Raw genomic sequence first — 144179 nt, 5'->3', positions numbered from 1 at the left:
CATGCGTGTGAATTTCCTGAGGGAGGGTATCTTTTGTGATCCGTCCCTTGTGGGGGAATGTCCGGCATAAGGCTGTGATGGGATTTAGAGGTGTCTGAGACGACAGCTCAGGGGAGGTCTGTGGCTGAAGGAGAATGAGTCAGGAGTTGTCACAGATACGTGGTGATAAAGAGAGAAGGGGAGGAAAGTTTAGCTTTGATCGGTTGCTCCCTCAACCTGGTTGTATGGGGAGAGATTGTATATAGGGAGAGATTGTGGGAAAGGACAACTCCTGGTCTATTGAAGACCCCAAGGAGAGTCAACAGCTCGGGCTCCCAGGGACACAGCTCCCTTGTCACTGTCCTCTTCTGTAACACGGGCAGCAGCCGTAGAAGGAAGCCTGGCTCTCATGGGGCTTTGAGGATAACAGACGTGAACAAGGGTGGGTGTGCAAGGCAGAACCTAGGAGGGTGTTGCTGAAACAGCTCCAGGATTCCCAGCAGTAGCTGAGGGAAGCATTGGACATCGTAAGCAGGGGGCTGCCTGGAGAGCGTGTGTCTGCAGGAAGCTGGACCAGCAAAACAGATCATTGCTGTCAATGGGCTGTCGGAAGAACTCACAGCCTGGTTAGCTCTGTAGAAGCCAGCGTCTTATATCAATATATTTCAGTTCATAGCTCAGCACTGTGTAAGTCATTTGTAGTCAATTTTTATTGACTTGAAACAAATTATCAATCTAGTCTCTCTGGAAATTGCCTTAACGCACAAGGTAGCAGAAGGGATACAGCCAGAGGGATACGGATACTCAGTTCCGAGGAAGGTGAAACCTTGAAACTCCAAATATGAGTGAAGACTTCACCTATGAGATAGAGAGTATGGCCACGCATGGCTTCGTGTTGCTGCAGAAGCTTCGTAGACCAGTAGTTATTATCGGCTGTCAGCATCGTAACCACAGCACCGGCCGTGCTGGCAGCGAAGCCAGGCAAAGTTAGGGATCTTACTTTCCACAGTAAAAACTTTTACAGGCTACTTCTATATCCTCCTGGAAACACTCAACTGTTGTGCAATCATCAGAAGCATCTTTCCACCTACACACCCGTAGAAGCATTTTGAACATCAGTTAAAATACATGATACTTGAGGTAGTGTGATATGTATTTTTACGTGGTAGTTTTTTAAATAGTATATTTTATGCAGTAGTTAATCACAGGAGCAAAGTTTCTTTTTTCCTCTCTCCTTTTTTTTTTCTTTTTAACATTTAGAATTTTTTTTTACATCTTTATTGGCTCTCTCTCTTCCTTTCCTACCCTTTATAATTTTTTTGATGCCCAATAGTGATCACAGCAATCCATTCACCATTTTCTTTTCTCTAGGAAATGAATCAGGCTGCAAATCTATGAGCCTGTGATAACAATTACTCATTGATAGCTTAACGCTTAGGAAGAAGACTAGGTTTTGTGGGTTTTTTTACCTTTATTGGAGTATAATTGCTCTACAATGGTGTGTTAGTTTCTGAATTATAACAAAGTGAATCAGCTATACATATACATATGTCCCCATATCTCCTCCCTATTGCGTCTCCCTCCCACCCTCCCTATCCCACCCCTCCAGGCGGTCACAAAGCACCGAGCTGACCTCCTTATGCTATGTGGCTGCTTCCCACTAGCTATCTACCTTACGTTTGGTAGTGTATATATGTCCATGCCTCTCTCTCGAGACTTAGTTGGAACCCCAAAGTAGAGACTGGTTAATGAAAGAGAGTCTCCTCCCTCACCCAAACCGTAGCGCCTGGTGTAGATCTGCTAGTGCTTGGGGCTTGCAAATGAGACACTGTCTAGAATTGGGGATTCCTGACATTTACCTCTTAGGTGCACCCTGTGAAGGGGTGGGATAATTTGATTACCAGGTTCCAATCTTTTCTCTTAGAACGAGAGCCTGGCAAGACGTGCAGAGAACAATACTGCACTCTTGTGGTCAGAGGGAGAATTGGACATGAAGACACGTTTTTATTTTCCTGACTGATGCTGTCAGCAACTCCCAGAGCAATCTACTGCTACCAAAGTGAAGGAAACAAGTGATACAATTTACGGGATAAAATCCAGGCCCAAATAATCCTGGTTTTGTCTGACTTGTCTGGGTCATGTCTACTGCCTGGTCTGATTCAGCCTTTGGGACAGTGAGCCGTGTATCCATTTTATTCATAATTCAGATTTTCTAATGGCCAATTCAAGATGTTTCTATCTCCATTAAGTATGTATGTAGCTTTTCATCAGTTAAATGAGGAAACGATGTCTCCTGTCCACCCGATGGGCTTACGATGAGGATCAAGTACAAGTATATGAAAACAGTTTAAAAGTATAAAGCTCTGAACAAACATTATTATGGAGGAAAATACATGTTTATCTGTTATCATTGAAAACAATTCTCTAATTCAGTCCTGTGTTTTAGAATTTTCACCTATAATTACAACATAATAATGAAAAAATATATGTATATGTACACACACAAGTAATAAATTATATTCTATGCAATTACCTCCCTTCCAGACCTACTGATGAAAGTTTCTCCAGGAAGAAAATTCTTTATTGGTGATTTTTTTTTAATTTTTAAAATTTTTAAAATTTATATATTTTTGGCTGCGTTGGGTCTTCGTTGCTGCGCGCGGACTTTCTCTAGTTCCGGCGAGCGGGGGCTACTCTTCGCTGCAGTGCGCGGGTTTGTCATTGCGGTGGCTTCTCTTGTTGCGGAGCACAGGCTCTAGGCACATGGACTTCAGTAGTTGTGACACATGGGCTCAGTAATTGTGGCTTGCGGGGTCTAGAGCGTAGGCTCAGTAGCTGTGGTGCACGGGCTTAGTTGCTCCGTGGCATGTGGGACCTTCCAGGCCAGGGGTCGAACCCGTGTCCCCTGCATTGGCAGGCGGATTCTTAACCACTGCGACACCAGGGAAGCCCCTTTATTGGTGATTTTAAACTTTGAAAGATATACGTCCTTACTCTTTTATGATTCACCCAAAGGGATTTTCTTTAAGGACTGTATAACCCACATTTTCAGAGCATCCTCACAGTATGGTGCAACCATTATTATAAGCACGCACATACTCGGTATGGAAGGAAATGGACAGTGGAGAGAGTTAGCCCTAAGACAGTGACATAGTTTCCTACTAAGTATCACCACCAGCTGATTTTTCTTTAAATCACTTCCAGGTTATTAAAATACAAGGAAGGGAATGATCATAAATAACAGCTTGGATTGCTGAATTTTTCACTACAGTAGGGTTAAAAATTGGGTGGTGACACTTAGGTTAAAATTATTTAACGTGGTAATTTTTTTTTTTTTTTTTTTGCCTTCACTGGAAAAATATTCTCAGTAAAATCTCACATTCAGAAACAAAACAAGAGGAAACCTATTCTCCTATGCTGTGCTGGGAAGATGGAATATGAAGGAACATTTCCAACCAGGAAAACAATGACTTAAAGTAACTTGGGGTGGGTTCCTTTATAATATGATCCTTGAGATATTGAAGGTCAGTCATGTCAGGCAGATGTTCACAACTCTTTTACTTCATGCTTATTTGAAAGTTCAAACTAACAGCCAAAGAGGTCAAAGCGATGCTGAGACAACCAAGAAAGAAGCAGCTGTTAATGTGCAAGTGGAATTAATTTTCACTGTGCAGGGCTCAGCCCAGCCAGCCCTGCCCAGGTGGAACCTTAAACACCAAGGAATGAGGACCTTGGTGTGCCAGAGTTTAAGTGCCAAACTGGGGGATTTTCTACGGCATCATTTTTTCATCCCCTTCTATAGTCTGATACTTTCTCTCTTCACCAGCTTGATTCTTTTTTTTTTTTTTTTTTTTTTTGCGGTACGCGGGCCTCTCGCTGTTGTGGCCTCTCCCGCTGCGGAGCACAGGCCCCGGACGCGCGGGCTCAGCGGCCATGGCTCACGGGCCCAGCCGCTCCGCGGCATGTGGGATCTTCCCGGACCGGGGCCCGAACCCGCGTCCCCTGCATCGGCAGGCGGACTCTCAACCACTGCGCCACCAGGGAAGCCCACCAGCTTGATTCTTTAGTCAGTAAAGAAAAGGGAAATTTTTCAGACGCTGAAATATTTTTCTCTATTTTTAGAATAAAACGTTTGTGCCTTTACTATAAATTTTATATAGTTCAAAAGTTACTCTTCAGCATGTATTGCCATGAAGTTGAATTTTTTTTTAAAGTATAAACCAGATTATTTATTTATTTTTTATTTATTTATTTTTGGCTGTGTTGGGTCTTCGTTTCTGTGCGAGGGCTTTCTCCAGTTGTGGCGAGCAGGGGCCACTCTTCATCGCGGTGCGCGGGCCTCTCACTGTCACGGCCTCTCCCGTTGCGGAGCACAGGCTCAGTAGTTGTGGCTCACGGGCTTAGTTGCTCCACAGCATGTGGGATCTTCCCAGACCAGGGCTCGACCCCGTGTCCCCTGCATTGGCAGGCAGATTCTTAACCACTGCGCCACCAGGGAAGCCCGCGAGTTGAATATTTTAGAGTACGTCCTACAGCTTCCCGAGCACACAGACTCACGCACATTGGCTGTGCTTTTCTTGCTCTGTATTGTTCTGCTCTGGAACTTGTGGCCCGTGTGTTTTTGTGTGTATACTGTGCACGGCTTTCAGAAACGCTATGCAGATGCCAGTGGAGACCGAGCAACGGGGCTGAGTCTGGAGGCCTCCAGACAGGCTCTGCCGCTGGCTCACCCACTTCATGAGACCCCCTGGGCAGCCTAGCTTCCCGTCCGGCCTCCTGTTCCTGTCCTTGTCTGTGTCACCAGCTTCTGATCTTGGGTTTGTCCACGGACTGATGGATCACTGTGCTCACACGCCTGGGAGTTGACATCTTCTGCTCTGCTGATATTCTGACTACTGGTGGCCTAGGGCCCATGCTCTCACTCGGGCATCTGACTCTGGCCAGCCTCTGTGTGGCTCCACTGGTCCTGTCTTGGCACTGACATATCATACTGGGCTGAAAGGGGCCCCGAAAGGAGAGCTTTGACAACTGCATAGCATCACTTTTCTTTTCAGAGCAATACTGCCATCTCCTCCCAGTGGCCTGGGAAACCGTTAGCCAGACACCCAACCACTTGGGGTACAACAAATCTAGAGGTTCAGAAGAATATAGAGGGCAAGTGTGAATGATATCCTCCTAGATATGGGTTTCAAACTTCTGTTTTTTTAGAAAAAAATACTGATTTTAATCATATACAATCTACTAGATTCCCTTTTCCTCGTCTGGTCGACCTAGAACCTGCTGACCTTGCAGAAGTGCTGAGCTCAGTCGCAGCTGAGCGTGACTAAGATGGGTTTGACCCACTAGACCTCAAGAAGAGAATTCTGATCCGGGCTAACCCTGGAGTAAGAATAAGAGTAAGAATTCCATTTCCTTATTTGTGAATGAGGAATGGAAGGAACACTGTTCTGTGTCTGTCTCCTCACCGTTTCTGTCAGGAAAACCCTTGCTCAAAATTTCAGAAATAACTCAGATAATTACACGTCGTCGGTGCCCATAAGTCCTACTTACTCAGGTCCGTGTTCCCACCGTGTTTGGTTCCACTCCTATTATGGTCTTCACCCCTCGGCTTCATAACGCTTGTTTATGTGCCTTTGCTCCGTCTGGATTGTGAGTAACTGCAGGGCAAAGACTGTGCCTTATTCCTTTTGTATCCTCAGCTCTTTACATGGTGATGTGCAAATAGTAGACGCTTAATAAATGCTCGGTGGGGATTCCCTGGTGGCTCAGTGGCTGAGAGTCCGCCTGCCGATACAGGGGACGCGGGTTCGTGCCCCGCCCCGGTCCGGGAAGATCCCACATGCCGCGGAGCGGCTGGGCCCGTGAGCCATGGCCGCTGAGCCTGGGCGTCCGGAGCCTGTGCTCCGCAACGGGAGAGGCCACAACAGTGAGAGGCCCGCGTACAGCAAGGAAAATAAGAATAAAAAATAAATTAATTAATTAAAAATAAAAAAATAAATAAATGCTCGGTGAATTAACAGATATTTCACATCGGAAGCTTTTAGCAGTGCAGGTGCTTTGATCTCTTGCCAGGCAGAGAAGCACACTCCAGACCCCAGGGCTGGCTCTCTAAACAGAAACAGAGAATTCTGCTTCCACTTAGGATGTGGAGAGCTTCAAGAAGTTGTCTCCCCCCACTTCAGCCGTGAGAAGAGGCTAATCTACAAAATCATTAACATTTGGGGGCACATCAGAAAGCAACCGAATGGACTCAATTCTGAAGAGCGACAAACCCATTGAGGGGAAATGGGTGGCAAGACTCACCTTGACAGAGCACGGGAGGAGGATGGAGCCGCCATAAAAGCAGGTTGGAAGAAAACAGCTAAAATGTTCACAAATTCTTAAAGCCCAAGGACAGGCTAGAGAGATAATTTGGAATGTCTGGGAGCCTGAGCCACAGGGAGCAAGTGCCCTCACATCTTTTCTCCACTTGTCCTCCCCTGTGGGTGTGTGAGAAGGATGGGGGTGCAGAGCAGGAAGCAGGCCCTGACACCATGATCTGCTTCTGAGGGAGCAGCAGAGGCAGATCTGCTGCCCTTGGGGAGGGGCCAGAAGATGCTCAGGGGCAGGGTCCTGCACTGGGCACAAAAGGAAGGAATGTACTTTTTAATGGCTGAGTAATATTCCACGTTTTCTTTATCCATTCATCTGTTGATGGGCTCTTGGGTTGCTTCCTATCTTGGTTACTGTGAATAATGCTGCAGTGAACGTTGGGGTGCAAGCATCTTTTCGAACTAGTGTTTTTGTTTTCTTCGAATAGATACCCGGGAGTGGAATTGCTGGATCATATGGTAGTTCTATTTTTAGTTTTTTGAGGAACCTCCATTCTGTTTTCCATAGGGGCTGTATCAGTTTACATTCCTACCAAGAGTGCACGAGGGTTCCCTTTTCTCCACATCCTTGCCAATACTTGATATTATCTTTCTGATGATATCCATTCTAACAAGTGTGAGGGGGTATCTCATTGTAGTTTTGATTTGCGTTTCCCTGGTGATGAGTGATTTTGAGCCCCTTCTCATGCACCTGTCGGCCACCTGTATCTCATCTTTGGAAAAAAAGTCTGTTCAGGTCCTCTGCCCATTTTTTATTTGGGTTTTTGGGGGGGTTTTTTTGACATTGAGTTGTAAATCTTACCATTTGCAGCAACATGAATGGACCCGGAGATACGCTAAGTGAAATAAGTCACACAGAGAAAAACAAATGCTGTATGATTTCACTCACATGTGGGATCAAAAAGACAAGACAAATAAATGCACAGACCTATAGATACAGAGAACAAATGGGTGGTTGCCAGAGGGGAGGATATGGCTGGGGCAATGGACGAAATAGGTGAAGGGGATTAACAGGTTCAAACTTCCAACTGTAACATAATTAAGTCATGGGGATGTAATGTACAGCACAGAGAAAATAGTCTGTAATATTGGAACAACTTTGTGTGGTGACAGATGGTAACTAGAATTATTGTGGTGAGCACTACATAATGTTATAAAACTATCAAATCACTATGTTGTATACCTGAAACTAATATAATATTGTGTGTTAATTATAACTCAATTTAAGAAAGGAAAGGAATTACCTTGGGGTCATTACCTTGGGGTAGTTTCCATGGGGAAAGGGGCAGGGGTGTCTCTCGTGCCAAGGCTGTCAGAAGCTTTGCCATCAGGAGCAGCAGCTGAGAGAAGCAACACAGCACAGGTGTGTCCCTGTGTTAATCTTGCTGCCACCACCTGCCTCTCAGTATCCACAATGTGGAGATCGGACAAAGAGCTTCTGGCCAAGCGATCTGGATGCATCTAATGCTTCTGCCCCCAGACTGGCTGCAGAGCCCCTCTCCTCACTGCCTGGCGTTGCTCCTTGCTTCCGTGGGACCACAGTCAGGCCTTAGCTACGAGGGAGTCTGGGGAGTGTCATTTGAATTTTTTCTTTTTTGGCTTTTCTGCTCCTGCAGTTCAAAGAGGCATTGTAGCTAGAGTTCAGGAAGGGATTCTGTAAGTGGGTTGGAATAGGAGTCAGAAGAGCCAGTCCATAATATGTACTGCCCCTACCATCCAACTAGATGGATTTCCATCACGCTGTTTATTTCCTCAGAACGAAATAAAACGCCCATGGCTGTTTGTTGATTTTTATTTGCCCCATGCCTCCCTCTACCTCATTCATTTGTAATTTCCACTCATGCAGGGACCCTGTCCCCCTTGTCCTTCAGTGGATGCTCAGCTATAAACTACAGTGCCTACCATATAGCGGGCCCTCAGTAAATACTGGAGAAAAGTCAGCAGACTCTTTGAGAATTAGATAAAAGCAAGCGATGGCCCTTTCCACGGAAAAATACTTATAGGCACGACATTTACATTCCACTTTCTGAGATTCCCCAGGAAGAAAGTATAGTGAGCAGATGAAGATGAGGTGTGCCCTTATTACTTTGCTATAAATGTAGCGATTTTGCTCTTAGAATGATTACATTGAATGTGACACCAAGAGTAGAAAGGCCAGAGTAGAAATGTTTCAGGCCTCGGTGCAGGTGGGAGAGGCCAACGTGTCACTGGCAGGTCACTGCCCTAAAAGTGCAGGCCAGCAGCTAACACCATGTTTGGAAAAGCCTGACTGCGGGCAGAAACTGCAGTGTATCTCCATCTGGCATTGACACAAATTCCTGGAACCCGGGCCAACTCGTTTTTCAGGCTGATTGGCTGGCAACAGAAAAGGAAGAAAAAGAAGTCTTAGGTCTCAGGGTGCATTTCTTTCCTTCCCCTTCTGCAGCTTAAAGGAGGCTCAAAGCCTAAGAAGGGATTCGCAGTCCTTGAATAATAGCCAGAAAAGGAGATTAATAAGAAACGGGGCTTCCCTGGTGGCGCAGTGGTTGAGAGTCCGCCTGCCGATGCAGGGGACGCGGGTTCGTGCCCCGGTCCGGGAAGATCCCACATGCCGCGGAGCGGCTGGGCCCGTGAGCCATGGCCGCTGAGCCTGCGCGTCCGGAGCCTGTTCTCCGCAACGGGAGAGGCCGCAACAGTGAGAGGCCCGCGTACAGCAAAAAATAAAAAAAAAAAAAAGAAACGAAGGTGTGTGAGTTTCAGAGCACTGGGGGATTTTCCTGAGTTTTAGTATTAGAAGAATTTAGGGCTCTGCCTGGCATGCAACTTCCTAGTTCTACTGATATCGCCCACCGCGTAGCTCAGGAGCCCCCATTTGCCTTCCCTTTTCTTTCACCAGAAAGGAGCTGAAGTCTAGGTCAGTCACAGTGTCACAGTGAGGTGGTCTCCCAGCCCCGCCCGGGAGGGGTTAGGGCAGGGACCCTGGCCCAGGCTGTCACCTCAGGCTGCTGGTGGGAGAATAGAGAGGAGGGGTGCTTTGCTCCATCTGGCTACCCAGGGGCAGGGGGGAAAGTTCTGGTGCCTTTGAGAAACCTGCACTTGGCCCGGAGACATACTCCTTTCAAGTGATGAATTTGTCAGACTTCCATATTTCAAAGGAGAGTCAGCAGTGAACAAGCAAACAAGTGTTTGGCAAGTTAATCAAATGGTTCCAAACTCCTTGATAACAGTTGGCTTTCTGCATCAGTTCTCTTTTTCCAATGGGGATTCTTCTTTATGATCTGCCCTCCTAAAGCTGTGTCATTTGGCCAATTTATCAACCCTTATAGACTCGTTTTTCTCCATATGAAATATGGCAACATTCTTGAAAAGAAAGTTCCTCATCCTCATCTCCCTTCATATGAGGCATGGTTCAAAATGAGTATGATGTTTTCTGAAATGTATTTTCTGAGCTACTTCCTTTCAGACATCGTTTCCATTTCTGGTAAATCTCAATGGCTGGGCACCCCAGCCTTTGGGGTGGTAGGTTTCAGTGCTTCAAGGGTAAAGTGGATTCCTGCTTGCAGCAATATGCTTTAACAGTGGAATTGGAATTTTGTTGCTGTGGGCTGCAAGACAATAAGAGCAAAGGCTAGACTTTGGAGAGAAGAGAATGAGAAAGAAAAAAGAGTGAGCCATAGAGAGTGAGAGAGACAAGGAGATGGAGACAGACGAAGAAAGCTGGGAAAAGAGAGAGAATGAATTTCATGAATCTCTTAAGTATGTAAAGATGCTGGGCTCACAGAGCTTCTGTCCTGATGGTAGAGAAGTTACCTTGTGCCAAGCAAGGCGTGGTCAGGAGACCTCTCCCGCTTTACTAGGAGGATGTGGTGGACGCAGGGAGTTTTGAGGGGAGGGAGCGAACAGCTGTGTCTCTCCCCTTGGTGTTGGGAGAGGGTGGTAAGAAGAAGAGAGACGCAATCTGGGAAACTGAGCCTCGACTGAAGGGGGATTTTAAATTAAAAAGTCAGGTTGAACTAAATCTGGATTCACCATCCTGTCCCATCATCACCACCCCCAGCAGACTGACACTCCTGAGTGAGATGTATCCGTTATAGAGAAATTGAGAAGCCACATTTTCTTTAGCCACCTGAGTGCAATGTGGATAATTTTGCTACCCAGTCACACAGTTCAGCTTAGCCAGTGACTGCATGTCTACTTTGTTGATGAAGAGTCCTGTGAGAGGCAAAAGGAGACCATGAAGTGATATCCGAAATCATCTTGATGATCAAGTCCTTTCTTTTTACTACAAGGCACTGAGGCAGAAAACTTAAAAAAAAAAAAAAAAGGAAAATTGGGCACATCAGTTTCTTCCTAACCCATAATCCCCCACAGAAGGGCAAAGTTTTCATCCATCTGAACTCCAATCAAGCCCAGGTCAGGTCAGTTCAACATCTTGAGTTAATTTCAGCCATGATGGGTATTGAAATTAATTTCCAGGCCCAAGATGCAGCCACTCCTGCCCGAGTGACACATCAGTAAACCAAGACGTAGATCACTTTTGTGTCCCTGTAGGTGCTCCTCTTGACCAGAAACGCAGTCTATGCAGGCAGCCAACTCCCAAATGCCAAGGTGACTCTGGGCTCTCTACTTACTTCCTATTCCTTACTCATTTTCTGTTTTCTCTTCCATGTTCCTTATTCTTTAACCTATAAAAGCGTCCTGCCTTCCGCCACATTTTACAGTTCTGTGGACGCTTGGGAACAGAGACTTCCCATTTCATGAAGTGTTAAAGTTTGTTTCTATTACCTAAATTGTCTTCCTTAATCATTTTTAGCATCTAAAAGGACTTTACTTTGGAAGAGCAGCTCATCAACTTTCGTTTCTATTTTTTGAGAATCCCCAGATTTATATTAACCAGTAGAACAATCAGCCCTCATCTCATAACTGACTTCTTTGCTGTGACTTGCAGACTGCTGTAAAGACTAGAAGATACTCAAGAAAACAAGAGCAGGAAACCCAAAAAGGCGACTAACGCACTCTGGGGGAAATTAAACCAACTACCTAAAGCAGGTTCTAGTAACCTCTAAAGAACATAAATATGTGGTGAAGAAAGCAGAGGAAATTGTCTGTACTTGAAACAGGCAAAAACCAACCAACCAAACAAACAAACAAACCCCAAACATATCATTTCTTTTAAATAAAAGTTAGTTCATTCATTAAAACAGTACCTATATGCATGAAGATTGCTACGTGCATATGTTGGGCTGCACCCTGCAGGCCTGCAAACTCCGTACTTGCCCAGCTCAAGACCAAAGAAAGAGTCCAGAGTCACTGACAGAGCCATGAATGGTTCACTAGATGCGGGGGTAGGGATGGGGTTAGGGAGGTTCCCAGTGATAGAGGGAATTGACAACTGAAACCAGCAGAGGAGCACAGCCCTCACTGCCCCTTGGATAAACTATCATAGTGGAGATAGCTCTGATCCAAAGATTAGAGCAGTCGCTAGCTGGGGTCGGGGGCAAGTATGTAGGCAGCTACTTAGGCTCTATGAGTAAGAGGGAAGGTCAGTCAAGTGAATAGGGTGTAGGTGAGGCAGGGAATGGTCGGGCAGGGGATGTACAGGGAGCAAGAGAGCAGCCATCTTGAGTGGCCTGACCAGACAACCTACAAGTGTTATTATTTATTCAGTGTACACATTATTTTTTTTTTAAGAGTCTGGGGGTATTTTTAAGATTTTTTTTTTTTTGGATGTGGACCATTTTTTTTTCTTTACATCTTTATTGAATTTGTTACAATATTGCTTCTGTTTTATGTTTTGGTTTTTTGGCCACGAGGCATGTGTGATCTTAGCTCCCCGACTAGGGTTCGAACCCGCACCCTCTGCATTAGAAGATGAAGTCTTAACCGCGGGACCGCCAGGGAAGTCCCCATAATGCTTGACTCACATATAGATTCTCAGTCCCCTGCTGTAGCATTGTGGTTCATCCCATTCTCACTTCCCGCCCCGCCCCCCAGAAGTAGGGAAATACTTCTAAAGATTTATGATGATTCTTAAAAAAAAAACACAAAAAAACCCCACAACATTTCTGGCTATTTTCCTAATTAACATCTAAACGTATACCCATTTACATTATTACAAGTAGAATTAAATTGTTATGACACACTTTACGGTGTGAAAAAAAACGTTATTTTTACACCTATCAACTTTTTGATAAATAATTCTTAAATATACAATTACCTATCAAGAACTTGGTCATTCTTAGTTTTAAATATAAAGAAGTAATATGGGGACTTTCCTGGTGGTGCAGTGGTTAGGAGTCCACCCGCCAATTCAGGGGACATGGGTTCAATCCCTGGTCCCTGGTCCGGAAAGATCCCACAGGCCGTGGAGCAACTAAGCCCGCGTGCCACAACTACTGAAGCCCTCGTGCCACAACTACTGAAGCCCACGTGCCTAGAACCTGTGCTCCCCACCAAGAGAAGCCACCGCAATGAGAAGCCTGCTCACCGCAACGAAGAGTAGCCCCTGCTCGCCGCAACTAGAGAAAGCCCGTGCGTAACAACGAAGACCCAACACAGCCAAAAATATAAATAATTAAATTGATAAAATTAAAAAAAAAGAAGTAAATATGCCTTTGTACATACTCGATGGCTATTTTAATGGACTGGCACATGACGGGAGAAACTTTTCTCCCGACATTTAATGTAAATAGTGGGAAACAGGTAGAGAAATTATTTCTCTACATTGCAGAACATCAGTTATCTGTTGGTAAAGGCTGGGTGGAGGTGACCAGCAGACTCAACTCTGTATTATGTTTATTTGCATCTAAGACTGTTGACCCATGGACTATCCTCCGAAGAATTAAAGCCACTTCATCTCCTATGTTTCCCTGATACTCCCCAACGATCCAAGTTACCAGTTCAGTTTTATTTTTACAAACTCACGACTCAGATTCAAATTTCATTTGCAAGCTGAGATGAATCCAAATCTGCCATTTCAATAAGTATCGCAGTTAATCTATTTTAGTGAGCAGAAACGTAAGGCATGTAAGCCAGAGATAAATGTGGAAAACAAAATACAGAAACACTAGCAATTAACATGACACAGCAGGGAAGCAATGGGAGAGCAACAGGAAAGATTACACGAATGAATTAATTTGAAAGAGAGGAATTTGAATGAGGGCCCTACATTCAATTACTGGCAAAGGATGATTAAATGATCAGGACAAGAAAATAGAATGGGAGGTAGGGGGTGGGGGGGGAGAGAACCGGAAAGTAAGTAAGTGTTCGAGGTGGGAGAGATCAAGGGAGCTAGTCCTTCATCCACTGAGAAATTCTTTCATTGACTGAACAAGTGCTTATTTAGAATAAACTTTGTAGAAGGTTATGTGAGAGATGAAATACAGGAAACAGAAGGGAGGAAGAACAAAGGGATACACTGGTCTTGACCAAGAGTTATGGGCTCTTTAAATTGGGAAAGTGAGGGTAGAATAATCTGATTCAATGCGTCTGTCACAGGAGGGAACTAATGAAAAGCTGTGTTCTTCTAGGCAAGGATGTAGATAAGAGAGATGAAGTTGTAGAAAAAGGGAGCAATGTACAGGGAAGGCTGGGAAAATATGGGAGGCAGCGACACCTGTGATACAGACAGGCAGGGTCACTGTTGAGCTTGACCCAGTGAAGGGGAAGGGAAGGATGCTGAAGACAGAGCTTGGCCACAAGCACAACATACCAGCCTTCCAGAATTTAGAAGAGAAGCAGCCCAGCATGTGGATGTAAAGCTAATGTAGACATCAGTCCCTGGAGTTTCCATAGACATGGGAATATCGGCCCTATGCACGTTTCACTTACACCTGGACAACCAGTGGGAAAGCCCTCTCTTTTCTACCACTGTAAGGAAGCCCAAATCTCTACGCTGCTGCAGGTCCAAACAAGGAAAACAAGAAAACAGAGAAGAGGAAAGAGGGCAACAAAGAGCAAACTCAAGGGTCTAAGTACTCTAATCTCTGAGTAGCTCATTCAGTCACTGAATTTTAAAAAGAAATTTAATGTTGCCAGTGTTTAGAATTTTCACGTAAATGAAAAAAAAAAATTGATCTCTTTGCTCCATCTAGCGTTGCAGCTTGAAATGACATGCTCCTCGCCGCCTCTCACAACCCGAAGGAACTGCAGTGATTCACAACCACAGAACCGGAAGTTGAATGAGGGACACGGTCGGATGCGCGTCTTCTGTTGCGTAACCCTGAGAAGTGCTCCAAAGCAGATCGTGCATTCCACGCACCAGGTGAGTTTTCTCCTTGGTATCCAAGGATATCCCCAAATCTGAGGCAAGGCAGTAACTGTGATCCAATTACTGACTTGGAAGTTCAGATATCGGACACGACTCTAGCTCCCAGTGCAATGAGAATAAACATAGCCTACAGGTTAACTTGAACATCAGCAACTACATCGTAGACTATAGAGAATTATGTGTAATTCTAGAAGGAAGGAAGAAAGGGAGGAGATAGGGCATATCATACCTATGTATATAACCATATTTGGTGAAAACAAACGAATACATTGAGTAAAATACAGAGTCATAAGGCTATTTAATTGTAATAAGCATATTGCTAAAAAGTATTAAATAGGAAAGTAAAATTATCACCAAGAGATGCTAATAATAGTAATGACCATTCATTGAATATTTACTATATGCCAGACGTGTACATACACTATTTTATTTAATCCTTACAATAGTCCTCTAAAGTAGGCATCACTGGGCTTCCCTGGTGGTGCAGTGGTTGAGAGTCCGCCTGCTGATGCAGGGGACATGGGTTCGTGCCCCGGTCCGGGAAGATCCCACATGCCGCGGAGCGGCTGGGCCCGTGAGCCATGGCCGCTGAGCCTGCGCGTCCGGAGCCTGTGCTCCGCAACAGGAGAGGCCACAACAGTGAGAGGCCCGCGTACCACAAAAAAAAAAAAAAAAAAACAAAACAAACAAACAAAAAAAAACAGGACCTTCAAGGATTGAGACTTATTATGTAAGACCTAACTGGTGAATGGGTGATTGTCCCCACTGCTTCTACATTTTTTAAAAATGTTCTTAAACCTGGAAAGAATAAACAATGCCTCAGGGTGGGTTACTACAACCTTAATGCTGTAGTCCATCTATGCAGTCTCCCATACCGAGTACCCAATATTAAATTACTAATTCCATCCATCCCATCAACAACCGAGGAACACTTCCTATTATAGATGTGGCTGCCGTGTTCTACTCAGCGCCTATTTCAAGTCTCTCAGCTGTAGTCTGCCTTCATCTCCAGAGGGACGCTGTGCACGTTTTCCTGGCCACCAGTGGGGTACCTCCATAGTTTCACCACCATGTACCATCTTTGAGGACAAGACCTTACTTGTATCCATCTTTCCCCAGGAGCACAAGTATGACATTACATTGATGACAACCTCCTCAGAAGAGATTCATTTGACATGCTCTTCAGGGCATACAAGTCCACAAGTCCAATATCTTGTAGTAGTTTTTGGGTTCTGGAATCAGCATATTCCTTTTTTACCGATTTTACTCAGTCTCACTGACGCACTGCTGCCTATTAGCACACCTCAGATGAAGCCACTCCAACAGAAGTCTCTAGAATCTGTTCAAATTAAAGTCAACCAGCCTTCCTGTTCGTGCCCTCAGAGACTCCTTCACTGTAGTGGCTTTAGCAATCTCTTCCCGTGCTTCCTGGAATCTCTAGACCACATATGATGGCCAAGAAACTGCCCTTCTTGGCCCCATGCTGTAGGTCATTAGAGCAAAAATTGTTGGCCATGTACCGGGTTCCCCTGTAAATAGGATTTGTCACAGACTCCGAGCCTATGACCCTCCATACTCAGCTTCCCATTACATCTTGGTTCAGAATCCCACAGGCTCAACTTGGATACCAAGACCTCTTTAATACAGGTTTGGATGGAGCCATACCTGGGCTCTCTGGCATATTCTACCTGCAGGGGAAGTGGTGTCACCCCTCCTCTGTCCTTTGCCAGATACCATGGTGTGGAGGAGGCCACCATTCCCCCAGACCCCTTGGTTACTTGGAGAGTCCCTTGGGATTAAATGAGTGAATAGCAGTGGGAGTTTTTATGTTGTACAGGTGGAACTGCCACCATCATATGGGGTGGAGCTCAGTTGAATGTGGGTGCTTTCCATCTCAACCAGGATGTCCCCCCATAATGGATGGGACCCAAGGGTCAGCACAGTTGGCCAAGATTCAGGCAGTAATCTTAGCACAGTATACCCTGGTCAGCAAGTTGTTCCGTCTGCACATTTTTACAAACTCCTGGGTCACTGCCTAAGTTGTACCTTTCAGAGCAGAGAACTCTTGGCTCCTAGATACCAAAACTATGAGTCAAAGTCACGTCTCTCTCCATATACAAGATCACAGCATAAGGCCTTACCAGGACACTCCTTACCTCCTTCAGTGCTCCAGACATTACTGGTCATAACCAAAGCACACATTTCACTTCTCAAAACAAAGTGTTGTGCTATAATGCCTTCTGTAAAGGGCACTGAACAGAACTTACAGGCCCCTCCTAACAGGTTAAATTGAGAAGACTAATGGGCTCCTCAAGAACTTCTGTTTAAGTTACAGAATTACAAATAAACCATTAAATAGGTCTCCACCCTTCCCTAGGCCTTAATCTCTCTTAACTCAAAGCCCCTCGGTTGACTCACATTTCACGCTAACTTTAAAAAACTTTCCCGTCACCCTTTCCTGTATTTAAAGGACGATGTGTCTCTCCTCCAAGTATACAGACTTATATATGAGGCCCTTTAATAATGTTTCACCCTATTTTTACAGATTTTCTATCCTGCTCCCAGCCCATGTGGGCTGAGGCCAGATCAAGGGTGCGTACTCTCCTGGGATCCATTATACCGTAGATTGTTCCCTGGGCCAAGACACCTGTCCATCTGATATAAGAGCCACTAGAGCCTAAACTAAAACCTTCCTCTATATTCAGGTTATAAGAGGTAGATCATTAATCTGGCTCTCCCTGTGATCCTCGCTAGGAAATTAAAATCAGTCTTCCAGGGCCAGGCCCTCAATAGAGTGAACTACCCAGAAGGGAGATAGGAAACTCCACTTAGTAAATGAAAATCACTTTCAGAGATAATAATGGAATCCACATCATATCCATAATAATACAAATAGAAAAACCCTCTTTGGTAAGAACATTTGCCAGGGGAAATCCACCAGGCAACAGAAGACTGTCGAGTGCAGCTGCACACCATCTGGTTGGCTGTTGGTCTTGTAACAACTGGTCTCAGAGTTTTCATTAGTTTGCGATCTGGAGGCGTAAGCCTTCCAAGTAAGCCCTTGTTTCAACCATACGTGATGAATTCTGATGGCCCCTTGCCATCCAGTTTAGCCCAAAGACCTCACTAGCTTGCCCATCACCAACCGAACTGACAACGGAGGCAGAGGGCACCTCGTCTTTGGCTACATTAGAGCACCTGCCAACACACGAATGCTGAAGCTCCAGCATCAGACAAGGATACTTCAGTTGCCGAACACCTGACACCCTGTTGACCACATGCATCCAAATCAGGCCGTTGGATTTAAGTCCTATTTGCAGTAAAGTCTCTCATCATCTGTCTGGGCAAAACCTTGGATTATTGGGAGCTTTTAGATCCAGCCACCCTTAATTAGGATAGTAATCGTGCAATTGCCAGTTGGGTTCCGAAGCTTTGGTCCAATTACAAAAGATCACCAATACTGGCATCACTTTTGCTAGCTGTGATGCACCCAGAGAGCCCCCTTGATTTAAAAGATATCTACAAGCTCCCAGGCCCAACATTGCCTTCAGATTCTATGAGGGGCTCAACCTTGTTATGATACCATATGGTCACAAAGACATGACCTACATCAACCCAAGTGGGTGTCCATGTGGGAAGGATATCCTGGTCCCACATCCAAGACAGCATTGCCCTGGCCCAGGAGCCTGCTGCTAAAAATAACATTGCTCTCTACGACAGATATAACTTCATCCCGGGCTCTCAGATCATTGCCGTGGCTAAGGTGCCCACAAATTGGACATGGGACATGGATTGCTTTCTTCCTCTGATACTAGGGATCCTATTACAGTTCCTGAGCTCACTGTCTGCTCACTGCATGATCCTCGTACACACCTTGCTCGCTGCCAAAACCCCTACACTCCCATGCCTAAAGGGAAAACTTATCAAGGTTACTACTAACTGTGCCATTCTAAATATAAATGAAAATTATTAGTCCAACCCTCGACTTCCTGGGGAGAGGTCTCCCACTTTCCAGTGCCTTCTCTTACTCCCTCCCCCAGCTTTCCACCACGACCCCCCACTCTGCATTCTGAACACCCCTTCCCTTTGGTTATAAACAAATACATTAACCTTTACATATACCTTCCTAAATGATTAATTTATACCTTCCAGCAATGTAACTGCCAGACCTCCCAACTTGACCAAAGAAATACACCAAGATATTATTGTCACAAAAATTACAACTCATATTTTAACACACTCTTTAACTCCACCAAGATATTTTTAGAGACTCCAGAAATTGCAGTTCTGTTTTCTTGGCTGATACCATATAAATGAGGAACTTGCTGATGGGCTGGCCACCAAGACTCTTTGTACTTCTTTTCTTTTTTTTTCTTTTATTTGTGTTAACATCTTTATTGGAGTATAATTGCTTTACAATGTTGTGTTAGTTGCTGCTGTATAACAAAGTGAATCAGCTATATATATATACATGTATCCCCATATCTCCTCCCTCTTGCGTCTCCCTCCCTCCCACCCTCCCTATCCCAGCCCTCTAGGTGGTCACAAAGCACTGAGCTGATCTCCCTGTGCTATGCGGCTGCTTCCCACTAGCTATCTATTTTGGTAGTATAAGTCCATGCCACTCTATCTCTTCATCCCAGCTTACACTCCCCCCTCCCAGTATCCTCAAGTCCATTCTCTACATTTACATCTTTATTGCTGTCCTGCCCCTAGGTTCTTCGTAACCATTTTTTTTCTTTAGATTCCATATATATGTGTTAACATACGGTATTTGTTTTTCTCTTTCTGTCTTACTTCACTCTGTATGACAGACTCTAGGTCCATCCACCTCACTACAAGTAACTCAATTTCGTTTCTTTTTACGGCTGAGTAATATTCCATTATATATATGTGCCACATCTTCTTTATCCATTCATCTGTCGATGGACACTTGGGTTGCTTCCATGTCCTGGCTATTGTAAATAGAGCTGCAATGAACATTGTGGTACATGACTCTTTTTGAATGATGGTTTTCTCAGGGTATATGCCCAGGAGTGGGATTGCTGGGTGGTATGGTAGTCCTATTTTTAGTTTTTTAAGGAACCTCCATACTGTTCTCCATAGTGGCTATATCAATTTACATTCCCACCAACAGTGCAAGAGAGTCCCCTTTTCTCCACACCCTCTCCAGCATTTATTGTTTGTAGATTTTTTGATGATGGCCATTCTGACTGGTGTGAGGGCATATCTCATTGTAGTTTTGAGTTGCGTTTCTCTAATGATTAGTGATGTTGAGCATCCTTTCATGTGTTTGTTGGCACTCTGTATATCTTCTTTGGAGAAATGTCTATTTAGGTCTTCTGCCCATTTTTCGATTGGGTTGTTTGGTTTTTTTGATATTGAGCTGCATGAGCTGCTTGTAAATTTTGGAGATTAGTCCTTTGCCAGTTGCTTCATTTGCAAATATTTTCTCCCATTCTGAGGGTTGTCTTTTCGTCTTGTTTATGGTTTCCTTTGCTGTGCAAAAGCTTTTAAGTTTCATTAGGTCCCATTTGTTTATTTTTGTTTCTATTTCCATTTCTCTAGGAGGTGGGTCAAAAAGGATCTTGCTGTGATTTATGCCATAGAGTGTTCTGCCTATGTTTTCGTCTAAGAGGTTTTTTGTTTTTTGGTTTTTTTTTCTGGTACGCGGGCCTCTCACTCTTGTGGCCTCTCCCGTTGTGGAGCACCGGCTCCAGACGCGCAGGCTCAGCGGCCATGGCTCATGGGCCTAGCTGCCCCGCGGCATGTGGGATCTTCCCGGACCGGGGCACGAACCTGTGTCCCCTGCATCAGCAGGCGGACTCTCAACCACTGCGCCACCAGGGAAGCCGTCCTCTAAGAGTTTTATAGTGTCTGGCCTTACATTTAGTTCTTTAATCCATTTGGAGTTTATTTTTGTGTATGGTGTTAGGGAGTGTTCTAATTTCATTCTTTTACATGTAGCTGTCCAATTTTCCCAGCACCACTTACTGAAGAGGCTGTCTTTTCTCCATTGTATATTCTTGCCTCCTTTATCAAAGATAAGGTGACCATATGTGCGTGGGTCTATCTCTGGGCTTTCTATCCTGTTCCATTGATCTATATTTCTGTTTTTGTGCCAGTACCATACTGTCTTGATTACTGTAGCTTTGCAGTATAGTCTGAAGTCCGGGACCCTGATTCCTCCAGCTCTGTTTTTCTTTCTCAAGATTGCTTTGGCTCTTCGGGGTCTTTTGTGTTTCCATACAATTTGTGAAATTTTTGTTCTAGTTCTGTGAAAAATGCCATTGGTAGTTTGATAGGAATTGCATTGAATCTGTAGATTGCTTTGGGTAGTATAGTCATTTTCATGATGTTGATTCTTCCAATCCAAGAACATGGTATATCTCTCCATCTGTTTGTATCACCTTTAATTTCTTTCATCAGTGTATTATAGCTTTATGCATACAGGTCTTTTGTCTCCTTAGGTGGGTTTATTCCTAGGTATTTTATTCTTTTTGTTGCAATAGTGAATGGGAATGTTTCCTTAATTTCTCTTTCGGATTTTTCATCATCAGTGTATAGGAATGCAAGAGATTTCTGTGCATTAATTTTGTATCCTGCTACTTTACCAAATTCATTGATTAGTTCTAGTAGTTTTCTGGTAGAGTCTTTAGGATTCTCTATGCATAGTATCATGTCATCTGCAAACAGTGACAGCTTTTCTTCTTCTTTTCTGATTTGTATTCCTTTTATTTCTTTTTCTTCTCTGATTGCTGTGGGTAAAACTTCCCAAACTATGTTGAATAATAATGGTGAGAGTGGGCAACCTTGTCTTGTTCCTGATCTTAGTGGAAATGGTTTCAGTTGTTCACCACTGAGAACAATGTTGGCTGTGGGTTTGTCATATATGGCCCTTATTATGTTGAGGTAAGTTCCCTCTATGCCTACTGTCTGGAGGGTTTTTATTATAAATGGGTATTGAATTTTGTGGAAAGCTTTTTCTGCATCTATTGAGATGATCATATGGTTTTTCTCCTTCAACTTGTTAACATGGTGTATCACATCAATTGATTTGCGTACATTGAAGAATCCTTGCATTCCTGGGATAAACCCCACTTGATCATGGTGTATGATCCTTTTAATGAGCTGCTGGATTCTGTTCACTAGTATTTTGTTGAGGATTTTTGCATCTATGTTCATCAGTGATATTGGCCTATAGTTTTCTTTCTTTGTGACATCTTTGTCTGGTTTTGGTATCAGGGTGATGGTGGCCTCATAGAATGAGTTGAGGAGTGTTCCTCCCTCTGCTATATTTTGGAAGAGTTTGAGAAGGATAGGTGTTAGCTCTTCTCTAAATGTTTGATAGAATTTGCCTGAGAAGCCATCTGGTCCTGGGCTTTTGTTTTTTGGAAGATTTTTAACCACAGTTTCAATTTCAGTGCTTGTGATTGGTCCGTTTACATTTTCTATTTCTTCCTGGTTCAGTCTTGGAAGGTTGTGCTTTTCTAAGAATGTGTCCATTTTTTCCAGGTTGTCCATTTTATTGGCATAGAGTTGCTTGTAGTAATCTCTCATGATCCTTTGTATTTCTGCAGTGTCAGTTGTTACTTCTCCTTTTGGATTTCTAATTCTGTTGATTTGAGTCTTCTCCCTTTTTTTCTTGATGAGTCTGGCTAATGGTTTATCAATTTTGTTTATCTTCTCAAAGAATCAGCTTTTTGTTTTATTGATCTTTGCTATTGTTTCCTTCATTTCTTTTTCCTTTATTTCTGATCTGATCTTTATGATCTCTTTCCTTCTGCTAACTTTGGGGGGGGTTTGTTCTTCTTTCTCTAATTGCTTTAGGTGTAAGGTTAGGTTGTTTATTTGAGATGTTTCTTGTTTCTTAAGGTGGGCTTGTATTGCTATAAACTTCCCTCTTAGAACTGCTTTTGCTGAATCCCATAGGTTTTGGGTTGTCGTGTTTTCATTGTCATTTGTTTCTAGGTATTTTTTTATTTCCTCTTTGATTTCTTTCTTGTACTTCTTTTCTTCCTTTCTACTCTCATGATAAATTGTTTTCTATTCAGTTTAGGGCAAATTATGCCCAATCTCTAGAAGTCTCCTCTATTATTGTATTTAGGGCCCTCAAATATCCCCCAAAAACTGAACTCAAAACTAATGTCAAGACATCAAGGGGTCAATTGTAATATAGCTTTAAAAAATGCTCTCTTGACCCAGTTTCGAGGCCCTGGCCAGGAGTCAGTCAGCTCCTCTTCTTAAAGAACTTACTCATTTCCCTTGTGGGCATTTCACACTCCAGGCCACTGTACCACAGGTAATTTAAACAGAAAGAAATGTTACCATTTCTTTTGAAATGGTATTGATGTTAAAGTGTACATTCAACTCTTATATAGGCCTATTTCTAGGTAAAGTAAAGAATAAGATTAACATTTTATATAGGCTGTAAACTCTAGCTTACAGCTTTCTGAATTTCACTAGGTTTGTGTACTTTTTCTCCAAATTTTTAGCCTAGTAAACCTCCCCCTCCCCACCTTCCTTCCACTTTTACTTCTCATTTTTTAAGGACCAGTTCTCATATTCTTATTATAAATCATCCCAGATACAGATACAGCTTCCTGTTAGGAGAAAGCAAGAAGCATGTTCAAAAGCAACTGCCTATCCTTTTCAACACTGGACACTCTCTTTAATTTTCTGTGTTGATTCAAAATTTGCGTTATAAAATGGAGATCGACCTGCATGAGCATTAAACTGTCACCAATGACCAGTTTAATCTGATTACAGTAAGTTATTAGTTGCTTTTGTGTGTGTATGTGTGGTACGTGGGCCTCTCACTGTTGCGGCCTCTCCCGTGGCAGAGCACAGGCTCCGGACGTGCAGGCTCAGCGGCCATGGCTCACGGGCCTAGCCGCTTCGCGGCATGTGGGATCTTCCCGGACTGGGGCACAAACCCGTGTCCCCTGCATCGGCAGGCGGACTCTCAACCACTGCGCCACCAGGGAAGCCCTATTAGTTGCTTTTGATACTTTGAACTTCTTTGTGTTAAGTGTGATTGTTAATGGCTTTGTTTGACATTTATGATTCCATTCACTGGATGCCCAGTAGGCATCAGTTCATTCAAATTTAATTAGGATATTTAAAGTGTAGGATGATATCATATTGTATATCAACTATACTCTAATTTAAAAGAAAGGGAAAAAAGTAAGAATAACAAGGGCAAATGGTCTTTGCAGCAGATTTTGATTTGAAATCAAGCTGCTCCTCACATAGACAGGGGTATCACCACAGGGTTATTTATTTAATCATGACTCTGTAGAACAATTCCAGGAGGCCAATTTACTCATAATAAATACTGGGAAAATGTCCAAGTTGAAAGTAAATAAATAAATAGAAAGAAAGTAAGATGCTAGTGAAGTTTGGTCTGGAATTTTATTTTATTCTATTTTGTTTATTTTTTGTCATGCCACACGGCATGCAGGATCTTAGCTCCCTGACCGACGATCGAACCCATGCTTCCTGCAGTGGAAGTGTGGAGTGTTAACCACTGGACCTGGAATTTTATTTTTCATATTAATAAATGAATATCAAATTTAAGGCATAGAGTTTGAAGAGACCTTCACCATATCCTGAGACTGTCAGTGAAGGAGAGTGAGACCCATTCACACGAACCCACCTCCCAGATTTACAAGAGAGAGGAAGATATCACCACTTTTCATCTACCACATAAAATTACAAAAAAATAAGGAAAAGCTCAAATTAAGCTAGAAGCTCTGTATGTCAAATGTTGGTTTCTTTTTCAGAGGGGAAGTTCAAGTTCAGTCCTGCTCAGTGGACATGAGTGAGAGTAACAGGAGGGGCACAGTGTTATTTCTTCTCATTAAAGTTCTTGCTGAGTTTGTTGTCTGGTTGACAACGAACTTAATTTAAACCAGCTGAAGCTCAGTGAGCAGAAATGGAAATGACACTGGCAAGAGGAACTGCACCTTTACTTTAGAGAAAGAGTTCACAAAGAAAAAAGAAAAAGAGATGGCTTCTGGAATTTCAGACAGTTCAGAGCAGAACCATGTCCTTTCTGAAGGGTGGCTGTGAAGGGAGACGGGTCAGCACAGTTCAAAATGACGGTCTATCTGATGCTCTGAGGGAAATGTAGCTGTTTATCTAGGTCCATAATATACTCATCACATTGTAAACCCATGGGAAGTTTTTGTCTGTTTTGGAATCATAGTTAACATACAGTATTATATTAGTTTCAGGGGTACAACATAGTGATTCGATATTTTTATACATTATGATCACCACAATAAGTCTAGTTACCATCTGTCACCATGCAAACTTGTTCCAAGATTATTGACTATATTCTTTATGCTGTACATTACACACCGGTGACTTATTTATTTTGTAGCTGGAAGTTTGTACTTCTTCATCCGCTTCACCTACTTCATCTGTTCTCCCGCCTTCCCCCGTCTGGCAACCACCAGTTTGTTCTCTGTATCTATGAGTCTGTTTCTGTTTTGTTTGTTTGTTTGTTTCTTTCTTTCTTTGTTCTTGTTGTTTCGAGTTCACTTATGGACATATATCATAGTTTTGATTTAATTCTCTTAAAAAGGGAAAAATAAACTTTTTCACTGTAGCACCTACCACCATAATAGCTAAATAAGTTAATGCATAATTAAGAAATATACACTGGAGAGAAACTGACCTGTGTTGTATTTAGAGCCAACATGAATTGAGGACTATTAATATCTGGATGAGAACTGGTATTATGCCTAAACTGATTATTGCATTATGAGACTACCAATAAAAATTATTTTTTGGAAGCCATTCTTTAGTTCAACCAACATTATGGAAAACCTGATATTTACAAGAAGTCCTAAGGCATAAGAGATGGGTGTGTAGGGTTGTGGGGGGAATGAATTTCATTTATCTGATGATACCTAACACATCACTCCAAAATTTTTTGGTTTAAAACTTGAGTCATTTTTTTGTTTACTCCTCTGGAATTTCGGCAGGACTTGTGGGGACAGCTCATCTCTGCTCCATGGGATATCAGCTGGGGTGACTCAACTGGGATTGGAAAATCCACTCCCAATATGGCTTACTCAATGGCTGTCTTCTGGGTGCTCAGTTGGAGCTATTGGCTAGACCCTCGGTTCTCCTCCGTGTTGCCTTGCACAAGTCTAGGCTGGGCATCTCACCACACAGCGGCTGGGTTTTGAGAGGAAGAGGGACAGTTCTAATATGCAAATACTTATCCGGCCTTGGCTTGCTGCATGCTACTAATATCCCGTTGGCCAAAGCTAGTCACGTGGTCAAGTCCAGGGTCAATGTGGAGACCACACAAGGGTCTGAATACTGAATAGCAGCCTGGTTCACTGGAGCCCAAAGTGACAGCCTACTGTGGAAAACTGGCCGGAGAGTCACACACAAAGAGCACACCCTGTCCTGCCTTCAGGTACTCACAGAGAAGAAACCTTTTGAATAGTAGTAACGTTTTACTGCACATCCCAGTGGGTAGATGTGGGGGACAGTCGTTTGCCTGCTTATGCCATTATGTCCTAGATGTGACGGCAGCATCAGAAAAGGGTAACCACAAGGTGGTCCAGCTAAGGCTGGAGCCCAGGAAAGGGCATTTTGCACCCTGATACCAGCTAACTTCTTGCTCTCAATTCTGCAGTCAAGTCAAGCTAGTGACATGTTTCAACTGTTCCAGGCTGTTTTCTTACTTGACTTGTATAAAGCATTAAGGCGACTTGCGGTATGTCCTCAGGCAAATCCCTCGCCTAGGTCTGTTTCGTTTTCCTCACTTCTCAAACAAGGGAGCTGGATTCAGTGATCTCTGCAGTTCCTGCCAATTGTTATATTTTACTGTATAACATTATAGTTATCCTATGATGTTATATCAACAATGAAAATGTGTTACTTTTTTGACAAGCATGTTCCTTACACTAGTTGAAGTCAGTAAAGCTAATTGATAACTAAATAGTGAATCTGAACTTTCTCCAGGCTTATCAATTTGTTCCCTAACAGATTCTGACCACGTAAAGTGGAGCAGCATGTGTTAGCTCCTGGCCGGCTCCAAGGCCAAGCTCTTTCTCTGCTGTGAAACTTGGTCTCTTTGATCAAAAGGTTAATTTCTGCATTATTTGTCTTACAAAGTTGCTAAGAAGATAAAGTGAGATAAGAGAAGTGAAAGTGCTTAGCTTTGATTAGGGACTGAGTTTTTTTTCTGTCCCTCTAACCGATTCTGACAGCCATGAATCAGGCTTTGGTTTTTTAAAAAAAAAATAGAGGAATTCGCTCTCTGTTAGATATTCATTAACCTCTAGAGCCCTGCCCACATCAATGGGCGAGGGCTTGATTCTTTCAACTTTCTCTGTTGCTAAATCTGTGACCCTCTTAATAAAACCCAAGGGACTGTACAGAAGAAGAAAAAACAAGACATTTTTAAGAAACAATTTAAAATACCTCTTGCTGAGATTGTGATTTTTTTCATTTGCCCTTCTTAGAATGTACCAAGGAGAAAAGAAGGTGTTTTTTTTTTAAACTTTAGTTTCACTTTCCAGATTGCAGCAAACTTCCTCACTTCCCAGATGAAAACGACTGGATTTGAACTAATGAAAAAAGGAACGGTCAGCTGCCATCAGAGTAAGTGAAGGTGCGTATTTTAAATTCTTCCTGGGATAGGATCTCTCATGTTGGGTACAGCTAGAATGCTTGTTGGCTTTAGCATTCTTTGATCTTTCTTGGGTCTGGTGCTTGAGATCGAGTCGGAATCATTCAACATGGAGAGTAGAAAAAGAGGAGAGAATATAGGTGTGAGGAGACTTGTATCACAACTCAGAAGACAAGGAACAGCAACAGTTTCTCATTAACATGATAAAACGTTTTATGCAGTATTTTTTTTTTTCCTTTGTAGTGTTCTGTAACTGGGAAAGCACATTAGGGATGCGATGGAAATCATCGGGCAATAGCCTTTTTTTAAAATCACATCTTTGTCTTAAGGATGCAGAGCCCTGTGAGCTTTAAAGAGTTTATCTCCTCTCAGTTTTCTTGGCTGGAGAGGAGACAGGGGCTGGCATTTTATAACGTGCTTGACAAGGAGAAAACACTTCAGGTATTCCTAGGAGTAAGAAAATGGCTTTCTCTGGCCTCATAAAGGAAAACGGAAGAAGATGAGACATGGAAAGATCTTCAGATGTGTAGGAAGGTCAGAAATGAGCAAACACGGGCTGGTCGGCCTCGGGTGGTACTGGTTTCAGGAAGTTGGCTCCCAACCTTACAGTAGGATTATGTGTTAGTGCGTGTCTGCAGGTAGATGCGCCTGCATAAACTTAGGGGAAAAAATATTGTGAATTTACAAACCAAACTGTACAAGCCAAACTGCAAATAATGATTAAGCACCCTGGCGGCAGACGCCAGGTCCCAAACATGATGCAATATTGTCTTTTACTTGGACAAAGAAATGTGTAGTCCTCGGTTTTCCAAAATTGCAAGGCCCAGTGAATCTACTTTTCATCTCTTTTTAACTTCCTTTGTTTCTGTTACGTCTCATGAAACATCAACTCTTCACTCTAATTTCATTCTCTCGCTTTTTTTGTTTGTTTTACTGTAGCACATTCTAGAATAACTTTTTCATGCCGATTGTCTACTTATAAACTTACTGAGTCTGTGCACATCTCAAAACGCTTCTTCCCCTTATCTTTAATTGTTCAGCCTCATATGAAATGTGGGGTTCAAAATTATTCCCCCTGCACGTTTTGAAAGCTTAGCACTATTGTTTTCTAGTGGCTTATGTTGCTGATGGAAAGTTTTGTGGAATCAGGATCTCTTTCCCCTGGAAGTAATTGAGCATATGTTCTCCTTAAAAGGTTTTAGGATTTTTCTGGTGGATGATCACTATTCTGACGTTTCAAAAGAGTCTGTGTCTTTTTCCTTTTTCACTCATCCTGCCTGGCATTTGGTGAGTCTCTTCCATCAGGTGAAGTGTATCTCATATCTGGGAATGTCTTTCAGTCCTTACATGTTTTGTAAATGGCTTAATCCTTCTCAGTAATTCTTACTTCTAGCTACAGCCCTTCCAGAAGAGTTAAATGTCACCTAGGCAAAGGAGGGGAATATATTTCGGGGACTATGCCTGTGAGTTGGTAAATAGAGGTAGTGCCCTTATGGTACTGGAAAGAGTTTTCAGAATGGGCTTTAGAACTATAAAGAACAATAGATTAACAATAGGTTGTAACAATAGATTGTTACAATCTAATTGTAACAGTAGATGAAATGAAATTTTAAACTAACTAAGGAAAAACGTGAAGAGGATGAGGAAATAGTATAATTAAGTTCCTCATCTTTTCGGTAGGAAGAATCTACTTAAGGTCCAGAAATGAAGAAGTAGAAACACAAGCATATTATTTAGGTTTGTGGAAGTGACCATGAGAATTAAAAGTAGAAACAGTCAAGAGGTTTACCTTGGAACGTTGCAGCTGGGGTGGAGGTGAAAAGCGAGAAGCGAGTTTGTTTTTTGATCCTTTTTTGTGCTGATTGAATTATTTCCATTTGATGTATTACTTGTATAATACGTACTTGTATATCATAAATGTTACGAGTAATGAGATCACATTTGTTACATATATTACATATATAGTCACATTTGTTACATATATTGCAAGTAATAAACCAATGTATATGGAAGCGCATGTTATTAATGCTGCCCATTACTTTGCTGTTTTTCTTTTATAAGGCAGAATCATGAGCAGGGATTTGCTTTATCGTATCTACTCCTTTTTGGGACTGTTGCCCTTCTGGATACTGTGTACATCTTCTACCAACAAATGTACTGTTAGACATGAAATAGCTGACTGCAGTCATCTGAAGTTGACTCAAATACCTGATGACCTCCCAACAAACATAACAGTGTTGAATCTTACCCATAATCAACTCAGAAGATTACCACCTGCCAATTTTACAAGATATAGCCAACTTACTATCTTGGATGGAGGATTTAACACCATCTCAAAGCTGGAGCCAGAACTGTGCCAAAGTCTCCCTTTGTTGGAAATTTTGAACCTCCAACACAATGAGCTATCTCAGCTTTCTGATAAAACCTTTATCTTCTGCATGAATTTGACTGAACTCCATCTAATGTCCAACTCAATCCAGAAAATTCAAAGTAATCCCTTTAAAAGCCTGAAGGTAAGATGGAAATGAATATTTCCATGTAAGAAATGAAAAATATGTTATTGAATATTGTTTTCAAGTCATTTGTGCATCTTTAGACTTCATGTCTAAATATCAAGGTGAAGAATAAGAAATCTGATCTACCCAAATGGGTAGGAGGGCTCCACACACAAATATGGCCATTATGATTGGAAATATTTTCAAGAGAGCAAATACTGTAATTTTAAAGAACTCTCCTCTCTTGCATCCTTCCACTAGAAATAGAACTTAGATTCAAGAGGTAGAGACCAGAGAGGAATCAGCATATCCCATGAAGAATGGCAAATAAACTCTCCACACTGCTGATTTAGTACCTGCAATAATGAAAACATATGTCGAGTCCAAATTCTAATTTAAATAAAATTAACAATTTGAGGCATGATAAAGCCAACTGTTCAGCTAAAAATTACATACTTTTGATTTAAGAAATCTTCTACAGTATTGCTTTTCAGTAGCTACCACCTTTTTCTTGTCAGTACTTTGCTTGAATTTAAATCTGTGAAAAAATATGCTGGTGTCTTTAAATCTGAGGCAATTATTAAGTGCTTTTCTTATATCAAAGCTATTTTCAGAACTCTGTTTTCTTCATTTTGTGGGCTTATAAAAAACTGAGCATTCCTCGACCTCAAATACCAAGAATAATATATAAATTTAAATATTCTTAGAGACATTTATAAAATGATTTGCTTGCTAGCTAGGGATTTGAAATTCTTTCTTGTGCCCTCTTAGATTCTGATGTAGATGAAATGATGTCTTTGGGCACAAAGACCTCAAAATCCGGTTAATTGCCGGCAAAATGTTATTCTTATTTTTAAAACATAAATAGAAGTCTTAAGCTCTTTGATAGACATTACATAAGATATTGCCCTAACATGTATCAGTTTTTCCTTACATTTTACCTGAGTGGAAGTTTACATGTTCAAAGGTAGCACAAAGTGACAAAACATCCTACAGCACAGACAAAACAAAATAATAATATTCTGTACTAGTCATGATGCAAAATTTACATAACTACAGATCTTTCTCAACATGAAAATCTTTTAAAAATTTCATGAACAGCAACATTCTCCTCATGCTTCTTAAGAAAATATTTCTTCATCATTTTTTTTGTTGTTTAGTTTCAAGGTTGATGCATGACACTATGTTTGATAAGCCACATGAATATTTCTTACATCATAAAGAAATGCTTATTATAAATAAATAAGTAAATAAAAATGCTTATTATGAATATTCCTTACATCACGAATAAGTAAGCTGAAGTCATTTTATTTTGGTAAGAGAAATAAAGTGATTCTTTGAATTAAGAAATTAGTCTTTGGGGCTTCCCTGGTGGCGCAGTGGTTGAGAATCCGCTTGCCGATGCAGGGGACATGGGTTCGTGCCCCGGTCCGGGAAGATCCCACATGCCGCGGAGCGGCTGGGCCCGTGAACCATGGCCGCTGAGCCTACGCATCCGGAGCCTGTGCCCCACAACGGGAGAGGCCACAACAGTGAGAGGCCCGCGTACTGCAAAAAAAAAAAAAAAAAAAAAAAAGAAATTAGTCTTTGTAGCAATGGTATTTTCGATCACAACCAAGATTTTTTTATTACTCCTACTGTCAGTTTTCTATAGAATAATAAAGATGTGACATTTTGCTGTCCAGTTATTTCTAAGATTCATGTACATTTAAAATAACTATTTTTTCATGGCAAGACTGTAACTTACATACATATTTTTTCCCCTCAGAATTTAATCAAATTAGACCTAGCTCATAATGGTTTATCATCTACTAAATTAGGAACTCAGCTGCAACTGGAAAACCTCCAAGAGCTTCTACTATCAAATAATAAAATTTCTGCACTAAGACGTGAAGAACTTGATTTCCTTGGCAACTCTTCTTTAAAAAGATTAGAGTTGTCATCAAATCAAATAAAAGAGGTAAGATAAAAAATTTTGTGTTGTACTTTTAAGTGTGGGCAGTCCCTAATTGTGTCACGTGGGTAAGAATCTAAAGGTAGAGATGGAGAAAGAGGTGATAACCTTTGTCACATCTTCTAGAAATCCTTCACACTTACTGCTTAGGGCCATTGATGTCATCCTCGCAAGAAAGGGAGTTTGGTAGCAATTTGGAGCTGGAGCTCTGCTGTCAAACAGAAGTGGGTTAAAATCCATGATCCATTACAGACCAGGACTTTGGCCTTGGGGACTTAACCTCTCTGGGTCTAGTTTCCTTGCCTGTAAAGTGGAAATAATACTATCTCTTGTGCAAAATCCCTGGAAGAATTAAAATAGTATGATGGTTAAGAGCACAGGCTTTAGAGTTGGGTTAGCTGACTCCCTATGTGGCCTTTGTCTGTTAATAACTGTGCAATCGGGCAAGTTATTCAAGTTCTCTCTGCTTCAGTTCTCTAGTTTTAAAATTGGTATAATAATAACACTTCCCCATAGGCTTATGTGGCAAAGAATTTAGCACAGTGCCTGGCATTATAGGTAATGCTCGATAAACAATAACTAGCATTATATTTTTACAAGCACCTTCCTATATAATGGAGTAAACCTAACCTTCTCTTTTTGGGTCTGTGATCTTCAATTTATTCATTAGTTTTGCATACAGGTGTGTCTGTATTTTATTCCTTTACAAGCCAAGAATAAGAATATTTGGAATCCTAAACAAAACCAGATTTTTAAAGCTATATTAATTTTCAGATTAAAAAATAGACTGTGAATGAAATTATCCTGAAATAATAATTAAATATTTTATGCAAGCTACTCAGGTTCATTTTTGAACAGCATTTTTTTGTTGTTTAGAACATTTATTGTAGAAATATATAAATAAATGTAAAATATATAAGTAATGAGGAGAAAAATAAAAATTATCCAAAAGCTCATAGTCTCAGGACAACCAATGTTAACATTTGGGTATGTTTGTCTCCAGCTTTTCTCCATGTAATAAAAGAAAAAACAACAGCACCTGAAATTCATAGAGTACTTAACTGTGTGGCCAACACTGTGACAAGTTCTTTTTTAATACCATTTTGTCTAGTCCTGTAACCAACTTACGCTTATCATCGTTTTACACAAGAGTAAATTGAGATGAAGAAAGATTAAGGAACCTGTCCATAGCCTCACAGGTGATGGACTGGTGACAGAGCTGGGTTTCTGGCAGTGTTAGACCAGGGCCCCACGCTCTTAGCAGCTGTGCTGTGCTGCCTCTCTGAGAATGATGGTGTATCCTGCCTTTTAAAAGTAATATCATAACATGAATATCCTCCATGTCATTAAGAAGTATTCACAAGCTTAATTTTAGTGACTGCAAAATAATCCTATCCTATAGATTTACCATAATTAATCTAATCATTTCCTGCTTTGTATATTTACTCACTTTCTTCCACATTTCTCTCATGTCATCCATTGGCCCTAACATCTCACAAGTGACACAGTAGAAATCAGAGCCTCTTTGCTCTCCCAGGACACTTGACCTCTATCCTCTTTGGATCCCCTCCCTCTTGCCTCTTGCTCTCTTGCTCCAGCGCTGAGTCTCATAGCAGCCAAGGCTTCTAGTGAGGGACTGGGGGGCAGAGCGGAAGGGAGCTGGAAACACGGTAATGAAATAGTCAGGAGAAAACCTTGGTGGGAAGACAGAGAGGATCGCTGGAGCTCAGAGTCATAGAAAGGAAAATGCATGTCAGTGTTTCATAGTAAAATCCACCCATTCGTTCCAGAATGTTCACTGAGAGCAGTGGTCACGAAGAGGGAAACAGGATCTGCCCCAGAGGTGACTTTACAAATAGGTTATTAATTACAGTAACTCAGTGTGATGTAATTACAGTAACTCAGTGTGTTAGTAATTACAGTAACTCAGTGCGATGAAGTAAAAGTACCAGGAGACTTAACTCAGCCTGGGAGATCAGGGAAGACCCTCTGAAGAAGTGGCAGCTAAGCTGATACACGGATGCTGAGTTACCAGTGACCAGGGGAGGCAAGGGCTGGAGCGGGAGGTGGGTGATGGTACAGAGGAAGGAGCTGGGAGACAGAGGGATGGAGAGAAAACCCGGAGAAGGTGGTGAAAGAGGAAAGGGGATTGAGTAGAGAATATGCCTGCTTTTCAAGGGTCACACAGACTCTTTGTGTTTTGGTTATTAACCTCTTTTTCCGTCCCACTCTTAGTTCTCTCCAGGGTGTTTTCATGCAATTGGAAAATTATTTGGCTTCTCTCTGAACAATGCCAAACTGAGCCCCAGTCTCATAGAAGAGCTCTGCTTGGAATTATCAAACACAAGCATTCAGAATCTGTCCCTGAGCAACAACCAGCTGTACACAACCAGCAACACGACTTTTGCTGGGCTGAAGCAGACAAATCTCACAGTGCTCGACCTTTCCCATAACAGCCTAAGTGTGATTGGTAATGATTCCTTTGCGTGGCTTCCACATCTAGAATACCTCTTTCTGGAGTATAATAATATACAACATCTGTCTTCTCGCTCTTTTTATGGGCTTTCCAACGTGAGATACCTGAATTTGAGACGATCTTTTACTAAACAAAGCATTTCCCTGGCTTCACTTCCCAAGATTGATGATTTTTCCTTTCAGTGGCTAAAAGTTTTGGAGTATCTCAATATGGAAGATAACACCTTTCCAGGCATAAAAAGCAATACTTTCACGGGATTGACAAGGCTGAGATGTTTAAGTCTATCCAACTCCTTCTCAAGTTTGCAAACTTTAACAAATGAAACGTTTTCATCACTTGCTGGTTCTCCTCTGCTCATACTCAACCTAACCAAAAATAAAATCTCAAAAATAGAGAGTGGTACTTTTTCTTGGTTGGGCCACCTAAATGTACTTGACCTTGGCCTTAATGAAATTGGGCAAGAACTCACAGGCCAGGAATGGAGAGGTCTAGAAAATATTATTGAAATCTACCTTTCCTACAACAAATACCTAGAGCTGACTAGCAACTCTTTTGCCTTGGTTCCAAGCCTTCAACGACTGATGCTCCGAAGGGTGGCCCTTAAAAATGTGAATAGCTCCCCTTCACCTTTTCACCCTCTTCCTAACCTGACCATTCTGGATCTAAGCAACAACAACATAGCCAACATAAATGATGAACTGTTGAAGGGTCTTGAGAAACTAGAAATTCTGGATTTGCAGCATAACAACTTAGCTCGCCTCTGGAAGCATGCAAACCCTGGCGGTCCTATTCATTTTCTGAAGGGTCTTTCTCACCTCCACATCCTTAACTTAGAGTCTAACGGCTTTGATGAGGTCCCAGCAGAAGTCTTCAAGGACTTACGTGAATTGAAGAGCATCGATTTAGGATTGAATAATTTAAATATCCTTACACCATCTGTCTTTGATAATCAAGTGTCGCTAAAGTCATTAAGCCTTCAGAAGAATCTCATAACATCTGTTGAAAAGAACGTTTTTGGGCCAGCATTCAAGAACCTGAGTAATTTAGATATGAGCTTTAATCCATTCGATTGTACATGTGAAAGCATTGCCTGGTTTGTTACTTGGATTAATAATACCCATACCAACATCTCTGAACTATCAAGCCGTTACCTCTGCAACACTCCACCTCAATATCATGGTTTCCCAGTGATGCTTTTTGATATATCACCCTGCAAAGACAGTGCCCCATTTGAACTCCTTTTCATGATAAATACCAGTATCCTATTGATTTTTATCCTTATTGTACTCCTCATCCATTTTGAAGGCTGGAAGATATCTTTTTATTGGAATGTTTCAGTGCATCGAGTTCTTGGTTTCAAAGAAATAGACAGACAGCCAGAACAGTTTGAATATGCGGCATATATAATTCATGCCTATAAGGATAGGGATTGGGTCTGGGAACACTTCTCCCCAATGGAAGAAGAAGATCATACACTCAGATTTTGTCTGGAAGAAAGGGATTTTGACGCAGGTGTCCTTGAACTTGAAGCAATTGTTAATAGCATCAGAAGGAGCAGAAAAATTATTTTTGTTATAACACAGAATCTACTGAAAGATCCATTATGCAAAAGGTAGGTGAACACTCTGAAATATATTCTCGTTTTTAAATTGAGCTTTTAAATATTACTAACATTATTACTCACAACTCAAAGTATTTTAAAAATAAAATTAAGAAGAAACGTAACCTGATTTTTAGTGACAGATTAAAGTTAATTACAAGGGAAATGTTAATTTTAGAGCTTTGGGCTGTTAAAAACTGTATATTGATATATACCTTAATTCAGTTATTTTTTTTAACTTAGATTCAAGGTGCACCACGCAGTTCAGCAAGCTATTGAACAAAATCTGGATTCCATTATATTGATCTTTCTTGAGGATATTCCGGATTATAAACTGAATCATGCGCTCTGTTTGCGAAGAGGGATGTTTAAATCGCACTGCATCTTGAACTGGCCGGTTCAGAAAGAACGGGTAAATGCCTTTCATCATAAATTGCAAGTAGCACTTGGTTCCAGAAATTCAGTACATTAAATTTATTTAAAGACTAAATTAAAGGAGTAACTTTCCTAATTTAAAAAAGGCCCATGGTAAACTTACGTTTTACTTGACAAGAATGTAAATCTGTTCATTCATATTTATAAATAAGAATACCACAAGTATCTCTCTTCTATGGAGATATATCTCCCTATTTCAGGCCCTTCATTACCAATCGAGTTAATTTTACCCAAAATGAACAGGTAAGAATATCCTTTACTAATGAATACACGGTTGGGTTACTGAGGCCTATCAAACAAAGTTTTCAAGTATTCCTCATTTAAAGAAAAGTTAGAGGTATATGAGTGTCTGTGATCATTATATTTGGGTTTTTTTTTCTGGATGCACTCAGAATAAAATATAACTTTTATGGGTACCATGCTGCTTCAATTGTGAAAGAGTGAAATATACAGCCATATTTTTAAAAGCTGAATTACAGCAGTTTTTCAACTGAAAAGCATTGTATTTTAGTGGCGCCTGTCACAGTGTTGATTTTGTTAAATGTTAAATACCATTTCAATATACATACCCAGGACAGAAAACGTTTGCACTTCATTTCGATTACTTAATAAATAAATATTTTAATAAATACTTATGGTTCCTGATATTTGGAATTCTGCTATATGAGGCATCAGAAGACACTATTCTTTTACTTAGAAGTATTGCAGGAAGGCTTATTTCCTAAAGGTTAATTCGTAGATTGGCTTTGTGGAAACAAAATACTGTCTTCCCCTGGTCACAGACTCAGGACATGGCCCTGGCCAAATCACGTGGTTCCACTGGGATTTTTTCGACAGCTTGATCTTGAAAATTACAGTGATAAACAAAATCTTAACTATTCCCAAATCATTACTGATGATGATCCTGGTATAATACCTTTCCATCGAGTATATTATTATACCATAAAAAAGTATGCTGTGTGTAAATTAGTCCTTATGATTATTTTAAGTTTTATTTTCATTTTACAATAAAAAGAGTCTGATTATTGGAAATAGACATGAATAGCTTTTTAAAACCTTTATAGTTCTGGTATTCAAATATAAAGGAGAGTTGAAATGATCATGTTGAGATAATTTCTATACTTGAAGCATGCATTTGTCTGCTGAATTTAGGGAGCATTTGAGATGTCACACTTTGGAACTTTGATTTAAATAATTCCGTATTCTCAAGGCTAAGTTCACATAATCCTAAAAAAACGTAATACCCGCTGTACTGCCGGTTCTGAAGGACTCTACAACAACATGAATATACGGAGAACTCATTTTCAGTCTCTTATTATACACCACCCTCACACTTGAGACATGTGTTTTATAGTTTTTTTGGTTAAGATTTATTTTCTAACTGTGAAATAATCCTGTTTTATTTTGGCATCATAAAATAAAAATCACAACTAGTTTTTTCTTGATGCACTTTGTATGTTATCTATCAATATTCTCAACCTCACTGAAATATTTTTAAATCTATTATTATTATTATGAATTTATCAATATATTGTCGGTTCGTGGAAAGCAGAGCAGGAAGTAATTTTGCTTTCTTTCTCTGGTTTATTTGTTTATGAGGTAGTTGATTACATGCGCACAATTTAAATTGAGCTCATATGTCATTTTTTTAGAAGTTGCTTAATATTTATGAGGTTAGGCTATACAAGGGGTGGCCTGTTTAACTGAATATAATTAAAACTAGTAAAAGGCATAAGCCTTGACTTGTGTTTGACCCACACAGGAAGCAGCATCCTAAACTCTGCAGGCTATCCCCTCTAATTGTTCTCAGGAGAAGTCCATCTCCCTTGGGTTCAAGACAAAGGGAGTGCAGAAAATGATGTTTATCTGACCTATTTGATTTACACACGTGAACTGACTTGTCTGAATTCTCTCAGGATGTCATCATGTAATCGGTTCACCCCAACTCCTTCCCGTTTTCACTTTTAAAACAAAATCCAGCTGAATCAACAACATGGAGTTTGAAATAAATCTAGGAATTTAGATTTTACCTAAAAATGACACCTTTTAGGCTGTAATAAGAAGTAGATGCAATCAATCTGTTAGTGAGTAGGGGGGTTTTCAATGCCATTTATTTAACAATGTTTACTTTTCCCAATGTCTACCTTAGACTATTTGTAGAAGGGTCTCAGTAGTAAGTGATGGTGATCATGAGAAAATGTAAAGATTTCCAACTCGAGAGCTCAAAATACATTTCTTACGATCTATAGAGACAGTGGGCATCAGAGATCTTTTGGGGGTGACGAAAATGTTATAAAATTGGATTATGGTAATGATTTCACAGCTATGTAAATTTACTAAAAATCGTTGAATCATACACTTAAAACAGGTGAATTTTTGGTACAAAATTATATATTAATTATATATTAATAAAGCTGTCAAAAAATTGTATTCATTGAGGAGCTAGCTACATGTGCCTAGCCTTGTGCTAACTAAGCAGTACGGAGTATGATTTGATATGAAATGTATTGTAGGAAATGGGGCAGTAGGAGCTAGGGTGGGAAGGAATTCTTGGGGATAGACCTGGACAAGGAAGGCTCCGTGGAAGAAGGTCAGACCTTTCAAAGGCGGGTAGGATTTTGGTGAGGGAGAAGGAAGATGGAAAGGAGGGAGGGAGACATGAGTCGGTGTTGGGAGACAGTGGAGATACTGTGGAGGATGGAACCAGAGGGCGTGGCAGAGGAGTTTAGATTCAACGGGTTAGGTAGTTTGAAATTGTAACGTTATAGGTTTCTATTGGCAAAACCAGAAATTATAATAAAATTCCCTCTTGGGGTCTGTTACTTAGATTTATGTGACACCTGGTTGAATAGAGGAGCATAACTTATAATTTCACAGTCCAAACAGCCAGGCTTACTTTCACATAATAGAAGGGGATTTGAAGTGTTTTTTTCCCCAATAAATATATAAATCTATATTAAAATAGCAAAGCATGACAATCGATTGATCATTAGTTACTAATTACACCAGGTGATATGTTAGCCATTCTTAGCTCTTGCAACTAAGCTTTGATCCATCTTCCTGTCCAAGGAAGAAACTGGTTCTGTTATGTGACTTCCCCCCCCCACCCCCAGTTTAACAAACAACCATGAGGGAGGAGTCGTGGCACTTTTCAATGGTGGAACTTTTCCAGTTCTGTGTGAGAATTTCTGGGAAACCTGTTTTGAATTCTTAGCTTGCTTTTATCTTAAGTCAGTTCCCCAGGAAACAGACTCCAAGATGGAGATTAACTGAAGCAGGTTAGGGGAGGGCTCTGATTTACAAGGGAGTGAAATAAGTTGGATTGGGAAGAGAGAGAATGATGAGCTTTGAGTCAATTGCAATTGCAGCTGAGGCCTTAGTGGACCCCATGGGGAGCTCTGGAGTGGGAATGGCCCTACAGAGTTGACGCAAATCTAGGCATAGGGGCTAGACTGCTATACCCTCACGTCAACCAGTCATTGGATGCAGACAGCCCCAGGAAGGAAGTATGACTTGAGCAAAAAGATTTGCTACAAAGCAGTTCCAAAGTAGGGGCTCAGTTGTGAAACATCAGAAGGCAACACTCTGGGCACCTGGAAGAATAGATGCCCGAGCCGTTGACGGGGAGAGCTTGGTGGTTCACTACAGCATCCACTACACCTTCTAGGGTATTTATCGCTCCACTGGTTTCTTTAAGCACTTCTGCAAGGTTGCAGCCATTTTGTTTTTAAAAAATAAAGTCTCTTCCAGAAATTCTCAATCTGCCCTGATCTATGGATTTTGAAAAGGCAGAAAAAAGGGAACCAACTCAAGCTCTGGAGCTCACAGAGGATAATATTAAAGGAGATAGCATTGTCCCACTTCCTTAAGTTAAGTTTCATAATGTAATCAGTGTCACTATATTGGTTCAGTCAATCAAGGTGATGAAGAAACAGCAAGAATTTCCGTTTACTTTTATTGGTACTCTAGTCCAGACAACTCTTGTGGGAATCCTTCTTTGATATACCACCCGCTGCCCTACACACCATGCAGAATGAATCACTTCACTACTTAGGCATCCGTAGTACTTTATTCATACCCTTCGTCCAACTGCACATCAGGTTCTGCACACTGTTTAGATCTGACTCTATCCCGAACCCCCAGAACATAAGCATCTTGAATACAGGGAGCCTCGTCTTATTCATCTTACTTGCCTTGATATCTAGATGAATGACTGGAACATAGTAATTTTTCAAACAAGAGTCTGGGCTGAAAAGTAAATGTTAGATTGGTGGTGTGGCAGTGGAAATAGACACGTTAGCTTTTTTAGAAATATATTTTTACCATCAGGAAATTTTGTATTTGGTAGTTCTGTTTCCGGGAGAGAAAATAAACAAAGAGAATCAGGATGCTCCAAAATTCCCTCCAACCTCCTGCAACTCTACAATACCTATTCCAGAAACATGCCAGTGTGCCACGTAGGCATGGTCCAGGGAGTTCCAGGTCCCCACTTAAATAAAACCTTAGTTTACGTTCTAAGTTTTCTTGGGATCAGGTTATTAGGGATTTTTTGCTATTGAATTGTAGTTCCTTATATATTTTGGAAATTAATTCCCCCAAGTTTCTAGAACCAATTTCAACGTGCGCTGGTGGGTGGGCTGTGGCAGGGGGAGGCAGTTCCCACGCACCCAAGTAATTCTCTGACACCAGCTGGGTGTCCTACAATTCAACTCAGTTCTGACACCATCTACCTGGAGAGAGCATCAGATCCCACAGGTTGAGGGCTCAGTCCTCCAAGACTGCCCACCCCCCCAATTCAGACACCAATCACAAGTCTAAGTTGTCACCTGATTGGATGAGAGTTCCAAGGACCCACTCCTTGGGTTCCATTAACTTGCTAAAGTGGCTCACAGAACTCAGAGAAACATTTTACTTACTAGATTACTGGTTTATTATAAAAGGATATAACCCAGGAACAGCCAGACGGAAGAGAGGCCTAGGGCAAGGTATGCGGAAAGGGTGTGGAGTTTCTGCCCTCCTGGAGCTTGGCCACTATCCCTGAATCTACAGGTGTTCACCAACCCAGAAGCTCTCCAACCCTCATACTTTTGGGGTTTTATGGAGGTTTCATTATATAAGCATTGTTGATGAAATCATTGACCACTGGTGACTGAATTCAGTCTCAATCCCCTATCTCCTCCCCAGAAGCTGGGGGTGGGACTGAAATTTCCAGCCCTCTGATCACATGCTTCACTCCCCTGGCAACTAGCCCCAATCATGAGGTTCTTTCCAAGTCACCTCATTAACCTAAACCCAGCTGTGGTGGAAAGGGCTTGTTAGGAATAACAAAACACCAACTTCACTTTTATGGCTCTGAAGTGATTTCAGGAACTGAGAACAAGAAACTAAACATTATAACAAAAGGTGCTCCCATTACTCTTATCACTAAGAAAATTTCAAGGACTTTAGCTCTGTGTCAGAAACGAACAAAGGCCAAATATATATTTCTTATTATACCTCACAATATCACAACCCGTTATCAGATACATGGTTTTCAAATGTTTTCTCGCATTCTATAGGTTACTTTTTACTCTGGTGATTGTATTCTTTCCTGTGCAGAAGCTTTTTAGTTTGATGTAGCTCCACGTGTCTATTTTTGCTTGTGTTGCTTGTGCTTTTGGTGTCGGATCTGTGCAATCATTGCCAATACCAGGGTCATGAAGTTTTTCCCTTGTATTTTCTTCTAGTAGGCTTACAGTTTATAAGTTTTTCATCCATTTGAGTTGACTTCTGTGTATGGTGTAAGATAAGGTCAACGGGTATATGAAAAGATTCTCAACATCTGGGAAATGCAAATCAAAGCCACAATGAGGTATCACCTCACATCTGTTGAAATGGATATTGTTGAAAAACCAAAGGACAGCACGTGTTGGTGAGGCTGTGGAGAAACTGGAACGCTTGCACACCGTCGGTGGGAATGCAAAATGGCGCCGTTGCTATGGCAAATAATATGGAGGTTCCTCAAAAAATTACAAATAGAAATACCAAATGATCCAGCAACCGCACTTCTGGGTATTTAGCCTGTAAAAAATTAATAAACAAAGACCAGAAGAGGGAGCTCTCATACCCAGTGAGGATAGCTGAGCGCAGCAGGAAGAAGAAAGATTCCTCTTCTTTCCTGGCAAGGACTCAGCCGATGAAAAGCCATGGACTATTCTTACTACAGCACTCCCGACTTCCTTTTCCACCCTAGAAGGATGGTCTCCTTTCCTTGCTGTGTGGGGACTTGCACGCAGCTCACCATGGTTACAGACCCCAACTGCAATCCTATGCTGATCCCAAATAAGTGCATTTTTGCTGGAGAAATATCTGGCAGTCTATTTGTTTCAGGTCAACAATCCAAAAGCCTTAAAATCAGGATCTCAAAGGGATATTAGCACTCCCAGGTTCGTTACAGCACAATAGCCAAAATGTGTAAATAATCTACTATATATTATAATAATCTAATATATATGTGTATATATAATATATATATTATATCTAATATATAATCTAATTATATATATTTATATATAAAATATATATTTATATATATTAATAAAAATAAATAAATATATATATTAAATATATATTTATATATAATATAATATTATATATTAAATATATATATATTTATATTAGATTATATATAATCTAATATATATAATCTAATATATATATATATATTTATGGGCCTCTTAAAGGTAAATTTATTTACATGCACCCTGGACAGTAATTAACACACTATGACATTTTGTCCATGCTATATAAGAAATTACTTTTTAAAAAGGAGGTATTCAAACTGTCCTTGAACTCACATTTCTATGACTCCCTTCTTAAGCCTCCTCCTTTCCTTTGTGTTCATTGACCCCAAGGCTTTAAGCAGCTAGGGAATGTTTCTTGCCAATTACCATAACACCAAAGAAATGACCACTAGAGGAGTGCAAAGAAAGAAGATTCTTGATTGGCTTCCTGGCAAATTGATGAGTCATTCCCCAACAGTGCTGTAATTTTAAAAAACTGTTTAAATTTATCATATTATCACTGTGCTTTTTAAAACTTGTTTTCCTCACAGTGACCTTTTCTTGCTACACCTTAAAACTCTAAGCATCATATCATTTATAATCTGTTGATACACTGAACTTGAAACAATCGAAGTGTTAGAAGTCAGTATAAGGTAAGAATATTTTATGCCCGTGATGCACTGTATACCACTCCAAAATGTGTGACTCTGGCCTAAGGATTATTTTGAGCTGAAGACAATTGAGGAAAAGCAGACCCAGGATGAGCAATCTGCACCCCACTCCCCATCTGTATGAGAGCAGAGCGGACATTCCCCTTGTGAAGGTCAGCCCCGTGCCTCCCACGCCAGGAGCAGGGAGAGGGGAGATGGTGCCACAGAAAGGTCTACATTGACAAACCTTACTAAGCAGCCGCGTCTTCCATCACTTTCCACCTATATATCCCGACCCCCAGTTTGCTGTCCCTAGAAACTTCAAGTCCTCTTCCTCTGTCTCGTTGATCTCGAGTGGCCTCAGCCTGCAGCAGCTTGAAGCAGGATTTCAGTTGCCAGCCAGAGACTGACGTCAGGCTGCGGCAGTGAGAGCCCTGACCTGTGGCCGGTGACAAGGCCCCTGGCCCGTCAGCTTTGTAGAAATGAATTCCCACAAAGAAACGGAAAGTAGTGAAACAAGTAAAGTGTTTATTAGGAGGAAAAAGAGTACTTGTGAATAGGCACACACAGGCGAACTCAGAGAGAGAGTCGCACCCTCGTGGTAGTTTGACTCACTCACATGGGGCATTTCTTCCGGGTTTCCTTTGGCCAGTCATCTTGCTTTGCCTGGTTCTGAGTCTGTATTTGGTTTAGCTCAGGGTCCTCCCATGTGTGCGTGCATCTCTTAGCCAAAATGGATTCTAGCCAAGAGGCCTATGGGTAGGTTGACATCACTCCCTTTCTGACCTCCAAGGAGCCTTTCTGCACATGTATAGTCAAGAAGCTCTCCTTGACCTTGAGAATGAGAAATATGTGGTCTCTATCTTTTATCTGGGCAGGTCTCGCCTCTCCTATTATCCTCCTGCTATAATCTTCACCTTGGATTATCTGTCCACAGGGGACAAACTCCAGCTGCTCAGCCGGGGGCCCATCTATCTCCGGCCTCATTGTCACTTCTCTTTCAACTTATTTTTCTTTCGTTAAGATGTTCTATAAGCCCGATTTCTAACCACCCTTTTGAGTTCCTCATCACTGAGTTCTCCTGTGTGTATGTGAAAGAATCTTAAATTGGGCACACCCCGTGCCATGGCTGTTCCTTCAGCTGGGCGCTGCACACAAAGGGCTCCGTCTGTGAGAGAAATCCCGGTGCTTGGTGTCCTCATGACATGGAGTTTTGCATGCAGATCGACTTAAAATGTACCTCTTGTTTACATAATTTGCATAATTTAAAAGCATAATGTTGCCAATCTTTGGAAATGTTAATGTTCAAACTGAAAATCTCCACTACCTGTAACTTCCCCTCTGGATCAGTATGTGGTTTATAATCCCAGCCAGTGGTTTGATCTGTTCCAGTGTAATTTCCATGAGCTCTGCCTCAACTGGAGAACTAGTATTTGTGAATTTTTTGTACATAAGTGTCTGTTACAAATATTTTAGCAAACACTTTCTATTTCTCTGGCTTGTGCATATCTTGGCTGGCATTACAGAAAAATAGTGCAAACATTATTCCCTTACTGGGAAACTTTTTAATTTTTCTCTCGTTAATCTATCTTTTGTCAGTCTTTTTCGGGGCCCAGCCAATGAACCTAAATTTTCTTCCTCTCCTACAATTGCAAAAATTTTTTAGAACTCTTAACCCGTTATGAAGTTTTCCTCTCTGTCCCTCTTTTGGAGCATCTTAGTTTGTGAAATGTTTTTCATGAAGAGTCAATGATTTTTACTCTTTTTCTCCCCAGCAATTACCTTGCTTCTGTGAATTTTTTCAGATTTCAATTTACTGGTTTTTCATAAGACTGACACGTATTGTGGAACACCAGTTCATGTGCCCGATGCAGAGTAAGGCCAAACAATCTGCAGCGTTGGAGTCTGGAACAGAGAAAGGTTTACTGCAAGGTCAAGCAAGGAGAACAGGTGGGTCATGCTCAAAAAACCCGAACTCCCCAATGGTTTTCAGGAAAAAATAGGCAAAATTTAGGGTGAGGGCTGCAGGGTGTGCAACTTTCTTCTGATTGGTTGGTGGTGAGGTAACAGGGCGGTCTTCCAAGACTCAGCCAGAAGTTACCATCCTCCACGTGGATGGGGGCCTTAGTTCCTGCAGAAGAACTCAAAGATATTGTTACGTGTATCCCTTGAGGAGGAGCCAGGACGCTGCTTTAATGGCTGCACTATTGTTTCTTGATTGTTCCTCCTTTGTTTCTGCACTCCCTCACTTCCCCCATTAGTAACTGTCTGAATCAGCCTTTTGGAACCCAGGGAAGGTCTAGGAGGCTGAAGAAACCTTTTCCTACAAACAAGAAACAGGGGACATGGAAGGATTTGTACCCAGGAGGACCCCACAGGGTCCTGTTCTGTTTCATAAGTCTTGCACACCAGTTATTATGTGCTAAAACTGATGCTTTATTCTGAATCAAACTCTCAAGCACAAGGCTGCTGTGTACCTCCAAGTTCTCTTTAAGCACAAACTTGGACGTGCAGACCCTGGAAGTGGACAGAGATCTGCTGATGAGACCTAATGCCATTGAGCTCGGTAGCCCTACTGCACGCACGGATTTCCTGTGCTTGGCTGGAGGGCGACGCAGCCCAGGAAGGGTCAGGGCACAGCTTCAGGTGGCTGCTGCCTGAGCCCTGGGCTTCATTTGTGCTGTGATAAAGAGCATCCTTTCCATGTAACCTGGTGTCAAACGTGATGAAAACTAACATCTACTGAGAGCTTACCCTGTGCTAGGCTCTGTTCCAGTTCCCAAGCATGTATCAATTAATGTAACTATCAAAGTCCCATTTTATTTGAGATAGGAACCGTTATCACCCCTAGATTACAGGTGAGGAAACTAAGGAACACAGAGAGACTTGGTTGTTGGCCAGTAGCAGAGATAATATGAACCTAGGAAGTCCAGCTCCAGAGGCTTCCATACCCTACCGTCTTCGTCAAGGTGCTTAGTAAATATTTGTTGAATCAGCAAATACCTCTCCTTGTCCAGAAGTTTAGTGTTTTATTTTAATAATAAAATTTGATAGTACTTTTCTTTATAGAATATTGGCCTTGGTGTCATGCTCAGTGAGACAATTTAAATCCCTAAACAGATTAATTCCTCAGGTTATTTGTTTTAACTTTCAGGTTTTCAAAACATAACATTTCTTCATAGCAACATGGCCATCACTTCCTAATACTTTCTCAATGATGTAGCCAAGCATTATTATACACATCAGAAAACCAGTTCATTAAATTGTTAATTGATCAATGTAAGCATGAGAGTTTTATCACATAAAACATGGCTGAGACATTTCTAATAATGTCCGTCTAAAATCAACGCTGCCAAAGTGAGAAACAATGCTTTACTGCATTTACTTTCATTTCCTTACTCTGCCTGAGCCAGACCATTGTGGTACATCACCTGGGGCTCATGTTTTGAGAATGGCATGCTACAGGTAATTAACAGAAAAGCCTGGTAGCATCTAACATCTGTCTGAAAGCCTGTTGATGGATGAACAATGGGTATAAAAGACCTAGCATCTTGTGAAGAATTGTTTATCATGTTTGCAATTATTGGTCATTTTCAAAGGACCCTTAAACAAAAGGATCAATCACTCATCCGTTGTGCATTCTTCATGAAGCTGGCTGGCCAGACGTTTACATCCCCTGTTTAACCCACAATGATATTGTTCCCCATCCTTTTTATATTTTCTGTCATCCTCCCTGTAGATTTTTTTTTCTGCCACACAGCGTGGCACACGGGATCTTAGTTGTCCAACCAGGGATCGAAACCTTACCCCCTTCAGTGGAAGCACGGAGTCTTTTTTTTTTTTTTAACATCTTTATTGGAGTTTGTATAATTGTATAATTGTACAATTGTATAATTGCTTTACAATGGTGTGTTAGTTGCTGCTGTATAGCAAAGTGAATCAGCTATATGTATACATATATCCCCATTTCCCCTCCCTCTTGCGTCTCCCTCCCACCTTCCCTATCCCACCCCTCTAGGTGGTCACAAAGCACCAAGCTGATCTCCCTGTGCTATGCGGCTGCTTCCCACTAGCTAGCTATTTTACATTTGGTAGTGTATATATGTCCATGCCACTCTCTCACTTCGTCCCAGCTGACCCCTCCCCCTCCCTGTGTCCTCAAGTCCATTCTCTGCGTCTGCGTCTTTATTCCTGTACTGCCCCTAGGCTCTTCAGAACCACTTTTTTTTTTTTTTTTAGATTCCATATATATGTGTTAGCATACAGTATTTTTCTCTTTCTGACTTACTTCATTCTGTATGACAGACTCTAGGTCCATCCACCTCACTACAAATAACTCAGTTTCGTTTCTTTTTATGGCTGAGTAATATTCCATTGTATATATGTGCCACATCTTCTTTATCCATTCATCTGTCGATGGACACTTAGGTTGCTTCCATGTCCTGGCTATTGTAAATAGAGCTGTAATGAACATTGTGGTGCATGACTCTTTTTGAATGATGGTTTTCTCAGGGTATGTGTCCAGTAGTGGGATTGCTGGGTCATATGGTAGTTCTATTTTTATTTTTTTAAGGAACCTCCATACTGTTCTCCATAGTGGCTGTATCAGTTTACATTCCCACCAACAGTGCAAGAGGGTTCCCTTTTCTCCACACCCTCTGCAGCATTTATTGTTTGTGGATTTTTTGATATGGCCATTCTGACCAGTGGAAGCATGGAGTCTTAACCCTTGGACAGTCCAGGGAGTTTCCCTCCCTGCAGATACTTTTAGACAATTATGATAATTATTTTAATTTGTAGCCAGCTTTTTACAGCCAAATATACCCACTGAAGACTTTCATAGAGGTACCAGGAAGATTCTATGATCATGAAGCACCCCAAATATTAATTACTACCCCAATAGTGTATTTGTTTTCTAGGGCTGCTATAACAAAGTGTCACAAACTGGGTGGCTTAAAACAACAGAAATGTATTTGTCATAGTTCTGGAAACTGTAAGTCCGATATCAGATGCCCGCAGAGCCACACTCCCTCTGAAATCTGTAGGGAAGGCTCTTCCTTACGTCTTCCTGACTTCGGGCGGTGGCCTTCAAAGATTGACATGCCTCGGCCTACAGCTGCATCACTCCAACCTCTGCCTCTGTCATTATGTGGTTTTCTCCCTGGGTGTCTGCATTCACATTTCTCTCTTCTTAAGGGTATTGGATTAGGGCCCATGCTAATGACCCTGTCTTATGTTGATTTTATCTGTAAAGATCCTATTTCCAAATAAGGTTACATTCACACAGACTGGGAGTTAGGATTTCATCATATCTTTATGGGCAACACAATTCAGCCCGTACCAGATAGGATACATGCAAACACACCTCAGAGACAGACTGCTTTCAAGGCTGGGATTTGCAAGAGGAGGAGCTTTTCTGTAAGCCTTCTTGACAGTATCTGCCTACTTAAAGAAAATCCTGTGCATAGAGGGAAGTGGTTAGTAATGAAAGCATAGAAATATCTGAAGTTAGAGAGCTGAAGACAGGTGGGTGAATCCCGCACTGTGCATGGAGGGCTGCTCTTCCAAGGTGGAGGAGGGTGCTTTGCTCCTCCAGTTACTGCCCTCTGTATATGGAATATACATCATATATATGACTCACTCCCCTTGCTTTGATTCTGTGCTCACCTAACAATCTTCCAACTTGATTTGACCTCAACAGGAATTCCTCCCCTAGGGAAAGAGCAGAGGACAGCACTGCAGTTATTCGTTACCACATTTGAGTTGGGGCTTACGCATCAGTATTTTTGAGTCATGTTGGTGGGGCTCCATCCTAAGAGGCTGGTCAGCTATGAAGGTCCTGGGCCTGTAAAATCAGGAACCCTGAGACATGGCAGCAGACAAGGGCTGCTCCCAAGGAACTGGGTGAGCTGAACCAAGCTTCACTCAGCAATGACCCTTTTTGCTGCCTGTCCCTTCAAGTTAAATTACATCTGTTCGGAATCAATCAGTTGATTAGCAGCTTAAACCTGAACTCTCATACTCCAGAAATGATCTGAATACATGTTTTTATTAACCTTCCCTCCTATCAGAGAGCTGGCCATGGTTCCTTTGGTCTTGTCAGATGGGGTAAGTCCCAGATCTTTTGGAATCAGGGTTATCGTTCCCAAGTTTATGGTCAAATTCCTCACCATCAGCCCAGAGTTCTGCGAATCTGGTGAAGCTCTAAGGGTGATGGAGAAATTGGAGAGTGTTCCTTTAAGGCACGGATCAAGGAGGGGACCAGGTGTCCGTTGTAGACGCAGCCCCAGGCTGCAGTCTAGGGCCCAATTAGCAGTGAGCTAAGCAGGGTTTTTGTTTAGCTTAACAACGGCCTGCGCGGTCCCGGGGGCCCGTCGGGGTATCTGCGGCGGGCGGAGGCCCGGGCCTCTATCCTCAGCTCGCGGTGGCGCTGGCAGCTGCAGAAGTCGCCTCCGTGGGCTCCCGGACCCCTGGCCCTCGGGGTCTCGCAGCACTAGGGCAGAGAAGGGACTGCTCCCCGCGTCGGGGAAGGTCCGGCCGAGCGGGGCCGAGCGCCCGGCGGGGATCCTCCGCGTGGGGAGAGCACCAGAGGCTCCCGGGGTGCGCGGCTTGAGGGGACCCCACGACCGCCGTCCCCGCCCCGGGCCGCCTCGTCGCCATCCCTACGGGCGGCGGTAGATGGAGCCCCGCAGCCCGGCTCCCCGCGGGTTTGAGGTTCGGGCAGCAGCCAGGACAGCATTTCCAAGGCCAGGACATGAAGGTCGCTGTGTTGGACCTTGGGTCTCTCTTTGCCAAAATCTTCAAGACCTCTACGGCGCCCGCGGCGGTTCCCTCGCCGGTCGCCTCCTCCAGCCACTCGCGAGGCGCAGCCACCGCAGGGCCGGCGGGCATCGGGGCGGGCACCTGGCTTGGCACGGCCCCGCCCTTGACCCTCTTTCCAGCCCTGGCGCCCGACTCCCGCTCCGGTTCGCGGGGGGCACCAGCCCTGCAGCAGCCGACACCCGCCCCGCTCCGTCCTCTGCTCGCCGCCTCCCACCCCCGGGTCTCGGTCGCGAGCCGCACGGCAGAAGCGGGAGGGACGCCCCTCTGGCTGCCCAGTAGCCCGAGAGCAGCCAAAGTCCGGTCCTCTCCCCCGCCCCTGCCCGCGGCCCCCTCCAGCGGCGTCTGCGGCGCAGCCGGCTCCCCAGCCCCCCTGGTGGCCGTGGCGCGGCCGCCCCCGGGCCCTGGCGGGGTCTTGGCGGCGCTGCCGTCCATCGGGGGCTCCGCGGGCAGCGGCAGTGTGACCACGAGCGCACGGAACCCTCGCCCGCCCGGCCCCGGGGAGCGAGAGCCCGGCGCTCGGGTGCCCCCCGGGCCTGGCCCCAAGACCCTGTTCTTCACCCTGCCGGACCTCAGCGAAGAGTGGGCCTCGGACAGCGACTCGGAGGATGGCCGAGAAGCGTGAGTAGCGGCTGGGGCCAGGCAGGTCCTTCTTGGGTTGGGACCCCTGCGCCTCCACCTGTCACACCCACCTTGCTAGGCGCCCGTTACAAAACTGCACTATTTGCAGTAACTTCCACTAAGTGCCCTGGGTACGTCCCTGCACTTTTCTTGGATCCTTATTCCTCGGCTTTCTTTTCTTTTCAAACAGAGGCTGTGACAGGCTTTTTTTTTTTTTTTAACATCTTTATTGGAGTATAATTGCTTTACAATGGTATGTTAGTTTCAGCTTCACAACAAAATGAATCAGTTATATATATACATATGTTCCCATATCTCTTCCCGCTTGCGTCTCCCTCCCTCCCACCCTCCCTATCCCACCCCTCCAGGCGGTCACAAAGCACCGAGCTGATCTCCTTATGCTATGCGGCTGCTTCCCACTAGCTATCTACCTTACGTTTGGTAGTGTATATATGTCCATGCCTCTCTCTTGCTTTGTGACAGGCCTTTGATCAACTTTCTCGGAGGTAATCCTCTGCTGTTCACTAGTAGAGAGGGAGGGAAGATGAAGCGGGACTTGAAGGAGAGGAAGACAAAGTTTTGTTTCTTTTCTAGCTGAAGTTTTGACTCAGGTCATTTGATAGCCAGGTTTCCTTAAGGACTTTGAAAGGAGCCTTTCTCTAATGCAGGATACGGCGGACGTGCAGGGTACCCAATACCTACACTGGCGGCTATAATTTTAAGAAATGGTGAGACACACGGCGCCTCCCTCCTTTTCAAGGATCAGCCCCAATTCTCATCCTAAGTGGGATTTTTTGTGTGTGAGACATCGAGTTGATTTACATATGTATAAAATCATCTGACACAATGGATTTGTATCATATAGCCTAGAGCTCCTGTGTTACAGCCATGGGGCCCTGAGGTACTCCGGAAACGCTGACTGACTTCGTGGGAGCCATCTCAATGGGAATTAGGGGACACGTCCCTCAACACACAGACATACACACACACACACTCACATACTACCCTTTCACCACCAGGAGCAGTGATGAAAACATTCCTCTTGTAAAATGTGGATTTTAGAACAAAGGCAAATTTTATTTTTTTAATGAGAAGATATAGCTCCTCTTAGTGGGTATAAAAATGTTCAGCCTTCTTGAATTTCACAAAAGGATAGTGAAATGTTCAAAGGCAAACCAGAAAGTCCCGTTCACAGATGGAGATTTCTGTATTGTAATCTAGCAAAGGAAGAATGGTCAGGGAAGAATGGTCAGGCCTGTTAGCAGAGAAGCTCTCTTCTCCCCCCAAAAATGGACAGGAAAACTTTTGCATTAAGACTGATTCTAACTCAATCAAAATTTAAATAACTATTTTCACAAAACTGCGTGACGTTCATCTCAGTGCTAAAATAAGTTAAAGAGTAAGTTGTTCCTTTTCATTTAAAGTATTATATTATGAAATAGATGAATCAACTGATTTTTTTTCCCCTAAGGAAAATCAGTTGCATTTGGATAAGTGGCTAGAATACATATGTCTAAGGAATTAGGCCTTTGTTATTGGCTACTGGTCCTTAACATTTATGCAATTAATGTTTTATGAGCAAATAGATATACACACTGACCTTAAACTCTAGTCTTAGTGTTTTTTTCCAACAGGCACTGAAACATTCAGCATGGCCAGTGGAAAGCACTGGTGTTGGTTTCCGTTCTTAAACATCTTAAACCATGTTTGCATTGTCCAAAAATGCTTAATGGATACTTTTTGAATAACACTGTATTTGGCACATTTACAGTATGCTAATCTACATTAGCAAAGATATCCAATTGTACCGAAAGGGCAGACATTGAATTTTACACAATTGCTTTGAGGAATAATAGGTACAGATACGTGTGTTCAAGGATCTTCCTAATTATGTGCCTTTGTTCTCTCCATGGGACGTCTGACAGCCCTTCAAGTACATTAGTTTTGTATTTTTTTTACATATGCAAATAGTCGTGTTCCCTTCCTTCCATACCTCCTTTCTTTTTTTAATCATGAAGTTAACAAACGGATAAGGGAAGAGAAGAAAGGAAGGAATTTTTCCTTCACTCTTATAGACCTTTTGCATCTCGAAGTATATTTTTTTCCCTCCCGGATTTCTGGGGTGGCTATTTATAACACTGAATAAACAGACATGCTTCAGCACTGGATTTAAATTTTACAACTACTACCTTATCTGTCAGTTTGCAGCTGCTAGTTATTAGCCTGCTGCTAAACTAGCAGTTAGCAGCTGCTAGTCATTAGCCTGCCTGATTAATAACAAAATCGTGTACTTGGTTTTCTCAAGCCCAGGGATGCAGAGAGTGGAAGATGGTTAAAGTAAGAATAAGAGAGGGAGGGGGGAAAAGCACAGCTAGAGAGAATGTGGACAGGTGTAAAACAAGTGCAAGCAAATCTTGAGAAACATGAATCTAATTTGAAGACCACCACACTCATTTACAAAGAAAAGTCCTCATTCACAGTTTCTATTTTTTGGAAGAAAACCCATGTATTTTACCTTTGACCTGATTCTGTCCTTGGCCTTTGTTAAAACGAAAAATAGTGAAATTACTTTGAGTGGGGACATACGCAAACTTTCAATTCAGAGCCTTTTCATTTTTCACCAAGGTGCTATGTAATAGCATGAGTTTTGATTTCTGATTCATGGATTAAATAAATGACTGGCCCACAGAAGAGGGGTTTGCCCTTTTCAGTCCACAAGACATACTGGTGGCCACATTTGAACCAGAGGCCGAGATACTGAGTGGCCTTATTTACCTCTCTACTGCACCCCCCAGATGTGCGATTCAGCACTTTCATCCTCACCTTCACCTCCCTGTGTCTTTCACATATAACGCCGTCCCTCATTCACACTGGTTTCTGGTCTCCCCAGCCCTCTTTCCTACCTCCTTTTGCATTTCCGGTTTGAACTACACAGTTATCACCTTGTAAAAGGGCTTTTCGTTTGTTCTGCAAATAGAAGAATTTCTAACAGTAGATAAGGCAGATAGATGGAGAATTGCTGTGTATGAAGGTTGGTAGAGTTAAACTTCACATGGTCAGGAAATATTTCTATCTTTTTTAAATTATCGCTGACAACAGAGAGTCATTGCTCTTTTGAGTGACTGAGTTTTCTTGTTAAAGTCACGTAAGTGTGGAAATATCGTAGTTGGTGCCTGCAGGACTTGTTAACTTGACTGCCAATGAAATGAATGCAGGGACTTCTCTGAGGCAGCCCAGAGTTGGAGCGATACTTAAGGACCCAGGCAGGAATCCAATGAGTTGGATTCCAATCTCAAACCATTTGCTAGCTGTGTAATTCTGGGCAAGCTCTTCAGTTTTCCAAACTGTAGGTTTTCCACCTGGACAAAATGGAGATAATAATACTCTCCTCACAGGGATGTTCCAAAAATTCATTGAAATAATATTTTAAGTGCCTAACACATGGAGAAGTGTTTAAAAAATAGTATCTGATTATTATCTGCTTCTTGGCACAGGAATGAAAATAGAAAACATGTTTCATTGAAGGATACACTGCAGGAGAAAAAGAGAGCGACGGAAAAAATTCATTGATATTTATTGTACAACTGTAATAAATGGCATCTTTTAGTGCAATTATTTGGGAGAACAAGTTGCAGTACACTCTAATCTTTCATTATTTTCCCTGTAAAATTTACAGAAGATAAAGGTTACTTTAATTAGTATTACTACTCATTGCTGTACAATACCTGGAAGAAAATGTATTTGCCACCCTGGGATCAAACTTTTTTACTTTGCGAGACACTGCTGAATAACCAATAGCATCACAAATCAAATCGTACATAGCCAGTACTTTGTATAGCTCTTGCGCATTCCTACCCAGTGATCGTATTATATATATGCACAGCGTATCTTTTTTTAAATGATAAACTCTTTGTCCTGTGACACTTAACACACATCCACAAAAGGCATTTAATAAATACTTATTAAAAGAATAAATGAAAGTATTTTCATCACAAAATCCACTTTCATGGATTCCTAACCTTATAAAAATCAAGAGGAAATTTAAATGTCCTTCTTTAAGAAATTGTCTTGGGGGCTTCCCTGGTGGCGCAGTGGTTGAGAGTCCGCCTGCCGATGCAGGGGACACGGGTTCGTGCCCCGGTCCGGGAAGATCCCACATGCCGCGGAGCGGCTGGGCCCGTGAGCCATGGCCGCTGAGCCTGCGCGTCCGGAGCCTGTGCTCCGCAACGGGAGAGGCCACAACAGTGAGAGGCCCGCGTACCGTAAAAAAAAAAAAAAAAAAAAAAGAAATTGTCTTGGGCCTTCCTGTTTCATTGTCTTGGAGTTTTCCCAGAGTTAGTGATGCTTCCTGCTGGGAGTTTGCATTTCCACAGGGATGAATGGTGAGCTCAGTAGACAATTGTCATATGACTGTTACTTTCTATTACAGTCATATGACCATCAATTTCGTTAAAAATAGTAATGAACTTGACTTGGTCGTTCATGTCTAGCATTTGCTTAAACCCAAGAAAAGAATTTTGTTCTTAATATCATACAGTAGGTTTTTAAGCTTTAAATTATCTTCTTTACTTTGTTATTATATTTGAAGTCTCAAAAATTGAATTTGAGCTATTATGTTCTGCTGTGTATTTAAAAAACACATTCTGAATTTTTTCTAATGTGATAGGTAACGTGTGTACTTGATATGTTAGCAGTTACCAGTTAGTTACCTGTTACCAATCCGTGATAAGTACAGAAAGTGAGGATAAGTCTTTCGAAAAGTTTATAGCAATTGACAGTAACTTTATGTCTGTTGACTGATAACAAACTTTTGGATTTGTATTTTGTGTATCTTTTTTCCATTTTACTTCCTAGTAATTCATTTTCATTACACTTAAAAAATTATAACATCCACAATTTATAGGAACTTTTTTTTTTTTTTGAGGTATGCGGGCCTTTCACTGTTGTGGCCTCTCCCGTTGCTCCGGATGCGCAGGCTCAGCGGCCATGGCTCACAGGCCCAGCCGCTCCGCGTCATGTGGAATCTACCCGGACCGGGGCATGATCCCGTGTCCCCTGCACTGGCAAGCAGACTCTCAACCACTGTGCCACCAGGGAAGCCCCACAATATTATTCTTTACTTTTTTTTTTTTCCTGTCAGGTCTCCTTTCATATAAATAGTATTAGCAGGTATGTGTTTATTTTAGGTACCATCAGTTTTCCTGATTCACACAAACACATACACACCCTACATATATATACATATGTATGTATCATTAATTTCAGAATTTATAACCACTTACCACTTTAAAGCTGATGATTTGTAAACATGGTGAGGACCCTAGAATCCGTAGTTCAAGAAATGGATCATTGTTTTGCTGTTGGTAGTTGGTTTCTTATTATCCTCTTAGGGTTGTCCATTAAGAGTCAGATTCAAAATAAATAAACTGGATTTTTCACTATTAAATGTAATAGGCATGGTTTACCTCTGTAAATGCTGAGCTGGAGGAATAGGTGGGCTTCTTTGTACCTATTCAGATTTAGAAGGCCTTAGATCTCAAAGGAGAATGGATGGCCACAGCAGGCTGGACTGTGTTCCAGCGTCCCCTTTATTCATTGTAATTATTAAGAATCTCTTACTGGGAAAAGGCACGCGACAGGTGGTGTCTGCGCTTGGACATGTTACTTTGAAAATGTGTATTACTTCAGCCAACTCACCCGTATTTCTCTCAGTTTATGAAAATGGTGGCTTGGCCATTTTGCTATCTCACGGCATAGAATCTGGTGACTCTAGTCCTGGTATTATTGTATGACTTCAAGATTGAAACAAGCACATATTAATAAACCAAAACACAGGTGTACTCTCCGGTTTGTAGAAAAGTTATTGGACTGTATGAGATAAAGCATCTGTTTGAAGATGGGAGAGACAGGACGGCATCGGAAGCAAATCTTCGGTGCCTAAGTAGACCTAGAGTTCCTGTTAATCAGATTAGCATCTTGCATTTAACAGGCTGAGACTTGAATTTTTTTTAAACCTCCCTCTACTTCCCTGCCCTCCGCCCCCCGCCACGCCCAACTAGGAATCCTTCGATGGGAGGGTGGGGGTAGGTGAAATTGTCTGTATTTCTCCGGTTCATTCAAATTCTATTTAAAAGGATTAAGGACAGCAAACACCTGTCTGGGTAGCCCCGGGGAAGGGGTAGGAAGGCCAGACCGGTGCGCACTGGAGGCCCAGAGAGGGCAGTGGGGCCGGCGGGTGCCCAGAGGCCTAGTGGCCCGTGGTCAAAGCTCAGGACACTGGGTTATAAAATTTGGCCCCTGGCAGCGGGAAGGGGGCACGGCGTGCTTTTCCGGAGGTCGGTATCCGGGGAGAGTGGGACGCGGACCGAGGGCAGAGGGCGGCGGGTGGGAGTGGGGGGCGCCGGCAGGCTCCGGAAGAGGGGACGCCGCGGGGAACCGCCGACTGGCCCAGCCCGACCCCAGCGAGGGGCGCGGCGGCCAGCGGAGGAGGAGGAGGGAAGGGCGTGGGCCGGGGGGCGTGGAGTCGCCGCGCCGCGCCGCGCCGGAATCTGGCGCTTTCGGGGCCGAGGGAGCCGGGGCGGGGGAAGCAGCGCCGGGCGAGCGGAGAACACCACGCCCATGGACCGCGCAGCCCGGGCTGGGAGCGCCCCTGGCCGCGCCGCTCGAGACTCGCCGTTCCCGGCGGTGCCGCGGCCGCACGTGCAGGGCTAGCGGGCGGGGGCGCAGGGCTGGGCGGCCGGGGAGCCCGGGCCCCGGGGGCGCGGGGGCGTCGCCTGCAGGGGGCCGGCTCGGGGTGGCAGCGCCGGGCGGCGCCCAGGCCTAGGGGCTCTGGGCCTGGCCCGCGGGACGCGAGCCCAGACCTGGGGCTGATGGTGATTGGGTGAGTCCTGATCTGGGAAGGGCGGGGAGGCGGGGGGGATGAGCTTGCCTTCGTGTCACCTTTTTGTGCTACAAGCGTGATTTTTATCTGCTTGCAAAGTCAGAGTCCATCTGGTCTGTTTCCCTGCATCCATTCCTGAAATCTCGTGCTGACGCCATCAGGCCCTCCAGAGCGTTCGTGGCGTCTGAGATGACATCTCTTCAGTCCCAAGAGCTGGGAGCCTCGGTTGCTTCTAGAATGAGCTTGTATAAGTCAGGGCTTACCATCCTGCGTTCCAACCCATTCAGAATGCAGTACTCATTTCAGACAATCTTTTTAAGCAGAAATATAAATTTTGAAAGCTGCCATCACTTTAATAATTGAATTTCGTTTTTAAAGTAAATTTATTTATCTACTTATTTTTGGATGCGTTGGGTTTTCATTGCTGCGCAGGCTTTCTCTAGTTGCTTCGGGGCTGTGCAGTGTGCAAGCTTCTCATTGCGGTGGCTTCTCTTGTTATGGAGCGCAGGCTCTAGGCACGTGGGCTTCAGTAGTTGTGTCATGCGGGCTCAGGAGTTGTGGTGCACGGGCTTAGTTGCTCCGCGGCATGTGGGCTGTTCCCAGACCAGGGCTCGAACCCTTGTCCCCTGTACTGGCAGGTGGATTCTTAACCACTGCGCCACCAGGGAAGTCCCTAATAATTGAGTTTCTATAGGGCAAAGTGGCAGAGGTTTGTGGGTTATCAAGAGGCAACTTTTAAAAAGTAAAAGTAGATAATCTAGTAATTTCTTTGACAACTGGAATGGAGTGACTCGGGGAGATTGAGACTGAGCTTTAATTTAACTTTGATGCACCAACAAATTAGTGCAATATAGTTTGGTGGTTGCACTTCAGTCTACCCTAAAACCCAGAGCCTGTTCTGAAATGAACAGCCTTTAACCTTCCGACTACCAGCATTTTATCATCTCTAAAATGTAAGCCGTATGGACAGGAACTAGTGTAAAACTGTTATGTCTACGTATTATGTAATAAAAGCTTATTAGACATCCCAGCACTTTCAAGTTTTAAGATATTTATAAGACACATACTGTAAATTGTGTATACTTTCCTAGACTCTATAGATTACATGAGTTGATAGTTACAGGGAATTAAAGATGTTCAATATTATGCCTGAAATAACTCTACAATGCATGGTTAGAGGACAGAGAAACCACAAGATTCAAAACAAAACGTAAAAAGAAAAAAGGCAAGTTCTATACATTCTGTTCTTCATTCACAATGTCAGTAATGTGGTTCCTGGAGAGACATGGAGATCAGATGGCCTGGGTCCTGGAACCAGCTGCAGCCCTATCTGCTTTGTGACCTTGGAGAGTCATTGAGTTTACTGGGCTCAAATTCCTCTTCAGAATTCCTCTGAACTTTGTGGTCAAACGTATATGTTATTAAGCTGAACTCTGACGTTTAAGACATTACACAGAAGTATAGGGACTTCGAAGGAGAGGAGTCAGGGAAGAGCCCAGGAGAAAAGAGCTGGAGAAACGGTGTGGAGGCAGCTGGTGTTTTCAGGCATCTGTTTTATGGTAATCCATCCCCTACCCAGCATCATCCCTGAGTCTTGAAGACCTCCTGTCCTCAGCTACACCTTGAAGTGCGTAGGAATGCTGATCTGCGCAAGGATATGCTACAATGTCAAGAGAGGAATTCCTTCTTCCATTTTGTAAACAGCTTTCTTCTTAGTTTGAAAAGTCACCCCTTTTCCCCCTTAGAAAATGGCGAATTTTCTGAAGGAAGAAATTATTGTTCATTGAAAACAAAACAAACTGGCCTGAGTCTGATTAGTGAATTTAGCTTTCAAGTTGCACAAAAGGCAGAGGAGAAGCTCAAAGAAAGAAGGGTGGATGTGAGTGGATTAGACACTCCATAAAAAGTCATTTTGGGAGATATCTGCTACGCTAAGAGCTGTGGATCTTCTTTCTTCATAAAGGATGAAAAATTCTCCGGCAATATCTTGGATGTGGAGGATATTTTCATGTCCAGTCACAATGTCATCTTTTGTATTAAGCAGAAACATTCTGAGTAATTAGAGGGCCAAAGCACGCTCTTTGTTTGAGGTATTAATTTAGTCTTTGCCTAGTGATTCTTCCAATAAACAGAGAGCATCTCTAGGTGTCAGGCAGTATTTTAAGTGCTACAGATAGAAGACATTAATAAAGTATCAGGAACATCCCAATAAAAAACTAAAGTCCCAAGAGAGATAGGAAATGCCGGGAGAGGTGAAAAAAACCCAAGAAAATGGTGTTTTCATCGTGTGGCGTATGCCAGCAATAATAGCAGTGAAAGCAGCCTGATTTACCCGGCTTGATTATGTAAACACTTTACAGACTTCATCTAATTTAAGTCTCACAACAACTGGAGAAGTAACTTCTCAAGCACACAGCCTGTCAGTGGCAGAGCAAGATTCTAATCCATGTTATTATTCTATGGATATTACAAAAGAACAGTATTTTATCTAATTCACCACCCTGAGGTTTAAAATTCTTTCTCATAACAAGCAAATTAACTCATATACCAGTATATATTTTGTAACATTCAAAGCAGATCTATTTGATGTAATTTTTTGTTGATTGCCTCTTTTATGTCATAAGCATTTTTATGTTTATCTAGAGTTATAGAGTCACGTGGAAATGACTGAATAGGGCTAGAGGTAAAGCAATTTATTGGCATAAAAGCTTGTCCTGTGCTCTTTTCTCTGCTACCCTTTCTTTAACAGCTTTATTCTCAGGATTGCTTGGTGTACTTATGACTGTTGAGCAATAAAGAGAGGAAAAATATCCTATAATTCTGTTATTCTCTCTTGTAAAGATATCTATATGATCGCTCACCTCTGTTTATAGTAATTAATTTGTTTTAAAAATTCTCTTTTTTGTAGAGTACTGTAGGTATACAACTAAGGACAGAACTGATTCTCTGATTAATATTTTTTTAAACTCTATTTACATACAGAAATATAAATGATGAAAATTAGGTACCATTTAATTGAAAGCAAAAGCAAACTTTTTAAATGAGTGGTGTCCCTGTTAGAAATATTGAAAGTTGACATTTTTTCCCCAAATGACTATCATATCTTAAGTTAATATAAAATATAAGTTATTTGTATGGGAAAATATTATTTCTATAAAAGAACAGAAGTTGTTTACTGTTAAACGTTAGGAAGGTATTTAACTAGAGGGAAGTAAATGTTTTAAAAGGTTCAATGAAAGGACATTTTAATGATTAACACTAACTGGGCTATACAAGCCAGGTTTAATGCCTTATTTAAAATTGAGAGATTTCTTCTGTTTTAGTTTTCCATTACTTTTAATATTTTAAAACTCTCTACAAATCAGGCTACAAACCAAGCTAGAATGCCAAACTAAAGTGAGTTATTGTTTGTGTGTTTCAGTCATTTCTTTTATTTCTTTATGTGTTTAGTGATTCAAACGAAGTTGATATATTTCGGAATTAATAAGGAATTATCGAGTTTTTTTCGTGCAAGGCTGGTTGGCTTTTGCAAGCTCCAGGGCACCTGGTCAAGGGATACGAGGGACCTGAAGTCTAGCTCATGTTTCCATTGCCGAGTTTTGGAGTGAGGCTCCACCTAGGTTTGGAGCAACTTTTATCAGTCTGGCTGAGTCACAAGAAGTTGTTTTTTTCCCAGTTTACGTAACAGTTCATGTAGGTTAATAACAACCTTGATTCTAAGAAAAATAAAAATGGTAGGGAACTAGGCTCAGTGTCTTGAGGTGTGTGTGGGGTGTGTGTGTGCACACACATGTGTGTTTAGGGGGACATGGTAGGAGGAGAGGGGCAACTTTCTACAAAAGGAAATTTTAAATGTCTTAATGAATACACTTATTACATTACAGATACTTTTCATATTTTATTTTATTTTTTCAGAAGAGGACTGCCAGAAGGATCTGGAAAGCAGAGTTTTCCTGTGAAAAGCAAAGATCCTTTACCTACACATTTTACAAGAAATGTACAGAAAGCCATTGATAAATATACCCGGTAAGAATTAGTCTGTTAAATGTGTCTGATTGCAGAATGAAAATGTGCCCATAGTGAATATGGGAAACAAAGTCACTGATGGGCCATGAATTTCCACAAGTAAAATTAGCAGTTTTATTTTTAGCCAACTGAAATGTTGCACTGTACAAATCTTTTAAAGTCAGTGTACTGTGAAAATTAACCAATATATTTAAATAAAGAGGAAGTAGGCACAAGGTCAAGCCACTTCCCAGTATGACCTCTTCTCAGTAAATGTTATTTACGTTACATTTCTTCCTACAGTGAATCCGTGTCATCATTTTCATCAAATGGAAACCCCACGCCCACAGAAGCTCCCAACTCCTGGTCTGGGTCTGGGACACAGAGTTCAACCACAGGCTTATCAACCGAGAGGAGCTCCATTTACTCTTGGAGAGATGATGTATGTCTCACAAAATTTTGGATAATCCCATGGTTATAACTTATAATGATGACTTGCTTTCTTATTTTAAAAAAAATCTTTTTACCAATTTTAAAAGCATTACCTAGTCCACACATACATATACATAAATATAAAAGCACTTATATGTCACACATGAAAACTGAAATTACAGAAACTCTAAGTAAAAATTGCCCATAATCGCATAGTCCAGAGTCTTAGATGTTGTTAGTTTTGTTTTTTCCACCTCCCAACCCTCCCCCTCAGGTTGTTATATATGATTTCTTGTATAATACCTATGGCTGGAGATTCAGGAGAGACTGACAATTACGGGCTTGAGTAAGAGAAAAATTGGGGGAAAATAAAAGCCGTAAAGAAGAAGAATCACCATGATTAGGGAATTTCCCCTGAATATTCTAGAATATTCTAAGCCAGATGTTTTACTTTGAACGCTAGCTGGAAGATGTTAACCGTAACCCTTTAGGGCGACTCCGCTGGGTGGGACTTGAAGTCTGCAGCCCAGGCTCATGTTCAGATCTCTGTGATTGCACGGTGGCCGACCTCTTATACCCTCAAGAGTCGGTGAGAATTCGCAGACACAGGCTTTGGTGAGGCCCCTGTGGCTGTGGACGAGTCCCCAGGGCAGCTCCTTGGATGTTCTAAGTCCTGCCCCTTTCTTGTTTGTGTTCTGGTTTTCATTTACTTCTTTAAAGGCTGCTCTTGCCTGCATGGCGCGCAGGGGTCTGCTCCCAGGGATGGTTTTGTAGCAGCGATTGTGCAAGGGGCCAGAGGGAGAGGGCCATGCTGCGGGGGGAGACTGAAGGGGAGCCAGCTGTGAGTCAGGCCCTTTCAGACAGGATGGGACTCTGTCACTTGGGATGAACAGCCCGCGCCCTGCCGCCCTGGCTCTTCGGTCAAAAGTGTGCCGACGGGAAGATGGCTGAGGACCATTGCTTTATGAAGCAATACGGTCCAAATTCTGGGATTCCTTTGGTACAAATTTTCAGGTAATTATCCATAGAGAGTCTTATGCCTTCCATGTGTAGAATTTATTCCAGCCCCTAGACAGTAAATTTTGCTTTGAATCTAAAAACATTCATTTACTTTTTGATAGGTAATATTTGCAAAAGCAACAAAATACAAAAGACCGAAAAATGAAAATAAGCCCTCTTCCACACTCCAGCCACCCAGTCCCCTCGTAGGAGGCAAATATTCTTCTGAGTTTTCTCCTTATTTTCATTTTAAAAGGGGTAATTCAACTCCCCTGCAGTCTGGGAATCTAGTTTGTTATCAGTTGGGGGGAAGAAGTAACATGGAAAATATCGCATTTTTGCTGTGAAAATCTATGAAAAGTCTGTGAAAATCAACCTAAATTGACCATTTTGCATCAGGTATGTCAGGCTGAATACGCACTTGGTCGCTCTGAGTTGTGGGTTAGATTTCAGGTTCACCTGCCACCCCCCAGCCCCCGGGGAGAAAACTGAACAGGGCTCTCGCCCTGCAGCCCCCGGTACAGTGTTGGCTCTTCCAATTGTAGTTATGTTCATGTTTTCCTCACTGGCTGTGGAGACGATAGGTCTGTTACTTCTCCATCATGGAGAATATATGGAAAGGCTGGAGGGTTTTCTCACTGACCGTTCACTGTGGCCATAGCCCAAGAACCTCTTAAGGCCACACAAGAAAAACGAATGCTCTGGCCCCGCCCTAATAACCACATCTCTTAGGATACCTAAGGTGGGTTTCTTTTTCTGTTTCCTTGATTAAAAGAAAGTGAATGGCCCTTTCTACGAAATAATTTTCCTTTTCATTAGAAAAAAAAGTTTGTAATTTGCAGATGTACTTAGGTGTCTCATGCCCAGCTACATGAGGGACACATGTCTGTGTGCATATATGTGTGCATGTGTAAGTGCTTAGATATATGGTGTGTGTGTCTGTCATTATCAATGTCTGTGTCAATATGTATGTTCATACCTGAAACTATGTCTATGTACAATCTTGAATAGGTCTCATAACTCTAGTTATGAGAATTTCTAGTACTAGAAATTATCTCTATTTAACAGTTAAGGAAACTGAGTCTCAAAGTGGGATGTAATTTTTCAGAAGAGTAAAAATTGGAGCCCTGGTATGTCTGGGAGGGCTCCCTCCTATATAAATTTGTAAGTATCATTGATTCTGAAGCCCGTATTTACAACTTCTGGTCTTGTAACTAAATGTGCATTTCTATTTTAGGAGTTTGACAAAGCCAATGCACAGAAAGTACAGCAGTTATTCTGGGAGGTCGAGGAAATGTTATTTGAAGGGAAAGTAAGCCCTCAGACCCAGAATCTACGGGCTGAATGCAGTGAGTGGGCAAGAAGGTCCCTCCATCTGAGGTAAGGGGATTGTTCATAGTAATTCTCCAGAATGTGTTTGGGAACCGCTCACTCTTGACCTGTTCAATAAGTTGGGTATATTTTGAGTAAAAGCACTTGTCAAAATATGTATCTGGAACACATGTCCTTTACTGAGAAATCACGCCTTTGCAACGGTGTCTGAGGAAATCTGGAGACATTCCGATACTCAAGTGCATTTTAATTTGTGAGAAGCAAATGTAGCTCATGCCCAGAAAGGCATTGCATGCATCACAAATGCGAGAATGGAAGAAGGGCAGGAGTTATCCTTTACCTTCACACTCGCTAGTCTGTGAGCAACATGTATCTGCCCTTGAGAGCAGTGCACAGGGCGGGGTTGGGCAGGGGAGGTGAACAGAGTGATTATTTGCTGAGTGATTGGATAGGTGAATCTGACCATCTCACCAAGATTCCTTATGCAGGAAGGATCATCTATTTTTTTTATATCAAAGATGAAAGATGTAGATGAGTAAGAAGGGAAGATGTTCTTCCTTCAGTTACTCAGCCAAACCTACTTAGAGGGAAAAAAAATAATCCATGTCAGTTATCTGAAGTTCCTCTATATTATATCTGGGGAGAATAAATTAGAACACTCGTACAAACGTTGATAGGTTTTCTGGTTACCTCAACTAAGTAACTTTTTAAAAATCTTGACTAAATAGGTTTTTATTTTTCCTCTCCAGTCCTTTGTAAGCCCCTGCCTTAGTGTGCACTAGATATTAATGATGGATATGGACTTTTCTAGGCATCGTGATGCACTTGCCTGAAATCCAGGAGCTCAGATCTGTTTCTTTCAGTGTTGTCTTACATACTTAAGATAAAAATGAAGGAGGAGAGGGTAGAAAAAAGAAAAGATGACAAGGACTGTAAGCCTAGTGTATATATTTACATATTTTTCTGCATTATGTATATATCAGTTAACATTTATAGAGAGCTTCTGTGTGCCCAGCATTACCCTAGTTGTCTGAATCTGGTTACATTATCTATCAGCCACTCCTTAGTCCTACAAGGGCACTATTATTCTACTTTGCATACAAAATCGAACTGATGAAATCAGTGGCTCAGGGAGCCTGAAAACTTTGCCTCAGGTCCCTTCATCAATGGCAAGAACTGTCTGTCCGCTTCCCTCAAAGCCTGTGGTTTTCCTGTGATCCCGTTACACTGTTCATGTACTAATATCTACCTTATCACTTCATACACGCTCCTTCAAAGTACTATAGGGAAGTCCATTACCCAACTTTTAAAATTGCAAAACATCTTTCCCTTTCCAATCAAAAATATTAGTTTCCTTTTTTTTCACTTGCAGAGTATTAGGAAGACAGCTTGTCCTGCCCACTGATGAAGGGTTCCAGCATTTTCAGGGCAGCAAACCTGCTTCTGCCGTCCACAGACCCTTCTCTGACGACTGTGAACCCAGCAGCAACATCAGAGAGTATGTTGCTACAAGTCACTTTTGAAAAGTATTTTAAATTGCATTTTAGTTATACTTTTTCATGTCTATCTGAGCCATGAGCCTTGCTCCAACAATTTGGAAAATTGTTGATTTCAATGAAGGGCAGGTACAGAGCATTTTTTTTTTTACCCAAGATGCTTCTGATTTGCAGTTGATGATGGTGATGGTACGTGTGTGTGTAATACAAATATCAAGGGAGTTAACTTTTAAACTGTTTCAAAGACTCTGAAAGGCAGCCTAGATGCAAAATCAAAAACTGCTTTATTGTGATGGATCCTAAGCCACAGGGCAGTAACAGAATAAATAAAGCTCTATTCCGTTTTCTTTTGCTCACTAACAGATTTTGGTAAATCCCTCTATGCCATTCACACATATTCGGGACTGTGCCATGACATCCCTTCATTACAGCAAAGAGGATACAAGCTTGTAGAATAATTTAGACTTTTAAGAAGCCCTTAAAAATTTGAATGATGTCTGAGCCAAAATGTTGCTTTTAAGTGTATGACTTTTGTCAAATGTAATATTTAGTGATTTTTAAAATTTGGGACTCTGTGGCTTTATGGATAATTTAAAGACCCACCACGATCATGTAGACATTGTATTGTTGACGTTCTGCAAACCCTCACGGAGAATCTGATTTTCCCCACAGGCTGTGCATCTCTGGCTCTCAAATAGTCCCGGCGGCACTCTCAGCCCTCACCCTGCCTGGTCCTGTTGGCACAGGGATTGCGGACCTCACGGCATGTTCATCCCTGGAAGAAGAGGTTTATGATGTGGATGGGAAGATTGAAGAGTATTTCGCTTTTGACAGAAAAGAAGAGTAAATAGAATTTTATTTGATATTGACTTAGTACAATAATATTGGGCATGTATTTTGATTATATGCTCATTTAGTGTTTTGTGCATTTTTCACTTATCCAAAAGATTTTCCATCCTTTTGAGAGTAACGTGCTCCCCAAAGCTTTTAGATTCCTGGCAGGATGTAGATATGCTAGAGCAGCGTTTCCCTTTCTTACTGACAACGTGGCTCAGACAGAAAACAAGAATCGTGTTCAGCATGTTGTAGAAAGTGGAAAGGCAACTAGCGGCCTTTGTCCCCCGGGGCTCCAGGTGCCCTATACCTGGCCACCCATGGGGGCAAAGGGGAAAGTCCAGTCTTTGCACTAAATGCCTATTTGGTTCTTAGACAAAAGCTATCAGTATTGCATAATAAACATTTGCCTCCTGATTGAAAGCTGATACATTAAAAAATAGCAAAGTGCTGTTTAAAAAAGCATGTTGGGTTTATTTATATATGTACGATGTATATATATGCGTGCATGTTGGATAGATAGATAGGTGGCATTATTTGAACTTCAACCTTTGATACTTTAGTGATGAAAATGGGTTTTGTCCTTAGTGACGAGGACTGTCTTGAACAAAACCCAGCTCAGCACCACAGGACGTGGCATAAGCACGGACTTCCTCCTGTTTCCCCACGTGACTGTGTCAGAGACGCGGTGGCTGCAGAAGTGTTTGATCACATCTGGACAGCTGTGGTGGAAATACTGGAAAAGCTGACCAGGAAAAGCTGGGAAGTTACACTCACAGGTACTTAATTTGTACTTAATAAGTTGACCTAATGAAAAGAAAAAATAATTCCTGTTCCTCAGCTTTCTGCCCCACGAGTTTGGCCAAATCTAGGACCTGACTGGGGTGAGAAGGGAAGTTGGGTTTTCTGCCTTTATTCACAAGTGAGCTTTAATCACTTCATAAAGGACATTCTCGTTTTTTGAGCTATAAAAACGAGGTAGAGGCATTCCCGAAAAAAACACAGAAATACACAAGAAAGAAGCTACAAGTCACTTTTTAAATTCTGGCTTAAAAAAATTACCTAACTGGGGCTTCCCTGGTGACGCAGTGGTTGAGAGTCCGCCTGCTGATGCAGGGGACACGGGTTCGTGCCCCGGTCCGGGAAGATCCCACATGCTGCGGAGTGGCTGGGCCCGTGCGCCATGGCCGCTGAGCCTGCGCGTCTGGAGCCTGTGCTCTGCAACGGGAGAGGCCACAACAGTGAGAGGCCCGCGTACCGCAAAAAAAAAAAAAAAAAAAAAAATTACCTAACTAATGTCTAATAATGGGATATTGTTTTTTAACTATAGATGACATTATTTATAAAATAAAATGTAAACAAAGCTAATTTATTAATCACTTCATTTACCTGTATAAAATGTTCTCTAAACTACTTGAAACTGAGCAGAAACAAATTATGGAAATTTCAGTGGTGGACAGTAGTGACTAGTATTAACCAATTTGTATAATAGGGAAATAATCATTAAATATTAATAATTAAATTTTACTTAATTAAATTTACTTAATTAAATGTTACTTCTTCCAATCAAGGGGATTAATTGGGATATTATAAAGTACCAAGAATCCTCCTTGCCCCAGTGTATAATCCCGATTTTTCTATGTACCACTGCAATGACAGTCATTTCATTAGATGCTCTTGGAAAGTGGGAGCCCATTGCTCTGTGGGGTCTGTCCTCTCTATAGGAAGGTTCAGCAGCCACAGCAGACTCATGGTATCTCAAGAACAGATATTCTCTTTGAACAGGGGATTTTAAGTACATGTATTTGATAGTATTTTTCTTAATAATACTGATTTTTCTTTGGCACAGAAGGAAAAAAACAGAAAGAAAAATCGAAAGTAGCTGAGAATAAATCTCCACCTATGGTCGTTTCCTGTATTAATGCTGATGTGTCCAGTGTTCCCCCGTCCAGAAGTTCTGAAACTCGAAGTGTATCCCTGGCTTCTCATCTTAACCCACCTCAGGTAGATGCTTTTCCACTCTCTCTTTCCTTCAATCTTTGTATCTCTGGCCTCAGTTTGTCAAGAGTGCCATTCTATTAAATTCTGTTATCAAGATATTTGGGTCTGTTGGCCAATAAGACTAAAATTTAAAAATAATTATTTTTAATTATTTTTAATTAAATAATTAATTTAATTAAATTATTAAATTGAATATTTATAAATATTCAATTTATAAATATTAAAAAAATATTTTTTAATATTTAAATAAATTATTAAATTGAATGGGGTTGAATAGAATCACCAGATTCTTTGATAGAGTAGGGACACTCAGATTTGAGACTTTCCACCTGCTTTGAACTGTAGAGCTGTTTCCATATTTTTGAAGAAAAAAAATGCTTTCCCCCAATCGTTCTAACCAATTTGAAGGTTACAGATGTTCTCCTGTCCTCCCACCAAAGTGATAAAAGACTCAATCAATGAGTATACGTTGGGTTCATTCAACATTAATTGAGTTTGTATTAAGTGAACTGTATTAGGTGTTTTAAGGAGATGTAGAGATGAACACAGCATATTCCCTGACCTAGTAAAAGTGAAGAGTATGATACAGGTCAGATGCAAAGTCTTCTGTGAGCGTTGTGCAAAAGAGTTGTAGGAGAAGCAGGGAGAAAATGATTTATTCTGCCTGGAGTGAGGCTTTATCTTTTTTGGTTGGAGGTGAAATTTGAACAGAAACATGAAGAAATGGGTAGGCTTTCCTGGATAGGAATTCTGAGTGGGTCAATTCAGACCCACATGGAGGAGTGAGGGAGGGGAACAGTGATTGGACTGAGGCTTAGAGGATGAGATACTGGGACAAGCAGAGTCACTGTGGCAAAACCAGGGCGTTTGGAATCAAGAGACCTATGAGGGGAATTATCTTGGACATGTTGTTTAACTTGTCTAAACTTCAGTTTCTTTATAGAACGAGGGTAATAATATGTTGTGAAACGGATTGTTGTGAGGATAAAACCATATAAATATGTGAGAGCTCCTAACACAGGTATATACTGGGAACTCAGTAAATTCTTCTTGAATTGTGTCCCTATTCAAAGATCTAGTGGAGGGGCTTCCTTGGTGGCACAGTGGTTAAGAATCCGCCTGCCAATGCAGGGGACACAGGTTCGAGCCCTGGTCCGGGAAGATCCCACACACCATGGAGCAACTAAGCCCATGCGCCACAACTACTGAGCCTGTGCTCTAGAGCTCGCGAGCCACAACTACTGAGCCTGTGAGCCACAACTACTGAAGCCCGTGCTCCTAGAGCCTGTGCTCCGCAACAAGAGAAGCCACCACAATGGGAAGGCCATGCACCACAACGAAGAGTAGCCCCCCTCGCTGCAACTAGAGAAAGCCCATGCGCAGCAACGAATACCCAACGCAGGCAAGCATAAAATAAATAAAATAATTAAAAAGAAAAAAAATGATCTCGTGGAAGGTGAGGCTGGAAAGGATGAGCTTGCTTATGGGAGACCTTCAGGAGTGCTAAGGAGTTTGGACTTTATGTTTGCACAGCCCGTCTGCTGTGGGGAAGCAGAAAAAAGATAAGACAGGATTCCTGGTCCGTACAAGTTAGTTGGAGGGAGTCAAGCCATACCAAACAATACTACACACACACACACACACACGCACGCACGCACACACACGCACGCACACACACGCACACACACACACACACGATATGTTTAGAGTGGATGAGAGTTTGAGCTTTGGATATAGACTACAACTTTGGAGTCCAATGTCACAAGCTATTGACTCTGTGATCTTGAATCTGCCCCTTTCTTTCAAAGCCTGTTCCATTATCTACAGGATCTATGAAATAGGAAGCCATGAGAATTAAAGGAGATAAGACATTTAGTACAGTGTGTGGCACAGAGCAGACTAAGTGTTAGCTTTGATTATTATAATCAGATGCTAATTATAGATCATATCATATTTTATATTATAATTAGATGTCTTTTAGCTCATTAATGCTGTGGGGCTCAGAGGGAAAGTAGCATACCCTCACAAAGTAGAGTAATACGTGAACTAAATCCTAAATGACAGGCAAGATTTATTAAGCTGAAAAAGAAAAGGGAGGATGACAAGGCAGAGACGAAAATATGCACCCAGCATAGGAGCAATAGGGCCCAAGGTTCACGGAGCAGTGGATTGAAACAGAAATATCTCATAGGGTTGTTTTACCCTCTAGTTTAAGGGCTTACAATGTCTTTGTTCGTGCTGTTCAAAAGAAACTTTTGGAATTGCTACCAGTTTAATGAACTTTTTGGTCTCTTTAAACTGCTCTGACAGGCTCAACAGTATTGCTCACTTTTCATATTGAAGTATGAATCACATAAAGGAACAGTTGATGACAACCTAGAAGAGAACATTTAACTATCAGGCAATATAAATACACTTGAAAAATACGGAGATTTTAAAACCTAAGGATCTATTTTAACAGATATTTTGTTGTGTTTACAGTTTTTTATGGTTTTTTAAAATGCTTTTTACGGCTATTTTGTTGTTTGCATTTGGATAAAAGTTAAAAGAAAGTGAATGGGCAACAAAGTTTAAAAGTAAAGTACTAGTAGAGTTTATTTTGAAATAGTCAAAGCATTTTAGTGATAATCACAATAGGTCTTACTTTATTCCTCTAACATTTACTTCTATATATATTCAATATGAGGAAAATGTGATTAGGGGTGCCACATTTTTCTCGAACTATAATTCTAGTTTCAGAAATCCTGTTTGCCTGAAGCTATACATTATTTTAAATCCTAGTTGGTCATATTATGGGATGGAATAGGAAATTAATAATTACTTAGCCCTGACTTCATGCTTTCACCAAGGTTATCGAATTGAATTCTTCTAATAACTCTATGAAGTAGGAATCATTATCCCCCAGAGTAAAGATTAGGAAGTTAATAATCTTTCCAAGATGACCAAGCAGGGGGCATTAAGAACTGGGATTCAAATGCAAGCCTGTCAGACTCTGGTCTCAGGTTCTCCCAGACTCTGGAGCTGGTCCGGGAAGCTCACTGGGGTGAGCTGTGAAGGGTTGGGTCGGAGGAGAGGTGCCAGACAAGCTGACCAGTGGGAGCTGGGACACCTTTTCTTTGCTTCTCCAGACTCTCTGTCCACCCTCTTCACCCTGGTGAAGGTGAACACACAGCGAATGAACAGAGGGCTCCCTGCCCTGCAGCTTTTGGGAGCCAGAGCACGGAGGAGAACGAGGCCTGGCTTGTTTCCTCCTGGCCCTACTACCAGGTCACAGTGGGTTGGTGGCATTTCTCCATCAGCTACCCGGTCCAGATTCCAGAAACCTCTCCCTCACTTCTTGCTGCTCTGAGCCTAGGTGTGGTAATGTGTCCCTACTGTTAACAAGCCTTGGGGAATTGCTCATTCCTTATTCATTTCTCTTCACACGTCTTTAGAAAGTATGGTCCCTTTATTAAATGCACCTCAAGTTAGCCAGTTTGAGGCTGCCCTTTGTTTCCTGTGGGCTCCTGACAGGCATCCGTAATTGCAACGGCTCTGGGTGCTGTTTAATTTTTATTCTTTTCACTTTCCTCAGATTCATCGCTTCTCCAATAATTTTTATAGTGACTTGAATGGTGTGATGACAATTCAAGCAAAACCACTTCAGCAGAGACCTACTTATTTTGCAGATAGAACACAGTACGTATAAAAAATAATCACCCAGCCTCTTCCCTGCGCTGGACACACTCGACCACTAAAGACCACTGAGGACGAGATGGTAAGAATTGCATTTAATCCCATGCTCCAGGTGTGTCTGAGCACATAACAGCCAACGCGTAAGAATGAAAACAGCCTGTTCTAATGACAACCACAAAACAATTCCTGTTAGGTTGGGGCCGATAAGAAAAGGGGACTGTAGCTGTGAATGCTTAATCTTGTGGGCTATACGGTTTGATTACAAACAGTGAGAGACTTAAAACAATGAGATCTCTTCCCCCTGTCGATGATCCTTCACTGAAATTAAAATTGAACTGGAAATGCTGGTCTGTCCATTCATTCAACAAATAGGACTAAATTCTACGTGCCAGGCTGTGTTCTAGACAAAGCCTAGTAATGAGCAAATGCATAGAGCTTACATGTGAGTAATGAACTTGACTTCCCTCCCCCAGGAGTGAGCAAGAGGACAGATCTCTGGGTTTAGGGGCCGGTGCTCTTGCCTCGGCCCAGCACCGTCTGGCAAGGATCTTGGAGGCTCGCGGACTACAGACTTCTGCAAAGAAAACACCGGCATACAGGAGGCTGCCTTCTCTTACCTCAGAATCACAGAGAATAAAAATCCCCAGCGTGTACAGTGATGAAGTTCTTAGGGGAACGAAACTGTAAGTCTTGTTTCTTTGGTGGTAAAACAAAGGTCACGGAGGACAGAGATGCTTGTCAATTAGGGTTTATGGTTTATTCTGGACAAAGCATCCCTTGTCAGATCTTATGTGGACAGTTTTCTAAGTAGCTCATTATTTGGATATTTAACATGAATTTGTTCCAGTAGTATACTTACTACTAGATACTAGCTATTAGTTAGATACTAGAATATAAAGTCAGGCCGTGTACCTACAGCACAGGCAGCTAAGCGCAATGAAACTCCTGATGGAGAGGGTCTTAGGTGGGTTTCAATGGCTGAGTCTGTAAAACTAATCATTAGCTAATGCTTTTATATATACACAATTAATACTTTCATGGTGAGGTGTAAAAACTGATGTACATAAGATGCGGTTAAAATAAAAGGGACATATACCCATTAGTTTTTATTTATCTTGAAGGGCGAGTTTCATTCTGTGTAGGGAATTTCAGAAAATCTTTTGACCTTAGGGATCAACATCAAATCATTGCCTTATTAGAAAGGAATTTGTCTCTTCCTTTAGAATTACGAAGGAGCTTTCCAGTTTTCTCACTCACTCAAGTGTGAGGCAATACTTGTGTTAACAACAGCCAGTGTTTGTTGACTGCTTTCATGTTCCCAGCACTAGCTAAATGAATCACATTTATTATTTTATTTGTGACCTACCACAAACCTTTGAGTTGGTACTCACATTATCCCAAATCTAAGATGAGGAAACAGAGGCTGAAAGGAGTCAAATAACTGGCCAAAGATCACTCCCCCACAGTGCTGCCTGGCTTTGGAGACCAGCCCCTGGACCATCGGGCCACCAGGCTTCCTGCAGCACGGGAGGGAGTTATTACAGGGACCGCATCTAGGTCCCCCTGCGCGGGGGGATGTGTAAGCAGCTGCCAGTGCTTAACGAGTGACTGGACTCCTTCGAGATGCACTCCATAGCACCCTTTACAGCTTTATGATAAGTCAGCGTTTCTTTCACTAGTCGGAAGTGCTCTTTCCAGCTTTATTTGAGTCTGCTCTGTTAATTCTTTCAAGATCTCACTCCCTCCTCCATGTCACTTTGGCCACCTGGGACCCTCTTCGTCATCCTCTGCCGTGTCAATAGCACATTACTGGCTCTCTCCTCTTCCTCCCAGCCCACCCGGCCTCCACTGTCAGGCTTTCATCAAAAACCTTTTCTATTTTTTACTGAAATAAATTCAGACACCTCCAACTGTACATTCCCTTCCTGTTTTGTCCTGGCCTCTCCCTATTTGTAGATCCATGTCTTTCAACATTTTTAAAATTATTGCTATGCTAAAAAGCCCTTTTAGCGTATCTTTTCTAATTCCTCCCCCACCTGTGAAAGTTTAATATAGTGTAGAGTTTTGTACTTTTTTTTTTTTTTTTTGCGGTACATGGACCTGTCACTGTTGTGGCCTCTCCCGTTGCAGAGCACACGCTCCAGATGCGCAGGCTCAGTGGCTATGGCTCACGGGCCTAGCCACTGCACGGCATGTGGGATCTTCCTGGACCGGGGCACGAACCCGTGTCCCCTGCATTGGCAGGCAGAGTCTCAACCACTGCACCACCAGGGAAGCCCTATCAGACATTTTTGAAAGCATGATTTTAATGACTAAAATATAATTATGTGGGTATATAATAATTTACTGTGTTGCCCTATTACTGAAAATTTTCATTTCTTCTATATTTTCACTATTATATTGTACAGTGAACGTTATCTTACATAAATTTTAGTAAGGATGTCTTTAAACTGTTTCCTGGTGGTAAGTCCTAGAAGTAAAGCTACCAGGTCAAAGGTTATGGATATTTTTAAGGCTCTTGAAATATTTTTCCAAAGTTCTTCTAAGAATGGTTCTACCAATTTATAGACCTACTAGCAATCCACAAGACTATTTCCTTGCAGCCTGTAAACTTTAGTTAGTATGTATATTTTAAAACTTGATGAATCAAAAATTGTCATATTTTAATTTTCATGAATTTATTATTAATAAATAAATGAATTAGAATCTGTTTCTAGAATATCCATCTCTATTCTTGTGCACAAATTAGACAATTTAATTTTTCAGTGTTAATATGTGGTAGGGAAGGTCTTTTATCATCATTACTCTTCCTTTGTTGAAATTACTCACCCATGTTGACAAATAAATTTTACAATCTGGTTGTCAAATTAAAAAAAAAGTATCACATTGAACCTCATAGCATTAAATCTATTAAAAATGTAGGAATAATTGACATTTTCACAAAACTTAGTTTTCCCATCAGAGAACATATTTTGCCTTTTATGACCTTACATAAATTTTTGTGGTTTTCCTCATCTAGGCCCTGCACATTGAGAATTAATTTTATCCTTCATTGATTGCTCTATTCCCTAAATTTCTACAGTGCTTGTATTCAGAACCAGACACCGTAGCACTATATTATATCAACTGCATTGCATTGTAATCTAATTACTTGATTTGTTTTCAGTACTTTGTAATCTTCTTAAGGAGAGGAACTAGATATTCAAAAACTTCCGTGTTCTGCGCAGGGGCTAGCACAGCTGAGCACTCAGTAAATACAGGCTCACAGTCCTTACTAAACACAGAGGTGACTGGGGCTGGGACTCAGTCCCCTGCCCATCTTGTAGAAACTCAGCTCATCCTACTTGGCGTTTCCTTTGGGAGGCAGGTTGTGATTAATAGCTTCGCGGTAAGGTCTGTTCGTCTCTGTACCTGGGTGCTCAGGTCATGTTGTTGTGTTTACAGGCAAACTGGCGTGGACCGCACGGCCTCCCCACCAGTTCAGACCTCAAGGAGCAGGTTGCCACCAATAGGCTCAGAGACTGGGGAGCAGAATATGGCAGTTCCCGGATGGCGTCCTGTTTCTGTAAGACAGATTTCTTAATATTTAAGTTCACCATTTACATTGTTTGTTGGAAAACAAACAAACATAATTTGGACACTTCCACATGAACACGGTAGCATAAAATGTCTCCATGATCTGTTTCTTGAAAGTAACTGGCTTGTGAGAATTTATAGGAGGTGGGAGGATTAATTCAATATTTTGTGAAATAAAAACACAGCCCGAACTAAATCAGAAAGTCCAGGTGTCAAGGCCATATCTGACGGTCAGGATGGTGTAGTGAAGAAACTAGCATGAAGATTACGTCAGGGGACAGGCAGATCTGTGTTTGAATCCTGCCACACAAACTCTTCATATGATTTGCTTCCAATTAGTCTCCCTGAGCGTTAATTTTCTCACTTATAAAAGGGCAATAATGATTCCTACCTCAAAGAATTGTTATAAGGATTAAATGAATTTATAGATGTTAAATAATGCCTGGCATAGATTAAGAACACAGTAACATACCCTGCCATTTTTCCCAGCTCTCATTTTTACAGTTAATCTTTGCCATGTTCACTGGAATGTAGGCATAATGTCTTCTTCACCCAGGCTCAACTCAGCCAAGCAACCACAGAAAGTCTGGGGAAGGTATGCTGCTGGTAGAAAGCCTAACCAGGTTTCCCCCAGATTTATAATGACTGCTCACTTCACTCCAATACAAGTAACTTGTGTCTATTTTATAAAACACAGAAGACCCCCAAGGGTGAGAACATAGAGCCTAGGGAGAGAAAAACCAGCTGAGGCAGGGCTTTCTCTCGCATTCCTTTTGCCTCCCTGAATATAACAGTAAAACTCATTCTCAGAAGGCAAGAGTTGCAAAGCTTTAATATTTAACTTTAGAGTATTGTGGCTTAGAGTGGAATCCTAAAAGCAGTCAAATATCACATTTAAAAAAAGTCAGATGCTTCACAAATGCAGAAGAACATTTCTATCATAGTTTAATATTAAGAATTTTATGCAGGTAAGGTTTTTAATCCATATTTACTTATTAAGGCCCTACCACTTTACCGGGTTAAAAACTACAATTACATAATTAAATTGATAGGTGTGTTTAGTGGACCTTATACTTAGCAATATCTAAATAAAAGTTTTCAAATAAGCGAGTGAATGAATGATAAACGAGCGACTGATTGAAGCATATATAGATTTTCTTTTGTCTTTTTAAGGATTGCATTTATTTTAAACAAGAGCATATCATCCTTCATTTAGCTCAGAGAAAGGCATCCACAAAAACATGTGTTGAGCACAGTACCTGTCCGTGTAGAAAGATCACCCCTTCAAGAAAGATCTCTGGCCACAGAACAGTTTTCAAGCCCAGCACATCCCATACATTTTGGGTCGGTTCTCTGTTAACCATAACTTACGTTTTTAAAAATATTTGAAACGATAAAACTCATCCCTCATTTTATTTTTCTTCTAACAGTCAGATACACCCCGAAAAGGTTCATTGACACTGAGGGAATTTGCTGGTCACACATGGACAGGTCAAGGTTTTTTGACAGGTCGGTGTTCTCCATATACAAATAAAATGATGTAATACGTGAAGTTTCAAGTTTTGGAAAGAGAAATTGGAGATTATCGACCTTGAGAGGACAATTTTGACCAAGAGTTTGTCATCTATGGCTATATCTCAGGAATCTCCGTAAAGAGCAAAACTGCAAAGACAAGCACTTCTCTGCTGTTGGTTAAAAAAACAAAAAGTAACTGAGTAAATCTGAAGATCGAAGTGGTTTTGGTAAGGAGTTCATGAATCAATTGGGCAGCATCTCATGTGGCAAACAGACGTATTCTGAGGAGCTGCAGGGCATGGAAGGCTTTTATAAAAGGAAGGCAGGACAGGGAAAGGAGATCATCAGCAAGGAAAAAAGGAAAGTTCATTGGAGGAAGGTAAAAGCTCAAGTGATGATAGCTTGTTTTTGGCTGACCTGCCGGGTTTTCCATTGGCTGGGCTTGTTGCTGGGCAAGAAGGAAGTCTTCCTTCTTCCTGCTGGGGCAGGAATGTAGCTGCGCTTCCTGTTTGGGAGAGCAAGGTAGTCTCTTCCTGTTGGGGTCAGTCAGTTACTGATGTCTTCCTGGTGGGGTAAAGGTGAGTGGTGGGCAGGGCATGAGAGCTCCCACTACTGGCTTTCCAACCCCAACTTTGGCTGCGGTTTCCTTTTATTAATTTGCACAATCTTAAAGGAGAAAATGCCCAAAGTTTCCTAATAATTTAGAGCCTCACCCTCATAAAAAAGAAAATGCTGTCTTGAGTCTTACGAGAAATCAGTGTCTCTCTCTGCTGTAGAGTTTCCATGTTTTTCTTCTGAATGAAACTCTATTTTCAGATTCTCTTTGAAGATCTCATCATAAAAATGCTTCACAAAATTAATACAAATCTTCTAGTTATTTTATGATGTAGAGTTTTACAGATAAATACTTATTCTCAGGTAGTATGCCATTTAAAGAATCAAGTTTCTAGACTGAATTCAGGCCTATGATGTTTTAATTTTCAAAACCGTTACCAACATTTTTGTTCAAGGAGGCAACGTAGCATCGTCATGAGGTGTGCCACTCTGAAATCAAATGCCTCGTTTCCATCCTGACTCGAGCACCTACTAGCTGAGCACTTTAGGAGAGCCTCAACTGCTCCGGGCCTCAGTTCTTTTATAACAGACTAGATGGAGAAAACAATTATTGGAAAAATGTATGGAAAGGACCTAGCTAGATGCCAAGCATACACTGTTTGCTCAAAAAATATGAATCATTTGTATTATAGATAATCTCAAATGTAGAGGATAATTTGTTTTAAGGGAAATAATAATATAACTTTGAAATAAATCTAGTATAATTCAAGCACTGGGACAACTCAGGTTTATCACTGTTTATGTCAGCCCTTCTATAGTTCTATAGCATAGTGATGTCAAAATTTCTCTATTCTTTTGAGATTTTTCTCCTATGCTCATAGCTCTAAGCTGCTGTGTCTTTTTGTTGCTTTTTGCCTTGTGCATATTCCCCAGGAGTATTCTCTGTCATTTTCAATGACAATAGTTCTTTCTCTAAAAGGCAGCCATGGTATGTGAGAGAGAGAACAGTGACGGTTGATAAATATGATTCTGCGGATGGCAATAGACAGTGGCTAAGGAGTTTCGGAGATGTTGACTGCAGCGTGCTAAGTGGAGATGCCAAATAGTTTGTTGGGCGTACAGTACTAGAGGTTAGGAGAGGAAACTGGGCTCTGAATTTGTTTAAAATCTGCACTCTTAATTTTTCACCAAATACTAAGTCACTGTATTCTCTTATCAATAACTTTGTGACAACTGTCATTATTGCTGGTTGGAGGCCTTTTTTATGTCTATAGAAGTGATTGAGGGTACATAAGAGAGATGTTCCTATATTTCTAAAGATTTATTTTCTTCTTCTCTGACAGGCTTGTGGTCTCTTGCTTACCTTTGCTTCCAGGTCCAAAAGCGCAGGGGCTATTAACTTATCAGCATTATTCCTGTAGCAGAAAAAAAAAAAAAGGAAAGGAGAAGCTGAGGGACCAAGAGTGGGAAGGACTTCTTAAGGTAGCTGACAGAGTTCTCTGGGGGAACTCACGGCCAGGACCAAGGCCCAGTGGAGGGGAAGCACCCCTCTTTCTTCTCAGCACCCAGCGTGGCAGTTTTTCCAGATGACTATTTCCTGATTTGTGTACAAGTGACATTGAGTTTTTTTTTTTTTCGTTTTAAAAAATATCATCTGCATGGAACATATAACACGATCCTTTTGGGACCTGGGATTTGTAACATTTTAATGAGAATTTTGCTTGGTGTTTCAGGTTCACAATTTCCACCTAAATCTTTTCAGAGGACAACTTTGACTTTCAGAAAGAGATTCCAAGTGGCGTGTTGATGTGACTTCACCAGGACTGCAACACCTGCTGAAACATTCAAAGCCTTGGTACACCATTTATCACTTGAAAACTAGAAGAAGTATTGTTATATATCTGTCTGACAGTCTGAGATGTTCGACTGCCTGAGAGAAATGCAAACAAATAAACAACTTAATTTTGAACACTTTTTGCTGTAAAGAGAATACAAGTCAAACCCACCAACCTTCTTCATTATCGGAAGCATTCCAGTAAAGGTTCTTTAGGCTTTGCTCAGAAGAATCTAATATGTGTTTATAATTCATCCTTTTATTAATTATACACAGACACACACATGCTTAGTGCGTGTATTCACACACTACTTCGTATATGAAAGTATATTATCTAGGAATATGCCATTTTATCTAGGAGTATGTAACTTTATGTCTTTTGAGATTTTTTGTCTCATTCTATTATTAATTCCATCAAAGTCCTAGTCACTTATAGATATTACTCCCTCCTTTAGAAAACAGCAAAGTCACCTTGGGTACAATATGACAGGTTGACTAATGTTCAGATTGTTCTAGTCATTGTGCTGACTTTCTTATACCTTTTTAAAAAAGCACTTTAGGGGCTTCCCTGGTGGCTGGTGCAGTGGTTGGGAGTCCGCCTGCCGATGCAGGGGACGCGGGTTCGTGCCCCGGTCTGGGAAGATCCCACATGCCGCGGAGCGGCTGGGCCCGTGAGCCATGGCCGCTGAGCCTGCGCGTCTGGAGCCTGTGCTCTGCAACGGGAGAGGCCACAACAGTGAGAGGCCCGCGTACCACAAAAAATAAAAAATAAAAAAATAAAAAATAGAAGTACAGTGGTCTAGACTCATACCTTACAAACATTTTCTATTGGAAAATAAAGTACTAGTTTGGAGATAACATAAAGTCTTGGCTTTACCACTCACTTAAAAAAAAACAACAGCCTGCTCATGCATATATTTTAACACCTGTATTGAAGATAATACAGATAATAATCTAGAGTTTATTAAATAATGCTTAAATCAAGGATGGTGTAGGGCAGTGTTTTCATAATAATCTACTTTGATAAATGAGTCTCATCTTAGAATTTCCCTAACAAAGTTTGAAAACGGCAAATCAAATTACTCCTGAGATCAATTTTTAAACTAAGGTTAGTGACTATATTAATTAAAATGTCAGTTTATCCAAAACCAAGAAGAAATGAAGAAATTTAAAAATAATATAAAAACATGTAAAATACCATAGAAAACTACTAGATTGTATGAATTTAATACTAAAGGAAGTATCCATAGAGTTGTTATTCTGAACTAGAATGGGATTTCTATACCAATTAAGAGATACATTTTTATAATATAAATCATTTGCATATTATATTTTTATTGTCATTGTTTTCTTATGACTACAGATCATGGTTAGGATGTTTAATTCTTTAATTTTTAATAAAAAGTGTTGAGTTTTCAAAAATTCATTACATTTATAAAATCTTTAGATTCCCAATTTTCAATATAATTTGTGTAAATATTTCTCTATTCTGCAGTGTCTAATACACAGGTTACTCATTCATTTATTTCCAACTCCATAGCAAACTTTTCCCTGTGAATTCAAAATACATATCCATACATGTTTGTGAGGGTTTTACCTCATTTTTGAGTACACCAATTTAATCTTCATTTCAGAAAATGGCATTCCTGTGCGGCAATCATACTTGATATTTATCAAGCACCTCCTTTGTATAAGATTCTGTTCTAAGCATTGGGCTGAACAAGACAAAGTTTTGCCCTAATAGAACTTATACTCCAGTGGAGCGCACAGACTATAAATCAATAGAAACGTAAGGTGAGCTAACAATCAGTGCTATGAAGAAATATAAAATAAGGCCATGTGACAGCGGAAAGAGTTGCAACTTTAGATAGGACAGTCAGGGGAGGCTTTATTGCAGAGGTAGTCTTTGAGCAAAGACTCAAAGCAAATGAGAAAAGAAGCCATGTAGAAATGGAAAAAAGAATTCTAGACAGAGGAAAAAACACACAGCCCAAAACAGGAGCATACCTGGAGGTTTGAAGAGCAGCAGAGAGGCCAGTGGGACGTGGGATGGGATTAGCAAGGGGGTAAATAATAAAGAATGAGATCAGCAAAGTAATAGGAGCTGAGGGTTTAAGATGCTTTCTGGCCTTGGAAGTTGTAAATTATCCGAAATGGGGAGCCACTGGAGAGTTTTGAGGACCAAGTGATGTAATCTGACATGAGATGATGTTTCAGATCAGATGGTAGTGGTGCAGCTGGGGAGGAGTCAGGGACCTTGGGTGTGTTCTCAAATTTGAGCCAATAGGATTTGCCATTGGACTGGATGAGCAGGGTAATAAAAAATCCAGATTGCCTCGAAAGCTCTGGCTTAACACTTGGAAAGATGGTGTTGGCCTTTCCCGAAATCAGAAAAAGTTCAAGAGGAGCAGATTTGGAGGCATGTTGAGACATGTTTGTTTGAGATGCCTGAAGTGGAGATGTTGAGGTGTTTGGATATCTGTCCCTGGGGTTTAGAGAGGAGGTAGAGACTGGGGTGTGTGTGTGTATATATATATATTTGGTATTTAAGTACTGAAATGGATGAGATAACCAAGAAAGTGAGAACTTAGAAGCAGGGAAAAAAGAGTTCTGAGCCCCGGGCATCTTAACATCTGGAGGTATGGGATGTGAAGAGAAACTAGTAAAGCAGACAGAAAGAATAACTGGTGAGGGAGAAAAAAATCAAGATAATATGGAGTCAAAGTCAAACGGGGGCGGCGGGGTTCAAGGAAGTGATAAGGACTCAAACATGTTGAATGCTGTTGATAAGTCAATTTAGATAAAGTCTGAGAAATGACTTAAAGATTTAGCTACATGGGAGATACTGGTGATCTTGACAAGATATGTGCTAGAAGAATGGACAACACAAAAGTCTGAAGAGGCTTCAGGAGAGAATAAGAGGAGGAATTGAAGACAGTAGGAATTTACACTGATCATTTGATGTGTGTGAGTATATAGATAACATAGTTCTATATCCAGTGAGAATTTATTTTTTTAATCTAAATTAGGTACCTTTTTCATACTGGGAATCATTCCAAGTGAGATAAAATTTAAGGAAATCAGTGTTAACATGTACAAAGGCCTTCTGTAGTTTATAACACATTGTGGCCCACGACTTTAACTTTCAGAAGCACTTATTTGAAGCTGGGGAGAGTAGCAAAGACCTTCCAAGTGGGAAGGGATTCGTCCTTTACTGTAGAATGAATCTTCAGGAGAGAAAGTAAGTTCACACCTTCCTACTCAGTCGGATTAGTTCCATGAAGCTGACAATGAATGTGGTTACAAAGGCAGACAGATTGTTTTCACCCTGGTACAGCACTGTTTCCTACACAGAGCATCCTTACCTTTTACGGTGGACCTTCTATGATGCAGCACTGTGTACGTTGCTACCAGGAGAGAAGGATGGTGCTGTGCATTTCTTGCAGGCCTGGCCATCTGACTGGTTTCCTCTGAAATGTAAATATTCCAAGGCAGTATGAGAAGGGTCCCATCTGGTAACAAGAAAACCACAGGAAAGATGAAAGGGAACAAAGGGACAAGGCTTTTCTTTTGTTGACCCTTAAAAAAAACCTTCAGTGTCCTGTTCCTCACCCACAAATGGCCTTCAAAATAAAACTAAACCGTGTACGCCTGGCAGTCAAGGTTTATTTCAGCTCGCTCCATGCCACCCATCAACATCATCTCGCTCTAGGCACTCTGAGCTACCTTGTGCTCCAAGCAGGGGCCCCTACACCGTCTCCTGAACCCCTCATACCCTTCCCTGACCTGGAGCACTTCTCTCGTGCTGCCTGGAGCATTCACTCCCCCCACCCCATCCCTCCCTCTTTCTCGACTTCCTGAGGTCTGCAGTTGTAGGTTATACTCCTTGTTTTGTCCACAGGGATTAGCAGAGAGTCAGATATAGACAAATCTTGTACTTTTATAGCTTTAATTGGCCTTGTGGCTCAGCCTCAGTCCTTTAGAGAGAAGGAAATGAGAGCCCAGAAGATATACTGAAAGATATTACACAGATATTTTTTTTTGAAGTGTTAAAGTAATTCAACAATATGGAAGTGAATAACATAAAAAGTGTAAGTTCTTCTCCATTCCCACGCAGTCGAGTTGATCATTATTTTTCTTTCCAGGTATTAATCTAGCTGCAGAGAAAAAAAATTCTCCCAAAGAGGGCATTACATTATATACTTTGTTCTGCAACTTATTATTTTTTTCCACTTAATATTTCATGAACGTCTTTCTGTGTCGGTATATATAGATGACTTGAAATTCAGTTGGAGAAAAGTCTTAGTATGTTTTTCTCTACATCAAAGACGCTCTGCAGGTGGCTGCAAGTAAAGCTAATCCAATTAAGCAAAATAAAAATACAGGGTATTCTCAATATTCCAGCTTCCTTGGCACTTTTCCTATAGCTTAGGGACGTGCTGCTAGGAGAGGGACCCTCCATCCCAGCGCCTTTGTGAAGAAGGATCAAGTGTACACAAGGGAACCAGAGTCAGGATTGGGTACCTGGAGAAAAGAGAGAATTTGGTAGTTAGGGAAACCAGCCCCTGGGCAGAAGTGGAGCATCCTCCTCACTGTCCTTACCTTTTCCCTCCGCAGGCTCAGAGGTTTGTCTCCTTTCCCTTTTGAGATCACTCCATAACTACTGTCTCCTTATCGAAACCTCCCCTCCCAGCATCACTTACCTCCACCGCTTTCAGAGAACGCGACCTCCATCCTCTCCCACCCGCCCTTGCCTTGTTCTCTTGGGGTGCTACCTTTTCTTGTTCCCGAAAATATTTTGAAAAATATTTGGATCACAACAACCTTACTCAACTCCCCTGTGTCGCAATCAGCCATCCGATGCAGACTGATAACTGGTGCCCCTAAGGTCGTGTCCCTAAGGCTACTCTGGATCAGAGTAGGTAGCTGCCCGAATGACCCCGATGCGGATGCCAGGATGCAACCCACCTCCGGGCGGGTAGGCAGCCAGTCCCAGCGGAGTGGACCACTGGCAGATGTGCAAGGAAATGAGCTTAGGTACCCAGCCGGGAAAAAACGAGCTCCAGAGGCTGAGTTTCAAACCAGATACGTCTTTGTTTCCATTTTAAAATATCCTGCGCACTCTAGCCTGAGTTGTCCCGTTCCCAGCAGAGGGGGTCCTATAAGCCAAAGCTCAGCCCCCTCTGGCCCCGGAGCGCCTCTCCATCACTAAGCTGCCTTCCATTTCACCTTCAGCATCCTCCCCGCTCCACCCACTAACGTGCCACCATTTACATCAGCGCAGCCCACAATGCTCGTTTCCCGGACTTTCGTTTTCTGCTCGAAGCAAACAAAGAGGCCGGTTACGTCGGCTTGGGCCCCCGCGGTGCCTGATCTAGGAGCCTCGGAGACTCCAACCTTGTCGCGAGAAGCAGGGCTGCCCCCGCTTCAGGGCGGCCAGGCCTGTGCCCACCTCCGGCCGGACGGGGAAGTGAGCGGGGCCGGCGACGCCCCCTTCTGCTCCCGGAGCGCCCCGCAGCCTGCGGGCGCCGCCCGACTTTCCAGAGGCCAGGAAACTCCGCCCCGGGGCCGGCGCCCTTGACCTCCCGGGGCTGCACCGCGCCCGCCGCCCCCGCAGCCTCAGTCCAGGTGCAGAGCGGCCCGCAGGCGCGATGCTGGCGCTGTGGCTGCTGAGCTTCGGGCAGAGGTTGCTGCTCTGGGGCGGGTGGTGCGCGGTCTCCCTGGCGGGCGCCATCCTCACCCTGCACCTCCTGCGGATGGTGGCGAGCTACGCGTGGACATGGCAGCAGATGCGTGCGGTCCCAACCTTGGAGGGCGCCTACCCCTTCGTGGGACACGCGCTGATGTTAAAGCCGGACGCGAGAGGTAAGGGACCGCGCCCAGGCCGGCCAAGTCCCCGTCCCAGGGATGGGGGCTCCCGACCTGCGCCGCGCCGCCGGCCTTCTTACAGCCTGGACACCAGGGCTTGAGGTGCTGACGCTGGGAGACAGGATTTGTCACCCGCTGGAGGATGGAGTCCCAGTTCTATCCAGTTTCCCTGTGACACCTGGCAAAATTGCTAGTGCCCTCCGTTCCCAACTAACTTTTTCTTTGTGTACAGCGTAGGTTGCAGCATCTCTGAGCTTTTGTCCTGAATTTTTGCTTCTTCTCTTCCCACCTCCTACCTGCTCCTACCTCAGAGCACTGCAATCTTTGCTTCTGTCTTGGCTGTTAAAGCCTTAAAGGCAGAAACTTCCCTGAACAAGGCAAATCCTTAGAATTTAGAAATCTCCCTCTCCCTCCCCCTCCCCTCCCCCCCCCCTCTACTGGAATATTTAACATAATTCTCTTTGGAATTACTTTCTGAGTGAAGAGAATGACAGTGTACTGTCTTTTATAAAGGGACTTTTTGATCCGTCATACAAGTACTAGATTTTGGCAACAGGTAAACTTTTGCTCCATTTCCAGCTTTGCAACCAAGTTGATGGATTTGGGGAAGCTGTTTGAAACTCTCTAAGTTAGAGGGGTTTTGTTTGTTTACCATTTACTTGTAAATGTATTACAGAGTAATTTTAAGGATGAAATTTAATGCATGTGGTATCTAGATCACTGTCTAGAACTTGGTTAGACTAAGTTAAAGTTGTCAATCAACCATTTATTGAAGCCCTGCTTTGTGCCCAGCATTTAGCTCAGCAAAACTGGGGATATCAGAATATTCTGAGAAATATTCCCTGTTCTCAGCACCTTTGTCTCTTATACAGGAGGCTGTGCCTTTCATTTTGTGGCTACTGTCCAAATTCTGCCCTCAGTAATTCCACCTGGAGTATTGCAGTTGCTTTCCCATGAGCCCTTTGAACTCTAATCTCTTGCTTTTGCATCTATGTCAGCACCCGTCTTCCTCAGCTGCCACCTGCTATTGGACCTGATATCTTCAAACCACAAATTCAGACTTCCCTGTCTCCTCTGTCAGACCAGACCAAGGCAGGCAGTATATTAGCACGAAGCCAGATATTTTGATACTGTTGACCTGACCCAGCTCTTTTCATGGCAATGTTACCAACTGTCTTGACCAGAAGACATTTTGAAGAAGTGCGGTAATATGGTTAAGGTGGTGCATTCTGGGGTCTGACTGCCTTGGGTACAAAGCCAGATTCCACCATTTACCAGCTCGGTGATATATTGGGCAAGTTGCTTAACTGTGCACAACTTCCTCAATTGTTTAATGACAGTAATAACAGCGTCCCTCCCCATATAACTGTGGTGAGGCACAAAAGATATAATACACCTGAAACCCTGAGCACTAGATCTGACATACAATAAACTGCCATAGCAAGTAAATATGACATAATGAATGTTAATTATTTTAAGATTATTATTATTAGGTTTGGCGTGCAAACACTTAAAAAAATCAAGACTATTGATTTAATTTTATATGCAGTGGACATCCCCAGCCTTAGCCCTTCTCCAACTTTGAACAACTTGCCCTGAAGCTCAGGGGTGGGTGAAGCTTAAGGATGGAAGAGGACCAGGGATGGACTGAGCATGAGCACATTTTTTGACATGGAAAAAGAGCTGAAGAGCTTCATGGTTCTGTTTTTTATGCCATACCAGTTTTTCCCCTTGCCCAAATTCCCACGTTAAAAAAAAAAAAAACCCTGTCAAAATCTCAAGCATCATATTAGTAGCCTCACAGTGAGTTTGGGATGAATCCCACTGTTGTCAGTCAGGCATTCCCATTGCCCAGGAGAAGCCCTGGATACCCATATGCCTCCCAACTAGCCTTCCCCTCCACAAAATTGGAAAGGAAGAAGTAAAACTGTTACTCTTTGCAGATAACATGATATTATAGAAAACCCTAAAGATTCCAGCAAAAAAAATTATTAGAGCTAATAAACTACTTCAGTAAAGGTGCAGGATACAAAATCAATATATAAAAATCAGCTGTGTTTCTATACACTAATAATGAACTATCAGAAAGAGAAATTAAGAAAACAATCCCATTTACAATTGCATCAAAAAGAATAAAATACCTAGGAATAAATTTAACCAAGGAAGTAAAAAAGGTGTACACTGAAAACTGTGAGACATTGCTGAAATAAATTGAGTAAGAGACACAAATAAATGGAAAGATATTCCATGTTCATGGATTGGAAGAATTAATATTGTTAAAATTTCCATACTATCCAGAGCAATTCTCAGATTCAATGCAATCCCTATCAAGCTCTCAATGACATTTGCCACAGAAATAGAATAGTACCAAATTTTGTATGGAATACAAATGACCTCAAATAGCTAAAGCAATTTTGAGAAAGAACAAAACTGAAGGCATCACACTTCCTGATTTCAAGATATATTACAAAGCCATAGTAATCAAAACAGTATGGTATTGGCATAAATGCAGACACATAGATCAATGGAACAGAATAGAAACCCAGAAATAAACAGATGGTGGTCAATTAATTTAGCACAAAGGATCCAAGAACACATAATGGGGAAAGGACAGATTCTCAATAAATGGTTTTGGGAAAACTAGACAGACACTTGCAAAAGAATACAACTGGACCACTATCTTACACCATGCATGATAATAACTCAAAATTGATTAAAGACTTAAGTGTAAGACCTGAAGCCGTATATCTCATAGAAGAAAACATAAGTGGTAAGCTTTTTGATTTTTTGGATTTGACACCAAAAGCAAAGGCAACAAAAGCAAAACTAAACAATTGAGACTACATCAAATTAAAAAGCTTCTGCACAGCAAATAAAACCATTAAGAAAATGAAAAGGAAACCTACAAAATGGGATATATGATTTGCAAATCATATATCTAATAAGGGGTTAATATCCAAAATATATAAAGAACTCATACAAGTCAACAGCAAAAAACCCTGAACAATCTCATTTAAAAATGGGAAGAGGGTCTGAATAGACATTTTCCCAAAGAAGGCATACAGATGACCAACAGATACATGAAAATGTGCTCAACATCACTACTCGTCAGGGAAATGCAAATAAAAACCACAATAGGACTTCACCTCACACTTTTTAGAATGGCTATAATCAAAAAGACAAGAAGTAACACATTTTGGCAAGAGAGAAGGGAACTCTTGAGCACTGTTGGTGAAAATGTAAATTGCTGCAGCCACTGTGGAAAACAGTATGGGGATTCCTCAAAACATTAAAACATTAAAAACTGAACTACCGTATGATCCCTCAGTTTCACTTCCAGGTATATATACCAAGAAAATGAAAACATTAACTTGAAAAGATATATGCACGCCATGTACACTACAGTATTATTTACAGTAGCGAAGACATGGAAGCAACCTAAGTGTCCATCACTGGATGAATGGATAAAGAAAATGTGGTACACACACATACACACACACACACACACACACAGAGGAATATTCAGTCATAAAAAAGAAGGAAATATTGCCATTTGTGAAAACGTGGATGAACCTTGAGGGCATAATGCTCAATGAAATAAGTCAGACAAAGCAAGGCAAGTATTTTGTGATCTCACTTCTGTGTGGAATCTAAAACAACAACAACAAATATCTCTCTGGGAGATATTAAGTGACTTGTCCAAAGTAAAACAAAAACAAAAACCCCAAGGAACCAAAAGACACAATAAGGAACTTATTACAAAATTTTTGTCTTTTAAAAACTTTTTATTGGAGTATAGTTGATTTACAATGTTGTGTTAATTTCATGTGTACAGCAAAGTGGATCAGTTATACATATACATATACCCACTCTTTTTTAGATTCTTTTCCCATATAGGCCATTGCAGAGTACTAAGTAGAGTTCCCTGTGCTGTATCCTTATTAGACAAAATTCTTGTCTTGATTAAATTTAAGATTAAATATTTTCTCCCAGATTTTTTTCAGCAGATGATTCAGTACACTGAAGAATACCGACACCTGCCACTGGTGAAACTCTGGCTCGGGCCCGTACCTCTGGTGTTCCTTTATAACGCAGAAAATGTGGAGGTGAGTATGTGGCAGATGTGATCAATATTCCACTGTCTGTCTGATGGTGTGGGAATCTCATTAGATGTGGTCATCCTCCGGATTCACCTGCCTCTCCCCTCTCCCCTCAAGAAATGACTCTGCTTGGTTCCTAGTTTGTGGGAGGAACCAGGAATCATCTTGGACATTTTCCTTCCTTTCAACTCCATTTAGTCCTCAAGACTGAATGACAATTATACGTTCAAAACTCTAATTACATTTCTTTGAGGCACAGGAATGAAAATGAATCACAGAGAAATAACAATTATGAAATCTTGCTTTAAAAATTAGTTGTGTTCTAGGCAGGTGTTCTTATAACTGAAATTGTTTTGATGTCTATATCCCTCAATTTTTTTTTTCTCTTTTAAAGGTAATTTTAACCAGTTCAAAGCACATTGACAAATCCTATATGTACAAGTTCCTAGAACCGTGGCTTGGCCTAGGACTTCTTACAAGGTACCTCAGTGGAAATTTGTAAAGCTGTCTTGTAGAAACAGTTATTTCTATGGGTAATTTGTTATTTCAGGAACTGACACAAGGTATTCTTCCAATAGCAAGATTGAGGTATTGGGAATTATGGGAGAAGCTGGAAGGAAAGGTCCAGCTAACAATGGGCCTTTGACAGATAGGGTGTGTGGTAATCTCCAGCCACTATATTCAATAATGATAATCACTAGTGTTCCAAAAAAAATGAGGAGGTACTGATGTATAAATGGAGTAAAGCCAAGGATAGTTTGCAGAAGGGAAATCTTGAAAATATAATGAAAAAGGCAGTCACCCTCGGAGAAGTGTATCGAACACAGTAGCCTCACTTCTTGAGTTGGCACCCAGAAACAGGACTCCATCCTCTGAGAAAGGGCCTAGCAAGAGAAAGGCAGGACCCTGGTGGGGACTTTGGAGAATTCAAAGATAGTAGAGATGAAAGAAAATCATGGAGCAGTGGATCATCTGAGGACTAAGATGTTGATAGAGGGGAGAAAAATTCTAATTTTTAGAAACTCAGAGCTTAGAAATTTAGAACAATTCTTAAATGTTTCCATTTTAAATGAATACTCTTCTAAACATTAGTAATATAGAACAGTATTCAAAATATTCACATTCTGTAACTATACATGAGTCTTTGTCATTCTGACCAAAGCATTTGAGAATCTGTAGATTAAGCTGTTTCAAGAGAACTTGATGATGACTATATTTATATTTTATTTGTTTCAGGTGTTGCTTCTTTTTTCTTTGTAACCGTGTATTTTATTTCTAGTACTGGAAACAGGTGGCGCTCTAGGAGAAAAATGTTAACACCCACTTTCCATTTTACAATTCTGGAAGATTTCTTAGATGTCATGAATGAACAAGCAAATATATTGGTTAATAAGCTTGAAAAACATGTTGACCAAGAAGCATTTAACTGCTTTTTTTACATCACTCTTTGTGCCTTAGATATAATCTGTGGTAAGTCTCACTGATTTATTTTTAAAGTTAGGATGTAATGATAAAATGGCACAAATAGAAAATAACAGTCCATAGGGCGGGGCAGGGCAGGGGAGAAAGGACATTGGGTTCTTCTGGAAGGTCCTATTGCTAAATTAGCCACCTGAGAAGCAGCAGCCATTCATAGGACTTTGGACAAATGGTCACTGAGCCAACATGACCAGAAGGTCCGAGGGAAGGAAGGGCAGGAACTGGGAGTAAGAGAAGCAGTAAGAGAAGCAGGAACTGGGAGTAAGAGAAGTGGGAAAAGAACAATTCTACAATATATATGGACAGAACAGGACATAACGTCTTTTTTCAAGTGTCTGCCACTGGAAAATGTAGCCAAGATATGTGCATGAATTGAATGGTTGCTTCTCACTATATTTTACAGAAACAGCTATGGGGAAGAACATTGGTGCTCAAAGCAACGATGATTCCGAGTATGTTCAAGCAGTTTATAGGTAAATGAAGTCCTAATTATTTCTAAAATTGTTATCGGGAATTCCCTGGCAGTCCAGTGGTTAGGACTCTGCGCTTTCACTGTTGAGGGCCCAGGTTCTATCCCTGGCCAGGGAACTAAGGTCCCGCAAGCTGCGTGGTGTGGCCCAAAAAAATAAAATAAAATTGTTATTGATCAGGGCTTTAAAAAATTCTTGCTAAAATTTCTGTCTGTACTGTAGCTTTTTCATCGTTTCAAAGTGAAACATTATACTAAAAGTTAACCTAACCATTTAAGCATATCTTTCAACAGTACAGGAATGGTTATGACACATCCAGATTATGCAGTAATTTTAAATGACTATTTTATAATATATCGAGAGATTACATTATGATGCTAAGTGATAAAAGAAGGACATAAATTTTTTGGTAGTTTGATAACCACTAGGTATAAAAAAATTATTCATAGAAAAAGCTAGGAGATACTATACCAAAATGTTAGCTGCGGTTATTATTGTGTGTGTGCTCTCTTTCTTATTGTGTTTTGGTTTTGTTGTGATTCATTCTCCTTTCCTATATTTTCTGCACTGAGTATGTATTATTTTTTAATTGAAATAATCAACTTTACTTTTAAAATTGCTTGTGATTATTTCCGCTATTAAGAGGCAGGGCCAGGATTTGATTCAATGTATCCTATCTTTAAGTCCACGGCTCATTTCACTTCATCTTAACAACTACTTGTTGAGCATCTATAATCTGCCATTCACTGCACAAGGTACTGACTAGTTTTATATGGGCACATGAAACAGAACAGCAGGGGAGACAGGCATTGAAGCAAATGAATATAAACTTATAAATTATAATAATTGCTTAGAAAGAAAAGATCAAGTTGATATGAGAGAGGAAAACAGGGATGTGTTTTACAGATTGCGTGGTCAGGAAAGGTCTTCTCTGAGGAATTGACATCTCAGCTGGTCATGAAGGAGGAAGATCGTGTAGAGGTCTTTCTGCTTCTCACTGGGAATAATGAGGGTGGTGCTCGTGACAGCTATGTGACGGATGGGCATTTAACGAGCACTTTTCTGTGGAAGAGGGCAACCCATAGTTTACTGGCACTACGGAGGAGTGAGAAAGCAAATGAGTGGACACTATAAAGAGGCAGATTTCATATCAGCTTGTGCTACAAGAGCCACAGGCAGCCTGGGGTGGTCAAGAACTCTCCCTGGAGAAGAAGAAGCAGAGATCAGATGACCATTTAGCAGGGATGTTTTATAACAGATTCTTCATTCCTCTAAAGGACCCATTAAATGTTTAAGCTTCACTGGATGTGTAATACCCCATGCCTTCATTGTTGAGTGTAAAGCCTGGATCCTAGTAGCCTCTAAGACGTATCATTATCATCCCTACATATTACCCTCATTGAGAGTGGGCATCAATTAGGTGCTCATTTTCAGTGTATCAGCTGATGTGTTTTTATCCTATTTATAGGATGAGTGATTCAATACATCAAAGAATGAAGATGCCCTGGCTCTGGCTTGACCTTTTGTTCTTTATATTTAGAGATGGATGGGAACACAAAAGGAGCCTAAAAATCCTACATAATTTTACCAAAAATGTAAGCCCTTGATTTTTTTAAATTGTGATAAAATATACACAACATAAAATTTACCATTAACTGCACTCCCAGTGTTCTGAAACCATCACCACTCTCCATTTCTAGATCTTTTATATGTCCAAGATTTTTATCCTGTGTTAACATACCCTGGAGCCTGTGTCTCATAAAATAAAAGTTGAATAATAATGGAAAGAAGGAGACAGTGTGATTACATTTTTATTATGTACTCACCAAATATTAATTAAACACCTGTTAGGTGCCAAACACTGTACCAAGTGTTAAAAACATAGTAATAAGATATGTATGTCCCCTGAAAGAGGTTAGTCTAGTAGAGCAGGTTGTCTATTAAAAAAATTACAAAATGTGATATGAACTATAAATATTTATTAACAACCAGGGTGCTATGTTGAATGAATAAAGAGGAGGGGATCCATGTCATGAGAGTCTTAGGGAAAATGTTTGGATTAGGCAGTAGCTTTCAAAGGCAAAGGGCATTTATAGCAGTATCTCAACTTGGAAAAGATTAAAATTAAGTAGATGTCACTATTTTACTTCCAATTAAAAAATAACAAGGAGATAGTGGTATTGTTTCAGATATAAGATGTCAGTCTTGTGTTAAACATGTGCTTTTGACAAAGCAATATTTAATTGAAAATATACACCAAATTATGATTTAAATGTACTGATAAAAGTACCAATTTAAATATATTCTCTCTTTGCTGTCAGTTTCGGTTTAAACTATATTGGCATTTCTTCCTTACAGTGAGGTACAGCCTGTCACCAACAGATTATGTGGTTCCCAGTCAGGAAACGTTGGATGAATGAGGTGTTGGATTGAGGTGGCCACAGTGGAGGACAGAGTTATCTCCATTACTTGGCAGTAGGAGAATGACCACATTTTTCCTCAAATTACATGCATTACTATCAATATCAATAATTAATGAATTCCAAATTGGATGGACAATATTATTTATTTAATAAATATTGAAAGTTGCATACTGAGTGCCAGGCCCTAGGGGGTTCCCCCAAGAATGAAAGGAGATACGGTGTTTTGTCCTCAAAGCACTTAGGATCTATTCATTCACATCACTTAGTAGTAGGTTTGGTCAATTGCCTGATAGGAGAAGAAAGTTGAAATGTATAGCCAAATTAAGTTTATGGGCTTTAATTCTTTTATTCATTCAGCAAAGATCTAAGGAACATCCTTAAAATGCCAGTGTTCTAAGGGTTGGAATTATATCAATGAACAAAGACAAATTTGCTGCCACATGGATGGTACGTTCATGCATTATATTATATAGCAAGTATACTATAATGTCAGGTGGTAAGTGAAATGGAAAAAAAAATAAAGTAAGGCTAGGAAGATAGTGAGTGCTAGGGACCAGGTTAGCAGTGATCCGGGAAGGTCTTTCTGATGGTGTGAGAAGGGGTCAAGACCTTAAAAGGAGGGAGGGAGTCAGCCACACTGGCACCTGAAGAAAGAGAAATCTAGGCAGCAGGAACAGTGAGCACATAGGCTGAACTGACTGCTCAACCTGCTGTTTCTTGTCCCCGATGCAAGCTGTAATGAGAGCAATCCATTATTAGTCTATTACATAATGATTGCATTCTCCCACCACCTAAACTTTTTCTCATTAGCTCATCCAAATCTCTAGGGCACCACCTAGGGGACTACTAACTCTATTCCCGTGTTAGAAAGATGGCAGAAATAGCCCTTGAATATTCTGAATTTGTCTGACATTACATTTGTTTTTAAAAGTCTTATCAAATAATGCCCTAAAATGTTAACAGGAAGCTTTACTATATTTTCCACGAGAGCCTAAGTTATTGTTGAGTTAGAACAGGAAAGGTTTCATGGAAAAAAAATCCATGAAAGAAGCTAGTATATTTTCATAAGAAAATATATTATGAGGCTACATCAAATTCCAAACAAGAGCATATGATTGTTTAACTCATACAGGTCATCACCGAACGGGCCAATGAAATGAAGAGACATGAAGAAGGTAGAAGTAATGACAAGGACTCTCCTCCACGCAATAATAAACGCAGGGGTTTTCTCGACTTGCTTTTAAATGTGACTGATGACCAAGGGAACAAGCTGAGTTACGAAGAGATTCGAGAAGAAGTTGACACCTTTATGTTTGAGGTATTTTATCTCATCACATTATTTTCGGGTATCATTAAACAAATTGCAGTTATTTTCTAGAATCTTTAGCATCATTTTTAAAAGTTTATTCAAGTTTTAAAGTAGCTTCATATAACTGAGGATGAGTTGCTACATTATAATTAGAAATTACAAAATGTAAGAACCTGATTAAGTACCAGATCAGCTTTCTTCTTCAGAAAAAGCCTTTGACTCGTGGTGAGTATAGCGCTAGACACATTGTTTTCTCAGGAAAACCTAAAACCCATTGGATTTTTCCAAGTAGAAAAGAAGTCAGAAATTGCTTTCCCTATATTGCTTCATGCTTTTTAAAAATTTCTGAAACCCACAAGTCTGTCTTTTCACTACCTCCTTTTTGAAGTTCTAGCAAATGAGTGCTTAGCTCTTGCTTTGAGCTGCCCAAACTAGAGAAGATAGCAAGAGCCCTCCGACAGAGAATTTAACTAGTTTGTGATTCTAAAGGGATTTCTGACCTTCAAATAATGAAAAGAAAGATGCAGTTTTTACGAAAGGTAATTCTAGCATTATTAAATATTACAAAGAGTGAATCTCTCAGTGTGTGGATTGCCAAATAAAGATGAAGAAATGGTTCTAAAAAGCTCCCTGTGGTAATATCCTGGAAGTGGAGGAAAGTGAAGGGCATGGGTGGCTTTGGATGGCTCAGTACATGCCAGCCATGGATGGTGTGAGCAGCCCTGCTTGCAGGCACCTGGGTACAGTGTGCCTCTGGGTACAGTGTACCTCTGGGTATGCTGCCAGATCGCACATCCTCCCGGGGGCACAGTATAGGAAAGCAAGCTGTGTCAAGGGTCCCTAGACCCGAGTTCTCATTCTGGCTCCATGCTGACTAGCCTTATGAGATGGTGCCAATCATCTCAGATTTCTGTCACAGCTTCCCTGTGTATAAAATAGAGAGATGGATTAGATCAGTGGTTTTAAACTTCTTTTTTAAGCAGAGCGCTTCATTGAAAAGAGATTTTATGCAGAAAATGGACATCTAAATTAGCTAAAAAGTGGAGCAGTGTTAAGCTGGGGTCTCTGGGGCCAAATCCCACCTCTAACCTGTACTAGAGGTGGGACCTCGGGTAACTCATGGAGCCTTTCTGGGCTTTGGTGTCCTCACTGTTATAGCACGGGCCTTGCAGGATCATTATAAGGATTAGATGAATGATTTTTTAAAGTGCACGAAGAATCTTGCCCGGCACATGGGAAGGGTGTGGTGGATATTGGCTATTAACATTTGAAGTTAAAGTGGAGAGACCATCTCACATCTCCGCCCTGCATACACACGCACACACACACGCCCACATACATACACTCTCACGCACACGTGCACACACACATCCTTCTCCTACCAAAAACCTCTCACTTTCATGAAAACAACCAGAATAATGATCCGTTTCTTCCAGCTCTAACACTGTTTGAAATTCTAAGTTCTTTCTTCTTTGCCTCAAATAGGAGACACACCTCGTATGATTATAATATGGTGACCTCCTCCATAGAGAGGTTGCAGGTTATTACGACCACACCTTTCCTGCCCCAGGTGCTGGCCACTGGATACTAAGGTTCCTGCCCCTGCCCTGTCCCACCAGCCTGTGTCTATAAACTGTGTGCTTTGTGCTTTGCTTAATCCTGCTTTCCTTGGGTAGCAGACGCGTGGAAGCAGGAAGTTCAGCTGACATCTCTTACACATTGGGATCAGGCTTCCGCCTATAAATTCAAGCGAAGTTATTAAGAATTCTTTAGCAAGAGCACTTCCTCCTGTGACTCTGGTAAACAACTGAGTGAAATGGGCCAGATCTGGTCCGCAGCTCAGGGTAGTCTCTGTGAAGGAACAGCAAGCCTGAGAAGAGGCAATGGCACCAATATCAGAGACTCGGAAAATATGTGTTTTATAAAATTGCAGAATAAACCTCAAACAATTCAACTTCGAAGCTGTTTTATGAAGCAAGTGCTTTGGAGATTTCTGCCCAGAGAAAGAAAAATTATAACCATCACTTGTGTTGCATGGGGAAAATGGAAAAGTAAGAACTTCCATAGAGGAAACAATTTGTTTTCGGTTTAGTTCCCCTAAAAGTTTTATTCATAGAGTTATAATATTATTATTGATTTTCCAAACTTTTTTTTTTCTGCAGAACTCCTGTAAAAAAAAATTCTTCGTCTGTTCTTAATCTCTAAAATGTAAATATCTGTATCAGGTATTTCACAGAGTCTTTCTAAAGGAAAATTGAATTAGTTTCTGCAAAGTACTTAGTATTTTGCCTGAAGCGCAGCAAGTATTACGGGAGGCTATTTATCAACTTCCTGACATGCAGGATGTTACTCAGAACCACACACAGACACCCTGGCGTCCAGGGCTGACAGGTAAAGCCTACCTTACAAATGCTAGAAGGTGGAGGAGTACAGATCTGGTAAACTGGCTCATAAAAGTCAGGCTTTTTCCTCTTAAAAACAGTCAAGAGCACCTAGTTCCCTTGGAAGGCCCCCTTATTAGCACAGCCTAGCCACTTCTCACCACATATGCATAATTCTTCTCAATTATGAGAATAACCATTATGATACTTTTCAGATTTAATCATCTACAGCAGATCATTTATAAGTTGACTCAGAGGTTCTGTTCCTATTTCCCTTTGGACGGTGTACTTACAGCCTTCCTTTGATTCCTCAGAGCATCACAATTACCTTTTTATATCATGTATTACTGGAAAAGATTCCTCTTGGTAATCTCCCGTCCCTCACAGTGATTCAGGGCGTTGATTGATGGCTTTTGGAGCTCGAAGGACCTTAGAGTGTTGAAATATCTATCTAAGCATGAACCTTCCCTTTGAAGGGACTGTTTTATTTGTTTGTTCTCACCAAGGTGAAATACTGTACCGAATTAATTTATTCTGTTTGGAATCGCAGTGCAGCTGTCAAATCCAGAGACAATTCCAAATAGAGTTCTCTCTTCTAATCTTCGCAATACTACTCCACTAAGTTATTTTTTCCTTACATTTGTAGGGTCACGATACGACCGCAGCTGCAATAAACCTGTCCTTATATCTACTGGGTTTGTATCCAGAAGTCCAGCAAAAAGTTGACAATGAACTGGAGGAAGTGTTTGGTATGTTTCGTCCCTTCACTGGTTACACTGTGGGTACCATGTCCATGGAAGCAAGTGCCGTTCCTGCTCATGAAGCATAAACAGCAGGACCTGTTCTAAAGATACAGCAATAAGCAGGAAGGCTCCCCTATGGGATCCCTTCCAGTCCCAGTCTTCTTAGCAAAGCCTTATTCATCACTTACAGAATACAGGCATTTGCTAATTGCATGGCATGTGACTGCACTGGGCTAGATGCTGGGGATGCACAGATAAATGTTACTGTCCTCAAGCATCTCACTGCTTAATAGATGAAGCAGACATATCTACATAAAGCATTGAGTCATGGGGTCAAGGAAAACTGTTTCATACAGCATTGCGTCTGGCCACGAATGAGAGAAAAGATGCATTAAGCCGGTAGGACTAACTTTTCTATGACACAACCAGCAGTCCGCAGGTAAGCTGTCCTAGGCTGATGCCAGCAGTGATGTCACTGGAGTCCCAGCACCCCAAAAGGAAACTCTGTCCCATTAATCAGCCACTCTCCTCTCTTCCCCCAGCCCCTGGCAACTGCTAAGTTACTGTCTGTCTCTGTGGATTTACTACCTGTTCTGAATACTTCCTATAAATGGAATCCCACAACATGTGACCATTGGTGTCTGGTTTCTTTTACTGAGCATATCTCATTTTATTTTGATTATGGGTAATACTAGAAACTCTACTTTAGCTGTAGGTATTTAACATGTTTTGATGCATGTATTCTTCAATGTCCCATCCCCCAAGCTCAAATAATCCTTTCCTTGTTATCTCATGTATTTACTTAAAACCAGGGAGATCTGATCGTCCTCCTACCTTAGATGACCTGAAGAAACTTCAATATCTGGAATGTGTTGTTAAAGAGAGCCTTCGCCTTTTTCCTTCTGTTCCTTTCTTTGCCCGTAATCTTAATGAAGACTGTGAAGTTGGTAAGAATTCTATAATTTGAATAGGAGGGAGAGTGGATTATTTTAATGTCTGTCTTGCTCCATACTCATGGCCTATTGACTACTTCTTGACAGCGGGTTACAAAATCGTGAAAGGCTCTCAAGTAATCATCATGCCCTATGCACTGCACAGAGATCCAAGGTACTTCCCCAATCCTGAGGAGTTCAAGCCGGAACGGTTCTTTCCCGAGAATTCGAAAGGACGTCATTCATACGCATATGTGCCCTTCTCTGCTGGACCCCGAAACTGTATAGGTTTGTATCCGTCAGAACTTGTTTGACCTTTCAGGCCTGCAGAGTAGGGGGTTTCACACAAAAATTTCTTGAGATGTAGCAGCCCATAGGCAACTGTCTTTTTAAAAAACTGGCTTCCTCTTCCCTCCACTTTACTATACATTATTGTTTTAAAATGTGACTGTCATAAAATGTATTAGTTTGCTAGGGCAGCCATAACATGGTACCACACTGGGTGGCTTAAACCACAGGAATTTATTTTCTCCCAAATCTGAAGCTAGAAGTCCAAGATCGAGGTATCAGCAGGATTGGCAATAAATACCTGCTTAGCTTGTAAGTGATCTTCTTCTCCCTGTCTCCCCACATAGTCTTTCCTCTGTGTGTGTCTGTGTCCTAGTCTCTTCTTTTTATAGGGACCACCAGTCAGATTGGATTAGGGTCCACCCATCTGATTATTTTATTTTTGACCATTTTAATTTAATTACTTCTTTAAAGTTCCCATCTCCAAATAGTCATATTCTGAGATACTGAGGTTTAGGACTTCAACCTATGAATTTGGGGGGACACAATTTAGCCCATAACATAAAGCATAAATAGTTTCATGGTAGAGTTTGAAAATGTTGTAGCTTTTAGATTAAAATAGAACACACTTCATATGGTACAAAACCTATTTATAACAATTAGTTATATTTAGCTTAATTTCTGTGTTTGTTGATTTTAAGAATTGCATTTTGCAAAACCAAAACACAAAATGCTTACCACAAGGCCAGATGAAGTGCTTAAGCAAAGTGAATGCACGTCACCATGCATTATAAACACTTTCAGCTTCAGAATCTCTAGCATTTTATCGTTTATGTAAATGCAGACATTTGTAAATTAAGGCCAGATTTAAATGGATGAATCTGACGCTTATTTAGTACCTCTCGAGTAAATTAAATTTAAGTTAAAGGCCCAAATAAGAAATCAGTCGAGAGTGGTGATTCTCATGCTTAAACGAGCCCAGGATTCATCTCAGGTTTTGCTAAAATACAAATACCTGGCCCACTTCAGCTGTTCAGATGCACTGGGTGGGAACAGGAAGGGCACTCAAGAATCTTCATGTTTTACAAGCACCCCAAGTGATTCTGATTCTCCCAGGGCCCACTGCGAAAATATAAAATTGCTTGCTTCCTCTAATTGGACTTGTGATTTCTCACATTTGAGATACATCTATCATTAAAGTGTTGCTATTTACATTAATTTGAAGGTCAAAAGTTTGCCATGATGGAAGAAAAGACCATTCTTTCCTGCATCCTGAGGCATTTTTGGGTAGAATCCACCCAAAAAAGAGAAGAACTTGGTCTGGCAGGAGAACTGATTCTTCGTCCAAGTAATGGCATCTGGATCAAGTTGAAGAGGAGAAACACAAATGAATCCTAACTATACTACTGGGCTGCTCTCTTACCACAAAAAGGTCTTTCTTTAAAGGAAGCTTTGCATTTACAATTTGTAGATCATGAACTCAATATTCTTAATCCCTAAACCTAATTTTTTTCTTGTCCCCATTTACCTTGGGGTCAAGTCTACCAAAGCGTGAGTTTTCATATCTCCATCACCATCATAGCTCTGACCCCTGGTCTTGATCCCAAAAGTAAACTGATGACTGTACCCAAATAAACACATAAAAGCTTCTCAGCAGAGGGATCCACAGGCCAATCCAATTTCAATCAACGGACCCAAAGGATATAATTTAATTGAAGTTCCAGAATATTTTTAAGGTATTCTTGTAGACTCAGGAACATATACATGCATGTATACATATACATTTGTTTGAAAAGGGTGAGTAATTAAGTACTTAGACATAAGGAGCTTAAGTTTCAAGAATTATATCAGTGGCATCAATTATGAGAAGAATAACCATTATGATACTTTTCAGATTTAATCATCTACAGCAGATCACTTATAAATTGACTCAGAGGTTCTGTTCCTATTTCCCTTTGGACGGTGTACTTATAGCCTTCCTTTCATTCCTCAGAGCATCACAATTACCTTTTTATATCATGTATTATTGGAAAAGATTCCTCTTGGTAATCTCCCGTCCCTCACAGTGATTCAGGGAGTTGATTTATGGCTTTTGGAGCTCGAAGGACCTTAGAGTTTATCAAGTTATGCCAGGGGCTCTCCCTATCCACGAATTCTGAATCCATGGATTTAACGAATGGCTGATCGAAAATATTTGAAAAAAAATTCCAGAAAGTTCCAAAAAGCAAAGCTATTTACAGAGCATTTACATTGTATTATTATAAGTAATCTAGAGATGATTTAAAGTATACAGTTGGAGGTTCAAGATGGTGGAGTAGAAGGATGTGCGCTCACTCCCTCTTGCGAGAGCACCGGAATCACAACTAATTGCTGAACGGTCATTGACAGGAAGACACTGGAACTCACCAAAAAAGATACCCCACATGCAAAGACAAAGGAGAAGCCCCAATGAGAGGGTAGGAGGGGCACAATCACAATAAAATCAAATCCCATAACTACTGGGTGGGTGACTCACAAACTGGAGAACAATTATACCACAGAAGTCCACCCACTGCAGTGAAGGTTCTGAGACCTGCACCAGGCTTCCCAATCTGGGGGTACAGCAACGGGAGGAGGAATTCCCAGATAATCAGACCTTGAAGGCTAGTGGGATTTGATTGCAGGACTTCGACAGGAATGGGAGAAACAGAGACTCCACTCTTGGAGGGCACACACAAAGTAGTGTGCACATTAGGACCCAGGGGAAGGAGCAGTGACCCCATAGGAGACTGAACCAGATCTACCTGCTAGTGTTGGAGGGTCTCCTGCAGAGGTGGGGGGTGGCTGTGGCTCACCAAGGGACAAGGACACTGGCAGCAGAAGTTCTGGGAAGTACTGCTTGGCATGAGCCCCCCAGAGTCCACCATTAGCCCCACCAAAGGGCCTGCAGGCTCGAGTGCTGGGTCACCTCAGGCCAAACAAACAACAGGGAGAGAACTCAGCCCCACCCAACAGATTAAAGTTTTACTGACCTCTGCCCACCAGAGCAGCACCCAGCTCTACCCACCACTAGTCCCTCCCACCAGGAAGCTTGCACAAGCCTCTTAGATGGTCTTATCCACCAGAGGGCAGACAGCAGAAGCAAGAAGAACTACAATCCTGCAGCCTGTGGAACAAAAACCACATTCACAGAAAGACAGACAAAATGAAAAGGCAGAGGGCTATGTACCAGATGAAGGAACAAGATAAAACCCCAGAAAAACAATTAAATGAAGTGGAGACAGGGAACCTTCCAGAAAAAGAATTCAGAATAATGATAGTGAAGATGATCCAGGACCTCGGAAAAAGAATGGAGGCAAAGATCCAGAAGATGCAAGAAATATTTAACAAACACCTAGAAGAATTAAGGAACAAACAAACAGAGATGAACAATATAATAACCGAAATGAAAAATACACTACAAGGAATCAATAGCAGAATAACTGAGACAGAAGAACAGAGAAGTGACCTGGAAGACAGAATGGTGGAATTCACTGCCATGGAACAGAAGAAAGAAAAAAGACTGAAAAGAAATGAAGACAGCCTAAGAGACCTTTGGGACAACATTAAATGCACCAACATTTGCATTATAGGGGTCCCAGAAGGAGAAGAGGGAGAGAAAGGACCCAAGAAAATATTTGAAGAGATTATAGTCAAAAACTATAACCACCCAAGAGATAACCATCCAAGTCCAGGAAGCACAGAGAGTCCCAGGAAGGATAAACCCAAGGAGAAACATGGTGAGATACATAGCAGTCAAACTGACAAGAATTAAAGACAAAGAAAAATGATTGAAAACAACAAGAGAAAAATGACAAATAAAAAGAAGGGAACTCCCGTAAGGTTAACAGCTGATTTCTCAGCAGAAACCCTACAAGCCAGAAGGGAGTGGCATGATATATTTAAAGTGACATACAATGGAGAAAAGACATTCTCTTCAATAAGTGTTGCTGGGAAAACTGGACAGCTACATCTAAAAGAATGAAATTAGAATGCTCCCTAACACCATACACAAAAATAAACTCAAAATGGATTAAGGACCTAAATGTAAGACCGGACACTATAAAACTCCTAGAGGAAAACATAGGAAGAACACTCTCTGACATAAATCACAGCAAAATCTTTTTTGACCCACCTCCTAGAGTAATAGAAATAAAACCAAAAATAAACAAGTAGGGGGTTTCCCTGGTGGCACAGTGGTGAAGAATCCGCCTGCCAATGCAGGGAACACAGGTTCAAGCCCTGGTCTGGGAAGACCCCACATGCCATGGAGCAACTAAGCCCACATGCCACAACTACCGAGCCCGCATGCCATAACTACTGAAGCCCGTGCACCTAGAGCCCATGCTCCTCAACAAGAGAAGCCACTGCAATGAGAAGCCCGTACACCACAATGAAGAGTAAGCCCCGCTCGCTGCAACTAGAGAAAGCCCACGCACAGCAACAAAGACCCAACGCAGCCAAAAATAAATAAATTTATTAAAAACAAACAAAAAAAACCAGATGGGACCTAATGAAACAAAAGTTTTTGCACAGCAAAGGAAACTATAAACAAGACGAAAAGACAACCCTCAGAATGGAAGAAAATACTTGCAAATGAATTAACGGACAATGGATTAATCTCCAGAATATATAGACACCTCATGCAGCTCAATATTAAAAAAACTAACAACCCAATCCAAAAATGGGCAGAAGACCTAAATAGACATTTCTCCAAAGAGGACATACAGATGGCCAAGAAGCACATGAAAAGCTGCTCAACAGCACTAATCATTAGAGAAATGCAAATCAAAACTACAATGAGGTATCACCTCACACCAGTCAGAATGGGCATCATCAGAAAATCTACAAACAACAAATGCTGGAGAGGGAGGGTGTGGAGAAAAGGGAACCCTCTTTCACTGCTGGTGGGAATTTAAATTGATACAGCCACTATGGAGGTTCCTTAAAAAACTAAAAATAGAATTACCATATGACCCAGCAATCCCACTACTGGGCATATACCCAGAGAAAACCATAATTCAAAAAGACACATGCACCCCAATGTTCATTGCAGCACTATTTACAATAGCCAGGTCATGGAAGCAACCTAAATGCCCACCGACAGATGAATGGATAAAGAAGATGTGGTACATATATATAATGGAATATTACTCAGCCATAAAAAGGAATGAAATTCAGTCATTTGTAGTGATGTGGGTAGATCTAGAGACTATCATACAGAGTGAAGTTAGAGAGAGAAAAACAAATATCGTATATTAACACATGTATGTGGAACCTAGAAAAATGGTACAGATGAACCAGTTTGCAGGGCAGAAATTGAGACACAGATGTAGAGAACAAACGTATGGACACCAAGGGGGGAAAGTGGCGGGTGGTGGTGGGGGTGGTGTGATGAATTGGGCAATTGGGATTAACATGTATACACTGATGTGTATAAAATGGATAACTAATGAGAACCTGCTGTATAATAAAATAAAATAAAATTCAAAAAAGAGTAAACTCATTCAAAAACAAACAAAAAAAGGATATTGACAAATACAGCTCTGATTCTAAGGACCCTGTATTTTCAGTTTATTCTGATGTGAAATCCTCCGTTGTTTTCTTATTTCTTTAAGAAAATATTATCTCCTAATAAAAAGAAAATATGTTCATTATTTAAGATTTATTTGGAAATTAGAGATGAAAAAATAGAAATCACCCATAAAATCACCCTATGGAGATAGTAGTAATATCTCGGTATATCTATTTCTAGTGTTGTCCTATACCTAAATATAAATACATATTTACAAAATTAAGGAAAAAAATAAAGTATACAGTTGGATGTGTGTATCCATATGCAAATACTACACCATTGGGACTTAAGCATCCATGGATTGGTGTCTGCGGGAGGTCCTGGAACCAATCACTTGCGGATACCCAGGGATGACTGCACTCCCTTTTATTACAAGGGAATGAATTCAGTGGAAATGTACGTTTCTTCCCAAATTTAGGCCACTAGTGGGTGATAAGGTTGGCAACAGAGGTCTTTAAATCTCTCCACTCCCATTATGATGACACTTCTACAATATGCTCTTGCTTTATGGAACTCATGTCTCGATATGTCATTAGAACACAGATGTTCTGCCTCTGATTCTGGCATATTTCTTCTAGAATTCTTTCATGGAGAATTCTTTCAATTCTTTTAAAGGAAAAGAGAAGCCATTCATCTATATTAGGTAACCCAGTCATGTTTCACTTAGTGTTGGACTTTCAGTAAATTCAATCCTCCAGAACACACCTGTCAAGCTGATAACTGACGCCCACTCCCTGAATTTTAATGCCATGGACAATGTCTCTAGTCTCTCATTCAGTGACTTTTTAAAACTTCATTTAATAAGTAATTTTAATAAAATTGTTTTTTCAGTTTTTCCAAGGCCATAGCTGATAGAAATGACAAATTAAGAGGATGGAAGATGTATTCTTCAATGGATATCAAATAAAAAGCTTACAAAAGCAAAGCCACCTGGGAAACACCATAGGCTGCAGCCCACTTTAATATCCAAAAGACGCCAGTGTAGACCACCCAGCCCCTAAGCTGGTCGGAAAAGTTAGGAACATATGTGATGCAAGTAGAAAAGAGTCCCATCCTATGGTTAACCTTCTTATCTAGAAAGTGGATATACGTAGAAAATCTTGTTCCCAGATGACCTTGCATAATTGGAGTTTTATTTGTGGAAATCAGTCTTATTTATCAATTTTATGCACTTATGTTTAAACCTTTGTGTTTGTTTGTTTGTTTGAAGTGACCCTACATTAAATGTGAAATTCAATGTAAAGTAAAATATTGCTACATGTTACCTTTTGGACTAAAATCTTCATTTAGCCCCAGAATAATCTGTTACTCATATTTTAATTGGAAATTCTCCAAAACCGTGTCAGAGTTGGAAATGAGAAATTATATCATCTTCTGTAGTATGGAAATGCAGATGCTGATTGTTTTTAATTAAAGGATGATCAAATATCCATTTATATCCCCATTACCTGTCTTACTTCTACTCAAAAGAGGTATCTCAAGAAAAATAAATTTTAAACATGGTGCTACATTTTATTCTAAGAATTGATGTCAGTTTGAAATATGAATGATTTTAAAGGATAAGTTAGTGGATGACTGATTCATAATGTATTTAAAGTAAAAGCACTTTTGAGTTGATGTCATTAGTGTCACTCAGGCTTTCTAACAAAATGATCCTCACGCTGTTACCACAGACTGATTTAGAGTTTCCCATACTCTGAAGAATAAACTAGAGGAGAAGTAGAAATACCAGAACGTTTTGCTTAGCTGATAGCAAAAAGTAAAATCTCTTAGGGCTACCTGGGAGTCAGCAAAAACCATAAGCATCATTGGGTCGCAGGATTTACAGCTTAGAAATCTCTCCAGGTGGTGGACTGTTGAATTGATGGTCTAGTCCTTGTCATAGACAACCAAAGAATGTCAGCTTTGAACCAACAGACCTTTCTTACAAAGAGATACTGGGCACAGAAGGGTCAGTTTTTACCCTGGAAGGTATCTGGATCAAATGCATTTATTTCCAGCATCTAATGAGATGCTGATAGAAACATTTAACTTTGACCCCCTTCTGCTAGGAACAGCACCTTCTTTATTTTTGGAGTTATCGTGGGATATCCCCACCTTCTGTTCTCCTCATCCTTTTGCTTCCCCAAACCACACCCGCTGTAAACATGTGGTTCTAGAGGAAGCAATGGAGAGCCTCCCTCCTGCCCAGTCGCTCTCAAACTTTGAGTCTCTAGGACTTCTTTTATACTAACAGCAGAAGGAAACTCTGTTTTTAAAGGGGTCATGTGATGAGATTAGGCACACCCAGATAAGCCCCATTTTGATTAGCTCAAAGTTGACTGTTTAGTAACCTTAATTACATCTGCAGAATTGCTTTTGTCCTGTAACATAGTGTAATCATGGACAGACAGGGTACCCCAGCTTCTTCAGTCCCTGGGATCTGAGTGGGAAATCTTGGGAGATATTTCAGAATTCTGCCTACCACTGCCTCTTTCCAACTTCATTCTGATTTGGTTCTTCTGAATCTACAAAGAAATTTTTAGTTTTAATGTATTATGAGGACATATGTTTCACTGTAAGAAAAATTCAAAAGAAACACAGAAGTATATTTAAAGAGGTTAAAATTGGTAATTGCACCGTTTAGGGAAACAACCTCTGAGGGTTTCTGCTGTGATTCGGAGAGAGGGTAGTTTTTCTCCCAGTCACCTTTTTTTCCTGATGAGGCCAGTAGCAGATGAAATCTCCAATTTAAATTCTTTAACACTGCACAAGCCAGAGGATTCCCTTTTGTCGTTTGCTGGTGTACCAGTTGATACCCTGAATTTAAATGGCGGTACAGCATGAATATTTGAAATATGCTACTTCACTACAGCCAGAAACTATTTATTAATAAATAACTATTTATTATCCTACATTTTTAATAAACACTGTTCTGCATTGCAGTAACATGCATTAAATATTTATTTAAGAACTCCCTAAAAATCTAATTTACTAGCCAGAAAGATGTATTGCATTTTTGAAGAATACTTAGAAAACAAAGGGGATTTAGTGGGCAAGGGATTATAGTCTTTAAATATTTTTAAAAGCACAAAAAAGAGAATAAATCATTTTGTATGGATCTAGTAGGTTAATCTAGGAATGATGGATAGACGTGGCAAGGAGGTATACTTCAGTATATAGGGAGACTTTTTCTTAAAAATAAAAATAAAATAGAATTCCCTGAACAGGAACAGGCTCCTAGGAAAACGAGTATGTTCCTTTCAGGTCTAGGTGTCCTGACAGAGACGTCTAAACTCTATGCTAGGAGTGCTAACTTTGACAAGGGGCAGATAGTAAGTCTCTTCAGCTTTGCAGGCCATACGTACTGTTTCTGTCACAACTACTTAACCCTGTAGGGTGAAAGCAACCATGGATAATACAGGAATGAATGAGCATGACTGTGGTCCAATAAAACTTTATTTACAAAAACAGTCTGTGCACAGTGGTTTGTCAATCCCTGCTATGTCTTATTTCCTGAACTGGATGGCAGGAAGACCTAAAAATTGACCAATTCCCTTCCATCCTTAAAACTTCAGTGTTACAGGATTCCTTCACTAGGATATAGGAAGGCATGGATACCATTTGCCAAAAGGGTCTTCGTGCCTTCCAGGATGATCTATCCATTCCCACCCCTTATTCAGTTGCGTATCCAGGTTATTATATTGGAAAAGTCTAGTTAAGATTTATTATGACCCCAAATAACTAGGAATGTTATTATGGATCTTTTAAAAAATGGAAGCCCCTACATGAATTCTGTGGTCTTATTATGAAATAGTTAATGTATTTAATAGCTGAACACAGGAATGGGACGTTCATAGAATATGTTGACAGGATGAAAAGTTGAAACTGTTGGCAGAAAACCAAAGTCAATATCGGAGCCAAGCAAATACTGCCTGCCTAGAGCCCCATAGGGAAAGCTCAAAGACTGGCCATTTTTAAGTGGCGAGAGACACCCTCACCTCCAGAACCACGAAGCAATTGTGTTTTCAGGTAGAGAATTTCTGTTATTCTGATTGCTTCCAAATAGTTTTTTTTTTTCTTTAAGCATGAAGAAACTACTAGTTGATGTTCTAATTCCCTGTGTATCTAGAGAATGTAGAAGGAATTAATATTCTTATATGTGGAAATATTTAAGTGGAAGATATTTTTAAATCAAAGAGAATACTGAATGATTTAAAAATTTAAAACGGGCTTGAAGATTTTGAATATCGTTCCTTAGGGACTCTGGACCGATACTATTGCTGTGGTTTACAATAATTTTCTTTTTGTTCAAATCAAGAGGCTTCACAAGTGTTTAATTGCCATAATTACTAAGAACATAGGTGCCAAATGAACAATAAACACAACAGTAGTCTAGAGGTCTCAATTTGTATCTTGTGCCAAGTCCTTGGGTACAAAATGTACAGAAAACCCTTGCTTTCTATACTGGTAATTGTGTGCTTAGATTTGCTATTCAGACATTTACAAGAAAATCTGTAACAGTTTAAATTAAGGTTCATGTTGAATATGATCTACAACCACTAGAATTATGTGTGTGTTGCCTTCTCTTTTAGGATGATTTCATTCAGACAAGCAGCTTACTTCATTTGCTTGTTTGCTACAGTTTCCTGTGGTGAGTGGACTATCTATAAGACATAAAGTTAAGGGTGAATGTTTCTCTTCCACTGCTCATTGATAATTCCAGCATGAAATATTACCTGAATTGCTGCACAGACCTTGCAGTCTGGGAAGTAAACTAACCCCTTTTTCATGCTAGCACTCCAAAACATATTGGAACGTGTTTATTTTAAGTAGAGTTTGATAGTTTAGTGATGTAATAAAAATTCTAAATCCCCTAATTAATGGGGCAGTTGCCCAAAATGGAATATTATCCTTCAGAACTACCCAGCCCAGACTTCGAAAACAAACTTATGGTTACCAAAGGGGAAACATGGAGGGGAGGGATATATTAGGAGTTTGGGATTAACATATACACACAACTGTATATAAAACAGGTAACCAACAAGGACCTACTGTTCAGCACAGAGAGCTCTACTCAATATTCTGTAATGACCTATATGGGAAAAGAATCTGAAAAAGAATGGATATATGTATATGTATAACTGACTCACTTTGCTGCACACCTGAAACTAACACAACATTGTAAATCAACTATGCTCCACTATGAAATAAAAAATAAAAAATAAACCACTACCCGGCCCAAATTGATGATTTACTTCCAGAAGGGAAACTGATTGAATTTGCTCTATGCGTTTTATTTGGACAGCTTGCCACCGAAACATTTATAAAGGAATTGATATGAGAGGAGTCAATTTCAATGTATCTAAGGTGAGCAGTGTTGAAGAATGCCAAGCAAGGTGCACCGATAGCGTCCACTGCCCATTTTTCACATACACCACGCAAACCTTCCTCAGTGCAGGGCACCCGTGAGTAAAATTCACAGTGTCTGTTCTCTCTCATGGTGTTTTTAGGATTTAATTGTATTCTTCATAACATTTTTTTTTCCCCAGCTGAAAACCGGACAGGGCTTTTAGATCTAACCACTCTTCTTATTTACTCAATTTTGGCGCCATTTCTCCTGAAAAGAGTAATTTCCATTTGGTCTGCAAATTTCCATTTGTGCTTGCAGAATGAGGGTTCACCAAATAATGCAGAAGAATGGCTCCCACTGCATCCTCACCTTAACCCTCCCTCTGCAGAGGGGGGATGTCTATTTGATGAATAACACAGAACCCTAACCCAGTCACCACCAAGGTCTTGCTTTGTTTATTTTCCACTGACCATGGATCATTTTCAACTGGAAATGGACTTCTGCAGGTACCTGAAGTTTAGGAAGCAAAGTAACCTCCGCTTTCCACATTCAGGAACAACTGCCTGTTAAAGTACAGTCCACGAGGGACACCTACTAGTATAAAGGTGCTGGCTAACGTGGAATCTGGATTCTCACTGAAGACCTGTGCAGACTCGGAAATTGGTAATTGTATGGCTCCTACTTCACTCTGTGATTGTAGTAGGCAGAAAAAGAGCCCCCCAAAGACATCCACATCCTAATACCTGGAATCTGTTACCTTACAGGGCAAAAGAGGCTTTATTAAATATGTGATTACGTTAAAGACTTTGAGATGGGAGATTATTCTGGATTATATGGATGGGCCCGATGTAGTCACAAGCATCCTTATAAAAGAAAGAGATACCAGAAGGGACAGAGTCAGAGAGAGAGAGAGAGAGAGAGATTTGAAGAGGTTACACTTCTGGCTTTGAAGATGGAGGAAGAGTCCATAAGCCAAGGAATGCAGGTGGCCTCTAGAATCTGGAAAAGGTAAGGAGCCCTGTTGGCCTCTTGATTAAAAAGCCCAGTAAGACCCACTTCAGACTTCTCGACTGCTGATCTCCAGAACTGTGAGATAATACATCCGTGTTGTTTTAAGCCACTACATTTGGGATAATTTGTTACAGCAGCCATAGGAAACTAGTACAGTGACATTGTAGAGAAAACTATAAGGTCATTTCTTGGTGGTGTCTGTTATCTAGTGAAATGACTCTAGCATAATGAATCAATGAAACCCTGTAGTCTCAGACACAGAGGTAATTTTCACTGAATTATCCAGAAACTTTGCTATGACATTCTACCTTATTTAGCATATCAGCATGTCAATGATAACATGTTATTGAAGCCAAATAGCCAACAGTCACTTCTACACAGTTATCAAGTGCCGACCCTGTGCCAGGCCCTGAATGGGGAGCTCTTGGGAAGACTGGGAAGTTGGCAACTATGCACACCTCTCCCAATCTGTTCCCATTCTCCCCAGACACACCTCCTCCACAGTGTGTTCCAGATTCATTGCTTTGAATTAACTGATTATTTAATTTTTTAATATTCAGATTTGGGTTTTTTTAAAAATATAATTTCTCTTTATTGATATTCTCTATTTGGCGAGACATTGTTTTCATACTTCTCTTCAGTTCTTTAGACGTGGTTTTCTTTCGTTCTTTGAACATATTTAAAATAGCTGATGTAAAGTCTTGGTATAGTAAATCCAATGTTTGTGCCTCCTCAGCAATGTTTATACTGACCTTTAATTCTGCGTAGGGGCCATAGCTCCTTGTTTCTTTACATGTCTCATAATTTTTTGTAAAAAAAAAAAAATCAGACTTTTTAAACACTAGCATGTGACAACTCTGGAAATCAAATTCCCTCCTTCCTCAGAGATTTTTGTTGTTACCATTTTGTGGTGTTGTTACTGTTTGGTGACTTTCCTGAACTAACTGTGTAAAGTGTTTAGTCTTCGTTATACATGGCCACGGATGTCTCTGCTTGGTTTTCTTCATAGTTAGCTAATGATGGGACAGAAGTTTCCTTCAGTGCCTGGAACCAGTGAGTTTCCCAGCCTTGAACAAGGGGCTTTTTGTGAGAGTTAGGGCATGCCTACATTGCCTCCGCAGGGATTTTGCAACTTTGCCCTGGTCTCCACTTTCTGCTGACACAGAGCTCACAAAGGTCAATGTCAGCCGGCTCAGGGCTTCCTCAGATCTCTCACAGGCTTGTGCACAGCCTCGGTCATGCACACAGTCAGCTCTATACATGCTCATGGCCTTCTAGATGCCCAGGAATATGTCAGAGATTTTCAGGCTTTCCCTGGTTTTCCTTTTAAGATTTTTATTGGCTTGTGCTTTGTCCCAGCTGTTATTGCTGTCCTAGGCAGCTACAATGTTGTGTAATGGCCATACTTGTTTTTTGTGACAAATACTTCCAAGGAAAATGCTGTTAACACTGAGGAAGCTCTGAGTCAGGTGAAAGAAACTCAATCCTTGGGAGTGGGGTTTTCCTGAGAACTTCCACACAGTCAAATAATGACAATGATCTGGGGAGCGAGCTTTGGGGCAGCTCCAGCTCCGATCTGCCCCCTCCTGGGGCTGTTAGGCTGCTGGATTTCCCCGTAGTTGAGGGTGTTTTCAGGGCTTCTGTGGAGCTGGGGAGAGGGGCTGGGAACAGGGCAAGTTAAAACCCCACAAAACTTGCTGTTCTTATTGAGATTCGGCTGGTTTTCTTGAATAAACTCTCCCTGGACTTTTATAAACCTTTGGTTAATTCCTAGAGTTCTGAAACAACGTTGATTTTGACAATTCTGCCAGCGCTCTCCTTACTTTTATGGAGGAGAGGATTTTGGGAGGTCCTTACTCTGTCATTCCCACTAACATCCTGTAGTGCTTTTGGTAAACGAAACAAATGAAAAACAAACTAGCTTTAAAAAAGAACATGGTCTTTGGAACAAGATAGCCCTTGTCCTTCTGTCATCTGGACAGGTCAGACTGTGACTGCACTTTCTACTCAGCTCTGTGCTCCACATTTTGTGTGGAGCAACAGACAAGTGGAACACTTCAAAGGAGAGTAACCCGAATGGTGAGATATCTAGAAATCATGGAAAATAAGATACAGTTAAAGAAGCAGGTTCTTTAAACCTGAAAAAGAGTCAGGATGACTGTTTTAAATTTTTGTTTTTGAAGGACTGTCACTGGGAAAAGGATTAGATTAATCTGTGTAGTTTTATAAGGCAGATACTACTATGATAAAAATAAGAAAAAAATTCCAACACCTGCAATGATCCACAAGTGAGCCTTGTCATGAGGTAGTCAGCTCCTTGTCACTATAAATGTCTTAAATAAATGTTGAACAACTTGTCAAGAGTATCCTTGAGAGGATGCAGTTGTAGGTAGGTATGGATGACCCATAAGTTCTCTTCCAGCTTCAAGAGTCTGGTGTTTTTTTTTTTTTTTTAAATATAAAAAACGATTTAATTAGTTGAGTTCTAATTTCCTAAACTGCCTATCTGAAGATATTATGTTATGGTGAACACTCCCAAAATATGTCCAAGGGGAGCCTGGACACTGGTGGAAATTAAACTATTTGTAAATAAATTGTTCTTTGTGAAAAATGCTCACTTACATTTACTCAAAGAACAAAATATTCTTCTATTGTCAAAGGTTTGGTTTTTTTCAAAAATTATATATGTATACTTTTTCCAGTTTTATTGAGATATAACTGACATACAATTATAAACTTATACATGCATAAGTTTAAAGTGTACAGCACAGTGTTTCGACTTATATGTGTTGTGAAATGATCACTGTTATAAATTTGGTTGGCATCCATCATCTCATACAGATACACACACCAAAAAAAAAAAAAAGAAAGAAAAAGAAAAAAAAAAATTTTTCCCCCTAATGGTGAGAACTCTTAGGATCAACTCTCTTAACAACTTTCAAATATACCATACAGAAGTGCTTTTTATGGGTGAATAATATTCCATCATATATATATATATATATATATATATATATACACACACACACACACACACACATATATATATGCCTATATATATGATGGAATATTTTATATATATATATATCACAGTATCTTTATCCCTTCATCTGTCAGAGGAAACATCTTAAGTTTCCATGTCTTGGCTATTGTAAATAATGCTGCCGTAAACATGGGGGTGCAAATAGCTCTTGGACACAGTGTTATTTCCTTCCAATATCTTCCCAGAAGTGGAATTTCTGGATCATATGATAGTTCTATTTTTAATTTTTTGAGGATTCTTCATACTGTCTTCCATAGTGGCATTTGTTATCTCATATCTTTTTTTTTTTTTTTTTGCGGTATGCAGGCCTCTCACTGTTGTGGCCTCTCCCACTGCGGAGCACAGGCTCCGGACACGCAGGCTCAGCGGCCATGGCTCACGGGCCCAGCCACTCTGTGGCATGTGGGATCCTCCTGGACCGAGGCACGAATCCGTGTCCCCTGCATCGGCAGGTGGACTCTCAACCACTGTGACACCAGGGAAGCCCTCTCATATCTTTTTGATAATCATCATTCTAACATGTGTGAGGTAATATCTCATTATGGTTTTAATTTGCATTTCCATGATGATTACTGAGGTTGAGCACCTTTTCATATACCTTTTGGCCAGTCATTCTCTTCTTTGAAAAAATGTCTATTCGAGTCCTTTGCCCATTTGACAATTAGATTATTTGGTTTCTTTTTTTTTCTTGGCTTTTGAATTGTGTGAATTCTTTAAGTATTTTGGATATTAACCACTTATTAGATAAATGTTTGCAAATATGTTTTCCCATTCTGTAGGTTGTCTTTTCACTTTGTTGATAAAAATACTAATTTTAAAATTATTTTGAATATGTAAAACAAAAACTGAAAGATAAGAGTGTCTAGGCTTTCAGAACATAGGCAATAAGAGGGAATTTGAGAGATTTTTATGGAGATGAGAGGATAGCAGAGAAAAAGAAAGTTCTTTGGTCAACCTAAGGCTCTAGGGTGGTCCCAACGCTGCATCAGAGCCCAATACAGGGCTCTCTCTCTCTCTCTCCTTCTCTCTCTCCTCTCTCCTCGTTTGTGTGTGTAACTCTACCTTCTCACCTTTACTATTTTTATCCAAAGAAATGACCTTAATGTAAAAGTCATCATTCTCATTTGTTTTAAGACTGTAGTCTTGCTCCTCTATTTATTTTATTGCCTCCTTCTGAAGTTGTACATTGTTTACCTCATAAGGAAAATCCAAAATACCCTACAAAAGACAAATGTTCCTTTGGTATCAAATGAAGAATGCCAGAAAAGTTACAGAGATTATAAAATAACCAAACAGATGATCTGTGCTGGCTATAAAGAAGGAGAGAAAGATGCTTGGAAGGTAATGCATTGGATTATGAAAACACATAATAGGCCACTTGAGAAAAATCATTTCAAAATATATTTTTTTCAAGAGTACTTCACTATAGTTTTCCAAATAATTCAGAACCAAATAATCTGAAAACTTCACAAGAAGTCTTTAACAAATTGAATCTACACATATAATTTTTCTATATTATATATTATACATCTCACAATCTTTGCAGGAGCATGCCATATCTAAGGGAAGACAACTGTAATACAATAATTGTGCTAAAATATAAGAGCATTAGATTTCTCTCACCTTGGGTGAGGATGTCAAAATTTCTTTGTTGGAATGAACAGAAAATGCAGCCATACGCCACTGACTTAAGTCCCTTTCACCCCATTCAACAGCTGAGGCCCAGGAGCATCTGAAGAACTGAGGAATTCTTTGTGTGTGGTGTGACTACAGAATTCTAAAGGCACATCTGGCGTAACCTATCATTTTATTTTTTCTACTCACTGTGACACAGGGTGATTCAGGTGGTCCCTTGGTTTGTAAACACAATGGAATATGGCATTTGGCGGGCATCACCAGATGGGGCAAAGGCTGTGACCGCAGGGAACAACCAGGAGCCTACACCAAAGTTGCTGAGAACATGGACTGGATTTTAGAGTAAACACAGGATGGCGATGGTCAGTCTCTGATGAAGTAGCCAGCTTAGAGCATTCGTTTTACAACCTGCGTTCAATTCAAGTACTGAGCCTTGGGGTCCTCATCTGCAAAAACGTGGGGAGTGGTGTCTACCTCCTGTCCTTGTCATAAGGGTAAAAAGGGCCGAAGCATAACGCTTTCAACTTTCAGTAATAATGCTGTAATGGGAGAGAAAACAACCGAGGATCTCCACGACTGTTTGTTGTGAAATAAAATGGCAAAAGAGTGTGATTAAAAAGTGTTTTCTCCTGATAGTGAAACAGACTGGAAGATATGTGACTCCAGATGCTAGCACAGTGCCTGGGATCATTCTAATCTCACCATCTCCTCTGGGTCTCAGCCTATCTCAGAGATACTAAATTCTTCTCTCGACCTCACCTGCATGGTTGTTCATACCTACTACTGCCTGCCTCACTTGGGGTGAAAAGCCGGTAAGCTTGGATTTTGTTCTGCCGGGTGGAATCGAAGAAACCTGTGTAACATGCACTTTTGCAAGGAAGAGGTGGGTTATCTGAACCTAGAAGAATAGTATAGTGCACCTTTTTACGTTGGCCTCCTACCTTGGGGCTAAGCTTCAAATTTACCTTTTCCTTACTGTCTCCTTCAGTAAGTTCTATTTCCCCCATACATCCCTTCCTGTAAGAGCTTTGACAGGACCTGCCAGTGTTCCCGATCTGGGGTCATCTTTCTACATAGGCATTTGGCCACCAGGCACTGGCTATTCCACACCTTCAGAAACTGTTCAGATAACGGCAACATTGTTATGATAGACATAAAATGAGATTGTCTCTCTCTGTCTCCAAATATTGAAATAAGCCAAGTAAACTGGCAACACTTTCTAGATTTGGAAGATCACACTCATATCAGCAATACTGTCCCTGAACAAAACACAATATTTCCTCTGGTACCTATAACTTCAGCAAGCTCTGAAATGGGGACTGACTTGTCGTTTTATTCTTCTCTTTGTCTTCAGAATATTTTTTTAAAATCATGACTCCATTTATAAACCTAAGATCTTGTTTTGCTTTTCTCTGGAAAATATGAAGTCTTCACTGAACCATAACATCTTTCTCTAAAATTTATTTAAATCAAACGTATTTTAAAAGGTTTTAAATTTTTTATTTCTTTTAGGTTTTCAGGGGACCACATAGAGATCCTTAGAGCTAGTTAGTGTTTAATGTTCTAAGCGAGGACCTGAAGTTTGGAGAGAGAAAGCAGCTTGGCCAGGGAAGCACGGGTAGCTAGTGTAAGTGCAAGAGTCTGGTTTCTGCTTAAGTTACATGACCAATAAACTAATGAAAGATCTGGGTAACAGAGGACATGCACCATCCTGATTTCCGTAGAGCTTCTAGCCCTTCTTCAAGGTCCATGGGAAGGCTCTGAACAGAAACATAATTAAGTGAAACCCCACAAAGTATTTCATAAGCTTTCCTCTCTATGAACTGCAACAAGTCCTACCACTAGGAGGTGCCCTTATGGACAAAGGGAACTGACCTGCTGTTCTGGGATTGCTTGTCACTCAACAGCTAGACAGTCACTTCTTAGCTCTCCATTGGTGTCTTAGTGCACTGAGATCTAAAGAAAGTTATGTGGACTTCCCTGGTGGCACAGTGTTTAAGAATCTGCCTGCCAGGGCTTCCCTGGTGGCGCAGTGGTTGAGAGTCCACCTGCTGATGTAGGGGACACGGGTTCGTGCCCCGGTCCGGGAAGATCCCACATGCCACGGAGCAGCTGGGCCCGTGATCCATGGCCACTGAGCCTGCGCGTCCGGAGCCTGTGCTCCACAACGGAAGAGGCCACAGCAGTGACAGGCCCGCGTACAGCAAAAAAACCCAAAAGAATCTGCCTGCCAATGCAGGAGACATGGGTTTGATCCCTGGTCCGGGAATATCCCACATGCTGTGGAGCAACTAAGCCCGTATGCCACAACTACTGAGCCCACAGGCCGCAACTACTGAAGCCCACGCACTCTAGGGCCCGCATGCGGCAACTACTGAGTCCATGTGCTACAACTACTGAAGCCCACACGCCTAGAGGTCATGGTCTGCAACAAGAGAAGCCACCGCAATGAGAAGCACACGCACCGCAACAAAGAGTAGCTCCCGCCCACCGCAACTAGAGAAGCCTGTGTGAAGAACCAACGCACCCAAAAATTTAAAAAAAGAAAGCTATGAAAGTCACATATTTTTCCATTTTTCAAAAGAATTTTAAAGTCTAAAGGCATTCAGTGTTTGCAAGTGGGATAAAAGAGAGCTGGGCTCTTTAGAATGAATCCTACCTTCCTAGGCCTCTGAGGAGGTAACACTATATAAATGGAAACTGTGACTGCAGAAGAGCAGGGCATCTACAATCGGCCCCTTACTTTCTACCCACTCTGTAACCCCCGAACAGCTGAGTTTCATTTCTCTGCTATTCTGAGCATCAGCAAGTCCATCAGACTTCCCTTGTTTTCTTTTTAAATGGTGAGACTCGAGTTAGCCTGGAATTAATGATTAACAGTTGCTATTTGAAATTGCGGTTAAGTGCAGCTTTGGCCAGCAGGCATCCTAATTGTGAGTTTGACCAACTGCTAAGGCACATGGGCAAATTCAAGTTCTCTAAGCTTCTCTGTATGTCACTTGTTTGAATGCATAGTAAAATGAGAGAGAAAAAAATTAATGTATTGAAAAAGCAAGCACCTCTACCAAGGTATGTGTTTGATATGCAAAGATTTTAAGGACTTTCACAGGCATGCTGTACAAAGAGACGATGTTACATCACACTGGGAACCAGTAAAAGTAAATATTAAAGTTAAGTGAACATTACCTGCAAAATCTCATTTAGAGGAGGATGAAAACCATTTTGGAAAAACAAAGACATTCTTATTAAGAATTGCAGCAAACAAGGAGTTTCAGGTATGATTTCAAAAATTATTATTTAAGATTTCCCTCAAGCAATTATTCCTTGAAGTGCCTTTTTCTATTGTACCATGGGGTTTTTAAATTTTTTTACAATAGACAATGATTGATTTTTAAAATGTGTCCGATTTAACATTTTGGAGGTTTTTAGTTAATAACCGTAAGCCATGTGGGAGGAGATGGGAGATGCAGAACGGAAGAAGAGTAATAGTTTGTACTCAATAGCAAGTATTTTACAAATTAAAAAGATTTTCAAGAGCAATATGAACAAATCAGAAGACTTGATTTGTCTCATAGCAGGTTTTTCATAGAGCTGTCAGTTCAGGGCTTTGTGGGGATAAGTACATGTATGAGTGACCAAGACAACCTAGGAATAGATTTGTAACATAATTTTTAAATTAGAAAATTTTGTTACTAAAAAATCATTTATAGCTTCTTTGACAGATTTAGAAAAGAAACTTCAAAGATGGAAAGAAAGGAAATGAATTGAAAGAGAAGAAAGAAATGGAAAAATTGGGATGGGGAGAGAGTCAGATGATGGCAGTGAGAAATGTCTGATTAATAGTGAGCTGGAGGCCGAGGAGAGGGAGGGAAGGGAGGAAAGTGAGAGGACCCTTCCCTTTTAGCCGTTGGTCCTTCGCAACCATGAACGTGTTGACCACTGCACATACGACCATGCTGAGGAACGCTCTAGGGTTGGGGAAGGATAAAGTTCAGCTTACGATAGGAGCTCTGTGAACACTACTGAATTAACTACTCCTTTCCCTCCGTATTTCTTGTAAACTCTGATATCAGTAAGTTAATTATAAATTCACATTTTGTGTTCTAAACACATGTACATTTTTCTTTTTGTAGGATGACTTTATTATATCAAATGGTACATTTCATTTTATTTGCCTCAGTTTCTGGTGGTAAGTAGAGTTTTATCTTTAGTATGGACTGGGAATAGCTTGGTTCCCTGACTTGTGATGAGAAAACAGAAGGGTATAAGCCCAGAGAGGAAAATCACACTATTGTTCAAAGCAGGGAAGGAAACTGAGGTAAAGGAATTGTTCATGATACTAAGAATCTATGTCTATATCTATATCCATATCTATACTATGTTTATGTCTAAATCTATATCAAACATTTAAATGATATTTAAGACCAATATTAAAAAGCAGAAATCTTGACTTGCCTCACTGATTAGTCAATTTTCCATAAAGCAGTCAGTTCAATGCAACACACACACACACAGAGGCAATTTTGGACTGAAAAATGTCCCCCAAGATGTCCAAAAATGCAAATATTCCTACATAGTTTATGCATCTCAATAATTTAATCACTGCTGTGAATTCTCCACTCTACACCATGTCCACTAAGTTTGTTTATAAATTACTTAACCAATATTCAGAAGGACATATCAGTTCAAGTATTTTTAGCCCTTATATTTATTCTTTATTTAAAATGAAAGTTTAAGCATTCCTTTTAAAAAAAGCCTTACATATATTACATTTAATTTCTGCTACTGTTGCTAGCATTTAATGCAGTTAACTTTTTTCTGGCATATGTGGAAAATGGTAAATCTAGGTAAAGAGATTTAAAATAAAACACTACAGTTCATAATTTCATTTTTCTTTGTGACAAGATTCTTATCCAGGTTATTATACTCCTTCATTGTCATCATTACGAAATAGTATTGTTATTTAATTGATAGGTCAGTAGTAACTCAATGGACATATTTTGAACATTGGACCCGAGAACTGCATCTCTACATATATACATTCTTTACATATGCGTATGGAACATTTACAAAAATTGACCACATAAAAGGCCCTAAAGCAAGTCTCAACAAATTTTAAAGGATTAAAACTCTACAGAGCATGTTATCCAATCACAATAGAATTGAGATAAAATGTAAGAAAAGACAATTGGAAAATCACAAATGTTTCAAAATTAAATAATACCCTTTTAAATAAATATCAGTCAAAGAAGAGATCACAATGGAGATTAGAAAATGTATTGAATTGAATAATAATGAAAATATGGCTTATCAAAACTTTGGGACATAGCTAAATTGGTGCTGAAATCAAGTGTGTACACTTACATGCATATATTAGAATAGGGAAACTGTAAAAATTAATGATGTAAGAATCCAGTTTAAGACGATGGAAAGAGAATAGCAAATTAAATGCAAAAAAACTAGAAAGAAGAAAAAAATGAAACAGCAGAAATTAAGTAATTGAAAAACAAACATATATTAGGGAAGCTTAACTTAGTCACAGTCTCCAAAGCATTTTGTAAGGCCAGTGTGATCTTGATACCAAAACATGACAAGGACATTGAGACAGGGATATTACAACATTTTGACAAATCATAGGCCTTTTTTCCTTGTGAATGTAGGTGCAATTATCAGAAACAAAAAAAATTACCAAACGTCACCCAGCAGTATGTTAAAAGAAACCCAAAAAGGATGATTACATTGTGACAAGTTTGGGTTTATTCCAGGAACGAAAACTTAGTTTAGTGTTCAAAAATCAGTGGATGAACCACTTCTGGGTATACACCCAAAAGAAATGAAAGCAGAGTCTCAAAAAGATATATTCATAGCAGCATTATTCACAATAGCCAAACAGTGGAAGCAACCCAAGTATCCGTCAACAAATGAATAAACAAAATGTGGTATGCACGCATTAATAATGAAATATTATTCAGCCTTAAAAAGGAAGGAAATTCTGACACATACCACAAAATGGATGAACTCTGAGGATATTATGCTAAATGAAATAAGCCAGTCACAAAACAACAAATACTGGATGATTCTACTTACGTAAGTTATCTAGAGTAGTCAATTTCATAGAGAGAGAAAGTAGAATGGTGGTTGCCAGGGTTTGAGGGGAGGAGTAATGGGCAGTGTTTAATGGATATAGACTTTCAGTTGGGGAAGATGAAAAAGTTCTGGAGACATATATGTTACTACAATAAAAAATAATAATTTAAAATACATGCAGAAAAAATATATGATAAAATTCCACTTATGCTAAAAATTCTTAGCAAACTGGAATTAAAAGGGAACTTCCCTCTTCTGTTAAAGGATATCTTTAAAGAAACAAACAGACAAAAGTCTAAACCAAAAATCTTCACGAAAGCTAGTAATAGTGAAATACTGAAAGTTTTTCCTAGGAATTGATAATAAGACAAGAATACTCACTATTAATTACCTTAAACATTATACTGGCCTAGTCACTGCAATAAGAAAAGAAAAGAAGTAAAAGGTAAAGGACGAGAAAGAAACTCTCATTGTTCATGGATGATATGATTGTGTCCCTCAAAAAGTCCAAAATAACCAACACATAAATTAGTTGAGCCAATAAATTATATGAGCAAGAATTCTGGAATACAAAGTCCATATACAAAAACAGGCACTTTCTAGTTCACCAAAAACAGATTAACCAGTTTTTACTGGCACTAAGAAGCTGTGTTTGGATTTTGAAAATCAATCTGCCTTGTAAATTTAAATGATCCAATTAGTAGGTGGTATACTTTAAGAAATACAGCACCTATATTAAACATGTAAAATCTGTTTAATTTACCAAATAAGCAATAAGCTTCTTAAAAGTAACATTTTAATACAGCATGCTTGCTTTGCACTAAGAGGTGGGATTTCCTTGGTCAACGGGACTATTTCGAGGTGCGAATAGACCCTCTATTAATGGAGGCTGCCGTACAGCTTCCTTAGAAGCAACACAGAGCCTGGGGAGAGGAGGAAGATTCTGTTCACCCTCAGGTCATTCTCAGGGAGCTGCCAATTTTGGAGAAAATCATGTTATATACAGCGGTTATTATAGATGGGTAATACAGAAGGCATATGGGGTGGATTTTTGAGGAGAGCTATGGCAGGATCCTTGACTCTCTTCTCCCATGTATCCCTTGGCAGTTTAGTGAACTGGACTCCATCCTCAGAATAATGTTTTAAAGAAATAGTGAAAATACATAGGATTACCAAACAAACTATATTTAAATATAGTTAAACTGTAAAAAAAAATTTATATAGAAATACATGTGCTTCCTATTAACACTTTATGTAGTAAGATTTAGTGGTGGGTCTAAAACTGCATAGTAATTACCATCAAACTAGAAATGAGTGATAATGATATTTTGAGATATCTGCAACTATAGTGTTTTTAAATCTGCGATTTTTATTATGACAAAGGCACAGATACTGTGAACCCTAATGCATTTTTTTCTTACATTAATAATGGAAAGATATGCCATATTTTAGTTATAAGCTAGGGAAAATAAAGATGAAATTTGCCCCCATTTAAGTCCATGGACTGTATAATCCTATAAGCCTTAGTGATAATTTCTACTGTTTTTTACCTATATACTTTCTCACATATTTATTGGTATGTTGGTTATTACTACAATAGAAATTAGTTATTTTTAATTTTATTTATTTTTGCTACAATAAATTTAAGTGATATTTTATTCTGTCCAAATATTTTATTTTTGTTATATATATTTATATATTTGTTTTTATATTAAGAAAACTAAGGGTTATATTGTAGTATCTGTCAATAAAAATATACCAAAATTAAAAACTACAACACTTTTATTCAGTGACTAAGTAATAATGACCTAAAACTCCACAATCTGGAATATTCAATATCTCTTTCTAGAAACAGAAGCAAATTTTAATTTTATGCAATTTAGCTTTGTTTGTATTTTTAACTTACTTATGGTTTCAGTGGAAGGGGATTCAATAATTTTTCCAAGAGTCTGTTCCTGCCTATTTATTTATTTGTTTGGTTTTTATTTTTCTTCCAGTTTTATTAAGGTATAGTAGACATACAGCACTGTATAAGTTTAAGGTGTACAGCATGATGATTTGACATACATACATTGTGAAATGATGACCACAGTAAGTTCAGTGAACGTCCATCACCTCATAGAGATACATTAAAGAAACTGAAAAAAATGTTTTCTTATGATGCAAACTCTTAGGATTTCCTCTCTTAACAACTTTCATATGTAACGTACAGCAGTGGTAATTATACTTATGCTGTACATTATGTCCCTAGTACTTATTTATCTTATAACTTGAAGTTTGTACCTTTTGGCTTTCTTTATCCAATTCCCCTCTTCTCCAATGTCTGCCTCTGGTAACCACAAATCTGATCTCTTTCTAAATGAATTTGTTTGTTTGTTTTTGAAGTATAATTGACCCACAAGACCATATTAGTTCTTAAAAAACAAAACAAATGAACAAACATAACGAAACAGAAACAGTCATAGAAAAACAGAATAAACAGGTGGTTGCCAGAGGGGAGGGGGATAGGGGGAGGAGAGAAACAGGTGAGGGAGATTAAGAGATGCAAACTTCCAGTTGCAAAATAAATGAGTCACAGGTATGAAATGTACAGTGTGGGGAATATAGTCAATAACTATGTAATATCTTTGTATGCTGACAGATGGTAACTAGACTTGTCATGATGATTACTTTGAAATGTACAGAAATATCCAATCATTATGTTGTGGGACAGGCACTAACATAGTGTTGTAGGTCAATTAAACTGGTCCATTTAGGAAATAAAACAAAAATAAACAAATGGGACCTAATGAAACTTAAAAGCTTTTGCACAGAAAAGGAAACCATAAACAAGATGAAAAGACAACCCTCAGAATGGGAGAAAATATTTGCAAATGAAGCAACTGACAAAGGATTAATCTCCAAAATTTACAGGCAGCTCATGCAGCTCAATATCAAAAAAACAAACAACCCAGTCCAAAAATGGGCAGAAGAAAAAAAAAATGGGCAAAACACCTAAATAGACATTTCTCCAAAGAAGATATACAGAGTGCCAACAAACACATGAAAGGATGCTCAACATCAATCATTAGAGAAATGCAAATCAAAACTACAATGAGGTATCACCTCACACCAGTCAGAATGGCCATCATCAAAAAATCTACAAACAATAAATGCTGGAGAGGGTGTGGAGAAAAGGGAACCCTCTTGCACTGTTGGTGGGAATGTAAATTGATATAGCCACTATGGAGAACAGTATGGAGGTTCCTTAAAAAAACTAAACATAGAGCTACCATATGACCTAGCAATCCCACTACTGGGCATATATCCTGAGAAAACCATCATTCAAAAAGACTCATGTACCACAATGTTCACTGCAGCTCTATTTACAATAGCCAGGACATGGAAGCAACCTAATTGTCCATTGACAGATGAATGGATAAAGAAGATGTGGCACATATATACAATGGAATATTACTCAGCCGTAAAAAGAAATGAAATTGAGTTATTCGTAGTGAGATGGGTGGACCTAGAACTTGAGTTATTTGTAGTGAGGTGGGTGGACCTAGAGCCTGTCATACAGAGTGAAGTAAGTCAGAAAGAGAAAAACAAACACCATATGGTAACACATATATATGGAATCTAAAAAAAAAGGTTATGAAGAACCTAGGGGCAGGACGGGAATAAAGATGCAGACCTACTAGAGAATGGACTTGAGGACACAGGGAGGGGGAAGGGTAAGCTGGGACAAAGTGAGAGAGTGGCATGGACATATATACACTACCAAATGTAAAACAGCTAGTGGGAAGCAGCCGCATAGCACAGGGAGATCAGCTCGGTGCTTTGTGACCATCTACAGGGGTGTGATAGGGAGGGTGGGAGGGAGGGAGATGCAAGAGGGAGAAGATATGGGGATATATGTATATGTATAGCTGATTCACTTTGTTATAAAGCAGAAACTAACGCACAAAAACAACAACAAGAACAAAACACACACACACAAAACAAACCAAAAAAACTGGTCAATTTAATATAGTGAGGTGATGTAGTACATTATCACATCCAGGGCCATCAGATGCCACCCGAAGATGATCAGTGTGGAGCCTTTGTTTCATATAAACATGGAGTTTAGACACGGAGTGGCGCTGGGGAAAGGGAAAAGCAGAGGTCATTCTAGACCTGTGAGCATTTTTGCCTGTGAAGATCTGAGAAACGAATCAATTGCTCACAAGGCACCCACGTCTCCAAGACAATCATTCAGAAGCACCATTCCACTGAGGCACACATGATTTTCTTTTCTATCTGGGGCTGCTTATCCAATAAACTAAAAGCTTTTATTGCCCTGATTTCCATGTTCAGGCATATTTCCTGTTAAGTAGCCCTACTTCTCTTGCCTTTGTGAGATTATTACCTGATTGGGTACGTGCGCACTAAAATCCCAAATAACACGTGTCATGTATTATAACACAGAGTGTGTGACCAAGCTGTTCCAAGATGCCTACTTTAAAGGAGGAGACATTACTGTTGTTTACACACCAAATGCCAAGCACTGCCAAATAGTCTGCACCCACCATCCAAGGTGTTTGCTCTTCACTTTTATGGCTGAATCATCATCTGAAGATCCTACCAAGTGGTAAATGTTTGCTTTTCTACATAGAGGAAATAGATTTTATACGACAGATGGACAGACAGACAATTACCAACAATAAATTGCCGTCTACCATTTTATAAAATTTAATGTTAACAATTGGAAAATGTATTTTCCTTCCATTGAAATATTAAATATTACAGAAAAAACGGTAGTGTTTAGGCAGGTCAGGAGGAACAGACATGCCCCTCAGTGTGGTTCTTGTGGTCTCAATATTAATGATACTTTCTCTCTGATTTCTTTCTACTTTAATGCCAATTAATCATTTTGTTCTTTGCTTTTCAACTGATTATTGATATTTGATATGACTTAAACTGGTACTTTTCCCTCAATTATTTTATTAGAAAAAAATTCATTATTTATAAAGGTAATTTGAAAGAATAGTACAATGATTTCCTATCGCCCCCAAGACTTTTTGCCATTTTTGTCTTCCCTATTATGTATGTGTAGATGTCCAACCATTTGAAATAATTTGAAACCACCATAACACTTCACCCCTAAATATTTCAACATACATTATCTTACACAAAAAACATTAAAAATGAGTAAGAATCCCTTTATATCATCTCAATTGTCCCCCAAGTGTAATTTATAGCAATTAACCAGAATCTTATTAAGATTTGCAAATAGCATCTGGTGGTTTTGTCTCTATAGTCATATTCTTAAAATTTTTAGGACATTCCATCCACCATTTTTGTTTCCATATTGAGCTTGAAAATTTAATGATAAAGCTTTACGGCAGAATGAAGTTATTAACATCTTTGTGCATTATTACTGCATTCATAGTATTTACATAGTGCCCTGAACTTATAAAATTTACTATTCTAGAATCTACAACAGAGATTGGCAAACTTCTTCTTAACAGGCAGAGAGTAAATATTTCAGGCTTTGTGGGTCCAGAGGCAAAATCAAGGATATTGTATAAATACACAATGATTTCAAATGTAATCATTAAAAAGCACAGAAACCCTTCTTAGCTCATTAACGGTACAGAAACAGGCAGAGAGCTGCATTTAACCAACAGGCATTTAGCCAACATTAATCAAACAGGAGTTCACCCACTCCTGTTTCCAGTTAGGAAGGAGCATTACATGTGATCTTTTCAATGTCGGGATGTTGGAATGGAAAACAAGCTCACAGTCTTGCTAAGAATATATTTGTTTTGGCATGAGACAGAGAAGTTTGTTTCCTTCTCTTTGACTCTCTGTGTGCTAACTTTTAAGACCCATTATTTTAAAACATAGATTTTCACCCAGTAATGTTATTTTTTTAAAAAACAGGTTTACTTGCATCCTGAAAGACAGTGTTGCAGAAACACTGCCGATGGTCAATATGACGGGAGCAATTTCTGGATATTCTTCTAAGCAATGCTCAGACCAAATAAGTGGTAAGATGTCTTGCTAGAATTGATATATACTAGTTATTGTGATGTGTATGTGCAATTACATCAGGTATGGTTTTGTGGCTATGAAATAAAACCCTGCTATATGGAAACGAGGTCTCCTAATGAAGTTCTTTCCTCATAGAGGAAAAACTAGCATACATGCATGTCCCCCCTACCCCATTATAGTTCATTAAAATTTATCTCATAGGACGTATCTAACTACACCAGTTCATCATTCACTTATTTTCTTTCTCCTTCCCAGCTTAAAGTTTTATATGAAAGTCCTTATTAAATATATTAATTCAAATCAAAGGAAGCAACCATAAAGGTTAAGATGACCCTTGTCTTAATGGTGAGATATTCCAGATACTTGAATAGGTTTATTAGTGAATCAATCCATCAGTGGAGTTAAGGAGACAAGAGACGTCAGTTCATAGAGCTGAAGCAGAAATGTACAAGTCTAATATTGCTGCAGTGCAAAAAGGACACTGACATTCTCTTACCGTTTCCACGTGAGAGTAGGAGTTGAGCAGATTAAAATAAAACTAGACGCCTTCTGAGGAAAAGTCAGGGAAAGAATTGAAATAGCAAGTCCGGAGGGACGGTTGCTAAGATAGAATTATCAGATGCCCCCAGAGACTGGAAGATAACCGTATTTTCTGATTTTATTTCCAGCTTGCAACAAAGATATTTATGTGGACCTACATATGAAGGGCCTGAACCATAACAGCTCTATTACCAAGAGTGCTCAGGAATGCCAAGAGAGGTGTACGAATGACAGGCACTGTCACTTTTTTACATTCGCCACAGAGCACTTTCCAAGCGTAAAGTATCGGTGAGTGAGCTGTGGACTGAGCCCAAGGACCTTAGATTATCTGACAGAAAACAAAATGGGATTCTTTTTTTTTTTCCTTCAACTTGTAGGGGTTAAAAATTTATTTTTGACCCCTACAAGACAATTCTATAAGTACTCCCAGTTTTCTTGATGGAAAATGCATTTAAAGTCCAACTTGGATGCATTTCATTTTGTAGTACGGAGTCTGTCTTTCAATGACGCTTTAAAAAAATGTTTAATGCATCGCCTAGCTAATTTGAAGAGCACTACATTTTTAAAGTGGCAATTTTGAAACAATTACAGTGGTCTGACAGTTCCATTCTCAGCCTAAAGGATGCTACAGTATGAAGCTATAGAATCAAAATGAAAAAACTACTCAGATATCCTTCCAAACAACAGTTCCCCACCTGAGACAAAGTAACTGAAACCCATGTGAAGTATTTCAAAACTTGCCCCCTACTGGATTTAGAAATATTCCAGGTATAAACCTCCTGTGTAAGAATATAAAAGGATCTGATCTGTAATTGATTAATCTCTTTTCTCTTAAAAAATATTTTTAGGGAAAAATATCATTAACTTTTTTATTTAGAAATATTTGAGATGTTCTGGATTCATACGGGAAGCTACACTTATCTGAAATCCAACAATGAAAGAAAAGTTCAAATGACTGGTGTTTGGATTTTAACATTCTGCTCTAGACATTCACAAAAAGGAGATGAGTGGCAATAAAGCGTCAAAGATTTGTTTGAAGAAAAGCAATGATAACACAGAATGAAACCCTCAAATTAATAATTAAGTTTTCAGGGCTTTTCTTTAGCTCAGCTCAAACTACACCTTTTTACATATTTTACGTCTAAGATTCAATGCAGCATGAACAGCGAGCCAGGAAGTTGTGAGTTGCTACGTATTATAAAAAAGTTAAAATGCTAAAATTGAGCAGAGCTTGAGAAGTCATCAATTCCTACACCTCTACTCTTCATCTCACCACCCATCTAAAGCTGCCATTTTACTGATGAAAATACAAAGCTGACAAAACTCACAGGACCACCAGCTCTTGGCAGAGTTGGGACTCAAACCAGCTGTCCAATCTCTCAAATCAATACCTTTCAGAGCAATTCTTTAGCTGTCATGCCCAGGCTGTCTCTAAATGTGCGTTTCTTATTATCTTATGTTTTCCGTATTTGCATTTGGAGGGATAAAATATTTGTCCACTTTGGTCTTTATTTAGTAACATTTGTCTGTTGAAGTACACCCAAACGGGGATGCCAACCAACATAACAAAGCTCAGTGAAGTGGTGTCTGGATTCTCACTGAAGCCCTGTGCGCTTTCTAATCTGGGTAACTATTATTTTCTTAATGAGGTAGTTTAGCCATTAAATAGTAGGTGCTGATTATGTGTACGATGGGCATAACTTAGGATACCAATTTGTGCTTACTGATGAAATGGACCCAATGATCTTTCATCTTCTTCTTGAGAAAAAATTCATTATGTTCTATATGATTAAAGCTTATATTTGAATTTAAAGCTTAAAACAATCACTTCAGTTATCCTAATTTTAAAAAATGTAAAAGATCTTGGGATAAACTAACTTTAAAAAATTACTAAGACCTTGTTTCTTTAGTGCAATTTTAGGTTCGCAGCAAAATTGAGGGGAAGGGATAGAGATTTCCCATATACCCCCTGCCCAGACACATGCACAGCGTCCCCTATTACCAACGACCCTCGCCGGATGGTACATTGGTTACGACTGACGAACCTACACTGACACACGTATAGTCACCCGAAGTCCACAGTTTACATTACGATTCACTCTTGGAGTTGTACATTGTATGGGTTTGAACAAATATGTAATGGCATGTTTCTATCATTAGAGTATCATTCAGAGTATTTTTCACTGCCTTAAAATTCCTCTGTGTTCTGCCTATTCATCCCTCCCTCATCCCCCAACAAACTTTTTATATGGAATTTACGAACACCATGAGTGGGGTTTTACCTTTGCCAATGCTGCTGGTGAACTGACTTTCTAAATACGGTTTCTTCTGTTGCACAGCTTGTATCAGGGACATTTTCCCTAGAACAATGTTTGCAGACAGTAACATTGACAGTGTCATGGCTCCAGATGCTTTTGTCTGTCGCAGCATTTGTACTCACCATCCCACTTGTTTGTTCTTTACCTTCTTTTCTCAAGAATGGCCAACAATATCTGAAAGGTAAGGAGTTAAGATTGTGTCATGTGTTATCTTTTCAAACAGTTGATCAAAAGCCACCATTAAAAACTCTGAGCAGGGGCTTCCCCGGTGGTGCAGTGGTTGAGAGTCCGCCTGCTGATGCAGGGGACGCGGGTTCGTGCCCCGGTCTGGGAAGATCCCACATGCCGCGGAGCGGCTGGGCCCGTGAGCCATGGCCGCTGAGCCTGCGCGTCTGGAGCCTGTGCTGCGCCACGGGAGAGGCCACAACAGTGAGAGGCCCGTGTACAGCAAAAAAAAAAAAAAAAAAAACTCTGAGCAACTACAAATTTTATCTAAATGTCTGTCAAGGATACATAAAAGGTGCAAAGAAGAATTCCTAGTTCCTCTTTCTTTCCATTCCCCACCTATTGACTGCAAATCTGGTGTTACCCAGGACTCTCGCCTTTCCTTATGTTAGGGAGGTCTCTGCCTTCAGAGAGTTGCTAGTTCTGAAAGGAATGAAGAAAATAAAGGTGGTCATCTTAGTTCAGTGCCTGGTTAAAATAACTGAACCTGGAGCAGAAAGAAAGAATTGGAAATATCAGTGACTTGTCAAATCCAAAGTGGAGAGGGGTGGAGCGATGGCCTTCATCAACAGAAGCGTGGGTAACGGTGCAGGGAGATTTGAGAATTTAGACCCTGCTTCCCTACCGATGGGTATTAACATTGGAAAGCGCAGGAAATTGCTATGATCATCAAAGGGATGTTTGCTGGGGTTGCTGCTCCTCACTAACAAAATTCACTAAAAAAAAGAAGAAGAAATCTTAAGATTATTTGCTTAAAAATCTAGATTGTATGTATTATCTTAATCTGAATTCTCAGAGCCCTTGTTATTTGCTTGACATTGCTGCTCATTGCTGGGGAGAGTGTCCCCCAAAGCCATCCAGCCACAGTAAGCCCCTGAGTTCCTGTTTATCAAGCAAGACTGGTTTTTTATCAAGTGAGGATATAATTCCGGAAGTATAATGCTAGGTTTGTCACATGAGAATATATCTGTTACTTTCATTTTCTCAACATGGTTCTAAATGCGGGGATACCATTAGTCAACTCAATAGATTAAAAACCCTGCACTACTTGGACCAGAGTGGAAGTAAAAGATAAGTGATTAGATTGGGATATATGGTCAATGTAGAGCCAGTAAGGTTTGCTGACGGACTGAATGCCAGCTGTGAAGTAAAGAGTCAATGATAGCTCCAAGATTTTTGGCCCAAGAAAATTGGAAGGATGGCAATGCCAATGAAGAGATGGGGGAAGATTTCCTGCAGAGATGATTTCAAGAGGCAAGAGGTGCCTGGTAGCCATCCAGAGAGAAATATTGAATTGGTGGTTAGAAAGGGAAGTCTGGGATTTAACAAGGGAGGTTTATGCCCTAGATCTGTGTTAGGTGTCACCAGGATACAGCTGGTAATTAATGCCACTGAAACTGATGAGGTCACCAAAAAATTGAGTGCAGTCAGAGAAAGAGATGAGGTCAAAGATTGAGCCTTGAGGCATTATAAACTTCAGAACTTAGAAAGACACTTTTGTAATGTGTTACTTTGTCTTAATCACTGCTCTTTTTTTTATTCCTTTTATAAAATTCCCAATCAATACCTATAAGAAGAGCAACACATTTAATCCTCATTACAAGGTGAGAGAGGAACATGGGTGCTACAAGCCAAGACTTGGCGTCTTAAATTTACGTTAATGAATATTAAATAAAACTAAATATCCATTTCCTCAGCTGTATTAGCCACATTTCAAGGACGCAGCATATGGCTGGCTAGTGGCTATTGTATTGGCTGGCATAAATGTGGAATATTTACGTCACTGCAGAAAATTCTGTTGGACAGCACAGCTCCAGACTGTGATTTTGTGCTAATTAGGAAAAGCTACTTCCTCCCAGAAAGATGCTGCCTGGGTATGGAGTCTGTGGTGGATTTTGCTTATCCCTGTCTACGCCTACAGCAACTCTGGGTAGCAGATTTGTAGGTAGCATGAAAATTCTTGAATCGTTGAGATAGTCTAGGAGAGTTGAGAGAAAGGAAATAAAAAAGGAAGGTACTAGGAACAGTGCTGTTGAATAGAGCAAGCTTAGAAAATTTAGAGGCAGTTTGGTAAATTTGTCTACAACCTATGGATCATGGAGTCTGAGTCAGTGATTTATGAATAGTACTTTCAAAATGGGAACAACTTCCCTATTAAACGCCAACAGGAGCTGACTTCTGTATGTGCTGTGAAAATGTCTTCTTCTTTGATATGTTTTACATGATATCTCTGTATTTCCCTTTTTTACTGTTAGAAATCTGTGTCTACTTAAAACGTCTACAAGTGGGTTGCCAAGCGCACGCATTAGAAAGAACAAAGCTCTTTCTGGTTTTAGTCTACAAAACTGCCGGCACAGTGTCCCAGGTAAACAATGAAAGCTCTTCCTTCTGATTGACAATCAACAAATGTGCGCTAGGGTTTCACGTCTCATATCTGATATGTGCTTTGCTGTCTAGTGTTCTGCCATTCTTCATTCTACCGTGACACTGATTTCTTGGGAGAAGAACTGGACATTGTTGACGTGGACGGGCACGAAGCCTGCCAGAAAACATGTACCAACAGCATCCGCTGTCAATTTTTTACCTATTCTCCATCTCAAGAACCTTGCAACGGAGGGAAGTAAGACGTATGATGAGTTCCACAGATGCTCCTGCCCCATCTAGCTGCAGGGAGGAATTATGTTTATACCATTTTGTTTCCAACCTGCAGGGGTAAATGCTACTTAAAGCTTTCTGCAAATGGATCTCCAACTAAAATACTTCATGGGAGAGGAAACATCTCTGGATATACGTTAAGGTTATGTAAAATGGATAATGGTGAGTTTAATGTCACTTGAAAAAATACATCCCCTGTATACTGAGTATGTCATGACTAAGAGAGTCAGTAGTAGCTACAGAGGGGAGAAAATTAGTAAAGTAATGAACTTAGATGCAATTTTCTGTTATTTTCACTGCTATCACTCAGGCTGACCTGTTTTAAAGGTAAATATTGCGCTTTGACTAAACTCTGTGTTGCGTGGCCTTAACTGAATATGTGTTATAATTTGATACATTTGTATAACCAGCATTTCCTGGTGAGACTCAGGCTCAGCCCAAATTTTGATGTCTGATTGTTGTTATCAAGGTCAATAATCTTTATTACCCTTTACAATAGAAATATCAACCAGCCTCTTGGTTAATCAGATTAGTCATTTTCTTTCTACTGGCTATTACTTGATCTTTAATTCAAACATAACATCATATGTTTGGAAAATTATGTATCTGTGCAAGAAATACTCAAGTGGCTCCTTCTCCAGGGCCTTTAGATTTCCTGCAAGTGTTCTGCATATTTATGAATATTAGCAAAAGTTACAGTAAAACCTTATTAACTTGTAACAATGAGTATAGTAGGGTGGAAATAGAAAGGTTGTCTATATTAAACAAGACCTATAATAACATAAAAATTATAGTACACATCAGATCAGCAGTGCTTCCATTCCAGTGGCCAATTTCTGAGCATAGAAACAAAAGATGGTTTGTAGGCAAACAACACTGTGTAAGGGATGAAACAGGAAAGAGCCTAATACACACATTCCTCTCTAAATTATTGTAATAACCTATTATGACTTTAATGTTCATTGACTTACGTACACTACATGTTTTTAGACTTTTACTGCTTACTGCCCAATATTATAATACAGTATAAATTAAGTTGCAACTGAGATTTAATGAGTGAAATGGAAGTGATAATTATGCTTTGTCGTAGATTTCAAAGTATGAAAATCTTCCGTGTCAGAAATATTGGCTCTACTGAGAGGTGAATAAATCCTTAACTTCTGAGAACTTGTTTTGTATAATAGAACATACAATATGACTGTATACTGTGTCCAATGCTAGCATCCTAGCTGGGAAATTCTGCCTTTCTAGGGCTTAGAGGGGCTCTGATGGGAATCTGGATGGCTCTAGCTTCTTTAAAAAGACAGTAAATTGAGTTGTATCTCATACATTCTCTGTTTTTCTTACAATAAACTTACCTAAGACAAGAAGGAGTATTTACAATCATTCTGTTGTCTTGGTTCTACCAAGCAATAGAAAGGATGCAGCAAATTTTGCTGTTAGTGATGTTGACATAGTTTAAAAAAGGGAACCAGCACTTATACCTTTAATTGCAGAATTCATTCTCTACCCTCCTTCCTGCTCTTTTCTAATGAATCTAGGGACTCTGGTCTCTAGAGGTTACAGAATAAATCAGGGGTAGATTGATAGCTAAAGCAGAAAATATAAGATAAAGGAAAATAAAATCTGATGTCTTTTTAGTGCATCTTCTGAAATAAGTGAAACTAGATAATTAGGTTTTGCTGCATTATATTAGATGAAATAATACCCTAAAATGAGAGGGAATATCTAACTGAGATGTTTATCATATCTTGTACTGTCATTTGTCTACGCTATAACTTAACTTTGTGAAGATACAGAGCAATTGCCATTCAAAGAAACATCTCTTAACACAAAATGTAAGGCTAAAAACAAATATTTAAAGCATTTTTTTGAACTGAGAAACCGAATAGAACGAACACCAAGACCTATAACTCATCTTAATAAGGTCTTTATTTAGTTGTTCTTAATATATTTTAGTTACTGATCTATTAATTTTCTAAGGCAAGAAAGAAAACAGAAGGGTGAGTTTGAATCAAAGTCCTTGGAAACATCAAAGGTTGAGCAGAAAACCCCAGTCTGTCAACAAGACCAAAGGGCAGACGCAGCTCACAAACAGAAGAGCAGCCAGGTCTGGGTGTGGGTAGAGCAGGAGTGACTGGGACCAAAGGGCAGCTGGAATGGAAGGGGATGGGGAGGAACTGGACAAAGGCCACAAACGGAGTGGAAGGTGCTGAACTTTTCTTTGTAACAGTAGTTCTTAAACGTTAGTGAGGCTGATTAAAACTCAGATGACTAGGGTCCACTGTCAGAGTTTCTGATTCACTACGTCTGAGGTGGCTCTCACGAATTTGCACTTCTAACAAATTCTCAGGTGATGCCATTGGTCGGGGGCCACACTTGACAACCATTGCTTTAAGAGAACCATTGAGGTTAGCATTTGATGGAGGGTAAGACTGCCTTGCCGCCCCAGATGAGGCATTACCTGGGGGCATGCGATTACAAGGTGACTCATCATTCAGTTTTTATGTGCATGTTGTGCTTTGCCAACTTGATTCTAAAGTGTCTTCAAGTCAAGGTCGTGGTAAATTATTGAATCCAGGGAAGGTTTTTTTCCCTGTGTGCCTGAAGGAACATAACTACTGTTGGAAAATGAAGATGTAGGAACCAACTCACTGCAATCCTTCTGTTGTAGCGTGTACAACGAAAATCAAGCCCAGAATTGTTGGAGGAACCAAGTCTGTTCTTGGAGAGTGGCCATGGCAGATAACTTTGTACATCACATCACCCACCCAGAGACACCTGTGCGGAGGCTCCATCATCGGAAACCAGTGGATATTAACAGCTGCTCATTGTTTCAGCGAGTCAGTACCACTGCTGTTTTTACTCGTTCACCATACTCACACACATATTAAATGTATCCCTAGTATTTTAGTACAATTTTAAAGATGTAAATTATCCTATTTGCCAAATTAATTTTCTGTCTTTAGTGATAAAAAGCAAAAAGGAAGAGCCACTCATGATCTACCAGCATCAGAACAGGTGCAGGAACATGGCTGTTTGACTTCATAATATTCCACTTTTCCAGTTAAATGTATACACATCCCCAGAGGAGCTCTGGTTATTTCCTATTAAGAGCGTATCATCTTCTGTGCACTGTCTGGGCATTGGGTCCAGAACTAAACTCGGAGACAATTTCCTGCTCCCTGAATCTAATTTCCCATTTATTCCCCCACTTCTTCTCCCTCCCCCTCCCCCTCCCCCCCTCCGTCTTCTCCTCCCTTGTCCTCAATCTCTCCCTTCCTTCTTCTCTTTCTTCTTCTTCTCCTTCTTCTCCTTCTCCTTCTTCTTCTCCTTCTCCTTCTCCTCTTCCTCTGCTTCTTTCTCTCTCTCTCCTCTCTCATTCTCCCTCCATCTCTCTCTCTTTCTCTCCCGCTGTGTTTCTAGACCCATAAGGAAGAGTTTATTGTACATCATCAAACTGGATTCCCTACTTAAGTCAATTTCAATACTGGTAAACTTAACAGCTCCATCGGGAGAGCATTCAGAGTATATGTAACCCAGGGAATTTTAGCTGGCCAAACTTCCTCTTTGCACCTCAGTATCTTCTGGGTTGTTTCCAGACACAGTTTTGTGTTTTTGTTTATTTTATCAGTATGCAACTTACTCATATTATTACTCAAAGATTCATTTGAGGTCAATCGTCTCTTTTACCCTTTACATATGGGAAAATGGAGTACCAGAAAGTCCAAGAGAATTTCTCAGGGTCACAGCCAACGACCCCAGCAATGAAAGTAAAACCCAGAACTTTTTTTCTTTTATATGTGTGTGTGTGTGTGTGTGTGTGTGTGTGTTTGGGAGTGTGTGTTGAAAGGCAGAAAAAGTATGCATTGATTTTTGTGTCTTTAACATAAGGCAAATGATAGCCCAGGACATTCCATATAGGAGGACTATGTGACTGAAAAATCTTAGCATAAAATCACTTCTTTCCACTTAAAAGCCCACCGTTGGCAGAAAATATTACCTAGTTAGTAACAGTCAGTCAAATAGCACTGTACCTCAGATGCTTGGGAATTATTCGGTAAAGGAACTTTCTTTTCCTCGACTGCTTACTCCTCAGGGTAGAGTCACCTAAAGCTTTGCGTGTCTATAGTGGCATCTTAAACCAAGAAGAAATAAAAGAGGATACATCTTTCTTCGGGGTTCAAGAAATAATAATTCATGATCAGTATGAAATGGCAGAAAGTGGATATGATATCGCCTTGTTGAAACTGGAAATGACAATGAATTACACAGGTATGGAAAATTTTAAACAGAAAGCTGTCTACAGTGACTACATGGAGACGATGTTTCACGCTCCCAGATTCACAGCCAGACCCTGGCAATCTCTCCATGTGTTATTACCATGAAAGGGGGAGGGGTGCTGAGTTAGTCTTAAGACTGTTGGGGGGAGGGTGTGCCGAGCTAGTCTTAAGACTGTTGGGGGGAGGGGGTGCCGAGCTAGTCTTAAGACTGTGGGGGGAGGGGGTGCCGGGCTAGTCTTAAGACTGTTGTGCTTTCCTGACGGCTACATCTTATTTTGGGGTGTGGGTGAAATGGTAGGTTGTCCCCAGGCTTCTTCAGATGCACAGAATGACATAACTTGATAATATACTGGAATATTAAAGAGGATTTTTATCTGCTTTTTAAGGAAGAAAGGATTGTGGGTCAGAATGATGAAGCAATTTCTACAGGGCCACAGGCCTCGCGAGAGTGACGGAGTTAGTGGAGAGGGCTGTGGCTTGTCTCTCTCGTTCCCTCATCCTGGGATGTGTGACAGATAACGCTGAACACGAGGGATGAAAATGTATGACGAGGAGACAAAAAAAAAGAATATAATAAATAGGGAACACACGAAATAATGGAACATGAAGGAAGTTTTTCCTGGGAAAGAAGATGTATTTTGTTTCTGATCATTAAACTGTGATTTTTAAAATTTAGATTCTCAACGACCCATCTGCCTACCTTCCAAAGGAGATAGAAATGTGACGTATACTGAGTGCTGGGTGACTGGATGGGGGTACAAAAAATTAAGAGGTAAGAAATGATGTTTCTCTGTGTGCTCCAGCTCGAGATACAGAACACAATTTAGTCGTAAGTTTTTCCGCTATATCAATTCATACAGCTAAAATGAGAGTAAAATAATAATATTATTCAATTGCAGAAAACATATTAATAAAGATGGAAAGACAAAAATCACTCAAGTGAAGACGACACCTCGTCTGTTTGACTGGAAATTTTAAATATGACAATCTCTTTAAAGACATTGTTTTTAATGCAGTTTAATTCAAAACCTAGGAGTTTTCAGTAAATGTCTTAGCCTGTTATCCAATTATTTTCTCTGGGAAGTAATTCCAGTTAGAGCCGTAATTAATTTTGGACTTAATTAACATTAACAAAACGGTACTCACAATAGTGAGAATAACATCTTCTCTATACTCTGTAATTATAAAAGATCTATGAAGTAAACCTAGTATTTTTTTCCTTCTAGATTTTTAGATAGGTATGGTTTTGATTTTAACTACATATATTTAAATTTGTATATATATTATATATAAGTAGTTGTTCCATTAACAAACTAAACATTTTTTTCAGACAAAATACTCAATACTCTCCAGAAAGCCCGGGTACCCTTGGTGACAAATGAAGAATGCCAGGCAGGATACAGAGGGCATAAAATAACTAATAAGATGGTCTGCGCAGGCTACAAAGAAGGAGGGAAGGATGCCTGCAAGGTAACAGTGTTCTCAGCCAATTGAATACACTCACGTTAGAATGTTTCATGCATTTTTAAAGCAGTCTTCTGCCAATGAGCAGGGAACACAGTGGATTTGTTTTCCTAACCCTGAAATCTGATAGACTGAGGGAAAAACAAGAAATCCGGTTCTTTGAAGTTTATTAAAGGGCCAAGACAGAATTTTAGGTGAAATCACTCTGATGAAAGTGTATTTAAGATGAGAAGTGTCTGAACTGATCTGCGTGCCTCTTCTTTTCTCCATTTGTCATAGGGAGATTCAGGGGGCCCCCTGTCTTGTAAGCACAACGAGGTCTGGCACTTGGTAGGCATCACAAGCTGGGGCGAAGGCTGTGGCCAAAGGGAGCGGCCAGGTGTTTACACCAACGTGGTCGAGTACGTGGACTGGATTTTGGAGAAAACGCAAAGCAGCTTGAAAGAGTCCCCAGATGCCATTTGACTCCCTGAAGCGTAAGCCAGGTTATTCCCTGGAAGAGGGTTTGGATTTCACCCAAGAAGACACTGCACCGTCATTTTCCTCCACAGGCTACAATTCTGAGACTGTAACAGATTGAAGGGGCTTGGTATTGGTAAGAACACACCAAAACTGTCATTTGCAATACGCCCAGTTCCGCCATCAGCAGAGGGCAATGCCCCCAGTTCCGCCATCAGCAGAGGGCGATCAGCACCCAGTCTCTTGCTCGCTGGTTGCACCTTTCCTGAGCCAAACGAATACTATAAGATTAAGACTTTGAGGATGAAAACATACCCAGATAGACCAGAAAAGAATGAGGTAGTGGCACCAAAGGATCGGGTAGAACTGCTCAAAGAAACCACTGTAAAAAGATTTGTTAAATGAAAAATGGGAACTGGAGAAAATGGAAACAAGGGCAGTCACCATCAAATCGCGAGACTCTGGGCTCTGCGTACATGCACACATCTCTTTTGTAAAGAAAGAACTCGACTGAATTTGATGGCAGGTTTTCAGAATAATCAAGAATTCTTGTCATGTCATTTTTTAATATTTTTAAAATTAGTTTGGGTAGAGACAAGCTATGAGTGAGTGTGAATGTGGGTTCCAGAATTTCTGTATGGGAAAGGATTAAAAGCAGCAATTCACCTGGAAGTGGGACCTTAGGGGACGAATCTTAAAGGTGTTCTTGCCTAGAAAACTATTTGTGCGTGGATTTCATATTTATTTGCATAGTTGTGGGTAGGGGAGGGCTGATGAAGATGAGGGGCTAAGCTAAAGACCTCCTAAAATAAGCTGCCTCTGTGAGTGTGGGTTTACAAATCTACGTTTATAGATGATAAATGTATTGACAGAAATCAAAATAAAATACATCCATACTACGGGGAAAACGATTTGGGAATAAATGGATGGTTACAGTAACGTCTTCAGCATCTTGAAAGTATTCTCAGTACTGGGGTGTTCCCTGTAAATATTTACCTGGTTATATAGTGCAAATATTCACCTGGTTATTGTTGCTGATATAGTTTCATAATCTAGAATTTTCGTTGTCTCCACCAGTTTTCAATCCGTGTCAACCACTTATGCCAATATTCAATCCAACATGTGCAGTATTTCTTGAACAGACTGAGCTAGTGGGATACAGTAGTGAGCCAATAAATAGATCCCTACCTTCCTGAACCTTCCGGTCTAGCTAGCAGGAGCCACAAAAATAAAATAATTACACATGTATGAAATATATGATATAATTGTAAATGGAAATGAGAGGGAAGCACAGGGTTCTACGAGAAGTTAAGGAAGAAGAGAGTTTAGGGAAGGTTCAAAGACTGGGATAAAAAGGAATTTGTCTGAGGAAGAAACAATAAAAACAAAAGCAAACAAACAAACAAAACCCCCAGAATCAAACAACTGGAATGGCAATAAGGCCTGAGCTACTGTCCTACCTCATCAAAGACTCAGGGAAACTCTGATCCATTCTGATAAAGAGGCATGTCCCCAACTGGTCCTGTTCAGACCCACTTCTCCCTTTACCTTGTGGGTCCTGCCTTGTCCTCTAATATTCCTTTCTTATGGGCTTTTCCCACATCCTCCATCAACCTGAGTCAGAATGGGCCTTTCCCTGTCCTTGTGCGAGAGGATTTTCTACATTCTGGTTAATGTCTTTAAAATTCACATTTAGAGAATTCATCTACTGCCCTGAGGCTCCAGCAGCAGTGAATGGTGGTCCTGTGCTGAGGCAATGGTTTCCTTTCTTAGCCTGCCTCTCCATGAGACGTTCTGAGGCCGCCAGGTACCCTGAGGAAGGCTTCTCTGGGGGCCTCTCCCTACATCCAACCCATTTCCCTCACGGGGTATGTACGCGGTGCTCATTCATCAGAGCAGGGCAAGCTTCTATCTTTCTTTCTGTCCTTCCCAAATAGGAATGTGACTGTGTGTGTGTGTGTGTGTGTATGTGTGTGTGTGTGTGTGTGTCTATCTGTCGGAGGGCGGGGGGAGAAGAGTTGGGGAGAGAGATGGAGAGAATGAAAAGGAATATTTCCAGTAACCACAATACTTAACACACACTCAGCCTCACTGCCTCTCTTGATGATCCCTCATCTTCAGATATAGTTTTAATTTCCTAGGGTTTCAGTAACAATTTGCCACTAACTGAATGCTTTAAAACAACAGAAATTCTTTCTTTCCCAGTTCTGAAGGCTAGAAGCCTGAAATCCAGGTGCCCCCTGAGGCCCGCAGGGGAGGGTCCTTCCCGGCCTCTTCCAGCTCTGGTAGCCCTCGGCCTTCCTTGGCTTGTGACAGCACCACTCTGATCTCTGCCTCTGTCTTTACATGGCCTTGTCTCCTGTGTCTCTCCGCCTCTTCTCATAAGGACAGCAGTCATACTGGATTAAGTGCTCACCCAACTGTGTAAAAGTATGTGCTACATGAAGTATAGAAATTACTGTCATTATCCACTTAGTTCAGACTTTCCGAGCAGAGACTATATTTAAAATACCCCCTGCAGCAACTGGCACAAAACAGATATTCAATGAACCGTTGTCTCTCTTTTGCCCTTGAGCATCAGACAGTTTTATTATAAACGTAGTAGTATGTGGTGGGATTCCCAGGTGGAGATTATGATTGTGCATGTATGTGTTTGTTTTACTTGCTCTTTCTAAAGAAGTGTCAACATTTATCTTTCATCTACTGAGGCAGCTTCCCCACTGCACCCAACACCCCCGGGGAACGTGTGCACACTTTGTAACTCCAAGAAACTTTCAAAGGACACTGTGCTGTACCCAGGCAGAAACTTCCATATCCTGTGAGGATCTGTGTTAATCCTCAGACATTGTGAAATAAACAGTCAAGGGGCACTCGCGACCTTGGCTGGGAAGGTACCTTGAAAAAGAATACAGGGGGGCCTTCAAGATGGCGGAGGAGTAAGACGCAGAGATCACCTTCCTCCCCACAAATACATCAGAAATACATCCACACGTGGAACAACTCCTACAGAACACCTACTGGACGCTGGCAGAAGACCTCAGACCTCCTAAAAGGCAAGAAACTCTCCACGTACCCGGGTAGGGCAAAAGAAAAAACAAAGGCAAAAGAATAGGGACGGGACCCGCACCAGTAGGAGGGAGCTGTGAAGGAGGAAAGGTTTCCAGACACTAGGAAGCCCCTTCGCGGGCGGAGACTGTGGGTGGTGGAGGGGGGGGGAAGCTTCGGAGCCGCGGAGGAGAGCGCAGCTACAGGGGTGCGGAGGGCAAAGCGGAGAGATTCCCGCACAGAGGATCGAGAGATTCCCACACAGAGGATCGGTGCCGACCAGCACTCACCAGCCCGAGAGGCTTGTCTGCTCACCCGCCGGGGCGGGCGGGGCTGGGAGCTGAGGCTCGGGCTTCGGTAGGAGCGTGGAGAGGACTGGGGTTGGTGGCGTGAACACAGCCTGCAGAGGGCTAGTGCGCCACGGCTAGCCGGGAGGGAGTCCGGGGAAAAGTCTGGACCTGCCGAAGAGGCAGGAGACTTTTTCTTCCCTCTTTGT

General features: G+C 40.8%; 4 protein-coding genes across 10 annotated transcripts; all 4 read left to right on the top strand.

Moving 5' to 3' along the window:
• The first annotated feature begins 27138 nt into the window (after nt 1-27138).
• On the top strand, nt 27139-37243 carry TLR3 (toll like receptor 3). Of its 3 annotated transcripts, none has more exons than XM_060136251.1 (5): nt 27139-27238; nt 29322-29769; nt 31520-31711; nt 33941-35793; nt 36025-37243. In XM_060136251.1, exons 2-5 carry the CDS (start codon nt 29326-29328, stop codon nt 36251-36253), a joined length of 2718 nt encoding a protein of 905 aa, XP_059992234.1. In that variant the 5' UTR covers nt 27139-27238; nt 29322-29325; the 3' UTR covers nt 36254-37243. The 3 variants fall into 3 exon arrangements, with proteins under 3 accessions (XP_059992234.1, XP_059992233.1, XP_059992232.1); XM_060136250.1 differs by having other exon boundaries at nt 27147-27238; nt 29318-29769; XM_060136249.1 differs by having other exon boundaries at nt 27159-27228; nt 29318-29769.
• A 12919-nt stretch (nt 37244-50162) lies between these two features.
• Nucleotides 50163-80117, top strand: FAM149A (family with sequence similarity 149 member A). 4 transcript variants are annotated; one of them, XR_009538342.1, is made up of 13 exons: nt 50163-50848; nt 61644-61754; nt 62037-62175; nt 64402-64544; nt 65869-65994; nt 66665-66835; nt 67415-67605; nt 68676-68830; nt 72402-72505; nt 72976-73185; nt 75947-76067; nt 77509-77820; nt 79882-80117. XR_009538342.1 is itself a non-coding variant. In XM_060136677.1 (13 exons), exons 1-13 carry the CDS (start codon nt 50163-50165, stop codon nt 79953-79955), a joined length of 2310 nt encoding a protein of 769 aa, XP_059992660.1. In that variant the 3' UTR covers nt 79956-80117. The 4 variants fall into 4 exon arrangements, 3 of the variants coding, with proteins under 3 accessions (XP_059992660.1, XP_059992661.1, XP_059992662.1); XM_060136677.1 differs by having other exon boundaries at nt 77509-77587; XM_060136679.1 differs by lacking the exon at nt 50163-50848 and adding an exon at nt 57437-57728 and having other exon boundaries at nt 77509-77587.
• A 5213-nt stretch (nt 80118-85330) lies between these two features.
• LOC132512659 (cytochrome P450 4V2) lies at nt 85331-101649 on the top strand. 2 transcript variants are annotated; one of them, XM_060136439.1, is made up of 11 exons: nt 85331-85847; nt 89844-89956; nt 90345-90430; nt 91230-91420; nt 91833-91902; nt 93440-93494; nt 95455-95640; nt 98659-98761; nt 99568-99702; nt 99796-99975; nt 101201-101649. In XM_060136439.1, the coding sequence occupies exons 1-11, from the start codon at nt 85634-85636 to the stop codon at nt 101371-101373; spliced, it is 1506 nt and encodes a 501-aa protein (XP_059992422.1). In that variant the 5' UTR covers nt 85331-85633; the 3' UTR covers nt 101374-101649. The 2 variants fall into 2 exon arrangements, with proteins under 2 accessions (XP_059992422.1, XP_059992421.1); XM_060136438.1 differs by having other exon boundaries at nt 93368-93494.
• Nucleotides 101650-120723: 19074 nt separating this feature from the next.
• On the top strand, nt 120724-140644 carry LOC132512658 (coagulation factor XI). The gene is made up of 14 exons (XM_060136437.1): nt 120724-120778; nt 127126-127288; nt 128584-128690; nt 129363-129522; nt 130751-130860; nt 131574-131733; nt 134033-134142; nt 134235-134397; nt 134488-134594; nt 137107-137275; nt 138532-138707; nt 139392-139487; nt 140046-140185; nt 140459-140644. The coding sequence occupies exons 1-14, from the start codon at nt 120724-120726 to the stop codon at nt 140642-140644; spliced, it is 1902 nt and encodes a 633-aa protein (XP_059992420.1).
• The last annotated feature ends 3535 nt before the right edge of the window (nt 140645-144179 follow it).

Source organism: Lagenorhynchus albirostris, chromosome 21 (genome assembly GCF_949774975.1).
Source record: "Lagenorhynchus albirostris chromosome 21, mLagAlb1.1, whole genome shotgun sequence".
Taxonomy (NCBI): domain Eukaryota; kingdom Metazoa; phylum Chordata; class Mammalia; order Artiodactyla; family Delphinidae; genus Lagenorhynchus; species Lagenorhynchus albirostris.
This window is presented reverse-complemented; position numbering and strand designations above follow the sequence as displayed.

Excerpts from the sequence above, each read along its gene's own strand:
- FAM149A (XM_060136677.1), top strand. The coding sequence starts at position 50,163 with ATGAAGGTCGCTGTGTTGGACCTTGGGTCTCTCTTTGCCAAAATCTTC. Across the intron at positions 50,849-61,643 it reads TCGGAGGATGGCCGAGAAGC|AAGAGGACTGCCAGAAGGAT; the intron begins GTGAGTAGCGGC and ends TTATTTTTTCAG. Across the intron at positions 68,831-72,401 it reads CTCATCTTAACCCACCTCAG|ATTCATCGCTTCTCCAATAA; the intron begins GTAGATGCTTTT and ends CACTTTCCTCAG.
- TLR3 (XM_060136249.1), top strand. The coding sequence starts at position 27,174 with ATGAAAACGACTGGATTTGAACTAATGAAAAAAGGAACGGTCAGCTGC. Across the intron at positions 27,229-29,317 it reads AACGGTCAGCTGCCATCAGA|GCAGAATCATGAGCAGGGAT; the intron begins GTAAGTGAAGGT and ends TTCTTTTATAAG. Across the intron at positions 29,770-31,519 it reads ATCCCTTTAAAAGCCTGAAG|AATTTAATCAAATTAGACCT; the intron begins GTAAGATGGAAA and ends TTTTCCCCTCAG.
- LOC132512658 (XM_060136437.1), top strand. The coding sequence starts at position 120,724 with ATGACTTTATTATATCAAATGGTACATTTCATTTTATTTGCCTCAGTT. Across the intron at positions 138,708-139,391 it reads AATGACAATGAATTACACAG|ATTCTCAACGACCCATCTGC; the intron begins GTATGGAAAATT and ends TTTAAAATTTAG. Across the intron at positions 140,186-140,458 it reads GAGGGAAGGATGCCTGCAAG|GGAGATTCAGGGGGCCCCCT; the intron begins GTAACAGTGTTC and ends CATTTGTCATAG.
- LOC132512659 (XM_060136438.1), top strand. The coding sequence starts at position 85,634 with ATGCTGGCGCTGTGGCTGCTGAGCTTCGGGCAGAGGTTGCTGCTCTGG. Across the intron at positions 85,848-89,843 it reads GTTAAAGCCGGACGCGAGAG|ATTTTTTTCAGCAGATGATT; the intron begins GTAAGGGACCGC and ends ATTTTCTCCCAG. Across the intron at positions 91,903-93,367 it reads TATGTTCAAGCAGTTTATAG|GATGAGTGATTCAATACATC; the intron begins GTAAATGAAGTC and ends TCCTATTTATAG.